Source organism: Coregonus lavaretus, assembly GCF_964263955.1.
Source record: "Coregonus lavaretus genome assembly, contig: HAP1_SCAFFOLD_607, whole genome shotgun sequence".
Classification (NCBI taxonomy): domain Eukaryota; kingdom Metazoa; phylum Chordata; class Actinopteri; order Salmoniformes; family Salmonidae; genus Coregonus; species Coregonus lavaretus.
Genome location: NW_028157821.1, coordinates 1 through 105,452, shown reverse-complemented (window position 1 = coordinate 105,452; position 105,452 = coordinate 1). Strand labels below are relative to the sequence as shown.

General features: G+C 44.4%; 3 protein-coding genes, 1 long non-coding RNA gene and 1 pseudogene across 9 annotated transcripts in view; 3 read left to right on the top strand and 2 right to left on the bottom strand.

Moving 5' to 3' along the window:
• The window catches only part of LOC311124872 (zinc finger protein basonuclin-1-like), an 18,040-nt pseudogene extending 2,138 nt beyond the window's left edge, over positions 1–15,902 (top strand). The window contains exons 2-5 of the transcript in view: positions 8,500–8,602; positions 9,145–9,520; positions 12,650–14,778; positions 15,104–15,902. The product of the transcript in view is annotated as a zinc finger protein basonuclin-1-like (transcript). The remainder of the gene's footprint in view (positions 1–8,499; positions 8,603–9,144; positions 9,521–12,649; positions 14,779–15,103) is intronic.
• Positions 15,903–35,303: 19,401 nt separating this feature from the next.
• On the top strand, positions 35,304–45,443 carry LOC311124868 (hepatoma-derived growth factor-related protein 3-like). Of its 2 annotated transcripts, XM_084198966.1 has the most exons (7): positions 35,304–35,449; positions 36,034–36,134; positions 37,102–37,178; positions 38,817–38,955; positions 39,430–39,597; positions 41,792–41,923; positions 42,545–45,443. In XM_084198966.1, the coding sequence occupies exons 2-7, from the start codon at positions 36,051–36,053 to the stop codon at positions 42,569–42,571; spliced, it is 627 nt and encodes a 208-aa protein (XP_084055092.1). In that variant the 5' UTR covers positions 35,304–35,449; positions 36,034–36,050; the 3' UTR covers positions 42,572–45,443. The 2 variants fall into 2 exon arrangements, with proteins under 2 accessions (XP_084055092.1, XP_084055093.1); XM_084198967.1 differs by lacking the exon at positions 35,304–35,449 and having other exon boundaries at positions 35,662–36,134; positions 41,795–41,923.
• Positions 45,444–45,541: 98 nt separating this feature from the next.
• Positions 45,542–64,515, bottom strand: LOC311124867 (transmembrane 6 superfamily member 1-like). The gene is made up of 11 exons (XM_084198965.1): positions 64,443–64,515; positions 56,120–56,254; positions 55,785–55,888; positions 54,406–54,507; positions 54,051–54,150; positions 52,539–52,621; positions 50,590–50,708; positions 49,910–50,014; positions 49,458–49,550; positions 48,399–48,518; positions 45,542–46,581 (listed from the first exon to the last, which is right to left on the bottom strand). The coding sequence occupies exons 2-11, from the start codon at positions 56,236–56,238 to the stop codon at positions 46,387–46,389; spliced, it is 1,140 nt and encodes a 379-aa protein (XP_084055091.1). The 5' UTR covers positions 56,239–56,254; positions 64,443–64,515; the 3' UTR covers positions 45,542–46,386.
• LOC311124866 (BTB/POZ domain-containing protein 1-like) lies at positions 61,246–69,431 on the top strand. Of its 2 annotated transcripts, XR_014612816.1 has the most exons (9): positions 61,246–62,443; positions 62,850–63,006; positions 63,717–63,822; positions 64,328–64,525; positions 65,437–65,629; positions 66,454–66,541; positions 66,958–67,104; positions 67,512–68,429; positions 68,586–69,431. XR_014612816.1 is itself a non-coding variant. In XM_084198964.1 (8 exons), exons 1-8 carry the CDS (start codon positions 62,025–62,027, stop codon positions 67,668–67,670), a joined length of 1,467 nt encoding a protein of 488 aa, XP_084055090.1. In that variant the 5' UTR covers positions 61,246–62,024; the 3' UTR covers positions 67,671–69,431. The 2 variants fall into 2 exon arrangements, 1 of the variants encoding a protein (XP_084055090.1); XM_084198964.1 differs by having other exon boundaries at positions 67,512–69,431.
• A 3-nt stretch (positions 69,432–69,434) lies between these two features.
• LOC311124871 lies at positions 69,435–102,197 on the bottom strand. Of its 3 annotated transcripts, none has more exons than XR_014612817.1 (3): positions 101,957–102,197; positions 70,415–70,490; positions 69,435–70,239 (listed from the first exon to the last, which is right to left on the bottom strand). It is a non-coding gene; the product is annotated as an uncharacterized lncRNA (long non-coding RNA). The 3 variants fall into 3 exon arrangements; XR_014612818.1 differs by lacking the exon at positions 101,957–102,197 and adding an exon at positions 91,925–91,946; XR_014612819.1 differs by lacking the exon at positions 101,957–102,197 and adding an exon at positions 70,613–70,839.
• Between the last annotated feature and the right edge of the window lie 3,255 nt (positions 102,198–105,452).

Sequence of the window (105,452 nt, the reverse complement as noted above, 5' to 3'; positions counted from 1 at the left end):
CTGTGTTCTGCTCAACCATATCCTCCCCTCTGTGGGTTTGAGTCAGTGTGTGGAGTGGTATTTGACACACACACACACACAGACCAATGTTATCACTTAGGTTTGGGGTGTCATGGTATGCTGCTGCTGCTTTCTCACCCTACCTCCTCCTCTCTCCCTGTACCTCCTCTCTGCCTCACCCTGTCTTATCCTTCTTCCCCGTCTCTTTATCATCTCCCCCCCGTCTGTCCCTGACTCTCTCATGTCTCCATGCCCCCCACCCATTCCCCGTCCTCCCCCTACCCTAACCTCCCTCCCCAGCCTGTTGCTGCTACTCAGGTCCTCCCACAGAATCAGGACTCAGTCTGACTCTCAGATAAGCAGCTTTTAATTGGGGGGGGGGGGAGGGGAGGGAGAGAGGGAGGGAGGAGAGGAGAGGAGAGGGAGAGGAGAGGGAGGGAGAGGAGAGGAGAGGAGAGAGAGAGAGAGAGAGAGAGAGAGAGAGATGAGAGAGAGAGAGAGAGAGAGAGAGAGAGAGAGGAGAGAGAGAGAGAGAGAGAGAGAGAGAGAGAGAGAGAGAGAGAGAGAGAGAGAGAGAGAGAGAGAGAGAGAGAGAGAGAGAGAGAGAGAGAGAGAGAGAGAGAGAGAGAGAGAGAGAGAGAGGAGAGAGAGAGAGAGAGAGAGAGAGAGAGAGAGAGAGACTTTCCATTTCCCAGCCTGTGGCCCAGTAGAACCAGGTGCTGAGTGACAGCATTAACACCAGTGTGTAGACAGAGAGAGGAGATGAGGAGAGTTTCCACTCCACTTTCTGGTGGTCTTCCTTCCTTTCTGCATTCTCAATGATTTTGTGGAGACTAATAGTGTGGTTATAGGGCTGCAAAATTCAGGTTACCAGTCTCTACAACTTTGGCCAGAAATCTTCCCTCACGGTATTTCTGACAATCAAGTAGACCACTGTAGGGTTGCAGAATTCCTAGGTTCTCCAGAATTCTATGTTGGAATATTTCCTCGAATTGGGAGGGTGTCACAACTTCCGCCGAGGCTACCTCCCCTCCTTGTTCGGGCAGGTTTCGGCGTTCGTCATCGTCACCGGCTTACTAGCTACTGCCGGTCCCATTCTCATCACTCCACTTGTCATGTCTTGTCTTGTCAATCACACACACCTGGTGCTCATTCTCCTAATTAGTATGTGTATAAGTGTTCCCTCTGTTCCCCTTGTCTTTGTGAGTGATTGTTTCATTGTGAGAGCGGGTAGCTTGGTTGAGCTACTCTTCCTGTTGTTATTGACAAGGTGGAATATTTCCCTTGTGATAGTTTCGTTTTGACGCTGGGTGCGTTTTTATTTATGTAAACGGAATAAACTCTGGACTTCAGTGTTTTACCTCCTGCGCCTGACTCCTTCATTAACATCTCGTCACAGAATCACTCACCTGCATAATGGAGTCAGCATGAGAAGACCGCATGCCTGGAGTTGTGGCAAGGGTCCAGGAGCATTCCTCGATGCTGGCCAGCTTGGGGAAGGAGAGGACCCGATCTATCGAGACCAGCTGGTCACCGGATCCAGCCACCTACACCCCAGCCCCTGGAGGGATCCAGATATCCCGGCCACTGGCGTTTGATGGGACGGCAGCGCGATGTAAGGGATTTCTGCTCCAACTCGAGCTGTATTTCTCCAGCATCAGGCCGGCGCCACTGGAGCGGGAGAATGTATCCGTCCTCGTTTCCTGCCTTTGTGGGAGAGCCCTGGAGTGGGCCAACGCGGTTGTGGAACGAGGGAGGTGCCGCGTTGGAGGACTACGGGGAGTTTGCTCGCCTCTTTTGGGCCGTTTTCGATCACCCGCCCTGAGGGTCGAGAGGCGGACGAATGACTGGTCCATCTGAGGCAGGGGACGAGGACCGCACAGGACTACGTGCTGGAGTTCTGGACGCTGCAGCGGGGTCCGGGTGGAACGAGTGGGCCCTGATCTACCATTTCGGTGTCACCTAAGGGAGTACGTCCGACTGGGAGCTAGCCTGCCGTGATGCCATGCTATCGTTCTCCCAAATGGTGGACATGGCCATCTGGCTGGACAATCTGCTAGCAGCCAGAGGACGTCCTGGTAGGGGTCTGCCCGTTCCCTCTCCGGACGACTCTGACCCCGAGCAGATGGAGCTGGGGGGAGCCGCCGGTCGAGGGAGCGCAGGAGGACAGCGACAGTGCCACTCTGGTGGCACAAAGGGGACAATCCACCTCACGTCGTAGTCAACGTTCCTTTGGGTCTGGAGGCGGTAGGCAGGGTACTCACACATCACCCCAGGTAACGAACACCCAAACTTGTTCAGAGCCCTTTGCGGCGCACTGTACCTTATCTATCTCCTTTCCGATCACCTACATACGTCACCGAGTCCCTGTGCCAGGGGTATATATGTCCCTCCACTTCACCTGCTTCCTCAAGTTTCTTCTTTGTGAAGAAGAAAGATGGCGGTTTACGCCCGTGCATTGATTATCGACCACTGAATAAGGTGACGGTACGATTTAGTTATCCTCTTCCCCTAATTCCTTCAGTGATTGAGTCAATGCATGGGGCCCGTTTTTCACCAAATTAGACCTCAGGAGTGCCTACAACCTGGTTGCGTATTCGGGAAGGGGATGAGTGGAAAACAGCATTCAGCACAACATCGGGGCATTATGAATACCTGGTGATGCCCTACGGTTTGATGAATGCTCCATCCGTTTTCCAAACCTTTGTGACGAGGTGTTTCGGGACATGCTTGGTTGCGGTGTGGTGGTCTACATCGATGGACATCTGGTGTATTCCGCTACGCGCGCCGAGCATGTGTCCCTGGTTCGCAAGGTACTGGTCCGACTGTTGGAAAATGATCTTTATGCCAAGGCAGAGAAGTGTGAGTTTTCCAGCAGTCAATCTCCTTCCTCGGATAACCGCAATACTACCACTGTGTAGAGATGGAGGGCGATCGCATTTCAGCCGTGCGTAATTGGGCCAACTCCAACCCACGGTGAAGGAGGTGTAGCGCTTCCTTGGCTTTGCAAGTACTATCGGAGGTTTATTCGGGGCTTTGGCAAGGTCGCAGCTCCCATTACCTTCCTTGTTGAAGGGTGGGCCGTCCCGGCTCCGCTGGTCTGCTGAGGCTGATTTGGCCTTCAGTAGATTGTGGGGTCTGTTCACCTCCGCCCCGGTAGTGGCTCACCCCGATCCATCACTACCGTTCGTAGTGGAGGTGGATGTGTCCGAGGTAGGGATAGGCGCTGTCTTATCCCAACGCTCGGGCAAACCACCCAAGCTCTGCCGCTGTGCCTTCTTTCGAAGAAGCTTAGCTCGGCGGAGCAGAACTACGGCGTTGGTGATCGGGAGCTGCTGGTTGTTGTCCGAGCTTTGACGGTGTGGAGGCATTGGCTCGAAGGGGCGAAACATCCTTTCCTTGTCTGGACAGACCACCGTAACCTGGAGTACATTCGGGCAGCGAGGAGCTGAATCCTCACCAGGCCAGGTGGGGCCCTCTTCTTCACCCGGTTTGATTTCACACTCCCATGCATTCCGGTTACGAAGAACGTGAAGGCTGAGCTACTCTTCCTGTGTTATTGCCAAGGTGAATATTTCCCTTGTGATAGTTTCATTTTGGACGCTGGGTGCGTTTATTATGTAAACGGAATAAACTCTGGACTTCGGTGTTTTACCTCCTGCGCCTGAGTCCTTCATTCACATCTCGTCACAGAGGGAATAAGCACGAAATCAGGGAATCCTCCCATCAAGATTTCTGGGAGACTTGGGAAAGTTACCGTAATTCAGCAATCTTACAGTGTTTTTGATCATCAGAAATATTGTGTAAGGAACATTTTCCATCCAAAGTTGTAGAGACTGGGGTTAATGGTAGTTTATGGAGATTTCTCACTAAAGTGTTCATGTGTGTTGTCCTGATATTGTGGATTGTGGAAGACGAACGATCCATTTCTGAATAAAAACATACTACCAATTCCTATGTCTGAATCAAGGTTATCCTAAATGCATAACTAAATAAAAGCCTCTGTGATCATGACATTGACCAAGTCTTTAGAAATCATACTGAATAACCAATAAATCATGACACTTTGATTGTGACTATATCACCCTTGATCTGACAACTCATTAACTCTACCAGAGTCCGTCCGTCTGTCTGTCTGTCGGTCTGTCTGTTCGGTCATGGTCACAGGAATCCTGCAGACTTAGCCAGCCCAGCGGTGGCATGTGAAAGTGACCGTTTTTTTTTCTTCTTCTCAGTGACTCGTGAAAAAATGAATAGCTAATTAAGACAAAGGAAGGACTGAGCGGAGCAATGCCTGCTGCGTGAGCTTCTGTGTGTGTGTGCCCTTTGATTGTCCAGAGGAACAGATTGAGTTGTACACTAGAGGAAACATCAAGGACTGTGTGTCTCTTTGTGTGTGTGTGTTTGCGCTTGTGTCTGTGCGGTTGTGTCCTGTGTGTATGCATGCGTGCTTCGTTCGTTTCAGTATGTGTGTATGCGTTGCGCACGTGTGCACATATTTGAGTGTGTGCGAGCACATAAGAGTGTGGTGGTGGTGTGTGTGGTGTGTGTGCCTGTGTGTGATGGGATTAGTGAAATTGGGCCGTGTTGGTTGGGCCCTGTAATGATGGGATTATGGCGGTGGGAGGCGACCAAGAGGTTCTTCCACGTCACCTCAGTCCCACAGGAGAAGATCAGGTGAAGATCAGTGGAGGAGGAGAGGAGGGAAGATGAGACTGAGAGGAGAGGAGAGGAGAGGATGTAGACTAGGAGGAGAGGAGAAGAGAAGAGAAGAGAAGAGAAGAGAAGAGAAGAGAAGAGAAGAGAAGAGAAGAGAAGAGAAGAGAAGGAGAAGAGAAGAGGAGAGGAGAGGAGAGGAGAGGAGGAGATGTAGACTAGGAGGAGAAGAGAAAGAGGAGAGGAGGAGAGGGAGAGGGAGAGGGAGAGGAGAGAATTAAAGACAGAGACAGGAGGAAAGAAAGGGAAAGAGAGGACAGAGAACAGGAAGGATGCATCAGTGCGTTCCTCGGCTGCATTTCATTCCAGAAAGTTGTGGTCTCCCATCTGTCCATGTTCACTCCCGTTGTACGTCTGAAATAACTGAGATGACTGAGTAGTTATAGCACGTGTTTTACCTAGTTTCCTCCATTTTACTCTGGCATATCCAGTCCTGTCAGACTGAAGGGAGGAGAACGAGGACAGAAGAGAAAGAGGACATCTTTTTGGAATGGAACCCAGCCCTGCTAACCAACCAGTGGGAGGAGTTGACTGTGTGATTAATTAAGAGAGAGAGAGACAGTCCCCTCCTCCTCCACTGTTGAGGGGGTTAGTGCTACAGCATCAGTAATTGCTAACCATTAAGCATGCTGCTCATGTATGCTAACACATGCTGTTCATACATTATAGATGGCAGGGGAGAAAGAGAGGTGCTAGCGCAGCACGGTGGTGGTGGGGGGTGGGGGGAGGGGGGTGTAGCATGTAGCGCTAACACAGGTCGCTTTGATCACAAATCTGATGACTCTTCTCAAGGGATGCTAGTTAGTAATCGGCTAGTGGTAAATGGCATGCATACTGTTCTTGTTGATGTGTATGGAAACACCATTCAGGTTGCTGCTGTGATTTATACACATTTTCTGACACATAAAATGTTGATTCTTACTTTCAGGTGAAACTGAATCTTATCAATCACTTTCAAACCAACTTCTCAACGCAATCTAATGAGCGTCAACACACACACACACACACACACACACACACACACCCTCTAGTCTTGTAGAACACACACAATTTTGAATATAAAATCTAAAACCCTGTAACCCTAGATCCCTGAATACAATACACTTCTTTCAGAGAATGAAAGTGTGTGAGGCATTGTTTTGGGCCTCTGATTGACTCTCTGGTCTGGAGAGCTCTGATTGACTATGTTCTGTGTTGTGTAGTGGTGGTTTGCAGAGCTCTGATTGACTCTGTGTTGTGTAGTGGTGGTCTGGAGAGCTCTGATTGACTCTGTGTTCTGTGATGTGTAGTGGTAGTCTGGAGAGCTCTGATTTACTCTGTGTTCTGTGATGTGTAGTGGTAGTCTCTGGAGAGCTCTGATTGACTCTGTTTTCTGTGATGTGTAGTGGTGGTCTGGAGAGCTCTGATTGACTGTGTTCTGTGATGTGTAGTGGTAGTCTGGAGAGCTCTGATTGACTCTGTGTTCTGTGATGTGTAGTGGTGGTCTGGAGAGCTCTGATTGACTCTGTGTTCTGTGATGTGTAGTGGTAGTCTGGAGAGCTCTGATTGACTCTGTGTTCTGTGATGTGTAGTGGTAGTCTGGAGAGCTCTGATTGACTCTGTGTTCTGTGATGTGTAGTGGTGGTCTGGAGAGCTCTGATTGACTCTGTGTTCTGTGATGTGTAATGGTGGTCTGGAGAGCTCTGATTGACTCTGTGTTCTGTGATGTGTAGTGGTAGTCTGGAGAGCTCTGATTGACTCTGTGTTCTGTGATGTGTAGTGGTGGTCTGGAGAGCTCTGATTGACTCTGTGTTCTGTGATGTGTAGTGGTAGTCTGGAGAGCTCTGATTTACTCTGTGTTCTGTGATGTGTAGTGGTAGTCTGGAGAGCTCTGATTGACTCTGTGTTCTGTGATGTGTAGTGGTGGTCTGGAGAGCTCTGATTCAGCCCAGTCACTCTACTGCTCTCTCTCACCCCAACCACTTAACACAGCACTGTACAGCGAGCAGGAAACACAGAGCATCAGATAGCATCACACACTGTACACACACACACACACACACACTATACACACACACACACTATACACACACACACACACACACTGTATACACACACACACACTGTACACACACACACACACACACACACACACACGCACACACAGGGCAACAGCACTAGTAGCATCAGTGACTACAATCGCTCTCACACACACACACACACTCGCTGCTGAGTGCTTGTCCTGAGAGATAAAGACCATTAATGGGAGACAGAGGCTGCATCCCAAATGACACCTTATTCACTATGAGCCCTGGTCAAAAGTAGTGCACTATAAAGGGAATACGGTGCCATTTGGGATTTAACCAGAGACAGAGGCATCATCTTTGTGTGTAAAGGGTCTTATGGCCAGCAACCTGAGGATATGATTGGCTGACATGGAGTTGGTGTGCCAGGTGTTGAGGTCACCTCTTTGGGTGCTGTAGATAATCCTGGCATGGAGAGAACAAGGCAGGCCTGTTGTAGATAATCCTGGCATGGAGAGAACAGGGCAGACTGCTGTAGATGATCCTGGCATGGAGAGAACCAGGGCAGGCCTGTTGTAGATAATCCTGGCATGGAGAGAACAGGGCAGGCCTGCTGTAGATAATCCTGGCATGGAGAGAACAGGGCAGGCCTGTTGTAGATAATCCTGGCATGGAGAGAACAGGGCAGGCCTGTTGTAGATAATCCTGGCCAAGGAGAGAACAGGCCCGCAGCACTGCTGGGTGTGTGCAGCCGTACATGCGTGCGTACCTGAATGAGAGAGAGAGAAACACCAGCCTGCCTGATCTCTCTTTCTCTTTCACACACACAAAGATACAACACTGCACCGCTCATCCCAGGGCAGGGATGATTTATTCACAATGGGAGAGCAGATGACTGCAGTCTCTCTCTCTCTCTCTCTCTCTCTCTCTCTCTCTCTCTCTCTCTCTCCCTCTCTCTCTCTCTCTCTCTCTTCTCTCCTCTCTCTCTTCTCTCTCTCTCTCTCTCTCTCTCTCTCTCTCTCTCTCTCTCTCTCTCTCTCTCTCTCTCTCTCTCCTCTCTCATCTCTCTCTCTCTCTCTCTCTCTCTCTCTCTCTCTCTCTCTCTCTCTCTCTCTCTCTCTCTCTCTCTCTCTCTCTCTCTCTCTCTCTGCTGTACATCCAGACGAGAGAGAGGTGTCAGGCTGTGTATTTATTCATGTACAAAAGATGACTCCCCTGTGAAACATAGTGGATCTGCTTCCCTCAGCTTTAGATGGGAAGCGAAGCTGTTTCCATTGGTTGTGGGTGAATGTGTATTTCTCTGTAGAAGTGAATGATATATGAAGTGTTCTCTGTGTGATCAAACTGCGTATTGGTTCCTTCTTCTGATTAATCTCTTGTTATACTTTCCCTTTCTCCTGAGTTCAGCTGTGTTTTATGTCGGTGATTCTCCACTGGCAACTTCTGGTTGAGAAAGAACCCCGAACAGTTCTAGTCCAGCACACTTGATTCAACTAACCAAAGGACTTGATGTAAGTCGCTCTGGATAAGAGCGTCTGCTAAATGATGTAAATGTAAATGATTAGTTGAGTTGTTGAATCAGGTGTGCTAGTGAGGGGCTTGAACAGACATGTGTGTTGTTGGTGGTACTTGAAAACTGAAGTTGAGTAACACTGTTTTATTTTGTCCTGTGTGGCTCTATAATGGAACCCAGGCATTCCTTTCATTCCATTTGGGAATCCTGTCTCATATAGCTTATAAATGTTTATGGACCTTCTGACCTTCTGTGTCTCTCTGCCAGGCGATTTGCTGCACCTTGGTGAACTGTACCTGTGATAGTTTCAAACCTGGGAAACTGAAGAAAAGACTGTGTGAGCACTGCAAGCATGGATGGGTAGCGCACGGTAAGCACAGATTAAACTGTTACTTTACTTAGTGTAGATTTCTAACATGGTATGGGAGTGGGGGGTACGTGTGTCTTCATTCATGTTTGTGTGGGGGGGGGGGGGGGGGGGGGGGGGCCTGTGAGCCTGCATGAGTGTGTTTTCTATATTCATGTTCGCCTGTGTTTTCTCTACTCACTCCTGTGCGTCCTCTACCCCCTCTACCCCCTCTACCCCTCCACCCCCTCTAACCCTCCACCCCCTCTAACCCTCCACCCCCTCTACCCCTCTACCCCTCCACCCCTCTACCCCTCTACCCCCTCCACCCCTCAACCCCCTCTACCCCTCCACTCCTCCACCCCCTCTAACCCTCCACCCCCTCTAACCCTCCACCCCCTTTACCCCTCCACCCCTCCACCCCCTCTACCCCTCTACCCCTCCACCCCCTCTACCCCTCCTACCCCTCCTACCCCTCTACCCCTCCACCCCCTCTACCCCTCCACCCCTCCACCCCTCCACCCCCTCTACCCCCTCTACCCCTCCACTCCTCCGTCCTCCTGCAGCTCTGAGCAAGCTGAAGCTGCACCACATGTACCAGGGCAGCCAGGTGGAGATCGTCCACTCCAACGTGGTCTTTGACATCTGCAGCCTGATGCTCTACGGGACCCAGGCCATCCCGGTCAGACTAAAGATCCTGCTGGACAGGCTGTTCAGTGTCCTGAAACAGGAGGAGGTCATCCAGATCCTCAACGCGCTGGACTGGACCCTACAGGACTACATCCGAGGATACGTCCTACAGGTAGGGCGGGGTGGAGGGAGGAGTTCTTACTTTAGGACGAGGAGAGAGAGGAGCACAGGAGAGAAACAAAGGCCAGCTTCTCTATAGGAACTCTCCTCTTCTCCACATCCTCCTCTCTGGAGGTCTCCAGACTGATGGAGGGGAGATTTATAAATATTATTTAGTTCCACAATTTCCCTCGCAACCTTGAGCCAGGCAGAACCACTCGGCACACAGTCAGTGTCAGCCGCTGCTCACTTCGATTAGTCCGTCATCAACTATTCAGCTTTCTCTCTGCATTTAATGTTAGCTCCTCTAATGGTGAACACAGAGTCAGAATCCTCGTAAGGCAGAGCCAAACGAATGCTGTGTGATGAAATATTGATCATGGTTACTGTACTGAGAGGCCGCTGTCTGACTTTCACAGACACCACAACTCCTATGTAATTAGTACTGTGCCGGGTGGAGCAACCTCGTTCTCCTTCCTCTCTGATCTCACTCCACCCTGACGTGTGTGTGCGTGTGTGCATCCGTGTGTGTGTTCGTTCATCCGTATGTGTGTGTGTGTGCACTCTGACGCTGATGGAGAGAGGGAAAATCCACATGATTTAAATGAAGAGAAATGACAGGCCAGATGAAAGGTAGCGCTGTAATGAGGGCTCCCTCCTCTTCTGTATTGCCTCTCTGCATTAACTTTACAACTGAACCCTTTATTAAGACGCTCTGGGGTGAAGTTCCCCCTAAGTACAGATCTAGTATCAACTTCCACTCCCCCAATCCTCACCTTAGCCATTAGTGGGGAAAATGCACATTTGACCCAAGATCAGCGTCTAAGGGCAACTTCACCCTACACCTACAGTACCAGTCAAAAGTTTGGACACACCTACTCATTCCAGGGTTTTTCTTTATTTTTACTATTTTCTACATTGTAGAATAATAGTGAAGACATCAAAACTATGAAATAACACATATATCATGTAGGAATCATGTAGTAACCAAAAAGGTGTTAAACAAATCAAAATATATGTTATATTTGAGATTCTTCAAATAGCCACCCTTTGCATTGATGACAGCTTTGCACACTCTTGGCATTCTCTCAACCAGCTTCACCTGGAATGTTTTTCCAACAGTCTTGAAGGAGTTCCCACATATGCTGAGCACTTGTTGGCTGCTTTTCCTTCACTCTGCCGTCCGACTCATCCCAAACCATCTCAATTGTGTTGAGGTCGGGGGATTGTGGAGGCCAGGTCATCTGATGCAGCACTCCATCACTCTCCTTCTTGGTAAAATAGCCCTTACACAGCATGGAGGTGTGTTGGGTCATTGTCCTGTTGAAAAACAAATGATAGTCCCACTAAGCCCAAACCAGATGGGATGGCGTATCGCTGCAGAATGCTGTGGTAGCCATGCTGGTTAAGTGTGCCTTGAATTCTAAATAAATCGCAGACAGTGTCACCAGCAAAGCACCCCCACACCATAACACCTCCTCCTCCATGCTTTACGATGGGAACTACACATGCGGAGATCATCCGTTCACCCACACCGCGTCTCACAAAGACTCGGCGGTCGGAACCAAAAATCTCAAATTTGGACTTCCACCGGTCTAATGTCCATTGCTCGTGTTTCTTGGCCCAAGCAGGTCTCTGCTTCTTGTTGGTGTCCTTTAATAGTGGTTTCTTTGCAGCAATTCGACCATGAAGGCCTGATTCACACAGTCCCCTCTGAACAGTTGTTGTTGAGGTGTGTGAAGCATTTATTTGGGCTGCAATTTCTGAGGCTGGTAACTCTAATGAACGTATCCTCTGCAGCAGAGGTAACTCTGGGTCTTCCATTCCTATGGCGGTCCTCATGAGAGCCAGTTTCATCATAGCGCTTGATGGTTTTTGCGACTGCACTTGAAGAAACTTTTAAAGTTCTTCAAATTTTTCGGATTGACTGTCCTTCTAATCTTAAAGTAATTATGGACTTTTCTCTTTGCTTATTTGAGCTGTTCTTGCCATAATAAGGACTTGGTCTTTTACCAAATAGGGCTATCTTCTGTATACCCCCCCTACCTTGTCACAACACAACTGATTGGCTCAAACGCATTAAGAAGGAAAGAAATTCCACAAATTAACTTTTAAGAAGGCACACCTGTTAATTGAAATGCATTCCAGGTAACTACCTCATAAAGCTGGTTGAGAGAATGCCAAGAGTGCAAAGCTGTCCTCTGTAGCTCAATTGGTAGAGCATGGCGCTTGTAATGCCAGGGTAGTGGGTTCGATCCCCGGGACCACCCATACGTAAAAATGTATGCACGCATGACTGTAAGTCGCTTTGGATAAAAGTGTCTGCTAAATGGCATATTAATTTTTTTTTTTAAAGGCGAAGGGTGGCTATTTGAAGAATCTCAAATATAAAATGTGTTTAACACTTTTGGGGTTACTACATGATTCCATATGTGTTATTTCATAGTTTTGATTTCTTCACTATTGTTCTACAATGTAAAAAATAGTAAAAAGAAAGACAAACCCTTGAATGAGTAGGTGTGTCCAAACTTTTGACTGGTAGTGTATTTAGACACAGTCAGTCTGTCTTTTAGAGGACTTCATATCTTCCTTGGTATGTGAATATACAGGAGTAGAGCCTAATACAGATGTATAATTCTAACGATGAAATGCTCTCTCTCTCTCTTTCTCTCTGTATATCAATCGCTTTCTCTCTCTCTCTCTCACTCTCTCTTTCCCACCCACCCCCTCTCCTTTCCTCTCTTCCCCCCCCTCCCCGCTCTCCACCCACCCCCTCTCCTTTCCTCCCTCCCCCTCTCCCTGTCCCGCCACTCTCACCCCCCCACACTCTCTCCTTTCCTCCCTCCCCCCTCTCCCTGTCCCGCCACTCACCCCCCCACACCCTCTCCTTTCCTCCCTCCCCCCTCTCCCTGTCCCGCCACTCTCACCCCCCCACACCCTCTCCTTTCCTCCCTCCCCCCTCTCCCTGTCCCGCCACTCTCACCCCCCCACACTCTCTCCTTTCCTCCCTCCCCCCTCTCCCTGTCCCACCACTCTCACCCCCCCACACCCTCTCCTTTCCTCCCTCCCCCCTCTCCCTGTCCCGCCACTCTCACCCCCCCACACCCTCTCCTTTCCTCCCTCCCCCCTCTCCCTGTCCCGCCACTCTCACCCCCCCACACTCTCTCCTTTCCTCCCTCCCCCCTCTCCCTGTCCCGCCACTCTCACCCCCCCACACCCTCTCCTTTCCTCCCTCCCCCCTCTCCCTGTCCCGCCACTCTCACCCCCCCACACCCTCTCCAGGATGTAGTAGGGAAGGTGTTGGACCGCTGGGCCATCATGACGTTCGAGGAGGAGATCGCTACGCTGCAGCAGTTCCTCCGCTTCGGCGAGACCAAGTCCATTGTGGAGCTGATGGCGCTGCAGGACAAGGAGGGTCAGGCCGTGCTGGTCCCCAGCACCCGCACCAACTCAGACATCCGCACCTTCATCGAGCGCAGCACCCCGCGCACTGCCACCACCAACAACGTCCTGACCCCTAAGGTGGAGAAGCTGAGCTCTTCCAACGCTCACCACTTTGAGAACTTTATTAATAGTATGGCGTTTATGCTACCATTTCAATTGTTGGGCTCTGTGCCCGCGCCGCTCCTGGGGTCACCACCGGGGGCACTGCAGCAGCAGCAAGGCGGGCAGATGGAGCAGAGACGGGGGGACGAGAACCCAAACGCCCTCCCCGGGCCGCCACCCACCGAGAGCAGCCTGGTGGGCTCTAGCTCCGCCTCCTTCACCTCTGACCTGGACAGGGGTGTAGACAACCCTCTGGACGGCCTCTCGGCCATTCCCAAGATGGAGGCTGAGGACTTCCCCACCAGCGACAACTACTCGGACGGCCGCTCCACACCCTGCACCCCCTCCATGATGAACTCTGACCTTACCCAGATGTCCCCCGATAGCAAGCTCCAACGCTCCATGGACCGGAACGGGGGAGGTGGAGGCGGGGGAGGAAGTCTCAAGAAGGGGCGTGTGTACTGCAGTGCGTGCGACAAGACCTTCTACGACAAGGGCACGCTGAAGATCCACTACAACGCTGTGCACCTGAAGATCAAGCACAAGTGCACCATCGACGGCTGCAACATGGTGTTCAGCTCGCTGCGCAGCCGCAACCGCCACAGCGCCAACCCTAACCCTCGCCTGCACATGCCCATGAACCGTAATAACCGTGACAAGGATCTGCGAGACGGCGGGAGCCTTTCGGCCGACGAGGACTCCGAAGCAAGCGACAAACCGCGGTCTGAGTACCCCCACTCATCCATCCCGGTGTCCCTGACCTCATCCCCCGACAGCCAAAAGTCGGTTGCCAGCTACATGGTGAGTCATGTGGACTCCACCACCAGCAGCACTAAGCTCCACCACAGCAGCTCCTTCCCCAGCATGGGGCACCTGGGCCACGGCATCCTCTTCCCCAACCTGAAGACGGTGCAGCCTGTGCTGCCTTTCTACCGGAGCCTGGTGACCCCCGCCGAGCTGGCCAACACCCCCGGCCAACACCTCCCCTCCCTCCCCCTCCTATCCTCCTCGGTCCCCCTCAAACCCACCTCCATCACTGCCCCAGACCCCTGCAGTGCCATCATCGACCCTGTGCCCAAGAAGAAGTCGCGGAAGTCGAGCATGCCCATCAAGATCGAGAAGGAGGCAGTAGAGAGGGAGGGAGGGACGGGGGAGGAGAGTGGTTCAGAGGACCAGAGCCCTATACAGGCCATGGACAGGGAGGAGGGTGAGAGAGGGGTAGGAGGAGGGGGGTATTTGTTTGTGAGACAGATGGGGGGAGAGAGGGAGAGGGAAATAGAGGAGAGAGGAGAACAGGAGGGGGTGAAGCGGCCAAGGTCCCACAGCCCGGAGAGAGAGATGTGTGGAGGCAGGGAACAAGAGGTCAACGAAGAGGAAAAAGAAGAGGGGTCCCGGCAGGCAGAGACAGGGAGGATCACCTGCTCCTCATCCTCCTATGATGGCAAACTCAACCACCGAGAGAACCACAGCCTCTCTCTGAGCAGAGACCACACAGAGACAGAGGGAGAGGAGGGCGACCAACCAACCTCCCGGCACCCAGACAAGCTGTGCGACTCAGAGTGCGACGACACTGACCACCGACTGACCAACGGCGGTTTGTTCAGACTAGGCGACAGAGGGAAGGACGGACCAGAGGGCTGTGTGGCAGACTACACCGACTCTAGCCTCCTGCAGTCTCGTATGGACTCCGAGGAGGGGGCACTGGACAGGGATGACCTTCCACACCACTGTGAGATCTGCAGCAAGACGTTCAGCAACCAGTACAGTGTGAAGATGCACTACCGCAACGTGCACCTGAAGGAGATGCACATGTGCACGGTGGCTGGCTGCAACGCCGCCTTCCCCTCCCGCAGGAGCAGAGACAGGTGAGAGAGAACAAACACACGTCTGTCGGTTAGTAGTCTGTCTTTTAGTTTTATAGTCTGTCAGTGATTTATGAAAATGATTTGTCATTCTCTAGCACAATATACCATATTTAAGCGTATTATGTCAGAGGTTCTGTTGAAGTGATATGGTTAGTATGTCTTTTCAAATGATCTAATAAAACCACACCAAACTGGCAGCAACCACAAATACGTCAGTTACAGACTTATTTAACAGAGATGAATGGTCAATTAAAGATAGAAAAAAACGTATCTTTGAAAAAACACCAACCAAGAAACAACCTTTCCTACATGTTATGTCTTCTAGGCACAGCTCCAACCTCAACCTCCACCACAAGCTGTTGACCAAAGACCTGTACAGCCCATCACCTAGATCCCTCTACTCACCAGCCTCCCTCTGCAGGGACAGAGACCCTGTCAGCCTGGACTACCGCCAGGACCTGAGAGATCTCCAGAGGGAGAGAGATCTCCAGAGAGACCCAGGCAGCCAGACGTCTGTCATCTTCAGAGGACACAACCGCATGGGCCTGGTCTTCCCCATGAGCAAGATGGCCGACGAGGTGGCAGGGGAGGATGCAGGAGAGGAGCTGGGAGGAGGAGGAGGGGTGGAGGAGGGGGCGGTACTGGACCTAAGTACGTCATCATCTGTACCTCCTCATGGGGGCGGCAGCGCCCGTTCCTCCTGGGATTCAGATGGGGCGGGCAGTGAGGAAGGGGAGGGGCTAGAGGAGGAGCCTCTGCCAATGGAGGAGGACAGCGATGGGGAGAGCTGCGACGGGATTGGTCTAGGAGGCCCCGGTGGGGAAGGGTTAGTTTTGGGCGGGGAGAGGACCCTGGACTGTGTGGGGGGAGGACAGGGGGGGGCACAGGGGGGTGGAGGTGGCTCACCCATTACCTGCCACGTGTGCCAGAAGGTCTACAGCAACAAGGGGACGTTCAGAGCCCACTATAAGACTGTCCACCTGCGCCTACTGCACAAGTGTAAAGTCCCAGGCTGCGACACCACATTCTCGTCAGTACGGAGCCGCAACAGACACAGCCAGAACCCCAACCTGCACCGCAACCTGACTGTCAGTGGCGGCGGCACCGCTCTTGACCAGGAGTAGGGCCTTGCTTGAGCTTCAGCTCACACAGACCCTGATTCACTCTCACTGTATTATTTTGTCTTTGTTTATTTGACACGAGAACAGGCTTGCCAGTTAGCACTTTTTGAATAAATTCATTGTTGTTTTGGGGGACAATGTCTGTAGTGAGCTTGGGATTGTGGAATCGAGCTGCATTTTTCTTTGTTATGGCAGATTGTATCTGCTTTTTTTTTGGTGCAAATGTTACAGGACAGTATATCTCCCTGAATGTTGAGTGGATTTCTCCAGGTATATCAAGTTAAGCAACCTCAAATTGTTCTGAGGTACACATGAAGACCTTCTTTTGCATTCCATTCCTTGGACACTCATTTTAGACTAAGTCTGTTTCCTTTCCCCCGCCAACATTTTTGGCATATGTTCTTTTAAATTCATATTTATTGATGGTACATGTAGAAAACATGAAGTTATTTCGGACACGAAATTGACAAGTCATTTTTCTATCATGTATTTTTGTCTTGATTTAAAACACTTAAAAATCATGCATCATCTTTAAAACGTTGTGCATCTCAGCCCCTTTCTCTAGCTCTTTTATTTCTATGCACTAATTCTAGATAGTTCCATTACTTTGCCTTACAATATAGTATAAAACGGGTGGGTCTAATCCTGAATGCTGATTGGTTAAAACCGCATTCTAGCCGGTGTCTATTCCACAAGTTACCACCGGCTAAATCTATGACGTTAAAATGCCTATTTACTCTGTTCCATCTGACTGCACAATCCACTGTCTCATCAACCCAGCCAGGCTATTTATAAACTTGACCTCCACTATAAAAAGCATCTAGTCATTATCTCACATTTATTTTAGAATAACATTTAGTTTTCAACAGCGGAGATTTGTATAAACCTTGCTGTCTGTCTCTCCAACATTTGCAACATTGTTTCAATATTCAAATTCGATCTCCAGCTGTCCCATAGTAATGAACATGTCGTGAGTCGGGACGAGACAGAGTCGAAATCATGAATCAGCTGGCATCATTTTTATGGATATATACAAAGAAATGTCAATTGAAAAAATTTACAACAAAACGAAGTGCAGCTAGTTTGCAGTCTTTCCAGCTTCATTTTAAGTGTTTGTGTTAGCTGTGTTGTTGGCTAGCTCCTCTGAACAACAGTGTCCTGACGATTGAGCACATTTTCTATGCCAGGTGAAATCGCGCCTCATTAGCTTATTGTTATGGATGTAACCAAATACATGTCACTAGAAAACAGCTTAAACAAATGCAGAACAGAAAGACTGAATGACTGGGTCGCGTCTAGCAACCAAACCGATAGAACGAACGACCAGCCGGCTTGGGTAGCAACCCTAGATTTGTGTCGGGACTATATCTTGTGGAAGGATGAAATAGTATGAATCAATTCATCAAAATAATGTTTTTAATGAAAATATGTCAACCATTATTTGAATATTTTGGTAACCCCTCGAAGCCGGTGTTTGGAGGATATATTGGCACGGTTTGCTAACAAAACCCATACCAATATATCCTCCAAACACCAGCTTCTCAGGCATTATCACTTAAATATAATTCACTCACATACAGTTTAGGATCAACTGCAAGTTTCTAAATCACATACTGTTCAAGTGTCACTTATCTCCAGTCATCAACATTGTAGGAAAAAGTACCCAATTGTCATACTTGAGGAAAAGTAAAGATACCTTAATAGCAAATGACTCAAGTAAAAGTGAAAGTCACCCAGTAAAATACTACTTGAGTAAAAGTCTAAAAAATATTTGGTTTTAAATATACTTAAGAATCAAAAGTAGGGGGCACCATTTTCTTGATTTTTTAATTTACAGATAGCCAGGGGCACACTCCAACACTCAGACATAATTTACAAACAAAGCATTTGTGTTTAGTGAGTCCGCCAGATCAGAGGCAGTAGGGATGACCAGGGATGTTCTCTTGATAAGTGTGTGAATTAGACAATTTTCCTGTCCTGCTAAGCATTCAAAATGTAACGAGTACTTTTGGGTGTCAGGGAAAATGTATGGAGTAAAAAGTACATTATTTTCTTTAGGAATGTAGTGAAGTAAAAGTTGTCAAAAATATAAATAGTAAAGTACAGATACCCCCAAAAAACGACTTAAGTAGTACTTTAAAGTATTTTTACTTAAGTACTTTACACCGCTGGTCATCAACTGTAACAAGTGAAATATTTTCAGTGTTCTTGGTAGTTATCGTCGACTTTCCCTGTGAGTTTACACGTATCTTTCCAATCAAAAGCATCTGTGACATTCTAGAAGTGTGGCGTACGTTAGTTCCTTTGGACTGTGGTCTGTAAAGATCTTTGTTTAAAAAAAATGTTTAAGTATTGTGAACTTGATCGATATAAGTTATTGTTTGATGTTGTATGTATGTATGTATGTGTGGTTCTGTTCCTCTCCTATCGTGGCTGTTTCTGGATGTTGCATTATGCTAACGTGATAACGTTGACCAAAGATTTCTCAGTCCCGAGGTGCATATGAATCTAACCGCCTCATGCAGTACGGTGTTCCTATTAGGATAGCCTCGGTCTTGGGCCGAGATTGAGGCTGTCCTAATATGGACACCGTATATGAGGCATGCAGTATTAAAACAGCCTTCTCTTGACGCTCTTATCTGAAAATACATGACAGAAAAAAAGCAGTATTCAGACAGGCTCATAAAAACTATTACAACTCTTGGAAGAAAACATTTATTGGAACTTTTATATATTTTCATGGTCTTTTGTAAACAAATATGCTCACATCTTAGGACTCTTGTGCACTAGAGTGGGTGAGGGCATCATTCTAGACAGACAGACAGACAGAGACAGACAGACAGAGAGACAGACAGACAGACAGACAGACAGACAGACAGACAGACAGACAGACAGACAGTCAGTCAGTCAGTCAGTCAGTCAGTCAGTCAGTCAGTCAGTGTCTCCAAGCGTTGGATCATATGATATTGTACTGTGAACAAGTCAAACACTGAGAAAAACTAAACAGAACTGAAAGATAAGTAGCCAGGGCCCAATGTCCACGCACACCCTTCAAAACATATGGTACCTAAATCATTATTGAATTGTATATTTTGTGAATAGAGTCATTTGTAATCTTAAAGAAACCAAATATAAAATATGCTCATTAATTTTACTGGACTCATGCTACATCCTAAGAGATGTTTTTTGGGAGGGAAAAATATGTCCAAAGTAACGTTCTTGTATTAATTCACAATCGTTTTTTGGTCTAGGTATTCTGCATATACATTGAGTGTACAAACATTAAGAACACCTTCCTAATATTGAGTTGCACCCTTTTGCCCTCAGAACACCCTTAATTCGTCGGGGCATGGACTCTACAAGGTGTTGAAAGCGTTCCACAGGGATGCTGGCCCATGTTGACTCCAATGCTTCCCACAGTTGTGTCAAGTTGGCTGGATGTCCTTTGGGTGGTGGACCATTCTTGATACACACGGGAAACTGTTGAGCGTGAAAAACCCAGTAGTGTTGCAGTTCTTGACACACTCAAACCGGTGTGCCTGGGACCTACTACCATACCCCGTTCAAAGGCACTTAAATATTTTGTCTTGCCCATTCACCCTCTGAATGGCACTCATAGACAATCCATGTCTCAGTTGTCTCAAGGCTTAAAAATCCTTCTTTAACATGTCTCGTCCCCTTCATCTACACTGATTGAAGTGGATTTAACAAGTGACATCAATAAGGGATCATAGCTTTCACCTGGATTCACCTGGTCAGTCTGTCATAATGTTTTGTACACTCAGTGTATATTTGACCTTATGTATTTAATTACATTGAGCTAGAGAAAATATCAATTTCTTTGTGAAGTTGTATGGGTTTGTAAAAAGAAACCAACATGTTAATAGATGTTCATGTTTTTTGATTTAATGTTACAATATTCGTTCCTACTCAATAAAAAGCCATATCTGTTTGCACGCGTTGGTCTCATTTCATATATCATATTTATCTATTTTGTTTTCTTAAAGTAAATACTATCATACGATTTGCCACCTATAACAAATATGAATCTGCTTTATGCAACGATATTTTCAGTGCCAATTTTTACTAATATTAACGCCCAGTTTTACATTGTTTTCTCTTTGTGCTGCTGGGAATTTAAAAAAACAACTTCATCCTCAATTACAGTATATAAAATCTACACATACAGGAGTAATTTTTTATCACTAACTACATAATAAAAATGACTGCACAGTAGAATCATGTCCAGTAGGCAAGAAACAGAAAACGCTTTGAAATGGTCCAAATGAAAACGAGTGTTCTTGTTGGACCTCTTCTGTTTCAAAACGTTTTCTCCCGTTTTGTGCCCCCGTCTATCTCCTAAGGCCTACTAGTGTTCCATACCAAGTAGAACACTGTGTGTCCCAAATAGCACTCTTTTCCCTACATAGTGCACTACTTTTGAGTAGAGCCCTGATCAAAAGTAGTGCACTATATAGGGAAAAGGGTGCCATTTGGGACATAACCACTGTTGAGTCAGTGATGAAGCATTAACAACAGGGGACCTGTTGTTAAGGACCTGGTCGTGAGGTCACCATGCAGTGTGTCGTTGTTATTGACTGAGTGGTTGTCACTAGTTACCACAGCCATAAAGTCATAAACCCCGCCTATTTCTACAATTTATCTTCTTAAAATGTGATTTTAATCCTAACCTTAACTACACTACTAATCGTATGCCTTATGCCAGCTGTCTGTCCCCACCACCCAGACAAAACAACCACAGAACCACAGAGACAGACACAAGTGCATACACTCTCTCGGCTGTCCCCATAGGAGAACCCTTTTTGATACCAGGTAGAACTCTTTTGGGTTCCCTGTAGATCACTCTGTGGAAAAGGTTCCACATGGAATTCAAAAGGGTTCTACCTGGAACCAAAAAGGGTTCTTCAAAGGGTTTTCCTATAGGGACAGCCAAATAACCCTTTTAAGTTCTGGATAGCAGGTTCTAGATAGCACCTTTTTTTCTAAGAATGCAGACATATAAAGCTGCATAAGCCTGCACACACACACACACACACACACACACACACACACACACACACACACACACATACACGCAGCACACACCTCAGCAACAATAAATATATGAGATGTATATATGAGCTGTGTCTCAAGTCATTCACATGAATCCAACAAAAAATCACTGAGGGCCAGTGGTAACCAAGTAGGCCTAGAGGCTAATCATTGAAGAGATGTTGAGATGGATAAGTGTTGCCATAGTGTAGCGTCAGTGTCAGAGGGTATAGACAGAAATGGACCAGCGATGGTAGGAGTAGTTCTGGTGGTAGGAGTAGTTCTGGTGGTAGGAGTAGCTCTGGTGGTAGGAGTAGCTCTGGTGGTAGGAGTAGCTCTGGTGGTAGGAGTAGTTTGGGAAGGTAGAAGTAGTTCTGGTGGTAGGAGTAGTTCAGATGGTAGGAGTAGTTCTGGTGGTAGGAGTAGTTCGGAAGGTAGGAGTAGTTCTGGTGGTAGGAGTAGTTCGGATGGTAGGAGTAGTTCGGATGGTAGGAGTATTTCTGGTGGTAGGAGTAGTTCTGGTGGTAGGAGTAGCTCTGGTGATAGGAGTAGTTCTGGTGGTAGGAGTAGCTCTGGTGGTCGGAGTAGTTCTGGTGGTAGGAGTAGTTCTGGTGGTAGGAGTAGCTCTGGTGGTAGGAGTAGCTCTGGTGGTAGGAGTAGCTCTGGTGGTAGGAGTAGTTCGGATGGTAGGAGTAGTTCTGGTGGTAGGAGTAGTTCGGAAGGTAGAAGTAGTTTGGATGGTAGGAGTAGTTCTGGTGGTAGGAGTAGTTCTGGTGGTAGGAGTAGTTCGGATGGTAGGAGTAGTTCGAATGGTAGGAGTAGTTCTGGTGGTAGGAGTAGTTCTGGTGGTAGGAGTAGCTCTGGTGATAGGAGTAGTTCTGGTGGTAGGAGTAGCTCTGGTGGTCGGAGTAGTTCGGATGGTAGAAGTAGTTTGGATGGTAGGAGTAGCTCTGGTGATAGGAGTAGTTCGGATGGTAGGAGTAGTTCTGGTGGTAGAAGTAGTTCTGGTGGTAGGAGTAGTTCAGATGGTAGGAGTAGTTCTGGTGATAGGAGTAGTTCGGAAGGTAGGAGTAGCTCTAGTGGTAGGAGTAGTTCGGATGGTAGGAGTAGTTCGGATGGTAGGAGTAGTTCAGATGGTAGGAGTAGTTCTGGTGGTTGAAGTAGTTCTGGTGGTAGGAGTAGTTCGGATGGTAGGAGTAGTTCGGATGGTAGGAGTAGTTCTGGTGGTAGGAGTAGTTCAGATGGTAGGAGTAGTTCGGATGGTAGGAGTAGTTCAGATGGTAGGAGTAGTTCGGATGGTAGGAGTATTTCGGATGGTAGGAGTAGTTCTGGTGGTAGGAGTAGTTCTGGTGGTAGAAGTAGTTCCAGTAGACCCACACCCCCAGGTGAGGAGGATGAATCCGTTACGCAACGAAACAAAGTGTACGCTAAAACTAATGCTGCAAAACAGAGGATGAAAGCGCTGATTGCGTAACTTTTCATTTTCAGTCAACCCACAGCTTCCATTTACATGTTTTACACAGAGCTGGCCATTACCACTTGGCTGCTGCTGAAAAGCCCAGTTCCGACAAGTGCCTCGATCCTTTATTGCTGGTGTGGGAATGTAGTACCACTCAAAGGGGGTGCGACGGTTATTTCCGTCCCCTCAGTGCGCTGTATGTAGGCGACAGTATCCATAGAAAACCTTGTAGGAGGTGGATCACTTGTTCACACACTGTTCACAGCAGAATTTAAACATTTGTATCTGACTTTTTAAGTGGTGATGGAGTAATATACGTTGGCCACATTGCCTGAGGAGGAATCTTTGTTTCTGGTATCCTGTGTTTCCCAACTGGTGGGATGTAACCCACTGGTGGAGCGCAGCCAATTCCTACTGAGTCTCAACCGAAGGTTAGGCGGTATAGCTAGAAACATTGTTATGTTTATCTTGAGGTTGGAATGAAAATTATGCATCAGCTTTGGGTGATGAATCATGGCACAAAATAAGTTTAGGAACCACTGCAGCAGAAACGATATCCACACAGAGACGTATGTTCCCAAATCATGTTTTATTCAAAAATTATATAGTATGTATGACTGACAACTACAGATAACTTTTATTTACCAAATCAACATATTATTTCTACGTTAGATTCATAGGAGGTTGGTGGCACCTTAATTGGGGAGGACGGGCTTGTGGTATTGGCCGGAGCGGAATAGGTGGAATGGTATCAAATACATTAAACACATGGTTTCTATGGTTTCTATGTGTTTGATGCCATTCCATTTGCTCCGTTCCGGACAGAATTATGAGCCTCCTGTGATTAGATTATAGTCTTCTCCCTTCTCCCTTCAGCTGTATAGCCTACTACTACACCACTATGAATCCAACCACTGTATCAACAGACCCTCATGAGCACTGCTGCTGCTGTTGAGCCCCACATGTTCCAGAGAGAGAGAGAGAGAGAGAGAGAGAGAGAGAGAGAGAGAGAGAGAGAGAGAGAGAGAGAGAGAGAGAGAGAGAGAGAGAGAGAGAGAGAGAGAGAGAGAGAGAGAGAGAGAGAGAGAGAGAGAGAGAGAGAGAGAGAGAGAGAACGAGAGAGAGAGAGAGAACGAGAGAACGAGAGAGCTTTTTCTGGGGGCACTGACATTAGATCCCACCTCATAGTCTTGGGCTATGGAGAGGGAGGGGTCAGGGAGAGGGGGAGAGGGAGAGAAAGGAGGAGGGTGAGGCAGAGGGTAAAATTGATTGTCCACAGGGGCTTGGGAAGCTGTTGAATACGAGGGGGTATTACCGCCCCGGCACTGCAGCCAGATGGACAGCAGATGACTTTTGTTCCTACTAATACTCTAGTCTGGGGAGGAGGGGGAGGCGGGGGAGGAGGGGGGAGACAGGAAGAAGGAACATTTTGGAGTGCTGGACAACTTACATCACCCACTCTGTCTCAGGGATAGCACCATATTATCTGTCCTCTAGTCAAGGCCAACAGCAGAACAGTGAGAGTAAAAATACAGTTTTCTATTCAATGTCAGACATTGATGGAGTGTTTTCAGATAAGAGATTCTAAAACGTGTTTATTAGGAGTAAGTAGGACAATTTTGTATGTAGGAAATAAAAATATGAAATGCCAACAACATTTTAAATGAAATGTAACCTTTTTTGTATATTTGAAAGGGCACATTTTGACTACTAAAAACCCAGTTCGAGATATTTCCACACTATGAGATTGGAATAATACTGTGAAATTGTGAAAATGATGATAATGCTCTGTTAGTGTAAGAACTGTTTGAAAAGACCGCCTGAAATTTCAGCCCGTTTTGGTGGGATGGAGTTTTGACTTGCCTGGTGACATCACCAGGTGGTAAATTAGTTAGTAGACCAACAATGAAGAGATCCAAACACTTCTGCCAATAACAGCTAGTTTTCAGTTTTCCCCTCCCCACTCAGACCACTTCCAGACAGTCCTAGCAAAATTCTTGCTTGAGAAAGTGCTCTTTGCTAAAGGTCGCAAGTTCAGGAATGGCTGAAGAATTGCAACATTTGCCTGGAGCTAACTCTGCAAATAGCACTACTGGGTGATTAACCATGGTTACTTGCAAGGAAACACGTGCCGTCATCATTGCTTTGCACAAAAAGGGCTTCACAGGCAAGGATATTGCTGCTAGTAAGATTGCACCTAAATCAACCATTTATCGGATCATCAAGAACTTCAAGGAGAGCGGTTCAATTGTTGTGAAGAAGGCTTCAGGGCGCCCAAGAAAGTCTAGCAAGCGCCAGGACCGTCTCCTAAAGTTGATTCAGCTGCGGGATCGGGGCACCACCAGTGCAGAGCTTTCTCAGGAATGGCAGCAGGCAGGTGTGAGTGCATCTGCACGCACAGTGAGACAAAAACTTTTGGAGGATGGCCTGGTGTCAAGAAGAGCAGCGAGGAAGCCACTTCTCTCCAGGAAAAACATCAGGGACAGACTGCTATTCTGCAAAAGGTACAGGGATTGGACTGCTGAGGACTGGGGTAAAGTCATTTTCTCTGATGAATGCCCTTTCTGATTGTTTGGGGCATCCGGAAAAAAGCTTGTCCGGAGAAGACAAGGTGAGCGCTACCATCAGTCCTGTGTCATGCCAACAGTAAAGCATCCTGAGACCATTCATGTGTGGGGTTGCTTCTCAGCCAAGGGAGTGGGCTCACTCACAATTTTGCCTAAGAACACAGCCATGAATAAAGAATGGTACCAACACATCCTCCGAGAGCAACTTCTCCCAACCATCCAAGAACAGTTTGGTGACGACCAATGCCTTTTCCAGCATGATGGAGCACCTTGCCATAAGGCAAAAGTGATAACTAAGTGGCTCGGGGAACAACACATCGAAATGTTGGGTCCATGGCCAGGAAACTCCCCAGACCTTAATCCCATTGAGAACTTGTGGTCAATCCTCAAGAGGCAGGTGGACAAACAAAACCCCACAAATTCTGACAAACTCCAAGCATTGATTATGCAAGAATAGGCTGCCATCAGTCAAGATGTGGCCCAGAAGTTAATTGACAGCATGCCAGGGCGGATTGCAGAGGTCTTGAAAAAGAAGGGTCAACACTGCAAATATTGACTCTTTGCATAAACTTAATGTAATTGTCAATAAAAGCCTTTGACACTTATGGAATGCTTGTAATTATAATTCAGTATACCATAGTAACATCTGACAAAAATATCTAAAAACACTGAAGCAGCAAACTTTGTGAAGACCAATACTTGTGTCATTCTCAAAACTTTTGACCGCGACTGTACTGTGTCTGTAAAATGTATGTAGTATAGTTGAAGTCAGAAGTTTACATACACTTAGGTTGGCGTCATTAAAACTAGTTTTTCAACCACTCCACAAATTTCTTGTTAACAAACTATAGTTTTGGCAAGTCGGTTAGGACATCTACTTTGTGCATGACACAAGTAATTTTTCCAACAATTGTTTACAGACAGATTATTTCACTTATAATTCACTGTATCACAATTCCAGTGGGTCAGAAGTTTATATACTGTGGGGAAAAAAAGTATTTAGTCAGCCACCAATTGTGCAAGTTCTCCCACTTAAAAAGATGAGAGAGGCCTGTAATTTTCATCATAGGTACACGTCAACTATGACAGACAAAATGAGAAAAAAAATCCAGAAAATCACATTGTAGGATTTTTAATGAATTTATTTGCAAATTATGGTGGAAAATAAGTATTTGGTCAATAACAAAAGTTTCTCAATACTTTGTTATATACCCTTTGTTGGCAATGACACAGGTCAAACGTATTCTGTAAGTCTTCACAAGGTTTTCACACACTGTTGCTGGTATTTTGGCCCATTCCTCCATGCAAATCTCCTCTAGAGCAGTGATGTTTTGGGGCTGTCGCTGGGCAACACGGACTTTCAACTCCCTCCAAAGATTTTCTATGGGGTTGAGATCTGGAGACTGGCTAGGCCACTCCAGGACCTTGAAATGCTTCTTACGAAGCCACTCCTTCGTTGCCCGGGCGGTATGTTTGGGATCATTGTCATGCTGAAAGACCCAGCCACGTTTCATCTTCAATGCCCTTGCTGATGGAAGGAGGTTTTCACTCTAAATCTCACGATACATGGCCCCATTCATTCTTTCCTTTACACGGATCAGTCGTCCTGGTCCCTTTGCAGAAAAACAGCCCCAAAGCATGATGTTTCCACCCCCATGCTTCACAGTAGGTATGGTGTTCTTTGGATGCAACTCAGCATTCTTTGTCCTCCAAACACGACGAGTTGAGTTTTTACCAAAAAGTTATATTTTGGTTTCATCTGACCATATGACATTCTCCCAATCCTCTTCTGGATCATCCAAATGCACTCTAGCAAACTTCAGACGGGCCTGGACATGTACTGGCTTAAGCAGGGGGACACGTCTGGCACTGCAGGATTTGAGTCCCTGGCGGCGTAGTGTGTTACTGATGGTAGGCTTTGTTACTTTGGTCCCAGCTCTCTGCAGGTCATTCACTAGGTCCCCCCGTGTGGTTCTGGGATTTTTGCTCACCGTTCTTGTGATCATTTTGACCCCACGGTGTGAGATCTTGCGTGGAGCCCCAGATCGAGGGAGATTATCAGTGGTCTTGTATGTCTTCCATTTCCTAATAATTGCTCCCACAGTTGATTTCGTCAAACCAAGCTGCTTACCTATTGCAGATTCAGTCTTCCCAGCCTGGTGCAGGTCTACAATTTTGTTTCTGGTGTCCTTTGACAGCTCTTTGGTCTTGGCCATAGTGGAGTTTGGAGTGTGACTGTTTGAGGTTGTGGACAGGTGTCTTTTATACTGATAACAAGTTCAAACAGGTGCCATTAATACAGGTAACGAGTGGAGGACAGAGGAGCCTCTTAAAGAAGAAGTTACAGGTCTGTGAGAGCCAGAAATCTTGCTTGTTTGTAGGTGACCAAATACTTATTTTCCACCATAATTTGCAAATAAATTCATTAAAAATCCTACAATGTGATTTTCTGGAAAAAAAATTCTCAATTTGTCTGTCATAGTTGACGTGTACCTATGATGAAAATTACAGGCCTCTCTCATCTTTTTAAGTGGGAGAACTTGCACAATTGGTGGCTGACTAAATACTTTTTTCCCCCACTGTACACTAAGTTGACTGTGCCTTTCAACAGCTTGGAAAATTCCAGAAAATGATGTCATGGCTTTAGAAGCTTCTGATAGGCTAATTGACATAATTTGAGTCAATTGGAGGTGTACCTGTGGATGTATTTCAAGGCCTACCTTCAAACTCAGTGCCTCTTTGCTTGACATCATGGGAAAATCAAAAGAAATCAGCCAAGACCTCAGAAAGAAAATTGTAGACCTCCACAAGTCTGGTTCATCCTTGGGAGCAAGTATAAACACCATGGGACCATGCAGCCATCATACCGCTCACGAAGGAGACGCGTTCTGTCTCCTAGAGATGAACGTACTTTGGTGCGAAAAAGTGCAAATATATCCCAGAACAACAGCAAAGGACCTTGTGAAGATGCTGGAGGAAACAGGTACAAAAGTGTCTATATCCACAGTAAAACGAGTCCTATATTGACATAACCTGAAAGGCTGCTCAGCAAGGAATAAGCCACTGCTCCAAAACCGCCATAAAAAAGCCAGACTACGGTTTGCAACTGCACATGGGGACAAAGATTGTACATTTTGGAGAAATGTCCTCTGGTCTGATGAAACAAAAATAGAACTGTTTGGCCATAATGACCATCGTTATGATTGGAGAAAAAAGGGGGTTGCTTGCAAGCCGAAGAACACCATCCCATCCTTGAAGCTCGGGGGTGGCAGCATCATGCTGTGGGAAGCTTGTGGAAGGCTACCTGAAACGTTTGACCCAAGTTGAACAATTGAAAGCCAATGCTACCAAATACTAATTGAGTGTATGTAAACTTCTGACCCACTGGGAATGTGATGAAATAAATGAAAGCTGAGTCATTTAGCAGACGCTCTTATCCAGAGCGACTTACAGTTAGTTAGCATACTTTTTTTTGTTCATACTTCAACTGTATGTATAAGCTGGAAGGAGACGCTTAAGAGTTGTTGTCCATTACTTTACTCCAATTAGGGGATGGATGGTAGGGTTAGGGGAAAATAACAAGAAATTAAAATTTAAAAATATATATATACATATATATTTGAAATATATACACTACCAGTCAAAGGTTTTAGAATACCTACTCATTCAAGGGTTTTTCTTTCTTTTTACTATTTTCTACATTGTAGAATAATAGTGAAGACAACAAAACTATGAAATGACACATATGGAATCATGTAGTAACCAAAAAAGTGTTAAACAAATCCAAATATATTTTATATTTTTAGATTCTTCAAATAGCCGCCCTTTGCCTTGATGACAGCTTTGCACACTATTGGCATTCTCTCAACCAGCTTCATGAGGTTGTCACCTGGAATGCATTGCAATTAAGAGGTGTGCCTTCTTAAAAATTAATTTGTGGAATTACTTTCCTTCTTAATTGAGACAATCAGTTGTATTGTGACAATGTAGGGGGGGTATACAGAAGATAGCCCTATTGGTAAAAGACCAAGTCCATATTATGGCAAGAACAGCTAAAATAAGCAAAGAGAAACGACAGTCCATCATTACTTTAAGACATGAAGGTCAGTCAATAAAGAACATTTCAAGAACTTTGAAAGTTTCTTCAAGTGCAGTTGCAAAAACCATCACGCGCTATGATGAAACTGGCTCTCATGAGGACCGCCACAGGAATGGAAGACCCAGAGTTACCTCTGCTGCAGAGGATAAATTCATTAGAGTTACCAACCCAAATAAATGCTTCACAGAGTTCAAGTAACAGACACATTTCAACATCAACTGTTCAGAGGAGACTGTGTGAATCAGGCCTTCATTGTCAAATTGCTGTAAAGAAAACACTACTAAAGGACAGCAATAAGAAGAAGAGACTTGCTTGGGCAAAGAAACCCGAGCAATGGACATTAGACCGGTGGAAATTTGTCCTTTGGTTTGGAGTCCAAATTGGAGATTTTTGGTTCCAACCGCTGTGTCTTGTGAGACGCGGTGTGGGTGAACGGATGATCTCCGCATGTGTATTTCCCACCATAAAGCATGGAGGAGGAGATGTTATGGCGTGGGGGTGCTTTGCTGGTGACACTGTCTGTGAATTATTTAGAATTCAAGGCACACTTAACCAGCATGGCTACCACAGCATTCTGCAGCGATATGCCATCCCATCTGGTTTGGGCTTAGTGGGACTATCATTTGTTTTTCAGCAGGACAATGACCCAACACACATCCAGGCTGTGTAAGGGATATTTTACCAAGAAGGAGAGTGATCGATTGCTGCATCAGTTGACCTGGCCTCCGCAATTCCCCGACCTCAACCAAATTGAGATGGTTTAGGATGAGTCGGACTGCAGAGTGAAGGAAAAGCAGTCAACAAGTGCTCAGCATATGTGGGAACTCCTTCAAGATTGTTGGAAAAGCATTCCAGGTGAAGCTGGTTGAGAGAATGCCAAGAGTGTGCAAAGCTGTCATCAAGGCAAAGGGTGGCTATTTGAAGAATCTCAAATATAACATATATTTGGATTTGTTTAACACTTTTTTGGTTACTACATGATTCCATATGTGTTATTTCATAGTTTTGATGTCTTCACTATTATTCTACAACGTAGAAAATAGTCAAAATAAAGAAAAACCCTTGAATAAGTAGATGTTCTAAAACTTTTGACTGGTAGTGTATTATATGTTACAAAAATATTTATGGGGGATTGGAAACGATGCAGACAATTACATTGATGGAAGCCACAATCTATCTGCAATATTAAAGCTGATCTAAAACAAGAAGCTATTTTTGTTTCTTTTTGACCATTTTAATTGAAGACAATCACAGTAAGGTATTTAATTTTTACCCAGAAATTATTCGATATTGAGATAAAAACGGCTGCATTTGACCTTTAACAACTCCATATGGTTTAGCACCTACCTAGTTTGAATTGCAAACAGCCCCTTTGGATTAACAACCCCTTCCCACCACTCCCAGTTTACCGGTTACACACCAATATGTATAAAAGGGTGTACAGCTGCTAAAAACAGAAGAATAAGGATCTGTTTGAATGGAGGTCATATAGTAATGACCTTTTTTAAAGGTAAAATAATGTGTATTCTTTGTGAAAATGGCTTTACATTGATAATTACCAAATTACAGAATGTTCTATTATTTTTTATAATGACAACCCTTATCACAGACTGTCACTATAGAGGTCCTATAATTCAATGTATTATTATGTAATAACACTTCATCCAAAGGATCCACATGTTAACATGTACATTGAGGAAAAACATTTTGAACCCAAATAGATTAAAACATCTTTGATGTTATATTTGCTTTTTATCTTTAATTATTTCCACTTTTCAGTATGACGACCTTAACCAGTTTATAGCCTACCAAGAGCCTTACCAAAATATTTTAGTAGCTTAAGTCTTGATATATGTACCATACACAACATGGAAAAAAATATTTGATTGAATGATCAAGTATAAACTATAAACTTAAAGCATCATTATGACAATTTTTTATCGAATGTGGTATGCAGTGCATTCGTAAAGTATTCAGACCCCTTCACTTTTTCCAAATGTTGTTACGTTACAGCCTTTTCTAAAATGGATTAAGTAAAAACATGTCCTCATTAATCTACACACAATACCTCATAATGACACATTTATTAAAAATAAAAACAGAAATACCTTATTTACATAAGTATTCAGACCCTTTGCTATGAGACTCGAAATTGAGCTCAGGTGCATCCTGTTTCCATTTATCATCCTTGAGATGTTTCTAAAACTTGATTGGAGTCCACCTGTGGTCAATTTAATTGATTGGACATGATTTGGAAAGGTACACACCTGTCTATATAAGGTCCCATTGTTGACAGTGCATGTCAGAGCAAAAACCAAGCCATGAGGTCGAAGGAATTGTCTGTAGAGCTCCGAGACAGGATTGTGTCGAGGCACAGATCTGGGGAAGGGTGGCAAAAAAAATCTGCATTATTGAAGGTCCCCAAGAACACAGTGGCCTCCATCATTCTTAAATGGAAGAAGTTTGGAACCGCCAAGACTCTTCCTAGAGCTGGCCGCCCAGCCAAACTGAGCATTCGGGGGAGAAGGGCCTTGGTCAGGGAAGTGACCAAGAACCCAATGGTCCCTCTGACAGAGCTCCAGAGTTCCTCTGTGGAGATGGGAGAACCTTCCAGAAGGACAACCATCTCTGCAGCACTCCATCAATTAGGCCTTTATGCTAGAGTGGCCAGACGGAAGCCACTCCTCATTAAAAGGCACATACCAGCCCGCTTGGAGTTTGCCGAAAAGCCCCTAAAGGACTCTCAGACAATGAGAAACAAGATTCTCTGGTCTGAGGAAATACATTTGCTAAAATTTATAAAAACCTGTTTTTGCTTTGTCATTATGGGGTATTGTGTGTAGATTGATGAGGGGGATTTTTTTTTTTTAATCTATTTTAGAATAAGGCTGTAACGTAACAAAATGTGGAAAAAGTCAAGGGGTCTGAATACTTTCCGAATGCTCTGTATATATTGTAAGCCTAATGTGATAACTATACTGAACAAAAATATAAACGCAACATGTAAAGTGTTGGTCCCATGTTTCATGAGCTGAAATTAAATATCCCCAAAATTTTACATACGCACAAAAAGCGTATTTCTCTCAAATGTTGTGCACAAATTTGTTTACATCCCTGTTAGTGAGCGTTTCTTCTTTGCCAAGATAATCCATTAACCTGACAGGTGTGGCATATCAAGAAAGCTGATTAAACAGCATGATCATTAGACAGGTGCACCTTGTGCCTAATATGAACTGTAACTCAGTAAAATCGTTGAAATTGTTGCAAGTTGTGTTTATATTTTTGTTCAGTATAGAAAGAGCCAAAGCTAAACATTTGAGCTGTTTTCCCAGTCACAGTTTACACCTAGTTATAGACAATGGTGGAAAAAGTTCCCAATTGTCATACTTGAGTAAAAGTAAAGATACCTTAATAGAAAATGACTCAAGTAAAAGTGAAAGTCACCCAGTAAAATACTACTTGAGTAAAAGTCTAAAAGTATTTGGTTTTAAATATACTTAAGTGCCAAAAGTAAACGCAGTTGCTCAAATATAGTTAAGTATCAAAAGTCTAAGTACAAATAATTAAAAATGTCCTTACATTTAGCAAACCAGACGGCACATTTTTCTTGTTTTTTATTTCTTTAAGGATAGCCAGTGTCACACTCCAACAATCAGACATAATTTATAAACAAAGAGGCAGGGATGACCAGGGATGTTTTCTTGATACCTGTGTGAATTGGACCATTTTCTGTCCTGCTAATTATTCAAAATGTAACAAGTACTTTTGGGTGTCAGTGAAAATGTATGGGGTAAAAAGTACATTATTTTCTTTAGGAATGTAGTGAAGTAAAAGTAAAAGTAGTCAAAAATATAAATAGTAAAGTAAAGTACAGATACCCCAAAAAACTACTTAAATAATACTTTAAAGTATTTTTACTGAAGTACTTTCACCACTGGTTATGGACTAAAAAACACGTCCAGGGTCGGTCCAGGGCTATGCCAGAGTGGAAGAGGCGAAGTGAGAGGTTTTACTCCGTCCGAAATCTGTCCACAAAAAATAAGCCCACGAAGTGAGGAATTTTTGTATGGAGGTCAATGAAAGAGATTGTCGCATTTGGTCAACAAAATATGTAATTGCTAATTTGCTACGTGAGGCTTACTTGATCGAATATAAGTTTTGTAATGGTTAGGTTGTTACGACGAATGCACTGATATAAGTGTACGCACGTGGCATTTCGGCAACTATAAAAAAAAGAAATGTAAATAGGAGTTGTGCCTGTAGTCATAGAGATAGATAGAGGACTCATCATGGATATAACATGCCATTGCCATTGAGGGCTTCGACCATTTTGAATTCCTCGACTGGGTGTGGATCCCTATGAGTTGGGAGCATTCAACCAATGAAGTAGAAGAAAACGGACTACTTTAAAATGAAGATAGCCGCATTGGCACTGCCCACGCTGTCACAGACGCTATAAGAGCACAGATACAAAGATGAGTCCTCTATCTCTATGGCCTGTTGTTCACATGTGTATCTGCCCTCTCATTGGCTAGAATGGTCCCACCTGATCTCGCCTCCTCCCGCCTGCCTTCCATCTTTGAGGACATGTATTTCCATTGTTAGAGTGGTCAATCAACTATCTTGTCAATATATTAGACAATCTTTAACTGTGCTTAATCTGTGTCCGGGAACTGCGCCGTTATCATTTGGGCTGCGTTCAGTACAAAAAAAAAGGTGTGCAACGTTCAGTTAAACGGAAACGGTGCTGTTCTGTACGACCAGTTGAAAAACGGGAGGGGTTTGGTTGTGGGTTCAAAACGCACCGCTTCCATTTAAATACGCATACGTCACTCATTACGTACGTCAAGCCACACTCCGACACACCCACCAAACATACCTCAAAGTCTGTTCAAGAATGTTGACGAACGTTTTGGGGAAACGTGTCGTTCAGTACTAACCGTCACGCAACGTAGCAAATGTTGACTCGAACTGAACACACCCCTGGGAAACTGTGTCCCTGGCTGTCCATGAGTGTTTGGTCCTTTGGCATTGCTTAGGTTTTACTACCATCTGCTGGTTGAAACATATCTGCACATTATTCAGATTTTCCTCTTGAGTTTGAACATTAATTTATGTAACCTTGGATTGTAGTGAACATCTTTCGGTGAGTGTGACTTCCTCTCTTAATCTTTATATGTGGAAATATGTTATAGTTAATTCTAAACTCTACATATAACCACATTTCTTAATAGCACTTTAACCATTCAGAAAAGGCCTCAATCCGAACCACAATATATGAATTAACCAAAACCCAACCTAATCACAGCATCATTTTAATCTGGAATAAAAAAATAAAATAAAAAACGGCCCTGAATCAAATAAGTGCGATCAATATCTCTTTAAATAGGCTATACATAAGTTGCTAGCTAATTGTGAACCTTCAATGTTGGCCTTAGTATTGCCTGCATGTTTCATTAACTCATAAAATCAGTAGTTTTATGCTAACAGTAGAGCCCCACAGTGGAGGTGTCATATTACCCATTAAACCAAGTGGTCAAACATTCATTTTTCCGATAGGGGATGTTAGAAAAACTTAAAATAAAGGCTGTGTTTTGTGTAGGCTTACCCTGGCGTGACGTTTTGATAATCATGTAAATCTCTCTCGGACAATGTGACTTTTATCAATATATTCGGCTCTATTTACTCTCAGATTTGAAAATGCTAATTAGCATCAAAGTAGACTTCCTGCAAGTTTACAAATCCCTGCAAATTCCAGCACGTCATCTCTAGCTGACACCTTTGCTAACAGGTATTGTGTCAATTTAAAACTTGCACAAGACAGTTCACAGAATTGTCAATTTAAAGAAATGTAGCTAATTTATTAATTACTACATTTAGCTAAAATCTGATAGTTAATCCAGAGATTCATACCTTTGCCTTGATTCGGCAGTCTGTCCAGATCATCATGGCATTTGTAGTTCTTTATGATAGCCACATTAGCAGCTAATTAGCATTTCATTTTATGATTATTTTTTTATTTTTTTTTTTTTTTGGGGGGGGGGGGTAAATACAGGCAAATATATTGATAAAAGTCACCTTGTCCTAGAGAGATTTACACAGCCCTTATTTTAAGTGTTTATAAAACCCCCTATGGGAAAAATTAATGGTGGAACATTTGTTGGAACCATTTCAATGTTTGACCGCTAGGTTTTATGGGTATTATGACTCATACTGTGGTACTCTATATACTGTAACTTTTGCTCATGTGCATGGGGAGGTGTGCCCCTTTCTATCCAATGAGATAATCTGGACAGTGGCCTCTTTTGGATCAATAGCACCCCCAGAAGCAAAAATTCCTTACAGACTTTAATCGTGGTGTTCTTTGCACAAGGTAGTATATTTATGCATATACTTTGGCAGTGTTAGGGTTAGTTTGACACCTATGGCACTGGCAGACCTATTTACTGCCCTAATTTATTTAGCATATTTAAGTAGCCTGCAGGCTACTCAAAATGTAGGCTGTCATTGAAAACAATACTGCATTTAAAATTTGTCTCTTTGCAAGGACAGGCAAGAAACTGGTCATGTAGTCTAGGAATTACCCATATTTTCTGTCTCCATTTGAGGAGTAGCCTAATTTTGGTAAGAGTCCATGTTCTCAATGTCGCTCTCCTTTTTAAATTAATACATCCACTATTGAGGACGTTTTTTTTAGTTATTATTATTAACACACTCTCTAAGGACTACAGTGACAGCTTCTCGACGTTGGGATTTAGGTTTTGTACCTGTATTCTTGCGCTGATCTACACATTTTTGTGCATGAGGCACCGTTTCCAGGCCTTATCCTTTTCTTTAATTATTTATTTACGTGTAAACTGCAGTCTTGCTATCAATACATTGATGGTCGATAATTCCTATCTCTGTTGAGGGCCGAACTAAAACACCTTAATTTATTTTCATCTCAAATTGGAGTAGGCCTACACACAGTCATTATGGCCCGTCCACGGCCGCGGGAGTACAAGGCAGGAGATTTGGTTTTTGCGAAGATGAAGGGATACCCACACTGGCCAGCGAGGGTGAGTAGGTGATGCAGCCGAGCTGAAAAGCAGGGAGGCGGGGTTGCCTGAGACAATACCGCCGATGCTTTGGGATATATGCGATGGGCTCTTGCCGCCACCTTCTTCACCATGCTTGTTCGTCTTTTGCAGTAAAGTGCTTAGTTCACAGTGCACCTACCTTCATCACATATACAGCTATTGCAGCTCGCTATTTTGATACACTGCAAACCACAAGAACCAGTAATTCTTATGTTTACCATTGTTGACATTTTCCCTGTGTTTCTCAGTCAGGAAATGAGGGCGCTATTGTATAGTGTGCTACTATGTCTATTTTTGAATCCGTCTCTTCCTTACGTACGGTTTTTTCTTTTCATTTTCCACATTCCACAAATTCCATTGAATTCAAAGCTGTTGCAATTGTATAGGCCTGTAGAGTAATTAGCTACTGTAGCAACTCACCGATTTGGTATAGCCTACTAGAGCTAGCCTTTATAGTCAGTCAGACTTGACCTGAGGTAACCGGGTGAGCGTGAGCCCTTTCCAGCAACAATGTTACATTGTAAGCGTTCTGGTTACACCTTTGCACTCAAGTGTTCTAGTATCTGCAACATTGTTTCAAGATACTGACACTTTATACTCTTGTTTCTGTTGTTTGGAATATGTAGCCAACATACAGCATTGAAGATATGATAGTACAGTTTACTGAAATATTAAAGTGTGTCAACAATGCAGTTCACATACACTGTTGCAGTTTGTATTATGAGTTCATTTTGAAAGATGATCTCATGAACAGATGCATCTGATTTGAGTGTTATAACAGTCTCTCTCTCTCTGTCTCTGTCTCTGTCTCTCTCTGTCTCTCTCTCTCTCTCTCTCTCTCTCTCTCTCTCTCTCTCTCTCTCTCTCTCTCTCTGTCTCTGTCTCTGTCTCTGTCTCTCTCTCTCTCTCTCTCTCTCTCTCTCTCTCTCCATCACCCCCCCATTAGATTGATGAACTTCCAGAGGGAGCCGTCAAGCCACCTGCTAATAAATATCCCATCTTCTTCTTCGGCACGCATGAAACGTACGCCAAAACACTACTATTTTGTCCCAAATGGCATCCTATTCCCTATGTAGTTCACTACCTTTGACCAGAGCCCTATGGGGTAAGTAGTGCACTACATAGGGAATATGTAATTTGGGACACATCCACACCTTTTCTTTGCAACTTCTTTTTATCAATACCTATTTTGTTGATAAGCAGATTACCAAAAGCATCTCCTGTGGCCATTTGTATTACACTGAGGCCTATGGTATTACACTGAGGCCTATGGTATTACACTGAGGCCTATGGTATTACACTGAGACCTATGGTATTACACTGAGGCCTATGGTATCACACTGAGACCTATGGTATCACACTGAGACCTATGGTATCACACTGAGGCCTATGGTATCACACTGAGGCCTATGGTATCACACTGAGACCTATGGTATTACACTGAGACCTATGGTATTACACTGAGACCTATGGTATCACACTGAGGCCTATGGTATCACACTGAGGCCTATGGTATTACACTGAGACCTATGGTATCACACTGAGGCCTATGGTATCACACTGAGGCCTATGGTATCACACTGAGACCTATGGTATTACACTGAGACCTATGGTATTACACTGAGACCTATGGTATCACACTGAGGCCTATGGTATCACACTGAGGCCTATGGTATTACACTGAGACCTATGGTATCACACTGAGGCCTATGGTATCACACTGAGACCTATGGTATTACACTGAGACCTATGGTATCACACTGAGGCCTATGGTATCACACTGAGACCTATGGTATCACACTGAGGCCTATGGTATCACACTGAGACCTATGGTATCACACTGAGACCTATGGTATTACACTGAGACCTATGGTATTACACTGAGACCTATGGTATTACACTGAGACCTATGGTATCACACTGAGGCCTATGGTATCACACTGAGACCTATGGTATCACACTGAGGCCTATGGTATCACACTGTTATAACACTGTATTATAGTGATCAGCAGATTATATAGGCCTATTATAACTGGGTGGTTCGAGCCCTGAATGCTGATTGGCTGACAGCTGTGGTATATCAGACCGTATACCACGTGTATGACAAAACATCTATCTTTACTGCTCTAATTACGTTGGTAAACAGTTTCTAATAGCAATAAGGCACCTCGGGGGGTTGTGGTATATGGCCAAAATAGAGAACTGCAATACTGCCGGTCTTTCACGCTCAACAGTTTCCCGTTTGTATCAACAATGGTCCACCACCCAAAGGACATCCAGCCAATTTGACACAAATGTGGGAAGCATTGGAGTCAACATGGGCCAGCATCCCTGTGGAACGCTTTCAACACCTTGTAGAGTCCATGCCCCGATGAATTGAGGCTGTTCTGAGGGCAAAAGGGTGCAACTCAATATTAGGAAGGTGTTCTTAATGTTTGTACACTCAGTGTATATGCAGAATTCCTAGACCAAAAAAACAGATTGTGAAATAATACAAGAACGTTACTTTGGACGTTACTTTGGACATCAACTCAATAGTATGAAGGTGTTCTTAATGTTTTGTACACTCAGTGTAAGTTACATTTTTGTGATGACAAACTAATGTTAGTGGTTTGGTACTGGTCATGTTGGCCTTACTTTTCACCATCTGTTGCACCACAGTGCCTTCCTGGGCCCCAGGGATCTCCTACCATACAATGAGTACAAGGACAAGTTTGGAAAGTCCAACAAGAGGAAAGGTTTCAACGAGGGTCTGTGGGAGATCGAGAACAACGCAGGGGTCAAATTCACCGGCTATCAGGTCAGTCGTGCTCCTCAGTCCATTTTTGTGGATTGACCGGCACATACAGAAGTATACAAAAGTAATCAAGATATGTGGACCGTGCATTCTGACTAGCAGTTATAACTTGTAAGCCAAACTCATAACTAATAACTTATAAGCCATCAGCAACAAGGACACACACACACCAGAGTTGTATCTTAGTTGCTGATGTCTTATAACTGCTTGTCTGAGTCCAGTGTTCACATATTATGGGCTGCTGCTTGACTTTGGTGTAGTCATCTCCTGGAGAGTTTGTTATAGAAGAGATTTCTATTTTATTTGTTTTGTTGTTAATATGTTCTCAGTTGATCTCAATAGCACATCAGTGAATAACGTCTGCTCACTGTACTGTTCTGTAAATTTTTCTCATATCACTATGAAGCCAAAGGTATATTTTCCACTTCTTTTGGACAATAAAGTTGTATTCTATTCTACTCTATTCTATGTTCTCAGGCTATCCAGCAGCAGAGTTTTTCCAAGACGGAGGGAGAAGGAGGAAACGTGGCAGACGGGAGCAGTGAAGGAGAGGAGGGAGATTCCATAGAGGAGGTGGAAGATGACAAAGTCAAACTGAAGGAAGACCGGGCCGGGTCCAAACGGAAAAAGACGGCCTCCTCTAAGGTACAGGTTATCACAAACCAGTTATCAAACTCTAACCTGTTATTACACTCTATCACACTCTAAACCTGTATAACTCAACCCTAGTCCTGGATGTGTTAGTGCTGGGCTATAAAAAAGCCTGCACAGCCTGTGGGTCCCCAGGAACAGGGTTGAAGAACACTGGCTTAACCTAAGTGTCACGATGGTCTTGGGCGTGTTATGATTTTTTTTAGTATGAGATGGTTGCCAACAGGGTCATTTCAGGGGCATCTCTAAGGGTGCATCTCAAAACTCTCAAGAGGCTTCCTCTCCTTGCCTCCTCTCCTTCATCTGCACTGACCAGACAAGGTGAAAGCAATATAATGGATGCCTTCCAACCAGATATCTGTCTTCACCTGTTTAGTAATGTCAGCTAAATGAAGCAAAGGATAAAATGAGAGGAAGCCACGTTAGACTATTGAGCTCTATCTCTAGTCTCTCTGGAGCTATAGCTAACCTATAGGTTAAAGGTGAGAGGTCAGAGTGCAGGTGCTTATGTTCAGGGGAGCAGTAAGGGGGGGGGGGGGGTACAATCACTCACAGCTTGCTGTTGTAGGCTATCACAAGCACCTGTCACTACCCATGTTATAGCCTACTGTTACATTTCATTCCAAGTTGTCAGCTAATCTTGAAAAAGACAGATTATGAAGTCAACTAGGAGGGTTGAGAAACACTGATAGTTCCATTTGAATGGTGTTTCATTCATAAGGACAACACAAAGCCTATCGGCCTATATAGAGGCGGGGAGGTTGTAGGTAATGTTACTGTGGTGTCGATTCAGGCCTGGGTTGAAAAAAGTCACCCACAGCCCCCTCCACCCTGTCCTCGCTTAGCAACCACTGTTGCCTAGCAACTGGGCTCCATTACGCACATCTATTGGATGGAATGTAACATTCCAGAAGACCGACCTCAGCCTCTCAAATTGGAATGGTCTAACTCATACTTACATTACACAGATGGCAATTTTCTTGCTTTAGTCCTTCAAAGCGCTGGCTATGCTTTTACTGTTTTGTTTCTCAGTGCAAATACAGCTGTTATGTTTAAGCGCACACAGCATTTGACCTGTGTTCTTTATATGTGTAGTGTGGTGTAGTGAAAGGGAACAGATCAACATCACACACTGAGTTGAACTGAGCTACAAGGTCATGCAGAGCAGATGTTATGTTAATACATTATGATACACTAACAGGGATGTTATGTTAATACATTATGATACACTAACAGGGATGTTATATTAATACATTATGATACACTAACAGGGATGTTATGTTAATACATTATGATACACTAACAGGGATGTTATGTTAATACATTATGATACACTAACAGGGATGTTATGTTAATACATTATGATACACTAACAGGGATGTTATGTTAATACATTATGATACACTAACAGGGATGTTATGTTAATACATTATGATACACTAACAGGGATGTTATGTTAATACATTATGATACACTAACAGGGATGTTATGTTAATACATTATGATACACTAACAGGGATGTTATGTTAATACATTATGATACACTAACAGGGATGTAGATCTTTTCTATCAGATTTGAGGTAATGAGGACAATGACCTGATGAAGCCTGACTGGGGGTTGGTTGAAACATTATTAGCCATGCTCATTTATTCAGATACCTTACAGAACATTTTGGAACCAAATATTATAAAAAAATGTATCCAGTCCAGAGAATAATGGATGCATTAATTAAACTTCATTAAATACTTACTTTATTGTTCAATGAGGCGCTCTGTTTACCACATATATTGCAAGACTGCAAATCATCTCTCTGAAATGTAATGAAATAATTATTGATACAGTATCATGGAGTCTAGCTATCCACTAGCTAAGCACGTCCATGTAGTGTTGCATGAGTGCTGATCTGACAAATAAGCACCTCATCACTACCCGCACACAACAGCCCCCTGGTTTCAACAGCCCCCTGGTTACAACAGCCCCCTGGTTACAACAGCCCCCTGGTTTCAACGTCCCCAGGAAGGAGTTGTCCTCAATAGGTTCAGAACTGGCCATGGCACATGCCTCGCCAACTTCCACCGATGGGGCATAAAAGCAAGCTATGGCCTGTGGGGTGGAGCAAACCATGCACCACATTCTTTGCATTCACTAAATAAATAAATAGAGCTGATCTGTGTGTGTTGTCCCCAGAAGTCGTCCAAGCTGTCCAGGATCTCGTCTGGAGAGGAGGATCTGGAGGACGGGAAAGAGGAGGATCAGAAGAGCGGATCAGAGGGGGGAGACCCCGATAACGGCATCATCCAGAACACCACTGACAGCAAGGTGAGCCGCCCAGGGGGGATAACAGGGTTGGGGACAATTCTAATTAATGTCAGTCAAATCAGGAAAGGATTTGAATTTAAATTAAAAATAAATAGGTTCTCCTTTTCAATTTATTGAGAAGTCATTGAAAATATATGAAAGTTTTACAACAATTAATTCGGAATTTCAGTCTACTTGACTGTCTTCAATTTGAATTGACCCCAACCCTGGTGGATGTAGCCTGATCCCAGATCTGTTTGTATGGTTGGCGTGACATTGACCCTAGTTGACAAGACATTGCTGACACATTTCAGTCACAGATATGTTTATTCCTTCCTTAGTACCACAAAGTGATAGTGTGGAAAGATCAACACTTGATTACTAATTTATTTGATTTAGCAAAGATTAAAATGGAGCTGAAAATGTTGCAGATATTGTTCATTCAATGCACAAATACTGACACCAGGGGGCATGGTAGCAAAATAATTGTTCAGATTCTGTTTGACATCTTGTATCATTCAAACAGCATTATTATGTCACTTCATTGTGTCCTGTGTCACTGTTAGATACATGTTTCTTATGAGTATTCTAATTCTTTAAAAGGATCTTTTTCATTTACATTATTTCTGCCTTCTCTTCCAGAACCAGTTGCTGAGAGAAGAACATTAGGTGCCGTGGACACCTGCAGACGGAAGGGAAGGTATTCATTGTTGCTGTCATGTGAAATTGGAACGGTCAAACTCCCATCATCACCACGTCCTGTAATGGGCCATTCACTTCTAACTCTATGTAAAAAATAACATACATCTACGACAGTATATCACTAAATCTGTACAATTCTGCTTCAGGCCAACAGACTCACACCCAGGCTAGACTACAGCCAAAGTAACTAGCTTCAAAACCACACACACACACTTGTGTCCTCGTCTCGTCGAAATCAGAACACCACATTTAATATCCAAACAGTGTAAAATAAGCATAAATCGATATTTATATTGACCCTTAGCCTCCACTATCTGATTAATCCATCAATGATGTCATAGAGGTAAACATGTTAGCTATGTTTGATAAAAATTATATGAATATACAGTCTAATATACTCCCTTGTGGTCTATGATGATTGATATATGTTGGGTATTGCAGTGTTGTGATCATACTAGTTGTATCTTGGATTTGCTTTTCTAAAACAATGGTTTAAGGGGAGGGACTAGCTTAGGGTTGCAAAATTCCGGTACATTTTCAAAAATGTCCAGTTTTCCAGAAATCCTGGTTGGAATATTCCTGTAATCAGGAGGGAATAAGCAGTACATCCGGGGATCATACGACTGGAATTTATGGGAAACCTGGGATTTTGGGGAAAGTTACTGGAAATTTGTGTTTAACTGACTGTATAACATTATCCATATCACTCAGCACTGTATGTAACCTTCAAAAAATGAATGGAAAAATACATAGATAAATGTACGAAGTGTTGTGCACAAATCGAGTTACACATTGTAACTCTGTATAACTCTGTAACTCTCTATCTATATATTTTACTTTGGCTGTAGAATATAGGGCCAATATTCTACCTGACTCCTCTAGCTAACTACTCGTCTGCATCCCAAATGGAACCCTATTCCCTACATACTGTAGTGCACTACGCTGCCTTCATCTTTCTATGGGAAGTGATGAATCGGTTTTAACGTGTGTCAGTAGAATGGGTTATGGTATATTTTAAAAGCTTTTTATAGTGGCATGCTCAACTGTTGTACACAACTACCTAGTTATTTTCTCAACGTTTTCAATTATACTGAACAAAAATGTAAACGCAACATGTAAAGTGTTGGTCCCATGTTTCATGAGCTGAAATAAAAGATACCAGAAATGTTCCAATGCACAAAAAGCTTATTTCTCTCAAATGTTGTGCACAAATTTGTTTACATCCCTGTTAGTGAGCATTTCTCCTTTGCGAAGATAATCCATCTACCTGACAGTTGTGGCATATCAAGAAGCTGATTAAACAGCATGATCATTACACAGATGCACCTTGTGCTGGCGACAATAAAAGGGCACTCTAAAATGTGCAGTTTTGTCACACAACACAATGCCACAGATGTTGCAAGTTTTGAGGGAGCGTGCAATTGGCATGCTGACTGCAGGAATGTCCACCAGAGCTGTTGCCAGAGAATTGAATGTTCATTTCTCTACCATAAGCCGCCTCCAACGTCATTTTAGAGAATTTGGCAGTACATCAAACCGGCCTCACAACCGCAGACCACTTGTAACCATGCCAGCCCAGGACCTCCACATCCGGCTTCTTCACCTGCGGGATCGTCTGAGACCAGCCACCCGGACAGCTGATGAAACTGAGGAGTATTTCTGTCTGTAATAAAGCCCTTTTGTGGGGAAAAACTCATTCTGATTGGCTGGGCCTGGCTCCCCAGTGGGTGGGTCTGGCTCCCAAGTGGGTGGGCCTATGACCTTCCAGGCCCACCCATGGCTGCGCCCCTGCCCACTCATGTGAAATCCATAGATTAGGGCCTGCTGAATTTATTTCAATTGACTGATTTCCTTATATGAACTGTAACTCAGTAAAATAATTGAAATTGTTGCATGTTGCATTTATATTTTTGTTCAGTATACCTGCTGTTTTTCCATTCACACTTCTTCCACCGTGCAGTGAAGGAGAAAATAAGACATAACACAACAATGTTTGCAAAGCACCTTTTTCAGACGATATATTGGTTTTCATCCTTCGGCATTTATGACATGTTGGAAACTCAGAAATACAAGCTTCCGAGTGAAAAGAACAACATTTGAACGGCCCTCCAAGTAATTACAAGTGGGAAACTCGGGTATCATTCCTGTGCTCTGACTTCTCCGACATGCTGACCTCTGACATGCTGACCTCTGACATGCTGACCTCTGACATCACCTACTAAGGAAATTACCTCCATAACAACATTTTCGGCAGTTAAATGCAACAACAAAACATTATCTATAAAAAAAAAACGTGCTATTTATATATATTTTTAACACTATAATTTCTTTACAAGCTTGATAGCTGTACTTTCATTTGTGATTGATGCAGCTTGTTTGCCATTAACCAATCAGCGTTCTCAACCAGTTCAAGGCAGGTGAATGCACACAACTCGTTGCTCCAAGTGTACAAGTCATATTTTCAGAGTATCCAACTTGTCATGAATGCAGCTTTAGTGTTTGGTGTAAAGTTGGCATCTGGCATGCTGGAAAATTGTGTTTTCTACCTTGGTTCATCGTACTGTTACACACTCCCATCAACGGGATGCCAGTTGCCTTCTTTCCTTCCTATTTCTGTCTTTATGAAAAAATATATTATATTTATTTTTTGATGATAGTTGATTATAACACTGTGTGAAATGTAAACTCATACATTTTCATTTTTTTGTTTAAACCTTTCAATCTTTGTCAATGCACGGAATTGGAACATGTTTTACATTTGAAAGGTTTGTAGTTTAAAGTAAACTGTTTTTTGCTGTTTATGGACAATACTTTTACAGAATAAACTCATTGGAATGCACTCAGTGTTTGCAAACACTGATTATTTGGATAACACAGACATCTCACACGCAAGGGCACCAAAAGAGCTAGAAAACACAAATCAGATTTTACAAATCAAGATTTCTTTCAGGTTTTTAACAATTGAAAAAATTGATTGTACACAAATATTGCATCACAAAACTAGTACTTACATTATCTTTCTAAACACCTTTAAACATCACACAATCTATGTTGATTCACCATATAGCATTTTATGACACCAAACCTCTTGTCTTATTTAAACGTAAACATTGTAGTGCTTGACAGAACCAGAGAATACAATAAGTAATTTAGCTGAAAACACACATTTAGAACAGGGCTGTATTCATAAAATGTCCCAGACTAGGAGTGCTGCAGATCTAGGATCAGGTCCCCCCTGTCCGTATATTGTTATTCATTGCAATCTAAAAGGCTAAACTGATCCTAAATCAGCACTCCTACTCTGATGTGACGTCAGTCCCATAAAGACTAGTCACTGACAAACAGAAATGAAGAGTAAAGGTATCAAGTTTTCTTTCTATGTAAAGGAATGTTGTACCACTGGGCAGGAGATGCTTGGATGCTGTTTTTAAGTCTCATTGCTGTTGTGTTGCGGCCAGTAGAGTACAGCAGTGAGACTACAGTAGAGTACAATAGAGAGTACAGTAGTGAGTATTGAATGGACTACACTTGGAGTTGGCCAGTGCAGAACATGAAACAGTGGCCACCAGGTTATGCTAGGCAGAGAGATACTTTTGGACTGGTTTCTGTGTAGTCAGGGCCTGAGTCCGCCAGCCAGTCAGCCAGTCAGCCAGTCAGCCAGCCAGTCAGCCAGTCAGCCAGCCAGCCAGTCAGCCAGCCAGACAGACAGACAGCCAGTCAGCCAGTCAGCCAGCCAGCCAGTCAGCCAGCCAGCCAGACAGACAGCCAGTCAGCCAGTTCCTTCAGTCAGTCTTCTTGTCATTGGGTTGGTCTCTGAGGAAGAAGGCAGGGCTGGTGACACAGCGGTAGCAGAGGGCTTGAGGTACGATGGCATACAGGGCGTTGACTAATAGGAAGACAATCTGGCTGTCAGCTGGTACTCTGTAGGAGAACGGCGTCCGCGTGTGGAAAGATGCACCGATGTGGGAGAACTGGGCCTGAGGAGGAGGAGAGAAGACAGAGAGAGTATAAGAACAATAAGTGGAGGAGAAAGAATGGGGGAGATAAGGGGAGAAGAAAGAGGGAGAAGATGAGGAGGAGAAAGAATGGGGGAGATAAGGGGAGAAGATGAGGAGGAGAAAGAATGAAAAAAAATGAAGGATGTGTTTTGACAATCTCAACATGACAGATGGACGATACACTAGAATAGCTGTATTTCTTGGTACGCATCTTCTATATACTGTACAAGCATACCATACATCTGCTATGAACCCTGTACCATAGCATAGACCTACACTCTCCTGAGCTGTTTACTATCAGATTCTGTCACCATCATGAGTGGAATATCTCTCCACTATCAATCTCTGTACCGGGCCTATTTCCCTGTAGCCTACTCCTGTCATTCCTAGCATGGAGTGGCATTGAAACGAGACGTATGAGTCTGTCTGTCTGTCTGCTTGTCTGTGTCTGTCTGCCTGCCTGTTTGCCTGTCAGCCTGCTTGTCTGTCTGTCTGCCTGTCTGTACACTCTCTACCTCTATATTTAGCCTGGCTAGGCAGCTGGCTTGTATACAATACCAATGTGCCTGCTGTGTCTAAAGATGGCCCCGGCTTTTGTCTCTCTTGGGACTGACAACACAGGGCAGCCTACTGGCTTCACAACAAAGCAATGGCAGCCGCTCACTGTTTTGTTTGCTTCTTCCAACCACACACGTGATCTGTAAATAAGCTTTTAGTGGTACACATACATACATTTTGACCGATCAATCAACCAAAATGTATTGTACCCAAAGGGAAATAGGTCTGCAAGCAAGGTAAACCCACCTGAAAAAGAACGTGTCAGTCCAACGTCTATCTGTATGTCACTAAAAACTGATTCAACTCATCAAGACCTGGTGTGATGATTTGTTGATCAGTTGAATCAGGTGTGTTGTTTAGGACAAGGCTGGAACAAAAGCCTGCATACTGTGGGTCAGTTGCTTTAGCAAATATCACCGGTCCTTAAAGATGCATCAAAATACTGGCCATATACAGAGCGCTCCCTGAGCCCTTGTTAGAGAGAGTACCTTAGAAACCCAGGTATATATAGCACTAATCAGACTGTGTGTGAGTGTGTGTGTGTGTGTGTGTGTGTGTGTGTGTGTGTGTGTGTGTGTGTGTGTGTGTGTGTGTGTGTGTCTGTGTGTGTGTGTCTGTGTGTGTCTGTGTGTGTCTGTGCGTGTGTGCGCACACTGGCCTTTGCAGTACTACAGCTTGTCCACAGGAATTCAGATGACTTAACCATGTGCAGAGCCACAGTCATTCACAGGCTTTATCTAGGACCACACTGGTATTTGTATAGGTGAAGTTTCCCCTAGGTATAGATCTAGGATCCGCTCCCCCAACCCTAACCTTGACCTATAGTGGGGAAAATGCACAACTGACCCAAGATCAGCATGTAGGATGGGACATTTCACCCTACTTATTTTTATTGCACACTGCTTTCTGTGCCAGAGAGAGAGAAACACTCATGCTCTGGCTATTGGCTAATATTCAATAGCTGCAATAGTTACCATAGGACATGGGTTCAAATAGTATTTGTATCACCTGTAAAACTTAAACTGAGCTTCATTGAGCTTCCCTGACAATGAAACCAATGCCATAGTCCCAAAAGTGCAAATTCCACCCATCTAGCACTCCAAGCAGGCTCAATCAAACTCTGAAAGCAATTTTAAAATAAAACAAATACTGTTTTAACCCAGGTCTACTTCCCCACCATAGAACTAGAATAAAAATAGTAATTTAATTCCAGTTATATTTCTATGCTCCCCACTCACCTGTGCTATTGCCCCAGAGTGGACCAGAGTGAGGTCAGGCATCCACTCACACCCAGGCACGAGCAGCCCGTAGAGAGCGATGATGTAGTACGGACCGGAGTAAAGCATGTTCACTATCATCTAGGACACAGCAGAGACATAGTAGGTTGCTTTTACACATGCAGCACAATTCTGATCTGTTTTCCACTAATTGGTCTTTTTTTCTCCCCAATTTCGTGGTATCCAATTGGTAGTTACAGTCTTGTCCCATCGCTGCAACTCCCGTACGGACACGGGAGAGGTGAAGGTCGAGAGTCGTGCGTCCTCCGAAACACAACCCAACCGAGCCGCACTGCTTCTTGACACAGTGCCTGCTTAACCCGGAAGCCAGCCGCACCAATGTGTCGGACGAAACACTGTACACCTGGCGACCGAGTCAGCGTGCACTGCGCTCGGCCCGCCACAGGAGTCGCTAGTGCGCGATGGGACAAGAACATCCCTGCCGGCCAAACCCTCACTTACCCTGGATGACGCTGTTGATCCACCCACTGATGTTACACCCATTGCTATTGATCCACCCACTAACATTACACCCATCGCTGTTGATCCACCCACTTATTTTGCAACGCCCACTTTCAGACACACACATATTTAGTTACCCATACTTGTAATTAGTTGGACACTCTTAAAGGGATGGTTCATCCCTAAACCCTCAAACCTGTTGAGACATTTCCATTCCCTATTACTAAGTGATCTAAAGTCAAGCTGTCTATATTCTATGTGCTAGTCTATCTGCTGTTTAGAGAAATCAGCAGGCCTCGATCCCATATGAATGTAAAGGTTGGCACCGTCTCATCAGATCTAACGATAAGACGGTGCCACTCTTTTCCATTCATTTAGGATTAAGACCTAGGGTGACATTTTCCTCTTGCTAAGACACCTGTGCTGTGAGCTAACGCACCATAAGTGAAATTAAATTGTAACTTTTCTTTAACAATTTCCGTGAGGAAGAACTTAAGTTTAACAAGACATTTAGTATTAAACAGCGGGCCACACGCACCACACACAATGCAATCTTACCTGTATTTTAGGATAAGATGAGGGGTCCTTTAGGTAAGGCTCATATTGCTGGGTGTACTCCTGACACCACTCTGTCGGGCAGTCCAGGGCCACCTAGGACACACTGTTCAATGAGTTTTACATCAGGCCCAGTTATAAACAGCTAAATGGGCCTCACACCTTTCTTCAGCAATGAGTATAACTATAATGATGAGGTCCTTTTGTAACAGAAGCTTTTATTCAGCTCAGAGTGACATATTCAGTATTAGGTGGCCCTGGTGTGTTGACATTGGTGTTGCCAGCACCATGCTCTAACATTTCTTCTCAGATTCTTTTTACCTTTATTTAACCAGGGAAAGACCCTTGAGGTTGGAAACTTCTATTGCGAGGGGGACCTGGCAGTCGCCACTGTAACCCATAGATCCATTAGAAGTACAACTGGCTGGTATCTGTAGTTTGGCAACGGTTCTTACCAGGCCTCTGAAGACACAGAAAAATGTAGCGGGGACAAGGTAGATGACAAACAGAAAGTCTAGGGGCCTCTCTACCAGCGTAGTCCTCTGGGCCTCATGGATACTCTGATAGACAAAAAACAAACAAAACAACACTAACAACATCAGCGATGTCTCTCTGTTTTAATGGATAGTGATATTGCTCAAATCAAGATTTGTCGCTCGATGTATGCACACCAAAAAAGCTTTGCAGGATTGAGTGAACAAAATAAAATAAAAAATTGCTTCAGATTGAAATGCTTCAGATTGACATGAAAACATTTTGTCAAAAAATGCTTGGCCTCTGCAAGAGGAGCCAATTCCCATTGAATTGTCTAATAATATCTGGGAACATCTATTTTTACTGTGGCATCTTTAACCAAAATCCCCAGTGGTCAATCATGGTGGATGTATCATTGCTCAAACAAGTAGGCCTTTTACTGATAAATGGAGAGTGACTATGTAACACATGTTGCTCTGGGTTATGGCATGTTGACCCTTGACCCCTGACCCCTGAGTAAATTGGCCTTTCACCATTGGCGGAGCCTGACAATAACTATGTCACTTGCTGCATTGCATTACAGCATCCGGTTACAATGCAATACAGTTGCCTTGGGTTAGGCTACTGTATGACCTTTGACCCTGAAGGATTGGGCTCTTACCATTGGCCGAGCCTGTCTGGTGGAGGACTGGCTGAAGATGCGGAAGCAGGCCCACACCGACACCACGACGTAGAGCATGTGGACCAGGAACAGGGGGCTCAGCTGGGTACCATACTTCCCTGGTGGAGAGAGATCAAAAAGTATGTGTGAAAATGTAATGTTCCTCTCTGAGGACAGACAATACATGTTCTGTCTGTCTTTCTGTCCGTCTGTCCAGCCGAAATCTCACTAGATCCGTGCTGAGACTGATTTGTATTGTGTTCAGGGATAGAGCATACAGTGAGGGAAAAAAGTATTTGATCCCCTGCTGATTTTGTACTTTTGCCCACTGACAAAGAAATGATCAGTCTATAATTTTAATGGTAGGTTTATTTGAACAGTGAGAGACAGAATAACAACAACAAAATCCAGAAAAACGCATGTCAAAAATGTTATAAATTGATTTTGCATTTTAATGAGGGAAATAAGTATTTGACCCCCTCTCAATCAGAAAGATTTCTGGCTCCCAGTTGTCTTTTATACAGGTAACGAGCTGAGATTAGGAACACACTCTTAAAGGGAGTGCTTCTAATCTCAGTTTGTTACCTGTATAAAAGACACCTGTCCACAGAAGCAATCAATCAATCAGATTCCAAACTCTCCACCATGGCCAAGACCAAAGAGCTCTCCAAGGATGTCAGGGACAAGATTGTAGACCTACACAAGGCTGGAATGGGCTACAAGACCATTGCCAAGCAGCTTGGTGAGAAGGTGACAACAGTTGGTGTGATTATTCGCAATATGGAAGAAACACAAAAGAACTGTCAATCTCCCTTGGCCTGGGGCTCCATGCAAGATCTCACCTCGTTGAGTTGCAATGATCATGAGAACGGTGAGGAATCAGCCCAGAACTACACGGGAGGATCTTGTCAATGATCTCAAGGCAGCTGGGACCATAGTGACCACGAAAACAATTGCTAACACACTACGCCATCAAGGACTGAAATCCTGCAGCACCCGCAAGGTCCCCCTGCTCAAGAAAGCACATATACAGGGCCGTCTGAAGTTTGCCAATGAACATCTGAATGATTCAGAGGAGAACTGGGTGAAAGTGTTGTGGTCAGATGAGACCAAAATGGAGCTCTTTCGCATCAACTCAACTCGCCGTGTTTGGAGGAGGAGGAATGCTGCCTATGACCCCAAGAACACCATCCCCACCGTCAAACATGGAGGTGGAAACATTATGCTTTGGGGGTGTTTTTCTGCTAAGGGGACAGGACAACTTCACCGCATCAAAGGGACGATGGACGGGGCCATGTACCGTCAAATCTTGGGTGAGAACCTCCTTCCCTCAGCCAGGGCATTGAAAATGGGTCGTGGATGGGTATTCCAGCATGATAATGACCCAAAACACACGGCCAAGGCAACAAAGGAGTGGCTCAAGAAGAAGCACATTAAGGTCCTGGAGTGGCCTAGCCAATCTCCAGACCTTAATCCCATAGAAAATCTGTGGAGGGAGCTGAAGGTTCGAGTTGCCAAACGTCAGGCTCGAAACCTTAATGACTTGGAGAAGATCTGCAAAGAGGAGTGGGACAAAATCCCTCCTGAGATGTGTGCAAACCTGGTAGCCAACTACAAGAAACGTCTGACCTCTGTGATTGCCAAAAAGGGTTTTGCCACCAAGTACTAAGTAATGTTTTCCAGAGGGGTCAAATACGTATTTCCCTCATTAAAATGCAAATCAATTTATAACATTTTTGACATGCGTTTTTCTGGATTTTCTTGTTGTTATTCTGTCTCTCACTGTTCAAATCAACCTACCATTAAAATTATAGACTGATCATGTCTTTGTCAGTGGGCAAACGTACAAAATCAGCAGGGGATCAAATACTTTTTTCCCTCACTGTATCAGCCATGCATGTTCAATAAAGTAATGGTCTAATTTTATCCATTAGTTTGAGTGTACCCACCCACAACATTCCCAGGAATGTAGACAATGATGCGCATGAGAATGGACCCCACCCAGTACAGGCCGATGGCTCTGTAGCTCGCCCTGCAAAGACAGGCAACACACACATCACAACACACACAACACGCACATCACACAACACACACATCACACAACACACAACACATACATCACACATCGTAACTGTGGCTCCTTGTTGTAGCCCATAACTAAGACCTCTATGGGCTCTGGTCAAAATTAGTGCACTACAGTATATAACTTTCTCACTCATCATTATTCACCATTCACTCAGGATGATCCATAATCAGGGTAGCATCCACATTAATGTAGAAACATATTATATTCTTATTTACAATAAAAGTGACTCCAAAATGACACAATACATTATTTACCATTAATTTCTATTGGGCACAAAATAATCTGAAACACAACCAAAACAAACAGCAAATGCATCCAACAAATTTGTAAAGTCACAAGCTTGATGTAATCATTGCATGCTATGAATATAATAATAATAATAATAATAATATGCCATTTAGCAGACGCTTTTATCCAAAGCGACTTACAGTCATGCGTGCATACATTTTTGTGTATGGGTGGTCCCGGGGATCGAACCCACTACCTTGGCGTTACAAGCGCAATATGGGACCAAATAAGTGAATTTGTCCCAATACTTTTGGTCCCCTAAAATCGGTGGACTATGTACAAAAGGTACTGTAATTTCTAAACAGTTCACCCGATATGGATGAAAATACCCTCAAATTAAAGCTGGCAGTCTGCACTTTAACCTCATAGTCTTGTATCATTTCAAATCCAAATTGCTGGAGTACAGAGCCAAAACAACAACAAATGAGTCACTGTTCCAATACTTTTGGAGCTCACTGTATATAAATAATACGGCACCCCAAGTCATCATGTCTGATACTGACAGGAGTCATGTCTGTTAATGTGTGAGCATGAGCTAAAGGCTGAGACACCCTCATAATAAGGAGTTATTAAGGAGCTATTACCCCCAGTTCAGTACAGTTGAGTGGTATTTGCTATCAATGTAAATGTATGATTGTTTCAGCTTCCTTACCTTTAAAGTTTTTTTATAAACTGGGTGGTTCGAGCCTTGAATGCTGATTGGCTAACAGCTGTGGTATATCAGACTGTATACCACGGGTATGACACACATTTATTTTTACTGCTCTAATTACGTTGAAAACCAGTTTATAGTAGCAATAAGGCACCTCGGGGGTTTGTGGTATATGGCCAATATACCACGGCTAAGGGCTGTAACCAGGTACTCCGCGTTGCATCGTCCCTAAGAACAGCTGTTAGCCGTGGTATATTGGCCATATACCACACACCCTCAGGCTTAAATAGACTCCATTAAACTTACTTATATAGTCTTAACAGATTCCACTGAACTTACTTATACGGTCTTAACAGACTCACTTAAATGTTATTTTTCTAAACCTCTTTGGATGTGTCTCCTAAAACGGCTATAAAGTCAATGTAAAGCACATACCCCCAGGTTATAGCTGCAACCATGAGCAGGTACATGAGATAGTGGACACATCCATCCCAATAGGAGATCATGTGTCCATGGGCCGTGTTAATGTAGGGGTCTGCCTGTAATGAACATTATAAAGATATATTATTACAACACTGTTAAAGTCCGTTTTCATTGGGTTCTTCATTGCATGGGTCAGTTTTCAGTTTTCAGTTTTCAATTTGTATTCAATGGCACGGACTGTAGGCAGTGTGTGTGTGTGTGCATGCTTCCGTGTGTGTGTCCATCCGTGTGTGTGTGTCCATGCGTGCGTCCGTTCGTCCATGTGGGTCCTTCCGTCGGTCCGTGTGTGTGCCGTAGGGATGTTTACTTGCATTTTTTAGATAGAAGGTGATGAAACCATCGATGATACTGTCCTGCTCCAGACCAATGATCAGGTTTACCACACTCAGGAACGCATACACTGCAAACACTGGCAGAACAAGAGAACACTGAATAATACATTTCCATTTTACTTTTACTTATTTTAGTTATTCTAGTCATTTTGCAGACACTCTTACAATCAGTTCCTTCAATTAACAACCACATAACGAAATCATAGCAAGTAAAACCAAATAGAAAAGACAAGTCCAATGGCGAAGGTAGAGCCCAGTGTGGCTCAGTTGGTAGAGCATAGCGCTTGCAACGCCAGGTCCAGGATCCTGGGGGTTTTCGATGCCGGCTGGGGTCACACATATGAAAATGTATGCACACACTACTGTAAGTCGCTTTGGATATATATGGATAAATATAGTTCTGTATATATACACTACCGTTCAAAAGTTTGGGGTCACTTAGAAATGTCCTTGTTTTCTAAATAAAAGCAACTTTTTTGTCCATTACAATAACATCAAATTGATCAGAAATACAGTGTAGACATTGTTAATGTTGTAAATGGCTATTGTAGCTGGAAACAGTTGATTTTTTATGGAATATCTACATAGGCGTACAGAGGCCCATTATCAGCAACCATCAGTCCTGGGTTCCAATGGCACGTTGTGTTTGCTAATCCAAGTTTATCATTTTAAAAGGCTTATCGATCATTAGAAAACCCTTTTGCAATTATGTTAGCACAGTTCAAAACTGTTGTGCTGATTAAAGAAGCAATAAAACTGGCCTTCTTGAGACTAGTTGAGTATCTGGAGCATCAGCAATTGTGGGTTCGATTACATGCTCAAAATTGCCAGAAACAAATTACTTTCTTCTGAAACTCATCAGTCTATTCTTGTTCTGAGAAATGAAGGCTATTCCATGCGAGAAATTGCCAAGAAACTGAAGATCTCGTACAACGCTGTGTACTACTCCCTTCACAGAACAGCGCAAACTGGCTCTAACCAGAATAGAAAGAGGTGTGGGAGGCCGCAGTGCACAACTGAGCAAGAGGACAAATACATTAGAGTGTCTAGTTTGAGAAACGGATGCCTCACAGGTCCTCAACTGCCAGCTTCATTAAATAGTACCCGCAAAACACCAGTCTCAACGTCAACAGTGAAGAGGCGACTCCGGGATGCTGACCTTCTAGGCAGAGTTGCAAAGAAAAAGCCATATCTCAGACTGCCCATCTTCATCTTTTCTTTTTATTGGCCAGTCTGAGATATGGATTTTTCTTTGCAACTCTGCCTAGAAGGTCAGCATCCCGGAGTCGCCTCTTCACTGTTGAAGTTGAGACTGGTGTTTTGCGGGTACTAGGAAAACAGTGTAAACTCTTACCATAGAATAGAGGGTCTTTGGGTGCCCCCTTCTTGAATAAAAATAGTGCAGATATAGCCAAGATAAGAACAGTTGTAGATCCAGCGAAAAAGATTGTCTCAATGCTAGAAATAAAAAATCCTCAATTAATTAGGCCTAAACAGAAATAACCTACGCAGAATACAATCAACTAGGATACATATGACTAATGCCTTTAAACTAGATTGCATTCAATACTGCATACAAAACTACTAGGCTATAGCATCATCCACTATCAAGCATTATAAGGTTTATTAACGGCTACAATCAAACACAAAACACATGAAAACAATATTATCTACAATATCCATACTCACCAGTTAGTGTAGATCAGAGAGTTGAAGAAAATTGAAATGGGTATTGATGTCAAGGACAAGATAAAAACTCCTGTCCCAGCAGACGCGTTCATTGCTCTATTTACACTGTCGACGCGCATAAATCATTCATAGTTTCTGAAAATAAAACACAACATTATATCTGTTAAAAATATTCGAACATGTTGCTCCACTCAGACCGTGTGATATAGTAAAATGTTCAGAGAACTAAGAAAACAAGGTGAAGTCTTCGCGTTCAGACACGCGCATGCTGCATGCAGTGCACTACTTTTCTGCCAGCATTCTGGGCACATCTCAATCGTCTTCCTCCTCGCCATCCCCTGTATTTGAACTGATCTGTAAAGGCAGGATAGGTGAAATTGACAATGCAGAAGTCGGGTAACCTAGGCTTAGGCTATCTGCTTTTACCTGTCCAAGTGTCACAGGTCAGTGTGGATGAAGGGAAGGAAGCAACGAGAGGAAGCGACTCTACAGCATTGAGATATATCCTTTCCTATGGCGCTAAGGTTATGTCTGTCTGTTCTGACTGATGTCGTCGACGCGTGGTACCACAAGTGGAGTTCACATCCCTGAACATGACACGCGATTAAACGGGGTTTTAAACATGATCGAGGTCCTTGCTATTAACATCATAGCACAAAAATAGGAAAGACAATACTTGGCGTATTTAATCACCCTATTAATATGTAGGCCCCTTTTTTAAGCACTGTGAATTAACTAAGTAGTAGACTATAGCCTATGACTGATTGGAACATCTGCAAAGATCAGTGGTTCCCAACAAGGGGTACTAGGACCCCTAGGGGGTACTTAGTCTATCCACAGGGTGTACATGAGAATACTCATGGACCATAGATCTACTGCTAAAATGCACATGAGGGGGTACTTCAGGGGTACTCCTGGCAGAGCAACATTTTGTTGGTGGTACAGTAACCGAAAAAGATTGGGAACCACTGAGCAAAGTGATGATGAAGGATATGACCATCTTGAATTTAGGCTATTTAAATGTCATAGGCCTACTCTATGTAGTACAATATACATCCACCAGACAACATATTAGTAGTCTGCGCTCCAGCAGGTATATCTCACTGGTCATCCCCAAAGCCAACACCTCCTTTGGCCGCCATTCCTTCCAGTTCTCTGCTGCCAATGACTGGAACGAACTGCAAAAATCTCTGAAGCTGGAGAATCTTATGTCCCTCACTAACTTTAAGCATCAGTTGTCAGAGCACCTTACTGATCACTGCACCTGTACACAGCCCATCTGAAATTAGCCCACCCAACTACCTCATCCCCATATTGTTATTTATTTTGCTCATTTGCACCCCAGTATCTCTATTTGCACATCATCTCTTGCACATCTATCATTCCAGTGTTAATACTAATTATAACTATTTTGCACTATGGCCTATTTATTGCCTTACCTCCATAACTTGCTACATTTGCACACACTGTATATATATTTTCTGTTGTATTTTTGACTTTATGTTTTGTTTTACCCCATATATAACTCTGTGTTGTTGTTTTTATCGCACTGCTTTGCTTTATCTTGGCCATGTCGCAGTTGTAAATGAGAATTTGTTCTCAACTGGCTTACCTGGTTAAATAAAGGTTAAATAAAAATAAATAAATACATATTTCCATGGCCTACAATTATTAATTTTTTCAAAGACAAGCGGGACCTCAAGAGTTAACCAACTCTGCAAACGGGTTTGGTATCTCATATATTTATATTTCAACAGGGAAGTAAGGTATGTTGGAAGCTTGTGGAGCAGAGCTTTGTAAACAAGAAGGGAGTAATGAAGTGATCTACGGGATTTTAGTGAGGTCCAGCCAACCTTCTGATAAAGGATGGAGTGTTGAGTATTAAAACTGTAATAAAGCGAAGGGCGCTATGGTAAACAGCATCCAAAGGTTTAAGATTAAGAGCAGTGGCTGCAATCTGGTAAATGGTGTCACCATAGTCAAGAACTGGCAGGAAAGTTGACTGTACAATCTGCTTCCTGCTGTTCATGGAGAGGCAAAATCTATTTTATTTAAAAAGAGCCCTACTTTAAATCTTAGCTTTTTAACTAGCTCATCAGTATGTTTTTAAACGTTAGATCTTTATCAAGCCAAAGCCCAGATATTAATAGACAGGAAAGGAACCTGCTCGAAAAGAGAGCCATCCAATGAGTGAATATGTAGCACATCTGAGACATTTTTCAGTGAATTAGAGAACAACGTATATTTCATTTTGCCTGCATTAAGTACAAGTTTTGAATCAACAAGGGCTTTCTGTAATGCAACTAAATCAGATTGCAGCTCTAACATAGCTTGGTCAACAGTCGGTGGAATGGCATACATAACCATATCGTCTGCATACAGATTGATATTACAGGATTTAATACATATACCAATATTATTTATATAAACAGTCAAAAGAACAGGTCCCAATACTGACCCCTGCTGTTGAAGAAACTAGACTTGACACCATCACAAAGCACACATTGTGTCCTGTCTGTCAGATCACTCTTAAACCATTTGAAAGATTTATTGTCCAGGCTATCTCAGACCGTTTTTGAATGAGTAGGGAATTCTAATAATTCTAAAAAATTAATAACGGAAAAGTGGTGCGTGCATATGTATTCACCCCCTTTGCTATGAAGCCCCTAAATAAGATCTGGTGCAACCAATTACCTTCAGATGTCACATAATTAGTTAAATAAAGTCCACCTGTGTGCAATCTAAGTGTCACATGATCTCAGTATATATACACCTGTTCTGAAAGGCCCCAGAGTCTGCAACACCACTAAGCAAGGGGCACCACCAAGCAAGCGGCACGATGAAGACCAAGGAGCTCTCCAAACAGGTCAGGGACAAAGTTGTGGAGAAGTACCGATCAAGGCAAGGAGGGCATTAGTCAGAGAGGCAACAAAGAGACCAAAGACAACCCTGAAGGAGCTGCAAAGCTCCACAGCGGAGATTGGAGTATCTGTCCATCGGACCACTTTAAGCCATACACTCCCAGAGCTGGGCTTTACGGAAGAGTGGCCAGAAAAAAAGCCATTGCTTAAAGAAAAAAATAAGCAAACATGTTTGGTATTTGCCAAAAGGCATGTGGGAGACTCCCCAAACATTTGGAAGAAGGTACTCTGGTCAGATGAGACTAAAATTGAGCTTTTTGGTCATCAAGGAAAATGTCTGGCGCAAACCCAACACCTTTCATAATCCCAAGAACACCATCCCCACAGTGAAGCATGGCGGTGGCAGCATCATGCTGTGGGGATGTTTTTCATCGGCAGGGACTGGGAAACTGGTCAGAATTGAAGGAATGATGGATGGCGCTAAATACAGGGAAATTCTTGAGGGAAACCTGTTTCAGTCTTCCAGAGATTTGAGACTGGGACGGAGGTTCACCTTCCAGCAGGACAATGACCCTAAGCATACCGCTAAAGCAACACTTGAGTGGTTTAAGGGTGTTACGAGAATTTCTATCCCAATGTTTCAAAAATGAACTTATTACTCAGTCTGTATCCCAGAGGTTGTAATCTCTAATAATCAGACCAAGCAGCCCAGCATACAATCATCAGGCTTTATTCATAAGAACGTTCTGAAACAAAATAGTCATACAATATTTTTATATGCACACGTCAGAGGAAAAATCCCACCCCGCCTTAGGCAGCCTGTAGTTTTCCACTAGAAAACTTATCTCCTGACCATCAGGTCACACACACACACACACACACATATACATGTTCTTATCATAGGCTGCATTCCTTAGTTATCGCCTGCTCACAATATCCTGCAAGCCTTTCACTCCCCTTTCCCTGTGTGTTTTGGGAACCAGTCTATACTCTTGCTGGGATATAAACACATTTGATTAATTCTCTAAACTCTAGTCTATTAATTAGTCATACATTATTAGTTTAGATGAGGGTGTGACATTTTAGTCATATCTCACTCACACATTTCTTTATCAAAGGGGAAACATTTAAATGTCTTGGAATGGCCTAGTCAAAGCCCAGACCTCAATCCAATTGAGAATCTGTGGTATGACTTAAAGATTGCTGTACACCAGCAGAACCCATCCAACTTGAAGGAGCTGGAGCAGTTTTGCCTTGAAGAATGGGCAAAAATCCCAGTGGCTAGATGTGCCAAGCTTATAGAGACATACCCCAAGAGACTTGCAGCTGTAATTGCTACAAAAGGTGGCTCTACAAAGTATTGACTTTGGGTGGGTGGGTGGGGGGGGGGGGGGGGGGGGGGGGGGTTATGCACGCTCAAGTTTTCTGTTTTATTCTGTTTTTATTAGTCTTATTTCTTGTTTGTTTCACACAACAAAATATTTTGCATCTTGAAAGTGGTAGGCATGTTGTGTAAATCAAATGATACAAACCCCCCAAAAATACATTTTAATTCCAGGTTGTAAGGCAACAAAATAGGAAAAATGCCAAGGGGGGTGAATACTTACTTGCAAGCCACTCCCTATTGTTATTTTATTTTACTTTAATTATGTGCTATTTTTTATTTTGTACTTATCTATTTTTTACTTAACACTTTGTTTTTTTCTTTCTTAAAAACTGCATTGTTGGTTAAGGGCTTGTAAGTAAGCATTTCACTGTAAGGTCTACACCTGTTGTATTCGGCGCATGTGGCAAATACATTTTGATTTGATTTGATTTGAAACAGCGCTATCTCCAGATCTAAAACCAGACTGGTGCATATTTAGAATAGAGTGAGATGTTAAAAAAGTTTGTAGCTGGGAGTTGGTCAGGGATTCTAGTACCATGGCTAGTCAAGATAACTTGGAGACTGGGCGGTAATTATCTAAGTCAGAAGGATCTGCCTTTATGTAGGGGGAGAACATGTGCCGCTTTCCAAATCTTAGGGATAACACCAGTAGCAATTGTCAAGTTAAAAAAGTTTTTACTGGCACTGCAGAATGCAATATAGGTCTGCTAATACAGGACTATTCAAGGCCCAGTGCACTACTTTTGTGAAAAAGTATTTTTTGTAATATTCATCTATATATATATTTTTTTTAAATTATTATTATTATTATTATTATTATTATTCAGATTTTTCAGGGGAAGCTGCAGCACCCTCAGCACCCCTACCTCCGCGACTATGGACAGAGAGCTGTAATAAGAAGGGGTCAAGTGAATCAGTCCCTGTGGATTTTTTTTTACATCGATCTTTAGCAAGGCACTTAATACATCGTAGACATCAAATAGTTGAAGTAAACAAAAGTATGTGAGTCTGTTAGAGCATTATTCTCTACAATCTGTTGAGGTGACTAAAGGACTCCCTTTTTCAGAGACTATCCTTTCAAGCAGGTGGCCAGCGGAAGCCAAAACGCTTATTAAAGCACTACAATTTTACATTTAGTCTAGTATGGGACCAGAGGCTGTCAAAACCTGCTGGGACAAGGAAGGGGTGGAGCTTTGTTTCACAGATTTGACCATTTTCCAGAAGTTAGCTGGAAAGTATTAACAAAAAAAACGAGTATATAAACGATTCAAGAATGCTTGGCTTGTTGCAAAGCAGCTTTGCTCTGCGCATTCGGATTCTGTGGAAATTATTAACTGTGTGTTGTTGTGTCTAATATGCATGGTCCAGACTGATTTATGGTCCAGACAGATTTATGGTCATTCCCAAATAAAGGTATTCAGCGATGCTGCCTGCTTGACGTGACACCACAAAACAGTGCCGCCTAATGGGTTAAAAGAAAACAACAACAAAGATTCACAGGAAGAGACGTAAACCGCGGAAGTGTGCGTCATTCCTGGAAAGCAGTAACAAACGCTGGCCCATTCGTCTGTGAAAAAATCGCAATAAAACGCAAATATGTGTAATTGATATTTTCCACCATTATCAATCGTAAAAGACGATAAGGACAACGGTACAAATGGCGACTGGGGGTGGTGGCAGCGGCCCACCGTCCAATCTTGAAGGAAGAGCATCCAATTTCGCGCATTCTGGAGCGGGAAGAAATGCTGGAGCGGCCTCGAATATGCCAGTCCCCGTGGTCGCAGCACCAATCTCCCCCCCGTCGGGGGGCCTTCATCGGGAGCCTATGTACAACTGGCAGGCCACAAAGAGCTCGGTAAAAGAGCGCTTCGCGTTTCTCTTCAATAACGAACTGCTCAGCGACGTTAGGTTTATTGTCGGTAAAGGTAGACAGGCGCAGAGGATACCAGCGCATAAATTCGTCCTAGCTGCTGGTAGTGCAGTATTTGACGCAATGTTCAACGGGGGAATGGCCACCACCTCGGCCGAGATAGAGTTACCTGATGTGGAACCTGCAGCCTTCCTAGCCTTGCTAAGGTAACGTCTATTGACCGATCATGCAGTGCACTGCGATATAATATATTTATAGAGAGGTGTTGTTGTTGTTACCTAACTAGCTATATTTGTTGCTCTTATGTTATGAGTTCTGACATTACATTTTCTGTATGTGAGTTGATGAAACTGATATAAACAAGGCTCCTGGCTGAGCTATGGCTACCGCTTCCTCATTCTAAATCTATTGTCCAGATTCCTTAACCATTTTTTACAAAACAGGCTAGTAATAAAAATACTTCACATGATAATTACCAACAGGTAAAAACATTTTTTGCTCTTCTATATGCAATGTCAAGCATTTGTTTTAGAAGACAGACATTTGGTGTTCTGGAAGCCAGTCCCTCCCACCTTCTTTGACCACTTACTTTGTGTGTGTGTGTCCCTGCAGGTTCCTGTACTCTGACGAGGTCCACATAGGACCAGAGACGGTGATGACCACTCTGTATACAGCGAAGAAATATGCCGTCCCTGCTCTGGAGACCCAGTGTGTGGAGTTCCTTACCAAACACCTCAGGGCAGACAACGCGTTCATGCTACTCACTCAGGTATATAAGACTGGTAATATAACTCCTGTTGCATAAACTATTCTACATAATACTACTATTCACTCAGGAAGTATAATGATGGATAATCATAACTAGCCTAGAGGCTATGCTTCTCACTCAAAGAATATAAGATTGATGATGTAGGCTGATATCAAATAACCTAACCTGCCATATGCTTTTCACTCAGCATATAATGTAGGATACACTGGCCAGTGTAAATAAAATCCTCATGTGGTTACTAAATAATATGTGAGCTCTGCTCTAAATAGAATAAACTACTGTAGTTCATCACATAGAAAGAATAGCCAGGATGGTGTCTCTGCCAATTCCTCTTGAGTAACAATTCAGAACAGGGTGTACAAAACCCCCAAAACTAAGCCATGACCGAAGATAATACACTGGCCTAGATGACTTGGGTAGTACTACAGAATAAACCAGCCTAAACACACTTCACTCTGTTCATGTCCACTGTCCTAAGTATTTTCATAGGCCAATGTGCTTCCAAAACATCAAAATAAAATATATATTCAAGAGATCTCGTTTCCTATTTTTGTCCTATTGAGCGAGCAAGTTTGATCCTAGAATGTTGTATATCAAGTTATGCTTTTATCAAATCAATTGGACATTCCCAGGGTGCTACTTGAACAGACAATTTCCCCATGTGTCTCATGCTGATGTGTCATCTTGTACCGTGCTCATTCTTTCTGCAGGCCAGACTATTCGATGAGCCTCAGCTTGCCAGCCTCTGTTTGGAAACGATAGACAAAAGCACCGGTGATGCCATAAACGCAGAAGGATTCACTGACATTGACCTAGGTATACATGAGTATGGGTTATTATTCACACAGGAACAAATCCCAATGATATACAGTGGATGATTTGGGTAAACGGTGGGGGTTAGCCTTCATGCGTGCTTCTGAAGTAGTCAACTGGGTGGGACTTGCTATGAGTTAAGGAAGAAGAACAGAATTCCTTCCAGGTCATCAGGAGGGGTCAGCAAATGAATTAAACTCCTGAGCAAACATTCCATAACTGCAGGTGGTAGTAGCTACATCAACAAGCGTGGCTTTATACCTGTTCAGACCTATACACACTCAGTACAGTAGGTGGTGCTATGCACCTTTTCAGTTAATTTATGAACCGCCAATACACTCATGGTATTTGGTGTTTTATTAGGATCCCATCATAGAGGTAGTAGAAGAAATTGACTACTTGTTTCTGGGTGCATTCTGGAGACAATCAAGTTGAACCTTTGACCCTAACTCCTTCCCTTTTTGTCATACTGTGTAGACTAGGCCTAACGCTGAACCTGTGTTTTTAGATACGCTGTGTGCGGTGCTGGAGAGAGACACCCTGGGGATTCGCGAGAACCGTCTGTTTGGTGCGGTGGTGCGCTGGGCGGACGCCGAGTGTTACAGGCAACAGCTTCCCCTCACCTCTGAGAACAAACAGAAGGTTCTGGGCAAGGCCCTAACCCTCATCCGCTTCCCACTCATGACTGTGGAGGAGTTTGCCGCAGGTGGGCATCTCTCTGTCTGGGACATAAACACAGAGACGGATGCACGTAAACAGAAAGACACAAACACACACACTGTATCTACATTAGTAGTTTAAAATTTGAAATAAGTAAGGACTCTGCTTTGTCAGATTTCACATAGCCTAAATGTTATTACTTTTTAATATGAGTAAGCACTGCTTTTCATCAAGCTCATTCTTGTAGAATGTAAATACTTGAAAATACTTGTAACCTAGAATTCCTATAGAACATAGAACGGTGTATAATCATTTTATAAATGTGTTGTGTGTTTCTGCTGTCCAAAGAATCCAGCCCTAGAAACCAGTTTGATATTCATTCTTGTGCAACAGGGCCTGCCCAGTCTGAAACCAGTTTGATATTCATTCTTGTGCAACAGGGCCTGCCCAGTCTGAAACCAGTTTGATATTCATTCTTGTGCAACAGGGCCTGCCCAGTCTGAAACCAGTTTGATATTCATTCTTGTGCAACAGGGCCTGCCCAGTCTGAAACCAGTTTGATATGTTTTCTTGTGCAACAGGGCCTGCCCAGTCTGAAACCAGTTTGATATTCATTCTTGTGCAACAGGGCCTGCCCAGTCTGAAACCAGTTTGATATTTTTTCTTGTGCAACAGGGCCTGCCCAGTCTGAAACCAGTTTGATATTCATTCTTGTGCAACAGGGCCTGCCCAGTCTGAAACCAGTTTGATATTCATTCTTGTGCAACAGGGCCTGCCCAGTCTGAAACCAGTTTGATATTCATTCTTGTGCAACAGGGCCTGCCCAGTCTGAAACCAGTTTGATATTCATTCTTGTGCAACAGGGCCTGCCCAGTCTGAAACCAGTTTGATATGTTTTCTTGTGCAACAGGGCCTGCCCAGTCTGAAACCAGTTTGATATGTTTTCTTGTGCAACAGGGCCTGCCCAGTCTGGAATATTGTTGGATCGGGAGGTGGTAAATCTGTTTTTACACTTTACAGTAAACCCCAAGCCGCGGGTAGACTACATTGACAGGCCCCGCTGCTGCCTCCGCGGAAAGGAGGGCAGCGTTAGTAGGTTCCAGCAGGTTGAAAGTCGCTGGGGATACAGTGGCACCAGTGACAGGATCAGGTGAGACGGTGTACTTGCTTCTCTAAACTGTGACAATGTCCTACTGGCCCCACAAACTATAGAGACTAAAAGCCCTTGCACAGAAATGTTTTTTATTTTCTCATCTGGAAAAGTTAGCATGCAAAAAACCTGCCTCTTATTTTTTACGTGCAAATTATTCAGATGGAAAAACCGGACTTGGTATGAAAAGATAAACTAATTCTATGCTACAAACCAACACAGATGATGGTGTGTCAAAAGCAGCTGCAGTACAACTCTGGTTTATCATTTAATAACATATAAGCCTTTTTCTACAGACCTCGGTGTAGAGGAACACTTATGAGCGGCAGGTGGCCTAGTGGTTAGTGTTGGGCCAGTAATGGAAAGGTTGCTGGTTCAAAACCCAGAGCCGACAAGGCTCTGTCGATGTGCCCTTGAGGAAAGCACTTAACCTTAATTGCTCCTGTAAGTCGCTCTGTAGAAGAGCGTATGCTAAACGACAATTAATGTAAAAAAAATTATAATAATAAATGAGTTCAACATATTTGAGGAGGGGGTTTGCTTCTGGCAGAGCCATAAAAAAACTGCTGCCTCACTGTTTTACAGTGGTGGAACATTTGAATGCAAATCAACACCCCAAAAAAGTTTTGAGATGGTTGTTATTCTATTGCAAGGTATGCTGTTAAAGGAGTCAACCAATTGAATTTGAGTGATGGTCTTTCTCCAGCCTCATACCTCTTCACCACACCCCCATTGGTGGAGACTCTATTGCATGTGTTTTAATAAAGGCAGTGTTAGTTTGTTTGAGGTTTCTAAAAGTATCTTGTCATTTCCATCTCCTGCAGATTTAATGTAAATAGAAGAATATCAGTAGTGGGGTTTGGACTGTATGGGTCGATCCACGGACCTACGGACTATCAGGTTAATATACAGGTACGCATTTAATCGTTCATTGATTTAATAAGGATGTGGTAATGAATGATGTTATATCTCCTGTGCTATCAGCCTGGTAGCCAGATGAAATGTGTCCTGTTAGTGCTTCAGCCTCACAACAACTTCTCCAATGTTCCTTACTGCGTATGAAGCACTAAGAGATCTGGTTACCAGGGTCGCCTTGAGTAGGGCACATAGTAACAAAATGTTTTGCAATGAAAAACCAAAAACCTGGGTTATTGGACAAGTTCAGGTAGTACCTTTCCGTTTCAAAACGTTTTTTACCCAGTTTGAACACGATCCAGGTCATTATAGTGAATTTGTTCAGAAAAGCTTTAAAAAATAATCGATATATATATATTTTTAAGCTATAGTGCAAACAGTAATTGACTAATTGTTTCTGTCGTTTTCTGCAGATTATTGAGAGTGACAAAAGCCTAACACTAGCAACAAACGACACAGGCTTTAGCTGTGACGGAACAGCCAACACATTCAGAGTCATGTTCAAGGAGCCTGTGGAGATTTTACCCAACGTTAGCTACACCGCTTGTGCAACCTTAAAGGTACGCTCACCCCACAACGACAGAAGCTGTGATACTGAGTACTCAAATGCATGTTTACAAACAAATAGGTTATTGTGTTTTCTTTTTATGAATTTGAACTTTGCCTCTGCTGCTAACAGCAGCATGTTTATTATAGACATTGAATCAAATGTTGTTATTGCAAACTAGTTTTGGTTGGTATTCTACTAGATTATCAACCCTGTGTGACCACAGTTGAGAATTTGTAATGAACATTTAATTGTCATCTCATCTTAAAGGGATTGTTCACACAAAACAAAACTATAAACAAATATTCCACTGTTAATACAATCCCCAAAATCTTTGTCAAGCTTTCAAGGTGTAGCACTTTCAGTACAGAGCAAAAACGGTGAGTTTCTCCATCATAACAATCCACGTGCCTTCTGTAGGGCCCGGACTCTCACTATGGCACTAAAGGGTTCAAGAAAGTGAGCCAGGAGTCCGCCACGGGGACCAAGACCACCTTTTTCTTTTTCAGTTCTCCTGGGAACAACAACGGCACGTCGGTGGAGGACGGACAGATCCCGGAGATCATCTACTACACCTAGACAACGCCTCACCACACCTGGGTCCTGTTCAGTTGGGCCAAAACGTTTAGAAACTGGGGCGGTCCTACCCGGACTCGTTCATTTTGGTTTCCGTTGCAACTCTTTACAAAAAAAATATTTTCGTTGCTTGCACTATTAAACACGACTCCCTAGTAAACACGACTGGGTTGTGTTCAGTAGGCAAACTTGGAACGTTGCAGCTAGAAATGTCACGAATAGAGATGACGTGATGCCTTATTCTCATTGCGGCATGTTTGTTCTAGATGTATTTCTATCTAAACGTTCCACAACGTTGTGCCCTGCTGAACAATGCCCTGGATCAGGTAGACACCATCTACCACACCTAAACCAGGGGGGCCATGTTCAGTAGGCATAGAATGGAGGAAAACGGAGTGTGACAGGGAGGTACTACCTGAGCTTGTCAAATAAGAAGCACTTATTTACATTTTCCGTTGTGAAATGTTTTGCAAGGGTGTGCTCTAATGAGCATGACCTGTGCGGTCGGGTAGGCCTGAGAGTGGAATGGAATGGCAGACTTCAGGAAGGATTGTAGCCTGGTCCCAGATCTTTCTGTGCTCTTGCTGAGTCCATTGCCATTGTTGTCCAAGACGATTCCATAAGGAGTAGGCAAGAGGGCAGAAACAGACCAGCACCCAGGCTAGAGGGATTGTGCCTTCTGCTGTTCAGGAACGGATACAAAGACTTTTTGAAACCAAAAGGAGTGGAGTGTAGGCCTACTCTGCTGGTTTGTGAACTGGGGTGTGCGAGGCCAGTGGAGGCTGGTGGGAGGAGCTATAGGACGGGCTCATTGTAATGGCTGGAATGGAATAAATGGTACGGAGTCATATGTGGTTTCCATATGTTTGATACCTTCATTTATTCCATTCCAGCCATTACAATGAGCCTGTCCTATAGCTCCTCCCACCAGCCTCCATTGTGCGAGACATATTTGACGTAATAGAACTGGAACTCAAAATGGATTGATACTGAGACATGTAGAGATGCATAATAGGACTGTGGACTGGCTGGAATCTGGGTGAAGGTAGACAATGACACATCAGTTGTAAATGTTCTATGTTCTACTTCAGTGGAGGCTGCTGAGGGGAGGACGCCTCATAATAATGGCTGGAACAGAAACCATGTATTTGATACCATTCCACTGATTCCAGTCCAGCCAATACCACGAGCCCATCCTCCCCGATTAAGGTGCCACCAACCTCCTGTGTTCTACTGGCTATCTGTGGTCCGTACCTTCATCAGGGAATCACCGACTACAGTGGTGTCGTCTGGAGTGTATTCAATAGACACCAAACAGAAGAGAACGGACCGAAACGGGAAAGGACTACCTGAACTTGTCCGATAACAAACTAGTTTTCATTGCAAAACGTTTAACTATGGTGTGCACTTATGAATACACCCCATGTAGTGTAAAATCGCAGAGAGTGCCCTTCACTGATCGATCAACGTAATTTCGTAGTTTGAATGCTGGCGTGGTAAAAGTTCCACTGTTATCGTGCACTACCTTTATCATTTTTATTTGCAGGTGGAATTTTTCATGTGCAAATAAAATCTTAACTAGTGACGTCTGAGTATTTGTGCATATGTGAAAGTTTGCCTATGTACGTGACATGCTTTAATTTGTTACCTTGTTTCCTTAGCATGTCATCTAAGAGTAAGACAGGAGAATATAGTGACTGTTATTTGTTGAAACAGCAGAAATGTATATTTTTAGCTTTTGGCAATAAAGTACGTTGACACCAATGATTGATTTGTTTGATACTTTCTGAAATGATTCAGTGTAGTGTGTCATTAAAGCTACAGTCTGTGATCAGTGAAGCTGTTCAACAATACATAACAGATTTGATGCTCTCAAACACACCCATAATCTGGGAAACTGTTCAACAATACATCACAGATTTGATGCTCACAAACACAGCCATAATCTGGGAAACTGGTCAACAATACATTACAGATTTGATGCTCTTAAACAAGGCCATAATGTAGGAATATACAGAAAGATGGGGGAAACGGCAAGGTAACAAGAAGTTGTAATACTACACTAGTTCCTATCGGTGGAGCTCCAAGTTAAATCAATGGTGCTCCAACTTCAAGCCTGGTCCTAAGGACCCTGGACCCACTGGCTATGCAGTAGGCTATTGTTCCATCCCAGCATTAACACTTGATTCAACCAACCAAAGGCTTTGATTAATAGCTGATTAGCTGAATCAAGTGTTGTGCTTATAGGCATACTTTTAAATAGCTTTGTATCTGCATAAGGTACAGATCTAAAATCAACCACCGAGTCTTCTGGCCTCTCTTGTCTATGCTATGGTAATATGGTTTTTCAAATGTCCACTTGTTTGATTTTCTACAATATCAAAGGTAATATACATCAGATAACATGCTAGACAAGTTGACCTGCCTTGTAGGTAATGGAGGACAGAGAAAGGGATATGCTTGTTTTTTTGTTTCATTTGCTGAATTGCTTGGGTTGCTTGCTAGACTGTCGAAGATGCAGCAGCAGTTTTTTTTGTTATCTGCGGAAGGCCACTCCGCAAAGGACATTGGCCTGTGAGAGAAAAATAAAGTAATTACATCACTGTTACTTCAGCCATACTTTACTGTGAATAAATAGGTGTTTAATTGTCAAGCTCAGGAAATAATCTTTTTGAAATAGATATATTTTGTGTGAAAAAGATTTTGCCAAACGGTGTAAACATTGGTAGTATTTCTGAGAATCATACCTGGGGCTGGGTTTGAGAGGTTTTCCCTGGGCTGGTGATTTTTTTTCCCCATTCCACCATGCTGAATTCTCTGAATCTGCAAAGAAAAAACATCTTACTAGCTCTCCCTCACTGTCTCTTACAAACATCTAAACACAACATACAGTGGGGAGAACAAGTATTTGATACATTGCCGATTTTGCAGGTTTTCCTACTTACAAAGCATGTAGAGGTCTGTAATTTTTTATCATAGGTACACTTCAACTGCGAGAGACGGAATCTAAAACAAAAATCCAGAAAATCACATTGTATGATTTTTAAGTAATTAATTTGCATTTTATTGCATGACATACGTTTTTGATACATCAGAAAAGCAGAACTTAATATTTGGTACAGAAACCTTTGTTTGCAATTACAGAGATCATACGTTTCCTGTAGGTCTTGACCAGGTTTGCACACACTGCAGCAGGGATTTTGGCCCACTCCTCCATACAGACCTTCTCCAGATCCTTCAGGTTTCGGGGCTGTCGCTGGGCAATACGGACTTTCAGCTCCCTCCAAAGATTTTCTATTAGGTTCAGGTCTGGAGACTGGCTAGGCCACTCCAGGACCTTGAGATGCTTCTTACGGAGCCACTCCTTAGTTGCCCTGGCTGTGTGTTTCGGGTCGTTGTCATGCTGGAAGACCCAGCCACGACCCATCTTCAATGCTCTTACTGAGGGAAGGAGGTTGTTGGCCAAGATCTCGCGATACATGGCCCCATCCATCCTCCCCTCAATACGGTGCAGTCGTCCTGTCCCCTTTGCAGAAAAGCATCCCCAAAAAGGTATGTTTCCACCTCCATGCTTCACGGTTGGGATGGTGTTCTTGGGGTTGTACTCATCCTTCTTCTTCCTCCAAACACGGCGAGTGGAGTTTAGACCAAAAAGCTCTATTTTTGTCTCATCAGCCCACATGACCTTCTCCCATTCCTCCTCTGGATCTTCCAGATGGTCATTGGCAAACTTCAGACGGGCCTGGACATGCGCTGGCTTGAGCAGGGGGATCTTGCGTGCGCTGCAGGATTTTAATCCATGACGGCGTAGTGTGTTACTAATGGTTTTCTTTGAGACTGTGGTCCCAGCTCTCTTCAGGTCATTGACCAGGTCCTGTCATGTAGTTCTGGGCTGATCCCTCACCTTCCTCATGATCATTAATGCCCCACGAGGTGAGATCTTCATGGAGCCCCAGACCGAGGGTGATTGACCGTCATTTTGAACTTCTTCCATTTTCTAATAATTGCGCCAACAATTGTTGCCTTCTCACCAAGCTGCTTGCCTATTGTCCTGTAGCCCATCCCAGCCTTGTGCAGGTCTACAATTTTATCCCTGATGTCCTTACACAGCTCTCTGGTCTTGGCCATTGTGGAGAGGTTGGAGTCTGTTTGATTGAGTGTGTGGACAGGTGTCTTTTATACAGGTAACGAGTTCAAACAGGTGCAGTTAATACAGGTAATGAGTGGAGAACAGGAGGGCTTCTTAAAGAAAAACTAACAGGTCTGCGAGAGCCGGAATTCTTACTGGTTGGTAGGTGATCAAATACTTATGTCATGCAACAAAATGCAAATGAATTACTTAAAAATCATACAATGTGATTTTCTGGATTTTTGTTTTAGATTCCGTCTCTCACAGTTGAAGTGTACCTATGATAAAAATTACAGACCTCTACATGCTTTGTAAGTAGGAAAACCTGCAAAATCGGCAGTGTATCAAGTACTTGTTGTCACGATCGTCTTCGTAGTGAGTAGACCAAGGCGCAGCGTGTGAAACAAACATGACTTTATTTAATTAAAGTTATCAAAACAAAACACGACTCGCGAAGTCCACGGTTAACAATACCGACACGGAACAAAAACCCACAACACCCAAGGGAAAACATACAGTCTAAATATGGCTCCCAATCAGAGACAACCAGCCGACAGCTGACACTCGTTGCCTCTGATTGGGAGTCACACAGGCAAACATAGAAATAACCACCCTAGAACACCCAAACAAAGAAACAGAACACATAGAATGAACACACCCTGGCTCAACATAAAGAGTCCCAGAGCCAGGGTGTGACAGTACCCCCCCCTAAAGGCGCGGACTGCGACCGCGCCTCAACTAAAGCAAAACAGGGGAGGGCTGGGCGGGCATACCTCCTCGGCGGCGGCTCCGGCTCCGGGCTTGCCCACCGCCCTCCAACAAACCCCCCATAGCGCCCCTGGTCCGGTCTGGCCCCGCTGGCTGGAGCTGGACTGGACGTAGCAGGAGCGGTAGGCTTCAGCTCCTTAGTGGAGCAGTAGAGCGGTACCTGAATTGGCACCGATGACCCAGGCACGGGTTGTGCCGGACTGACGACTCGCACCCCTGGCTTGGTGCGAGTGGCAGGAACGGGCCGGGCCGGGCTGGCGACGCGCACCGTAGACTTGGTGCGAGTGGCAGGAACAGGCCGGACCGGGCTGGCGACGCGCACCGTAGACTTGGTGCGTGGAGCAGGGACAGGCCGGACAGGGCTGGCGACGCACACCGCAGGCTTGGTGCGTGGAGCAGGGACAGGCCGGGCAGGGCTGGCGACGCACACCGTAGGCTTGGTGCGTGGAGCAGGAACAGGCCGGGCTGGGCTGGCGACGCACACCGTAGGTTTGGTGCGTGGAGCAGGGACAGGCCGGGCCGGGCTGTCGACGCACACCGTAGGCTTGGTGCGTGGAGCAGGAACAGGCCGGACAGGGCTGGCGACGCACACCGTAGGCTTGGTGCGTGGAGCAGGGACAGGCCGGACAGGGCTGGCAACGCACACCGTAGGCTTGGTGCGTGGAGCAGGAACAGGCCGGGCTGGGCTGTCGACGCACACCGTAGGCTTGGTGCGTGGAGCAGGAACAGGCCGGGCTGGGCTGTCGACGCACACCGTAGGCTTGGTGCGTGGAGCAGGGACAGGCCGGGCTGGGCTGTCGACGCACACCGTAGTCTTGGTGCGTGGAGCAGGAACAGGCCGGGCAGGGCTGGCGACGCACCCCGTAGGCTTGGTGCGTGGAGCAGGAACAGGCCGGGCTGGGCTGTCGACGCACACCGTAGGCTTGGTGCGTGGAGCAGGGACAGGCCGGGCTGGGCTGTCGACGCACACCGTAGTCTTGGTGCGTGGAGCAGGAACAGGCCGGGCAGGGCTGGCGACGCACCCCGTAGGCTTGGTGCGTGGAGCAGGAACAGGCCGGGCTGGGCTGTCGACGCACACCGTAGTCTTGGTGCGTGGAGCAGGGACAGGCCGGACAGGGCTGGCGACGCACACCGTAGGCTTGGTGCGTGGAGCAGGAACAGGCCGGACCGTACTGGGAACACACACCACTGGCTTTAAACGGGGATCAGGAACGGGCCGGACCGGACTGGCAATACACCTCAGTACCTCTCGCCGTGCCTCTACAACTTCCTTCCCTCCTCTCGCCAATGGCTCCCGTAACCCGGTGGCCTTCTCTCCTCGTCTCCCATTACGCCCTGTGGCAGCCTCCTGCTGCCCAGTCGCCCATGCCGTGTGCCCCCCCCCTAAAAAATTATTGGGGGTGCCTCTCGTCCTTCCGACGATGGCACTGCTGACGCCGCTGCTCCTCTCCTGCCTGGGTCTCCCCCTTCATAGCCCTCCGGTACCGGACGGCCTCCTCCTCGGTAATCTGCCCCCAACCGAGGAGGACATCCACCAGCGTCACCTCCTGCGTGTGTTCCTGGACACGCTGCTTGGTCGTTGGAGGGTGGGTTTTTCTGTCACGATCGTCTTCGTAGTGAGTAGACCAAGGCGCAGCGTGTGAAACAAACATGACTTTATTTAATTAAAGTTATCAAAACAAAACACGACTCGCGAAGTCCACGGTTAACAATACCGACACGGAACAAAAACCCACAACACCCAAGGGAAAACATACAGTCTAAATATGGCTCCCAATCAGAGACAACCAGCCGACAGCTGACACTCGTTGCCTCTGATTGGGAGTCACACAGGCAAACATAGAAATAACCACCCTAGAACACCCAAACAAAGAAACAGAACACATAGAATGAACACACCCTGGCTCAACATAAAGAGTCCCAGAGCCAGGGTGTGACACTTGTTCTCCCCACTGTAGCTCTTGAATAAGGCAGATAAGTAATAGTTATAGTAGACTTATTCCAGGCAGCTATTGTTGAATAGTAAATATAAATATCCATCTTTTCCAAATGAATTGTCACACTACATGGACAGTAGCAGAGAGGGCAGTAGCAGTATACCTATTGAAGACAAATGTCCATAGACAAACTACTTCTTATCTGATTCAAATTATGAAACCACCAAAAGCCAACAACTTTTGTCCTTCCTAATGAATATTCAGTGTGCTATCTCTGAATAAGTTCGCACTTTGGTTGAACAGTGATTTCCTGAATAGCTATTTTGAAACAGATGTGTGCGCATGAGGGGTTTGTGATAAGTCTCCAAAGACTATTAAAATCAATAACCAAATGTAGGAAGTTATGTATGCATATTTCTGACCTTTTGTTTGCACTTGTTATATTCAGAAGACAATAAAAACCACATATGGTTTGAAAGATGATTATGCATGAGGTAATTAGCCTTTGTATTATTTTTTCATCAAATGCGCAGAAATCCAAATGAGAATATTAGTAGAGAATGTTGGCTATCCATAACTGATCCATATTCAGATACAGAATAAATCAAAAGCTCCTCTCTGTGCATGGACACATGGGGACCGCCTGGCTGGCATTCTCCTCGCCCATTTCTCACATTATTATTTACCTGGCATGGATCTTCTTGACTTTCAGAATAGCCTTTACTTATTTTTCCGGGGCTGAGAGTCAGGGGGGATTTTTCAAGCAATTTCTGCTCTGTGGAGAATGCCAGCCAGGCATGTGTCCATGCACAGAGAGGAGCTTTCGACCTTACACCCTCCAACAGGTCAGGGATTTAACTTGTCCTGTCTGTGAGTGGCACAGAATTACAGGCTTGTTGGCCTGGAGAGAGAAACATGATTGAGCCTCACTCACAGCGAGAGACATCAAGTCTTTAAATATTTCAATAGCCGTTTGGTGAAAACGGCCCTTGGCTTTGGATTCCATGTGTATCTCAGTCAGAATACACTGTCTCCCTGTGATCTAATAGCCTTACTGCAAGATGCCACCAAACATGAAAAGCAATATCCACCTGGGTCTTTACTGGCCTGTAAGCAAAGTCAGTTTATAGAAATATCCATGTGGACCAGCGGTGTCTTATTTTCCAAAAGTAATGGGTTTTTCTGCACTGCGGTTTTTCTGTGAACTGCTTCAGAAGGCACAGTGTCTTCGCGCCTCCTTTGGGACTGTGGGACTGGACAGAACAAAAGAGGATGGGATCTTTGCAACTTGCCGGTAGGAGGCCTGGGGAATAGAGGTGAGCCTAAACGTATGGTAGGCTATCACATAAGCCAGGGGTACACAAATGTAGATGCCGAAGTCGGCAGCATTGCTGGTGTTCACCCTTCCCATTGCGTCAGAGACCTGGGATATCAGGGGCACAACATTCACATATAAATATATACTGTAGAACTAACATGCCTGACTATGACATGTAGAATAATGAATAATTTTGGCTCTTATTTATGACATTTCTATCTACAACATTCAACAACGTCTTCCTTCTGAACATGGCCCAGGTGACAAAACTCTGGCCAATCAGTGACACGAATCAGTCAGAAAAACAGCAGTACTTCAGACCCTGAGGACTAGATTTAATAACCCTGTTATTAAATAATCCATCCCTATCTCCTAGCAATGCCCCACAGGCCACTGCCAGACAAATACTGTATGTGCCACCTGTACTGAATACCAGTGTCAACTGTAAATCACTTTGAATAACATCATCTGTTAAATTACCATATTCTACCACTACTATCTTGTTTAGCAACTTTGGAATCCATCCCTCCAGATAACTTCACATAACGTTACTTTCTCCAAAGTTTCATTCTTCAAAACGTAACCGCCTTAAGTTATTGTTATCATGCTAACCCCACGTTTGCCTTCTTTGACTTCTCTTGAGTTATTCCCCTCTCTGGGAGAGTGAGCGATAGCTCCAACTACCCCTGGGCTGCTGGTAGGTGATAACCTGCTGTACCCACAGACTCAGATCTCAGTCTGGCTTGGGGGAATCTAATTCCACCTGTGTGTGTGTGTGTGTGTGTGTGTGTGTGTGTGTGTGTGTGTGTGTGTGTGTGTGTGTGTGTGTGTGTGTGCGTGTGTGCGTGTGTGCGTGAGCGTGTGAGCGTGTGAGCGTGTACATGCATGCATGAGTGAGTGTGTGTTTCCAGCATATACGCTATAGCTCTGTAGCATTCAGCACAGCTCTCCACGTCCCTGGTCTTTTTCTTCCTTCAAATGCTTATCTGCCTCTGAGGGTTCACTGAGGGGGATTTAGAAGCTACAGTTGATTCATACATGAGCGAGAGAAGAGGAGGCTGGAATGGAAAGTCAGACTGCGAAGAAGAGGAGGACATCTCAGAGAGTGATAGCAGAGTCTCATAACTGATAAAGCGACTTACTTCGCGTCTGTGGGAGACTTGAGTGATGCACCTGAACCAATCAATTAATCAAATGTATTTATATTGATCAGCAGTTGTCACAAAGTGCTTGTACAGAAACCGAGCCTAAAACCCCAGAGAGCAAGCAATGCAGATGTAGAAGCACGGTGGCTAGAAAAAACTCCCTAGAAAGGCTGGAACCTTGGAACAAACCTAGAGAGGAACCAGGCTGTGGGGTGGCCAGTCCTTTTCTGGCTGTGCTGGGTGGCAAGTGTCTTCACTGACATTTTCAACCTGTCCCTGACTGAGTCTGTAATAGCAACATGTTTCAAGCAGACCACCATAGTCCTTGTGCCCAAGAACACTAAGGTAACCTGCCTAAATGGCTACCGACCCGTAGCACTCACGTCTGTAGACATGAAGCGCTTTGAAAGGCTGGTCATGGCTCACATCAACACCATTATCCCAGAAACCCTAGACCCACTCCAATTTGCATACCGCCCCAACAGATCCACAGAAAATGCAATCTCTATTGCACTCCACACTGCTCTTTTCCACCTGGACAAAAGGAACACCTACGTGAGAATGCTATTCATTGACTACAGCTCAGCGTACAACACCATAATGCCCTCAAAGCTCATCACTAAGCTAAACCCTGGGACTAAACACCTCCCTCTGCAACTGGATCCTGGACTTCCTGACGGGCCGCCCCCACGTGGTAAGGGTAGGTAACAACACATCTGCCACGCTGATCCTCAACACGGGGGCCCCTCAGGGGTGCATGCTCAGTCCCCTCCTGTACTCCCTGTTCACCCATAACTGCATGGCAAGGCACGACTCCAACACCATCATTAAGTTTGCTGACGACACAACAGTGGTAGGCCTGATCACGGACAACGACGAGACAGCCTGTAGGGAGGAGGTCAGAGACCTGGCCGTGTTGTGCCAGGACAACAACCTCTCCCTCAACGTGATCAAGACAAAGGAGATGATTGTGGACTACAGGAAAAAGAAGAGGACCGAGCACGGTCCACATCACCAACAAACTATCATGGTCCAAACACACCAAGACAGTCGTGAAGAGGGCACGACAAAGCCTATTCCCCCTCAGGAGACTGAAAAGATTTGGCATGGGTCCTCAAATCCTCAAAAATGTCTACAGCTGTACCATTGAGAAAATCCTGACTGGCTGCATCATTGCCTGGTATGGCAATTGCTCGGCCTCCAACCGCAAGGCACTACAGAGGGTAGTGCGTACAGCCCAGTACATCAATGGGGCCAAGCTTCCTGCCATCCAGGACCTCTATACCAGGCGGTGTCAGAGGAATGCCCTAAAAATTGTCAAAGACTCCAGCCACCCTAGTCATAGACTGTTCTCTCTGCTACCGCACGGCAAAGTCTAGGTCAAAAAGGCTTCTTAACAGCTTCTACCCCCAAGCCATAAGACTCCTGAACAGCTAATCAAATGGCTACCCGAACTATTTGCATTGCTCCCCCCTCCTCTTTTACGCTGCTGCTACTCTCTGTTTATTATCTATGCATAGTCACTTTAACTCTACCTACATGTACATATTACCTCAATTACCTCGACTAACCTGTTCCCCCACACATTGACTCTGTACCGGTACCCCCTGTATATAGCCTCGCTACTGTTATTTTATTGCTGCTCTTTAATTATTTTTATTTTTTACTTAAATTTTTTAATAGCACATAGACTATTGCAGCATAGATACTGGGGACTGAGACAGGGTGGGTCGGGAGATGCTGTGGCCCCGTCCAAAGTTACCAACGGACAGGGCCAACCAGGCAGGATATAACCACCCACGTTGCCAAAGCACAGCCCCCACACCACCAAAGGGATATCAACAGACCACTAACTTACTACCCTGAGACAAGGCTGAGTATAGCCCACAAAGATCTCCCCCACCGCACGAGCCCGAGGACAGGAAGGAAGATCACGTCAGTGACTCAACCCACTCAGGTCGAGTATAGCGATAAAAGCCTGGTTAGAGGTGATGCACCCCTCCTAAGGACAGCATGGGAGAGCGTGAGCAAGCCAGTGATTCAGCCCCCTTAATAGAGAGAGGGGAGCCAAGCAGGCAGAGACAGCAAGGGTGGTTTGTCTCTCTAGTGTCTTGCCGTTCACCTTTACACCCCAGGGCCAGACTACACTCAATCATAGGACCTACTTCAGTAAATATTTAAAGGGATACTTCAGGATTTTGGAAATGAAGCCCTTTATCTAACATCCCCATAGTCAGATGAATTCATTTTCATGTCTCTGCGAGCAGGTTGAAGAAAGTTGCTAACTAGTGTTAGCGCAATTGCTAACTAGCGTTTCCCATAGACTTCCAGTCATTGCGCTAACGCTGGTTAGCATTGGCTCACGAAACTACCTCTATCTTTCTTCATACTGGATGCAGAGACATAAATGGTATCCATGAGTTCATCTGACTCTGGGGAAGTCCACTAAACCAAAATATAAACGCAACATGAAACAATTTCTAAGAGTTCATATAAGGAAATCAGTCAATTGAAATAAATAAATTAGGCCCTAATCTATGGATTTCACATGACTGGGAATACAGATATGCATCTGTTGGGCACAGATAGCTTAAACATAAGGTAGGGGCGTGGATCAGAAAACCAGTCAGTATCTGGTGTGACCACCATTTGCCTCATGCAGCGCGACACATCTCCTTCGCATAGAGTTGATCAGGCTGTTGATTGTGGCCTGTGAAATGTTGTCCCACTTCTCTTCAATGGCTGTGTGAAGTTGTTGGATATTGGCAGGGACTGGAACACGCTGTCCTACACGTCGATCCAGAGCATCCCAAACATGCTCAATGGGTGACATGTCTGGTAAGTATGCAGGCCATGGAAGAACATTTTCAGCTTCCAGGAATTGTGTACAGATCCTTGCGACATGGGGCCGTGCATTATCATGCTGAAACATGAGGTGATGGCGGTGGATGAATGGCACACAATGGGCCTCAGGATCTCGTCACAGTATCTCTGTATATTCAATTTGCCATTGATAAAATCCAATTGTGTTCGTTGTCCGTAGCTTATGCCTGCCCATACCATAACCCCACCCCCACCATGGGGCACTCTGTTCACAACGTTGACATCAGCAAACCGCTCGCACACACGACGCCATACACGCTGTCTGCCATCTGCCTGGTACAGTTTAAACTGGGATTCATCCGTGAAGGACACACTTCTCCAGCGTGCCAGTGGCCATCGAAGGTGAGCATTGTCCCACTGAAGTCGGTTACGACATCGAACTGCAGTCAGGTCAAGACCCTGGTGAGGATGACGAGCATGCAGATGACCTTCCCTGAGACGGTTTCTGACAGTTTGTGCAGAAATGCCTCGGTTGTACAAACCAATAGTTTCATCAGCTGTCCGGGTGACTGGTCTCAGACGATCTCGCAGGTGAAGAAGCCGGATGTGGAGGTCCTGGGCTGGCGTGGTTACATGTGGTCTGCGGTTGTGAGACGGGTTGGACGTACTGCCAAATTCTCTAAAACGACATTGGAGGCGGCTTATGGTAGAGAAATTAACATTCAATTCTCTGGCAACAGCTCTGGTGGACATTCCTGCAGTCAGCATGCCAATTGCATGCTCCCTCAAAACTTGGGACATCTGTGGCATTGTGTTGTGTGACAAAACTGTGCATTTTAGAGTGACCTTTTATTGTCCCCAGCACAAGGTGCACCTGTGTAATGATCATGCGGCTTCATCAGCTGCTTGATATGCCACACCTGTCAGGTGGATGGATTATCTTGGCAAAGGAGAAATGCTCACTAACAGGGATGTAAACAAATGTGTGCACAACATTTGAGAGAAATATGCTTTTTGTGCATATGGAAAATGTCTGGGGTCTTTTATTTCAGCTCATGAAACATGTAACCAACACTTTAAATGTTGCATCTATATTTTTGTTAAGTATACATAAAGGGTTCATTGCCAAAATCCTGAAGTATCCCTTTAAAGGTTGAGACAGAATCTGCATCTCTCACATAGATCGGCAGTCCATTCCATAAAAAATGTTGCTCTATAGGAGAAAGCCCTGCACAAGGCTATCAAGCCTTCATCAAGTCCAAATAGAGTGTTTTGAGTGTTTTACTGTTTTAAGAGTGTGTGTGAGGTCAAATTAAGTTATTAATCATACTAGCACAGAAAGAAGTGATGCGATCAGTCAGATTCTGAACTATATAATGGTTTTCATGTCTAGACAAAGCACTTTTGCAACAGAAATCAATCTTCTCTGATATCACACTGGTTTACACTTTTGTTATTAGTCCCTGGAAAGACAATGAGCACCATCAAAAGGAACCGTCTGTCCCCTTCTGTCCTCGCTCCATATAGGGAGGGAGGACAGAAGGGGACAGACGGTAGAGGGGGTTTTGCGACTCTCACACCCAGAATGATGCTGCACCTCGGAAAGTTTCCTAATCATACACGCTTATCGTCCTGAGAAATGGGTCACCGCGGAGTCATACTGCCGTCGCTGTAGCGCAGTTATCACCTCCACACAGCGACACAGCCACATCAAGAACTAGGTTCTGGGCAATTGAAGTCATGAGTAACCTGTCTCTAGTGCAGAGAAAACAACGCGCTGAGGAGCACGGGTAGCTCGAAAAAGATATAAAAGTCACACTGAGTGATGATTCATATGCTATGCTTGGATGTTAGCGCTGGCTAAACAGGCTTGTAAGGAGGATGGCTAAGGAGATAGTCAGTCAGAGAAGCCGAACGGGGTCAGATAATGAATTTGTGCTCTGAAAGATGAAAGTAGCCTTTCATGTTTGGAGCTCGAGAGGAGAAGAGGGCTGAGGGTTTTCCCGACAGAGCTTAACCCATGTCCTTTCTTTCCATCACGAAATGACTCCCTATTCCCTATATAGTGCACCAGGCCAACTATTGACCAGAACCCTATAGAGAAAAGGGTCCCGTTTGGGAGGTACACAGAGTAAGATTACAAAGCTTTATTTTCTGTCTAAAGAGGAATATGGTATATGCATTTGATGTTTTACTTATTAGTCTAGTCTGTAGAAACATCGACCTAAAAGGTTTCACCAATTACTTAATCACCATTGGAAGTAACTGGTGAAACGTTTTTTGGTCAATGTTTCTATGGCCAAATTTCAACCCCACATAATTTCATGTCCATCTACATGTCAATGAAGAAAGCATTACTGTATGTCAAGTTCAAAATGATTTATTTCCAAATAAAATAGCAAAATGGAGATTGAAGTATGGAGTATTTATTATTGCTCCTATTCATCACTTGCACTTCTGACAGCCTTTTATAATAATAATAATAATAATAATAATAATAATAATAATAATAATTTTCAAAAGCTTTAGAATTTGGTAGTGATCATGTTAAAAGAACCAACAGAATACTTGAACTACAACAATATTTTCAGTAATGGTTACGGAAACTGAACACTGGGTACTATTCTAATGAGCTCCGCCCCCAAACAATGCCAGCCTGACCAATCATAGACGTATATTTTCGGGGACGGTCCAGCCTTGATTTGGCCCAAGAATAGTTGTGTATTGATTGGTCTAGATCTAGTCCGCCCGGACCGGTGTGGTGATACTGGTGGTTTCTTAGAACTGATGGATTATGCAGTGACACGGAGAATGAACGTGGAAAGCCATGTATGAACCAAGAGAACGAACTCCAACAAGAGGCATGGATATAGTCACTTTTCCATGCTCATTATTTTAAAGTCGTAGTATTTATCAATCTGATTTTAATCAAAGAAACAACTATTAAAATGCTAGCAAATCGCTCACCTCATTCTTTTTATTTAGTGAAGCAATTAAACCGAAATCAAATCAATGTTGGCAGTTCAAAACACAACTGTTTTAGTCAAACATTGGCCTACTTGGTGTAATTTGTTGATAGTCAGTAGGCTAGTTTTTGATCAGTGATGATTTGTATAATATTTTTCTGATATGATATTTGAGACAAGAGGAAAATAAATACGATCCTGTTTTATATTCTCATAGCCTATTTAGGAAATAACAAATCTTTGATATTATGCACAAAACAAACAAGTGTCAACATTCACCTGCAGGCTACACTGTTCTACAATAATAATGTATAGCAAATATAGGTAGGCCTAACTCCGCTCAGAGAATAAACTTCTCAGGTGTCATCTAATAGGCCTTTAATAATAATATAGCAATTCAACATCGGTTTTCATGGAAAGCTAATTACAGTGAGTGGGTTTAGTGCATGCAAAGTCTGGCCACAGAGTGTTCTTTTCAGTTACGCTGAAAGTTCTACGCTCTGGTAACTGAGCCCAACAGTCACGGTGTAACAAGTGCACATGTACTTATCTGGAAACAAGTATTTGAAAATAGTTTGAAATAGTATTTATAGGAAACTATTTGAAAAAAATTGCTAATACTTCAAATAGAAGTAGTTCATTCGCTCAATATGGAAGTGGTCAGATGACGTGGATACTACGCTACAGGACTGTTTTGCTAGCACAAACTGTAATATGTTCCATGATTCATCCAATTGCATTGAAGAGTATACCACCCTCAGTCACCGGCTTCATCAATAAGTGCATCGATGACTTCATCCCCACAGTGACAATACGTACAGTTGAAGTCGGAAGTTTACATAAACTTAGGTTGGAGTCATTAAAACTCGTTTTTCAAACACTCCACACATTTCTTGTTAACAAACTATAGTTTTGGCAAGTCAGTTAGGACATCTACTTTGTGCATGACACAAGTAATTTTTCCAACAATTGTTTACAGACAGAATATTTCACTTATAATTCACTGTATCACAATTCCAATGGGTCAGAAGTTTACATACACTAAGTTGACTGTGGCTTTAAACAGCTTGGAAAATACCAGAAAATGATGTCATGGCTTTAGAAGCTTCTGATAGGCTAATTGACATCATTTGAGTCAATTGTAGGTGTACCTGTAGATGTATTTCAAGGCCTACCTTCAAACTCAGTGCCTCTTTGCTTGACATCATGGGAAAATTTAAAGAAATCAGCCAAGACCTCAGAAAAAAATTGTAGACCTCCACAAGTCTGGTTCATCCTTGGGAGCAATTTCCAAACGCCTGAAGGTACCACGTTCATCTGTACAAACAATAGTATGCAAGTATAAACACCATGGGACCACGCAGCCGTCATACCGCTCAGGAAGGAGACACGTTCTGTCTCCTTGAGATGAACGTACTTTGGTGCGAAAAGTGCAAAACAATCCCAGAACAACAGCAAAGGACCTTGTGAAGATGCTGGAGAAAACAGGTACAAAAGTATCTATATGTACAGTAAAACAAGTCCTATATCGACATAACCTGAAAGGTCGCTCAGCAAGGAAGAAGCCACTGCTCCAAAACCGCCATAAAAAGCCAGACTACGGTTTACAACTGCACATGGGGAAAAAGTTCGTACTGGTCTGATGAAACAAAAATAGAACTGTTTGGCCATAATGACCATCTTTATGTTTGGAGGAAAAAGGCAGGGCTTGCAAGCCGAAGAACACCATCCCAACCGTGAAGCACGGGGTTGGCAGCATCATGCTGTGGGGGTGCTTTGCTGCAGGAGGGACTGGTGCACTTCACAAAATAGATGGCATCATGAGGAAGGAAAATTATGTGGATATATTGAAGCAACATCTCAAGACATCAGTCAGAAGTTAAAGTTTGGTCGCAAATGGTTCTTCCAAATGGACAATGACCCCAAGCATACTTCCAAAGTTGTGGCAAAATGGCTTAAGGACAACAAAGTCTAGGTATTGGAGTGGCCAGCACAAAGCCCTGACCTCAATCCTATAGAAAATTGTGGGCAGAACTGAAAAAGCGTGTGCAAGCAAGTAGGCCTACAAACCTGACTCAGTTACACCAGCTCTGTCAGGAGGAATGGGCCAAAATTCACCCTACTTATTGTGGGAAACTTGTGGAAGGCTACCCGACATTTTTTACCCAAGTTAAACAATTTAAAGGCAATGCTACCAAATACTAATTGAGTGTATGTAAACTTCTGACCCACTGGGAATTTGATGAAAGAACTAAAAGCTCTCTACTATTATTCTGACATTTCACATTCTTAAAATAAAGTGGTGATCCTAACTGACCTAAGACAGGGACTTTTTACTAGGATTAAATGTCAGGAATTGTGAACTGAGTTTAAATGTATTTGGCTAAGGTGTATGTAAACTCCCGACTTCAACTGTACATATCCCAACCAGAAGCCATGGATTACAGGCAACATCCGCGCCGAGCTAAAGGCTAGAGTTGCCGCTTTCAAGGAGCGGGACACTAAGAAACCCTGCTATGCCCTCAGACGAACCATGAAACAGGCAAAGCGTCAATACAGGACTAAGATTTAATCCTACTACACTGGCTTTGACGCTCATCGGATGTGGCAGGGCTTGCAAACTATTACAGACAACAAAGGGAAACCCAGCCACAAGCTGCCCAGTGATGCGAGCCTACCAGATGGGCTAAATGCCTTTTATGCTCGCTTCGAGCTGTTCCGGACGACTTTGTGATCACGCTCTCCGTAGCCGATGTGAGTAAGACCTTTAAACAGGTCAACATTCACAAGACCGCGGGGCCAGACGAATTACCAGGACGTGTACTCAGAGCATGCACGGACCAACTGGCAAGTGTCTTCATTGAAATGTTCAACCTCTCCCTGACCGAGTCTGTAATACCTACATGTTTAAAGCAGACCACCATAGTCCCTGTGCCCAAGAAAGCGAAGGTAACCTGCATAAATGACTACCACGCTGTAGCACTCACGTCGGTAGCCATGAAGTGCTTTGAAAGGTTGGTCATGGCTCACATCAATACCATCATCCCGGAAACCCTAAACCCACTCCAATTCGCATACCGCCCCAACAGATCCACAGATTACGCAATCTCAATCGCACTCCACACTGCCCTTTCCCACCTGGACAAAAGGAACACCTATGTGAGAATGCTGTTTATTGACTACAGCTCACGTTCAACACCTTAGTGCCCACAAAGCTCATCACTAATCTAAGGACCCTGGGACTAAACACCTCCCTTTGTAACTGGATCCTGGACTTCCTGATGGGCCGCCCCCAGGTGGTAAGGGTAGGTAACAACACATCTGCCACGCTGATCCTCAACACGGGGGCCCCTCCGGGGTGCATGCTCAGTCCCCTCCTGTACTCCCTGTTCACCCATGACTGCATGGACAGGCACGACTCCAACACCATCATTAAGTTTGCCGACGACACAAAAGTGGTAGGCCTGATCACCAACAACGATGAGACAGCCAATAGGGAGGAGGTCAGAGACCTGGCAGTGTGGTGCCAGGACAACAACCTCCCCCTCAGGAGATTGAAAATATTTGGCATGGGTCCCCAGATCCTCAAAAGGATATACAGCTGCACCATCGAGAGCATTCTGACCGATTGCATCACTGCCTGATATGGCAACTGCTCGGCATCTGACCGTAAGGAGCTACAGATGGTAGTGTGTACAGCCCAATACATCACTGGGGCCGAGCTTTCTGCCATCCAGGACTTCTATACTAGGCGGTTTCAGTGGAAGGCCCAAGAAATTGGCAAAGACTCCAGTCACCCAAGTCATAGACTGTTCTCTCTGCTACCTCACGGCAAGCGGTACCGGAGCGCCAAGTCTAGGTCCAAAAGGCTCCTTAACAGCTTCTACCCCCAAGCCATAAGACTGCTGAACAATTAATCAAATGGGCACCCGGACTATTTGCATTGATTTGATTATTTGAAAATACTCAAATACACAGAAAATAAGATTTAATATGCATGTATTTGAACTCTGATCTGACTGCCCCACACCTTCATATAGGTTCCACATTCAAAAAACTCAGGACACCCATCTCTCTATCAGCTAGTCAGGTCATCAGAACACCTAGGCAACCAAGTACTATCCCTTGGGCCCTGGACCGGCATTAAAAAAAAGTTGATCAAATGTCATACTATCAAATGATCAAAGGCAACAATCAATATGCCCCAAACAATATATTTTGAGTATTGTTGTACAGAAACAATATATTTAAACTGTTGATGTACAGAAATTATATATTTAGAGTGTTCTTGTACAGAAACAATATATTTAGATTGTTGTTTTACAGAAACAATATATTCAGAGTGTCGTTGTACACAGAAACAACATATTTAGAGTATTGTTGTACAGAAACAATATATTTAGAGTGTTGTTGTACAAAGGGTTAAACCATCAGATACGTTTCAATATAGGGGGAGATAGACAGACAGCCTATAATTAATATCAATACTGCACTCTGTTAACAACTTGACATAGCTCCCAAACAGCCACTGGTGTGGTCAACTAGATGCCTGGGTAGTTTTGAGCAGTGACAGGGAAACAGCAGCAGTGAGGGGAAAACAGCAGCAGTGATGGGAAACAGCATCAGTGAGGGGGAAACAGCAGCAGTGAGGGGGAAACAGCAGCAGTGAGGGGGAAACAGCATCAGTGAGGGGGAAACAGCAGCAGTGAGGGGGAAACAGCAGCAGTGAGGGGAAAACAGCAGCAGTGAGGGGGAAAACAGTAGCAGTGAGGGGGAAACAGCAGCAGTGAGGGGGAAACAGCAGCAGTGAGGGGGAAACAGTAGCAGTGAGGGGGAAACAGTAGCAGTGAGGGGGAAACAGCAGCAGTGAGGGGGAAACAGCATCAGTGATGGGGAAACAGCATCAGTGAGGGGGAAACAGCATCAGTGAGGGGGAAACAGTAGCAGTGAGGGGGAAACAGCAGCAGTGAGGGGGAAACAGCAGCAGTGAGGGGGAAACAGCAGCAGTGAGGGGGAAACAGCAGCAGTGAGGGGGAAACAGCATCAGTGATGGGGAAACAGCATCAGTGAGGGGGAAACAGCATCAGTGAGGGGGAAACAGTAGCAGTGAGGGGGAAACAGCAGCAGTGAGGGGGAAACAGCAGCAGTGAGGGGGAAACAGCAGCAGTGAGGGGGAAACAGTAGCAGTGAGGGGGAAACAGTAGCAGTGAGGGGGAAACAGCAGCAGTGAGGGGGAAACAGCAGCAGTGAGGGGGAAACAGCATCAGTGATGGGGAAACAGCAGCAGTGAGGGGGAAACAGCAGCAGTGAGGGGGAAACAGCAGCAGTGAGGGGGAAACAGCAGCAGTGAGGGGGAAACAGCAGCAGTGAGGGGGAAACAGCATCAGTGAGGGGGAAACAGTAGCAGTGAGGGGGAAACAGTAGCAGTGAGGGGGAAACAGCAGCAGTGAGGGGGAAACAGCATCAGTGATGGGGAAACAGCATCAGTGAGGGGGAAACAGCATCAGTGAGGGGGAAACAGTAGCAGTGAGGGGGAAACAGCAGCAGTGAGGGGGAAACAGCATCAGTGATGGGGAAACAGCATCAGTGAGGGGGAAACAGCATCAGTGAGGGGGAAACAGTAGCAGTGAGGGGGAAACAGCAGCAGTGAGGGGGAAACAGCAGCAGTGAGGGGGAAACAGCAGCAGTGAGGGGGAAACAGCAGCAGTGAGGGGGAAACAGCAGCAGTGAGGGGGAAACAGCAGCAGTGATGGGAAACAGCCACAGTGGGACACAAGGCGTTCCTCCACCAGTACATGAGCAACAGTTCATCTGGTCAGGTCAAGACTTCTTAGCCCTTTGGTCATTCACCACAAGCCAGCTGTTTCTCCTCAATATGCTTGACTCCTTTCTGTGTGTTAGCAAGTTAACAATACTGGATGCAAAACATGTGGTAACTGCTGGTCATTCTGTCACACTGGCATTGGCTGCTAAATGTTATGGTCCTGTAAAAAGAAATCTGAAAGCTGTAAAATTTGGGGAATCCATGATGAGAGGAAATTACTTTAAGACGATGAGATTAGTTAATGGGTTCTCATGGTTCTCACCCCCTTCCAAAGACTTACACAGTAATTATGACAACTTTCGGAGGACGTCCTCCAGCCTATCAGAGCTCTTGCAGCATGAACTGACATGTTGTCCACCCAATCAAAGGAACAGAGAATTAATCTAGTACTAAAAGCATAAGCTACAGCTAGCTAGCACTGCAGTGTATAAAATGTGGTGAGTAGTTGACTCAAAGAGAAAGACAATAGTTGAACAGTTTTGAACAAATTAATTTATTCCAAAATGAAGGAGAAGCAAGAGAGAAAATAGAGAGATTTCGTCATTGTTTTTCACTTTCAGTTTCACTTACTTAGCTAGAAAATGCAGCTAGCTAGTTTAGCCTACTGAAACACCCTGCTCAAACAGAGGGGTGCTATGTTAGCTAGCTGGCTATGACTTTCCAACACAACACTGGAACTCTTTCAAGTCAAGGTAAGCTTTTGGTATTACTAATTTATTGCCACTGGGGCCCGCCGGTGTAACTGCTTACTGACTGTACACTAACGTTACTGCATGATTGTAGCAGGTTTACTAACGCGTTAATTCTAAGACTATGACGTTACTTTAGCTAACATGGTGACAACGATGTAGGCTGTGGGCAGCGGTTTGGCTTGGAAAGGTTTTTTCGGCTGGTCACATACAGCTGATGTGTTGTGCATTGAAGTCCACAAGCAAAGGGAAGAGGTGAGAGGAGGAGAGCGCATAGATGCGAGAAGGAATACAAGGTGGCTGCTATGAAAGTGAACTGTGTCTATGCGTGATCAGGGGTGTATTCATTCCGCCGATTCTGTTGAAAAGCGTTTCTTAAACGGAAGCAAACGGAAGCAAACGGAACAAAACAGGGATAAACGTACCTGAATTTGTCCAATAGAAACTCTTGTTTGAAACTGTTGGACTAATGATTACACCCTATATCAGCTAGACGCAGGCAAGAGTGTGCAAGGCGGTATTGAATGTCACTGTCTGTCCATATGTCACAAATTTGTCTCTTGATCTGTGTGCACCTACCTGTAAACTTTTATTCATAGGCTAGGTTGTAGCAACCTCATGATGGGTATAGGGCAAATTTGAGGATCATGTAGTACCCTAAACCTATCGCGGTTACATTGAACTGGGTGAATGGAATATGAATGAGAGTCATCCAATATGCTGTACTTAAACGGCACTGACCACCACTGGTGAGGACAGTATTGAATGGACCAAATACACAAACACACATGCACGCACACAATCCTCAGGGTACAAGTGAAGTAGGGCAAGAGTACAAAATACAAGGCTAAAAGGAGGACAACCTCAGTCAAACACAGCAGAGAACATTTTCTCCTCAAAGAGCAATGTGCTGATAGTGAATACAAAAAACAAATCCTCTTCCAGTAAAGTTCATGCTCCCAATGTTAGGCAACTCAGGGTCTGTGAGTGCTGAAAGCTAAGATGGGTTGTGTCCTAAATGGCACCCTATTCTCTATATAATGGCACCCTATTCTCTATATAGTGCACTACTTTGTGTACTAAATGGGGAATAGGTTGCCATTTTTTACGCAGACATGGTGATTTACCATAGGAGAATACACAGCCACATTCCCAGCACAAAGGGTCAGTGAGGTGCAAATCTTGAGATCCTTGTGCGTAACTGGATTTTATGCCAAAATCTCCTGTTGACATCATTGCATTATTTATGCAAAAGTCTGAGGGCTCTTTTTGAACAAATCTAGCACAATGGTAAATCGTAGCACTGGTGGTAGTGCTATAAATTCAGTGGTGTGTCAGAAATATTTGTGCTATTTTCACAACCAGAGTTATGGGCGCAGTAGCTGATGGTGGCGTAAAAGGGCTGAGTTTTGATGAATGAACAAGTTATATGTGTGTCAAGGCATGACCCCTCACTGGTCAATCAGAAAGTGGTCCATGGCTAAATATGTGGTTGCTTCAAGTAGTGTATTTACTGTATTTTATGTATTGAGTTGTTATCAACCCCAATTTGAATGTTAGTCCATATATAGCCTAGTTTGTTAAATAGCCTGCAAAAACAAAATAACAAGATGCATGAAGGCCTATCCCATCTTTGCTAAATATGTTGAACATATTTGCAGTCAACATTGTAAGAAGCCTAATTGCATGGCTTCAATATGAAAATATATTGTTAAACATAGCATTTGCACTGATATGACATGGGGCGGCAGGTAACGTAGTGGTTAAGAGCGTTGTGCCAGTAACCGAAAGGTCGCTGGTTCTAATCCCCGAGCCGACTAGGTGAAAAATCTGTCGATGTGCCCTTGAGCAAGGCACTTATCCCTAATTGCTCCTGTAAGTCGCTCTGGATAAGAGCGTCTGCTAAATGACCAATTTATTTATTTATTTTATTTATATAGGGGCTAGGCCTACTGTAAATTGCATTATGTCTGCCATGTCTCAGCCATGGACATGCCAAATGTTGTCAATAAGCAAGATCAAATTCTAATCAAAACGAAACAACTTGTTTTAAATGGGCTATGTCTAAATACAGTTACATGCACCATAGTTGCTCCCCGTGGGCATAATTAAGGTAGACTATGGAGGCTTTTAAGCACATCCTAAATAATAATAGGTTCTACCTAAAATAATGATAAAAATGCTCCCTGTTTTACTAGTCCCAAACTTGACCTTTTAATAAAGCTTTGGTGATTAATATTTATTTCCAAGCAATCTCACGAGCCAAACCCTTTATTGATGGGCTGCTATTTGTAGATGGGTTGGCTGACAATGTTATTAAAACGATGTGTGCGCTTCCATGGGGCAGAAGTCAGCCTGTTGTTGTGATGCTGGATGGCCAGATTGCTAGCAAGAATGACAAGAAACTGCTATGTGGGGGATATTAAGTGGCTCGTTTCAGGTTGTTTCATCTTGTTATTGATACCATGTCTTGTTTTGAGGTGTTTTGACTGATTTCATGTCAATGCTAATATGGCTAAAATTCGCTAGCTAACCAACAACTGTAATGATGTATTTGAAAGACAACAAATTGTCATTGTGCAAATGTATTTATGTTTTCAATAAACATTGGAGACGAACTATAGCTTACATGTTGCAAACAATCTAAGGCAACCTCACCTGTTTTGCCCCATGGTTGCGCGCGTGTCGTTTTTGTTGATAAACAATCAACCACTCTATTGGGCGGGACAAACAAGCAGCCTTCATTGAAGGGAGGCTATGCTTAGTTTTTAATCAAATTAAAAACAAGCAATCTGCTTTTTAAAACAACAACAATATTTCTAAATAGAATGGGGTCAGAAACATTATATCATAAATCGCATATCTTGTTCCATGGCACTCTGTACAAACGTAGGCCTAAATATCTTTATGCATAACATCCTGTCAATTGTATCATTGCCTATGTGCAATGCACATTCTCCCAAAAATCGGCAGTTGCTATGGCATTATAGGAGGACTGAATAGTTTGGAGGAGTGCGTATTTGGTAATCTGAAGAGGGGCGCTCTCTGAAAATCGGGATGGATAGCCTACTTGAACAAGTGAAATGAAGTATGCAGGTGCTGTATGTGAATTGTGAGTAATGAAAAAGCAAAACATTTAGAGGGCAAAAACCTCCAAAATCTTTCACGGCACTCTCACTAGGTCATTTAAAACCCCTTTATTCATATTGGCTACTTGGCTAATGCATGGCCAGGATACAAATATATTCTATGCGAAGCTGCTAAACCAGCCTTGATTAGGGGGCTAAACCAGCCTTGATTAGGGGGCAATCGGTTTTCTATGTTTCTAAATACAAGATTCACAGGCACAAACTGCACATCCCTTGTTCCCTGGGCACTGTGCGTCACTGCTGGAAAGGCTGCACTTCCGCTCTGAAAATCCATGTCATTACCAACTGCGTTAACGTTAAGACCTGCTTTTGGTGGGTCTTAAAACTTCCCTTTAGTGCTGCATGAAATTGTCACTTTTGCGCTTGTTTTTAATGAAACACCTCAAATATTGGTGGAATAATACCAGTGCGCCCGTTTTTACATGACGAAATTGCAAACCAACGTGCATTTGAAACTTGCGTGGATCTCAAGTTAGGATTTGGCCTTGAGACATGATATTCCCGAAGTAGCAGGAATGGTGAAATCTACATGGGGGGTGGGTGACGAGGGTATCCATAAAGCCAAACAGATTGAAATAAGACTCATGGAAAAGTTTAACTTTTCTGTCCGAGTCTTTCTGTATGCCACAGCCGATGACAATCGCAATAGACGACAATAGCATCATGTAGGGAGACAGAAAGGGTGTTATCTTCAAAAGAACCCTCTGCGGGAGCATTGAATACTATTAGCAATACAATGAGGAAGTGTACATCAGAAAGTACCACAAGAATCGTAGCCCTTTCATGCAGCCAAATGATCAAATCGCCTCATGGGTGGAATGTTATTAATATTTTTCATAATTTCATAATTAATCAACATTATTTCAACAACGAAAAACACAGCAACTCTTGTATTCCTATGTCAAACGGTTTTGTTATTTCAGTCTTCTGTGATGCATATAAAGTGTAATATTGGGATGCAAACTAAAACTGGAATACCATTTCAACTCTATATCTGACATGGTACAGGTGTCTTCTTTTTTTAAGCCCATAACCATGTGTGTGCGGTGTATACTTTTGTTTCAAAGTAGATTTATTTAAGACTACCAAGAAACACTCTGTGTGACCCTGATGTAGCCCACTGCAGTAAAATGTTAATTAAACCTGACGGTATGATAGGAATACAACAGAAAAGTCATGTGGTACCGTACCACAAGAATAAAAGTCATGTGGTACCGTACCACAAGAATAAAAACATTGAGTGATAATGTACCTCAAGAATTTAAGTGTTTTATTTTTCTGTGGTAATGTGGCGGTAATCTTGCAGTATTTGACAGAAATCATCAAAGGCAAGCTATTCCTGTGGTACAATACTGCCTGAACAGAATAATCCGCAAAATGTAGCTAATAGGTATCTCAATATCATGTTCTGAGTATGATTAGACAAATTGGACCGTTCAAATCTTAAATTATCTTAAGACAGTCTCTTTCAGGAGAAATAAGACAATAAACTTGTTAAAAAACAAACTACTGTTTATTTTATTCATTAAACACTTTGTCTGGAGCCCAGGTTTCAAATGTAATTAAGAATATTTCACTTTTAAAAGGCATACTTGACATCAATTCAATAGATCATGGCACATGTATTTACGTATTTGTGATTTGCATTACATTTGTGAGTTGCCTCACATATTTGTGAATTGCGTTTTAAGGATCAGTTTCAAGTACGTAAAATGCAAAAATTAACATACCATGTGGTACCACCAATTAACCACAAAAGAACATAGAATTACCACATTAAAAAACTAAAATTATCACACAAAACCACAGGATTTGTACCACAGCAATAACAAATGTGTGGTAAAATGGTCCAAAATACACTATATATACAAAAGTAAGTGGACACCTCTTCAAATGAGTGAATTCGGCTATTTCAGCCACACCCGTTGCTGACAGTAGTATAAAATCGAGCATACAGCCATACAATCTCCATAGACAAACATTGACATTAGAATGGACTTACTGAAGAGCTCAGTGACTTTCAACGTAGCACTGCCATAGGATGCCACCTTTCCAACAAGTCAGTTTGTCAAATTTCTGCCCTGCTAGAGCTGCCCCGGTCAACTGTAAGTGCTGTTATTTGAAGTGGAAACGTCTAGGAGCAACAACGGCTCAGCCGCGAAGTGGTAGGCCACACAAGCTCACAGAATGGGACCGCCGAGTGCTGAAGCGCGTAGCGTGCCAACTGCAAAGTTTGGTGGAGGAGGAATAATGGTCTGGTGCTGTTTTTCATAGTTCGGACTATGCTCCTTAGTTCCAGTGAAGGGAAATCTTAACGCTACAGCCTACAGTGACATTCTAGACAATTCTGTGCTTCCAACTTTGTGGCAACAGTTTGGGGAAGGCCCTTTCCTGTTTCAGCATGACAATGCCCCTGTGCACAAAGTGAGGTCCATACAGAAATGGTTTGTTGAGATTGGTGTGGAAGAACTTGACTGGCCTGCACAGAGCTCTGACCTCAACCCCATCGAACACTTTTGGGATTAATTGGAACGCAGACTGCGAGCCAGGCCTAATCGCCCAACATCAGTGGCCGACCTCACTAATGCTCTTGTGGCTGAATGGAAGCAAGTTCATGCAGCAATGTTCCAACATCTAGTGGAAAGCCTTCCCAGAAGAGTGGCGGCTGTTATAGCAGCAAAGGGGGGACCAACTCCATATTAATGCCCATGATTTTGGAATGAGGTGTTCGACAAGCAGGTGTCCACATACTTTTTGTCATGTAGTGTACCACAAAATGTCTGGACACCACAAGAATACCATAGGTCCGGTACCACAGGAATAGCCCAGAGTACCACAAGACTACCACTGGAGAAGTACCACAGGAATACTTGACTGTGTGGTAAATTTACCAGAGAGTTACCACAGGACATTTTTGAAAGGTTGCAACATCAGACATAGTTGTGTGGGAAGTCAGCATTAGATTGAAAAAGCTCAAATGAACATTAAGGTTTCCAGAGAGCATGGTGTTATCAGACCCCCTGGAGTGATAAGAATTTCGACATGGCACTAAATCGTATTTAAACCAACGTGTTAATAAGAAGGTATGCAAATGTCAAGGGCAAGAGATTAAGTGAAATCACTGCAAGGTGTTTTCAATTAGAGAACGCGTTGTAATGTGCCAAGCTAATTGAAATTATGTTTAAATCATGCTGGTGAAAACTGAGGCTTAGATTCAATCAGTTCAGCGTTATCCTGCGACAATCGACAATTGCATAGCGTATCATTGTTTTTATACGATGTCGGAGGTGTAACTGCGTTGGAGCTGTCAAATCCGTGAGCGGTTGCTCATGTAGTTATTGTCAGGAAGCCACACCCTTACCACTCGCCTTAGAAGTTCAGAACGAGAAAGTGTATATAGTGTAATATAATGCTATATAGAAATTACACTTAAATTGAAAATCATTCAACAAAATAATAAGGATCTATATCAGCCTTATCAAGGTGAAGATTACATCACACATTCCAGTGTTCAACTTGTGCTGCATGGGCTTTCTGCTAATAGACAGGTTGGTTGTTTAGCAACAAAACCGACCGGTGTGCAACCATGGGGAAAAACAGACGGGGTTGGCTTAGATTGTTTACATGTAAACTATATTTCATCCACAATGTTTAAAAAAAACATAAATCAGTTTGCACAATGAGCATTTCTTGTCTCTCAGATACATTGTTACAGTTGTTGGTTAGCTAGCTAGCGGATTTTTGTCATACGAGCTTAGACATGACCAGTCAAAAGACCTCAAAACAACATGGTATCAATAACAAGATACAACGAGCTGAAACAAGCCACCCACGATTCCCCACATGGCAGCTTCTTGTCATTGTTGCTAGCTATCTGGCCATTCAGAATCCCAACAACGCACAGACTTCTGCCCCATTGAAGCGCGCACATTGTTTTCGTGGCGTTGTCAGCTAACCCGTCTATGCGACTCCAATGGCAATGTCTGCGATAGGTATAACCCTGGAAGCTATTTGTGGATGTGACAGCTCCAACGCATTTCCACCTCCGACATCGGCTAAACACGCTGAATTGTTTGAATCTAGGCCTGAGGCTTTGGACACAACTTAACAATGTTGACTTCACAAACTCCTTGTATTGTTTTGTCATTGGTTTGAAGATCTGATAAGAGTCATATTCAGGTTGAAGTTTTAGTGAGTTTGAAAGCCTGTGTCAAACATTTCTATGCAACAAGATATCATACACAATGTACGTCTTTTATTTCGTTCTTCTGATCTTACATAAAACTAATGTTAAAACATCAAATACACATTCTAAAATGTACAACAGCATTTGAAATGTTACAGTGTACCATAATGGTCCTGTGTAGCTCAGTTGGTAGAGCATGGCACTTGCAGTGCCAGGGTTGTGGGTTTGATTCCCATGGGGGACCAGTATGAAAATGTATGCACTCACTACTGTAAATCGCTCTGGATAAAAGCGTCTGCTAAAATGTAAAACCGTATATAGTATTTTATTGTTTTACACATTTCTTTATAAAAAGCTAAAAGCCTTATACAGTATAGACAATTTTTTTGTGAGGAAGTTTGTATGAAAAAGTTGATCCGGGTCGTAATTGGTAGGGCACACAACAGAAAACGAAAACAAGTTCAAGTAGTCCCTCCCTGTTTCAGTTTGTCTTATTCCATTTGGTGCCTTATAAATACGATCCCGATTTTGAGTGATGCTGTTTATTTATCAACCAGTTCATACTATTCAGGTGACTGATTCACTTACAAAAAACAGTGGTTCAATCAGAGAATTATCGACTAACATGTGTAGTCGTAAAAAGTACCGTACTTTACAACGATGCAGCCTTGGAATAAAAAATAAACATTTTATACATGTTACATACTGTATGTAGTTTTTTATAAAACAGACAACTTTAAAATATATATTGTATGAAAATCAAGTCTACCCTTTGCGGGGTAAAATTGATGGGAGGAATAGTGCGTGTTCCAGGGTTGGTCACCAACCCTGGTGAAGGCCTATTCATTCTTTCTTTTAATTCAAACACAGACATTAGCTAGTTTGGAAATGTACAGCGGATGAGGAAGTGGTGGGTTCCACGCTGGGCTCCTCTCCAGGTTCCACACTTCGGGTTCTCTGGGGTTCTCATCCGGTCATCAGACAGGTTCTGCAGCAGAACTGGCGAAACAGCTTCTTTTCACACAGCCGGTTGGACTTTACCATCTCACAGAACACCTCGTCGGCTAGAGAGAGAGATGAGAGGGGGGGGGGCAGAAAGAGCGTTCAGAGATGATCCACACAGCTATGTCCTCTTCCACTCTTTCCTTCCTTCCCCTATACAAACTTCCTGTTCAGAGATGATCCACACAGCTATGTCCTCTTCCACTCTTTCCTTCCTTCCCCTATACAAACTTCCTGTTCAGAGATGATCCACACAGCTATGTCCTCTTCCACTCTTTCCTTCCTTCCCCTATACAAACTTCCTGTTCAGAGATGATCCACACAGCTATGTCCTCTTCCACTCTTTCCTTCCTTCCCCTATACAAACTTCCTGTTCAGAGATGATCCACACAGCTATGTCCTCTTCCACTCTTTCCTTCCTTCCCCTATACAAACTTCCTGTTCAGAGATGATCCACACAGCTATGTCCTCTTCCACTCTTTCCTTCCTTCCCCTATACAAACTTCCTGTTCAGAGATGATCCACACAGCTATGTCCTCTTCCACTCTTTCCTTCCTTCCCCTATACAAACTTCCTGTTCAGAGATGATCCACACAGCTATGTCCTCTTCCACTCTTTCCTTCCTTCCCCTATACAAACTTCCTGTTCAGAGATGATCCACACAGCTATGTCCTCTTCCACTCTTTCCTTCCTTCCCCTATACAAACTTCCTGTTCAGAGATGATCCACACAGCTATGTCCTCTTCCACTCTTTCCTTCCTTCCCCTATACAAACTTCCTGTGCCAACCCTTTACTACTACACCAACCCTTTACTACTACACCAACCCTTTACTACTACACAAATCCCCTTTCCCCAAAACGCCCTCTCCTCCCTCCACTGTTACACTCACCCCTCTCCTCCCTCCACTGTTATGCTCACCCCTCTCCTCCCTCCATTGTTACGCTCACCCCTCTCCTCCCTCCACTGTTATGCTCACCCCTCTCCTCCCTCCATTGTTACGCTCACCCCTCTCCTCACCCCACTGTTATGCTCACCCCTCTCCTCCCTCCACTGTTACACTCACCCCTCTCCTCCCTCCACTGTTACGCTCACCCCTCTCCTCCCTCCACTGTTACGTTCACCCCTCTCCTCCCTCCACTGTTACGCTCTCCCCTTTCTCCTCTCTCAGCTACCTCCCTTCTGCCCTTCTCATGCCCACTCCTTGTCCCCTCCTATTCTAGATCTCCTTCTCTACTACACCCTTTCTCCACATCCATCCATCCTACCCTTTCCGTGCCCTCTCCACGTCTTCCCCCTTTACCACATCAGTTCTCACCTTGCTATGCCCCCCCGCCCCACCCCTCTGCCTCACTCCTCTCTCTCCCTGACCTTAAATTCTACTCTGGCCCAGGGTTTTCTAGTCCCGTGGTGAAATTGGGTCATTGTAAAGAATCCCTGGTGCAGAGAGAGAAGCCTGTTAACCAGAGATAGGTCCCCAGACCCCGGGCCAACCCTGTTCCCTCTTACATACCTCCATGGGAGCTTTGGTGAGGCCCTGGTGAGGCCATACAGAGGCACTGTTTACTCATAGCAACGTTATTGCTGCTCTGCCAATGCTTTCGGTGCACCCCAATTGGCACCCTATTCACTATGTTGTGCACTACTTTTGACCAGGGCCCATAGCCTTTCTCTCCCCGCTCCCTCGCTCCCTCCCTTATATAGCTCACAGGCTGCTACAGCTGCAGCCATGGGCCCTAGTTGCTCTTTCAAACCCAAATCACATCCCCTCCTCCACATCCTGGGGGACGCAATTGAGAAACACCCCTGGAGACCCGAGCAAGCGAGCACCCCGCGGGGCACAACAACTGAAAGTAACTAAAACTTACTGTGAGAGAATCTGAACGTGAAACATTTCCTAAAAGGCACAAACGTAGGGGTGTTTCTTTCAAAAAAGTATTGGTGAAAGTGCTATGAGGTTTGCAGAAGGCAGCAGACATGGGTTCAAATAATATTCGATAATCATTTAAAATACTTTATCTGTGCTTGATTGAGCTTGCCTGGTGTAATCAACCAATAGAATAGTCCCAAAACTGTAAACCCTGACCATCTGGCACACCGGGCAGGCAAGAGCAAATGCTGAACGTTTTTGAAAGATTTCAAATTGTATTTGAACCCAAGTCTGGAAGGCATTGCGTCTATTCCTATATAGGTAAGTTTCCAATATCTTGCTGAGTGCATCCAATTGGATGAACTCCGCCCCTGTAAAAACAGAATAAACAAACATTTCACAAGATGTCTCGATAGCCACCTACAGTATGAGAAACATCCAACTTTACAGCTCTATTTCCCCCGGATAGTGGCTTAGCAAGGCTCAGCGAGGTAGAGCTAGACTATTCGTCATTCATTCTTTACCTCAGAATACAGACATGCAGTTAAAGTAGCCTGGGTGCCAGTTTCCACTGGAGACAACTTGTTGTTGTCTTGCCAAGGCAGTGATATACATCTGTGTTCCAAATGGCACCCTATTACCTATTTAGTGCACTACTTTTGACCTTTTGACCAGAGCCTTATGTAGTGCCATACATAGGGAATAGGGTGCCTTTTTGGACGGGCCGTTAGGGTTGTAGAATGCAGAAACTGGCAGGTATGCCAGGGCAGGCTAGACATAAAGCGGGCCAACATGGCAACCTCATGAACATGGCAACCTCATGAACATGGCAACCTCATGAACATGGCAACCTCACAACTATCCTCTCTGAACAACTCTCTCCCAACTACCCTCTCTGACCAACTCTCTCCCAACTATCCTCTCTGACCAACTCTCTCCCAACTATACTCTCTGACCAACTCTCTCCCAACTCTCCTCTCTGACCAACTTTCTCCCAACTGCCCTAACTAACCAACTCTCTCCCAACTGCCCTTTCTAACAAACTCTCCCAACTGCCCTCTCTGACCAACTCTCTCCCAACTGCCCTTTCTAACAAACTCTCCCAACTGCCCTCTCTAACCAACTCTCTCCCAACTGCCCTTTCTAACCAACTCTCTCCCAACTGCCCTTTCTAACAAACTCTCCCAACTGCCCTTTCTAACAAACTCTCCCAACTGCCCTCTCTAACCAACTCTCTCCCAACTGCCCTTTCTAACCAACTCTCTCCCAACTGCCCTTTCTAACAAACTCTCCCAACTGCCCTCTCTGACCAACTCTCTCCCAACTGCCCTTTCTAACAAACTCTCCCAACTGCCCTCTCTAACCAACTCTCTCCCAACTGCCCTTTCTAACCAACTCTCTCCCAACTGCCCTTTCTAACAAACCCTCCCAACTGCCCTCTCTAACCAACTCTCTCCCAACTGCCCTTTCTAACCAACTCTCTCCCAACTCCCCTCTGACTGACTCTCTCCCAACAGCCAAAGGGCATCAGTAGAGTGTTACTGTAAGTCAGGGGGAAAGCAAACCAATGTCTGGATACAACACTTTAACACTACCTTTAAATATCTTATTCTATACCATCATCACCGTGTCATATGAATGTCGTCCAACTTAAAAACATCAAACCATCTTAATGTGATGTTGTTATGAGAATATCATATCAAAGAAAAACGATCCTATTTTTCAAGCAAATCTATTGTTCGCGTGGTACCTTTGACAACCATCGCAAATGTTAATTTTAATTTACATTTCCTAGCGAGAATAAAATGGCCTTTTTCTAAAATGACACTTGTCACGATCCATTATGAATACCTACTGTATGAAATAGTACCCCCAGCTCCAAAGCCCCACCACCACCCTGCACTTCAGAAAGGGGACAAAGCCCATTCAATTGAAAATGCCTCTGCTCGGTTCAGTTATGGTCCATTTTCACATGGCGGTAAAAATACCAACTAGTTATTAAAATAACGACCAAGCAGTTGGTTCTGGCTGTGAGAGCTGAAAGCTGAAAGCAGCTTCTAAGAGCTACGGTAGCTACTGTACTGCATCTGGCTCCCAAATGGCACCCTATTCCCTATATAGTCCACTACATTGGACCAGGGCCCATAGGGTGCTATTTGGGATGCAACTTGATGCTCCGAGAGAGAATTCAAAGAACTTGTTAATGGCAATTACAGGCCTTTCAGAACCACCACTTACTTCACTCAGGGTGAAAGAGATTAAGTGTGACACAGGGGTCGCAGCAATGACATTTTTAGCACCCCGCGCCAATCTGTTCTGCATTCACACAATTCACACAGTCTTCTGTATTGTCATCCCACCAGAGAAAGAACTGTTGGGTTATGTGTCACCACCGCTATTTGTGTGTGTGTGTGTGTGTCTGAAAGTGTGTGTGTGTGTATTTCAGGCCTTCGTGTGACCCTCGACAAGCTTTCACACACTCACCATTGTTACAGGTTGCATTCAGGATGCACGTTCTGCTGATGAGGTTGTAGCCATCTTTGCACTTGCCGCAGGTCGTCCCGGGGCCATCGCAGCTCAGGCAATTCTCCTCACACCTGGACACCGCATGCACACAATAAGACAGAGGGACAAAAGAGAACAAGAGAGAGAATGAAAAGAAAGAAAGAGTATGGAATACGTCCAGTAAACATGGTGGGCCTTTTTATTATTTTTCCCCAGAGAAAGAGAGAGATGGAGAGAAAGAGAGAGAGAGAGAGAGAGAGAGAGAGAGAGAGAGGGGTAGAAAGAAAAAGAGAGCGAGAGGGGTAGAAAGAAAAAGAGAGAGAGAGGGGGGAGAGAGAGAGACAGAAAGAGAGAGAGAGAGACAGAGAGACATATAGAGGGGAGGTTATGAGGGAGAGAGAGAGAGAGACAGAGAGAAGAGAGAGAGACAGAGAGAAGAGAGGGATGAAAACAGTAAACAGTTCAGAGATTGTCTTGGATAATGAATAGCGACAAGAAGACAATAACAGGGACATCATGTTATAAATATCTGACCTACTGGGTGATGAGACAGGGTCTGACCTACTGGGTGATGAGACAGGGTCTGACCTACTGGGTGATGAGACAGGGTCTGACCTACTGGGTGATGAGACAAGGTCTGACCTAGTGGGTGATGAGACAGGGTCTGACCTAGTGGGTGATGAGACAGGGTCTGACCTAGTGGGTGATGAGACAGGGTCTGACCTAGTGGGTGATGAGACAGGGTCTGACCTAGTGGGTGATGAGACAGGGTCTGACCTACTGGGTGATGAGACAGGGTCTGACCTAGTGGGTGATGAGACAGGGTCTGACCTACTGGGTGATGAGACAAGGTCTGACCTACTGGGTGATGAGACAAGGTCTGACCTAGTGGGTGATGAGACAAGGTCTGACCTAGTGGGTGATGAGACAGGGTCTGACCTAGTGGGTGATGAGACAGGGTCTGACCTACTGGGTGATGAGACAAGGTCTGACCTAGTGGGTGATGAGACAGGGTCTGACCTAGTGGGTGATGACACAGGGTCTGACCTAGTGGGTGATGACACAGGGTCTGACCTAGTGGGTGATGACACAGGGTCTGACCTAGTGGGTGATGACACAGGGTCTGACCTACTAGGTGATGACACAGGGTCTGACCTAGTGGGTGATGACACAGCGTCTGACCTAGTGGGTGATGAGACATGGTCTGACCTACTGGGTGATGAGACATGGTCTGGCCTAGTGGGTGATGAGACATGGTCTGGCCTAGTGGGTGATGAGACATGGTCTGACCTACTGGGTGATGAGACAGGGTCTGACCTAGTGGGTGATGACACAGGGTCTGACCTAGTGGGGGATGAGACAGGGTCTGACCTAGTGGGTGATGAGACAGGGTCTGACCTATTGGGTGATGTGACAGGGTCTGACCTAGTGGGTGATGGGACAGGGTCTGACCTAGTGGGTGATGAGACCGGGTCTGACCTAGTGGGTGATGACACAGGGTCTGACCTAGTGGGTGATGACACAGGGTCTGACCTAGTGGGTGATGACACAGGGTCTGACCTAGTGGGTGATGACACAGGGTCTGACCTAGTGGGTGATGACACAGGGTCTGACCTAGTGGGTGATGACACAGGGTCTGACCTAGTGGGTGATGACACAGGGTCTGACCTAGTGGGTGATGAGACAGGGTCTGACCTAATGGGTGATGGGACAGGGTCTGACCTAGTGGGTGATGGGACAGGGTCTGACCTAGTGGGTGATGGGACAGGGTCTGACCTAGTGGGTGATGGGACAGGGTCTGGCTTAATGGGTGATGGGACAGGGTCTGATCTAGTGGGTGATGGGACAGGGTCTGATCTAGTGGGTGATGGGACAGGGTCTGGCTTAATGGGTGATGGGACAGGGTCTGACCTAGTGGGTGATGGGACAGGGTCTGGCCTAGTGGGTGATGGGACGGGGTCTGACCTAGTGGGTGATGGGACAGGGTCTGACCTAGTTGGTGATGGGACAGGGTCTGGCCTAGTGGGTGATGGGACAGGGTCTGACCTAGTTGGTGATGGGACAGGGTCTGGCCTAGTGGGTGATGGGACAGGGTCTGGCCTAGTGGGTGATGAGACAGGGTCTGGCCTAGTGGGTGATGAGACAGGGTCTGACCTAGTGGGTGATGAGACAGGGTCTGACCTAGTGGGTGATGAGACAGGGTCTGACCTAATGGGTGATGAGACATGGTCTGATCTAGTCGGTGATGGGACAGGGTCTGACCTAGTGGGTGATGGGACAGGGTCTGGCTTAGTGGGTGATGGGACAGGGTCTGACCTAGTGGGTGATGGGACAGGGTCTGACCTAGAGGGTGATGGGACAGGGTCTGACCTAGTGGGTGATGGGACAGGGTCTGACCTAGTGGGTGATGGGACAGGGGGAGAGAGAGTGACAAGGCTCAACAAGAACTGTAAGAATGTAAAGCAATAGAAAGAGATAGGGGTGATGAGAGACAGAGAGAGAGACAGAGACAGAGAGAGAGTGACAGAGAGAGACAGAGAGAGAGACAGAGAGAGAGACAGAGAGAGAGACAGACAGAGAGACAGAGAGAGAGAGAGAGAGAGAGAGAGAGAGAGAGAGAGAGAGAGAGAGAGACAGAGAGAGAGAGAGAGAGAGAGAGACAGAGAGAGAGAGAGACAGAGAGAGAGAGAGAGAGAGAGAGACAGAGAGAGAGAGAGACAGAGAGAGAGAGAGAGAGAGAGAGTGACAGAGAGAGAGAGAGAGAGAGTGACATACAGAGAGAGAAAGCGAGAGAAAGAGAGAGAGAGAGGTAGAAAGAAAAAGAGAGCGAAAGGGGTAGAAAGAAAAAGAGAGCGAGAGGGGTAGAAAGAAAAAGAGAGAGAGAGAGAGGGGGGAGAGAGAGAGACAGAAAGAGAGAGAGAGAGACAGAGAGACATATAGAGGGGAGGTTATGAGGGAGAGAGAGAGAGAGAGAAGAGAGAGAGACAGAGAGAAGAGAGGGATGAAAACAGTAAACAGTTCAGAGATTGTCTTGGATAATGAATAGCGACAAGAAGACAATAACAGGGACATCATGTTATAAATATCTGACCTACTGGGTGATGAGACAGGGTCTGACCTACTGGGTGATGAGACAGGGTCTGACCTAGTGGGTGATGAGACAGGGTCTGACCTACTGGGTGATGAGACAGGGTCTGACCTAGTGGGTGATGAGACAGGGTCTGACCTAGTGGGTGATGAGACAAGGTCTGACCTAGTGGGTGATGAGACAGGGTCTGACCTACTGGGTGATGAGACAAGGTCTGACCTAGTGGGTGATGAGACAGGGTCTGACCTAGTGGTGATGAGACAGGGTCTGACCTACTGGGTGATGAGACAAGGTCTGACCTAGTGGGTGATGAGACAGGGTCTGACCTAGTGGGTGATGAGACAGGGTCTGACCTAGTGGGTGTTGAGACAGGGTCTGACCTAGTGG

Bases quoted from the DNA above. Each gene is read 5' to 3' on its own strand.
- LOC311124868 (XM_084198966.1), top strand. From the start codon at position 36,051: ATGGCCCGTCCACGGCCGCGGGAGTACAAGGCAGGAGATTTGGTTTTT. The intron at 36,135-37,101 runs GTGAGTAGGTGA...CCCCCCCATTAG, and splicing joins ACCCACACTGGCCAGCGAGG to ATTGATGAACTTCCAGAGGG. The intron at 38,956-39,429 runs GTCAGTCGTGCT...CTATGTTCTCAG, and splicing joins TCAAATTCACCGGCTATCAG to GCTATCCAGCAGCAGAGTTT.
- LOC311124867 (XM_084198965.1), bottom strand. From the start codon at position 56,238: ATGCGCGTCGACAGTGTAAATAGAGCAATGAACGCGTCTGCTGGGACA. The intron at 54,508-55,784 runs GTAAGAGTTTAC...TTGTTCTGCCAG, and splicing joins CAAAGACCCTCTATTCTATG to TGTTTGCAGTGTATGCGTTC. The intron at 50,709-52,538 runs GTGGGTACACTC...TCTCTCCACCAG, and splicing joins CATTCCTGGGAATGTTGTGG to GGAAGTATGGTACCCAGCTG.
- LOC311124866 (XM_084198964.1), top strand. From the start codon at position 62,025: ATGGCGACTGGGGGTGGTGGCAGCGGCCCACCGTCCAATCTTGAAGGA. The intron at 62,444-62,849 runs GTAACGTCTATT...GTGTCCCTGCAG, and splicing joins GCCTTCCTAGCCTTGCTAAG to GTTCCTGTACTCTGACGAGG. The intron at 65,630-66,453 runs GTGAGACGGTGT...CATCTCCTGCAG, and splicing joins GGCACCAGTGACAGGATCAG to ATTTAATGTAAATAGAAGAA.